Source organism: Silene latifolia, chromosome 9 (assembly GCF_048544455.1).
Source record: "Silene latifolia isolate original U9 population chromosome 9, ASM4854445v1, whole genome shotgun sequence".
NCBI lineage: Eukaryota > Viridiplantae > Streptophyta > Magnoliopsida > Caryophyllales > Caryophyllaceae > Silene > Silene latifolia.
In genome coordinates, this window is record NC_133534.1 from 217,058,735 (window position 1) to 217,202,913 (window position 144,179).

General features: G+C 39.0%; 3 protein-coding genes and 3 long non-coding RNA genes across 6 annotated transcripts; 4 read left to right on the forward strand and 2 right to left on the reverse strand.

Moving 5' to 3' along the window:
- Window positions 1–26,004: 26,004 nt before the first annotated feature.
- LOC141598499 (uncharacterized) lies at window positions 26,005–27,428 on the reverse strand. The gene is made up of 2 exons (XR_012523561.1): window positions 26,723–27,428; window positions 26,005–26,384 (listed from the first exon to the last, which is right to left on the reverse strand). It is a non-coding gene; the product is annotated as an uncharacterized LOC141598499 (long non-coding RNA).
- Window positions 27,429–35,125: 7,697 nt separating this feature from the next.
- LOC141598500 (uncharacterized) lies at window positions 35,126–39,057 on the forward strand. The gene is made up of 3 exons (XM_074418189.1): window positions 35,126–35,666; window positions 37,737–38,660; window positions 38,762–39,057. Exons 2-3 carry the CDS (start codon window positions 37,751–37,753, stop codon window positions 38,794–38,796), a joined length of 945 nt encoding a protein of 314 aa, XP_074274290.1. The 5' UTR covers window positions 35,126–35,666; window positions 37,737–37,750; the 3' UTR covers window positions 38,797–39,057.
- A 10,964-nt stretch (window positions 39,058–50,021) lies between these two features.
- Window positions 50,022–51,455, reverse strand: LOC141598501 (uncharacterized). Its single transcript, XR_012523562.1, has 2 exons — window positions 50,747–51,455; window positions 50,022–50,408 (listed from the first exon to the last, which is right to left on the reverse strand). It is a non-coding gene; the product is annotated as an uncharacterized LOC141598501 (long non-coding RNA).
- A 9,676-nt stretch (window positions 51,456–61,131) lies between these two features.
- Window positions 61,132–66,411, forward strand: LOC141598502 (uncharacterized). The gene is made up of 4 exons (XM_074418190.1): window positions 61,132–61,331; window positions 65,384–65,650; window positions 65,748–65,969; window positions 66,052–66,411. The coding sequence occupies exons 2-4, from the start codon at window positions 65,390–65,392 to the stop codon at window positions 66,349–66,351; spliced, it is 783 nt and encodes a 260-aa protein (XP_074274291.1). The 5' UTR covers window positions 61,132–61,331; window positions 65,384–65,389; the 3' UTR covers window positions 66,352–66,411.
- LOC141602226 (uncharacterized) lies at window positions 63,284–65,081 on the forward strand. The gene is made up of 2 exons (XM_074422530.1): window positions 63,284–63,549; window positions 63,899–65,081. The coding sequence occupies exons 1-2, from the start codon at window positions 63,284–63,286 to the stop codon at window positions 65,079–65,081; spliced, it is 1,449 nt and encodes a 482-aa protein (XP_074278631.1).
- Window positions 66,412–67,914: 1,503 nt separating the features above from the next.
- Window positions 67,915–68,417, forward strand: LOC141598504 (uncharacterized). The gene is made up of 3 exons (XR_012523563.1): window positions 67,915–68,077; window positions 68,176–68,248; window positions 68,340–68,417. It is a non-coding gene; the product is annotated as an uncharacterized LOC141598504 (long non-coding RNA).
- The last annotated feature ends 75,762 nt before the right edge of the window (window positions 68,418–144,179 follow it).

Consider the following 144,179-nt stretch of genomic DNA (forward strand, 5'->3'; position numbering starts at 1 on the left):
CGAGTCACAAAGAAAAGGATAAATGGTTTACACAACGAGTCACATGGACTAATAAACAAGGAAAATTTGTTAACACAACGAGTCACAAGGACAAATTAACAAGGAGAAATGGTTCACACAACGAGTCAAATGGACTAATGAACAAGGAGAAAGGGTTCACACAATGAGTCACATTGACTAATGAACAAGGACAACTGGTTCACATAATGAGTCACAAGGACTAAAGAACAAGGATAAATGGTTTACACAACGAGTCAGAAAGACAAGGATAAATGGTGTACACAACGAGTCACAAGGACTAATGAACAAGGACAAATAGTTCACACAACGAAAACAAGGAAAAATTATTCACACAACGAGTCACAAGGACTAATGAACAAGGACAAATTGTTCACACAACGAGTCACAAGGACTAATAAACAAGGAGAAAGGGTTCACACAACGAGTCACATGGACTAATGAACAAGGACAACTGGTTCACACAACGAGTCACAAGGACTAATGAACAAGGACAAGCGGTTCACAAAACGAGTCACAAGAACTAATGAACAAGGACAAGCGGTTCACACAACGAGTGACAAGGACTAAAGAACAAGGATAAATGGTTTACACAACGAGTCACAAAGACAAGGATAAATGGTTTACACAACGAGTCACAAGGACTAATAAACAAGGAAAATTTGCTCACACAACGAGTCACAAGGACTAATGAACAAGGAGAAATGGTTCACACAACAAGTCACATGGACTAATGAACAAGGAGAAAGGGTTCACACAACGAGTCACATGGACTAATGAACAAGGACAACTGGTTCACACAATGAGTCACAAGGACTAAAGAACAAGGATAAATGGTTTACACAACGAGTCACAAAGACAAGGATAAATGGTTTACACAACGAGTCACATGGACTAATAAACAAGGAAAATTTGTTAACACAAAGAGTCACAAGGACTAATTAACAAGGAGAAATGGTTCACACAACGAGTCAAATGGACTAATGAACAAGGAGAAAGGGTTCACACAATGAGTCACATTGACTAATGAACAAGGACAATTGGTTCACACAACGAGTCACAAGGACTAATGAACAAGGACAAGCGGTCACACAACGAGTCAGAAGGACTAAAGAACAAGGATAAATGGTTTACACAATGAGTCACAAAGACAAGGATAAATGGTCTACACAAAGAGTCACAAGGACTAACAAACAAGAAATTTTTTTTCACACAACGAGTCACAAGAACTAATGAACAAGGAGAAATGGTTCACACAACGAGTTATTTGGACTAATGAACAAGGAGAAAGGGTTGACACAACGAGTAACATGGACTAATGAACAAGGACAACTGGTTCACACAACGAGTCACAAGGACTAATGAACAACGACAAATGGTTCACACAACGAGTCACAAGGACTAAAGAACACGGACAAATGCTTTACACAACGAGTCACAAAGACAAGGATAAATGGTTTACACAACGAGTCACAAGGACTAATGAACAAGGAGAAATGGTTCGCACAACGAAAACAAGGAAAAATGGTTCACACAACGTGTCACAAGGACTAATGAACAAGGACAAATTGTTCACACAACGAGTCACAAGGACTAATGAACAAGGAGAAAGGGTTCACACAACGAGTCACATGGAATAATGAACAAGGACAACTGGTTCACTTAAAGAGTCACAAGGACTAATGAACAAGGACAAGCGATTCACACAACGAGTCACAAGGACTAATGAACAAGGACAAGCGGTCCACACAACGAGTCACAAGGACTAAAGAACAAGGATAAATGGTTTACACAACGAGTCATAAAGACAAGGATAAATGGTTTACAAAACGAGTCACAAGGACTAATAAACAAGGAAAATTTGTTCACACAACGAGTCACAAGGACTAATGAACAAGGACAAGCGGTCCACACAACGAGTCACAAGGACTAAAGAACAAGGATAAATGGTTTACACAACGAGTCACAAGGACTAATAAACAAGGAAAATTTGTTCACACAACGAGTCACAAAGACTAATGAACAAGGAGAAATGGTTCACACAACGAGTCACATGGACTAATGAACAAGGTGAAAGGGTTCACACAACGAGTCACATGGACTAATGAACAAGGACAACTGGTTCACACAACGAGTCACAAGGACTAATGAACAAGGACAAGCGGTTCACACAACAAGTCACAAGGACTAAAGAACAAGGATATATGGTTTACACAACGAGTCACAAAGACAAGGATAAATGGTTTACACAACGAGTCACATGGACTAATGAACAAGGAAAATTTGTTAACACAACGAGTCACAAGGGCTAATGAACAAGGTGAAAGGGTTCACACAACGAGTCACATAGACTAATGAACATGGACAACTGGTTCACACAACGAGTCACAAGGACTAATGAACAAGGACAAGCGGTTCACACAACGAGTCACAAGGACTAATGAACAAGGACAAGCGGTCCACACAACGAATCACAAGGACTAAAGAACAAGGATAAATGGTTTACATAACGTGTCACAAAGACAAGGATAAATGGTTTACACAACGAGTCACAAGGACTAATAAACAAGGAAAATTTGTTCACACAACGAGTCACAAGGACTAATGAACAGGGAGAAATGGTTCACACAACGAGTCATATGGACTAATGAACAAAGAGAAAGGGTTCACACAACGAGTCACATGGACTAATGAACAAAGAGAAAGGGTTCACACAACAAGTCACATGGACTAATGAACAAGGACAACTGGTTCACAAAATGAGTCACAAGGACTAAAGAACAAGGATAAATGGTTTACACAACGAGTCACAAAGAAAAGGATAAATGGTTTACACAACGAGTCACATGGACTAATAAACAAGGAAAATTTGTTAACACAACGAGTCACAAGGACAAATTAACAAGGAGAAATGGTTCACACAACGAGTCAAATGGACTAATGAACAAGGAGAAAGGGTTCACACAATGAGTCACATTGACTAATGAACAAGGACAATTGGTTCACACAACGAGTCACAAGGACTAATGAACAAGGACAAGTGGTTCACACAACGAGTCACAAGGACTAAACAACAAGGATAAATGGTTTACACAATGAGTCACAAAGACAAGGATAAATGGTTTACACAAAGAGTCACAAGGACTATCAAACAAGAAAAATTTGTTCACACAACGAGTCACAAGAACTAATGAACAAGGAGAAATGGTTCACACAACGAGTCATATGGACTAATGAACAAGGAGAAAGGGTTGACACAACGAGTAACATGGACTAAAGAACAAGGACAAATGTTTTACACAATGAGTCACAAAGACAAGGATAAATGGTTTACACAACGAGTCACAAGGACTAATGAACAAGGACAAATGGTTCGCACAACGAAAACAAGGAAAAATTATTCACACAAGGAGTCACAAGGACTAATGAACAAGGACAAATTGTTCACACAACGAGTCACAAGGACTAATGAACAAGGAGAAAGGGTTCACACAAAGAGTCACATAGACTAATGAACAAGGACAACTGGTTCACACAACGAGTCACAAGGACTAATGAAGAAGGACAAGCGGTTCACACAACGAGTCACAAGGACTAATGAACAAGGACAAGCTGTTCACACAACGAGTCACAAGTACTAATGAACAAAGACAAATGGTTCACACAACGAAAACAAGGAAAAATTGTTCACACAACGAGTCACAAGGACTAGTGAACAAGAAGAAAGGGTTCACACAACGAGTCACATGGACTAATGAACAAGGAAAACTGGTTCACACAACGAGTCACAAGGACTAATGAACAAGGACAAGCGGTTCACACAACGAGTCACAAGGACTAATGAACAAGGGCAAGCGGTCCACACAACGAGTCACAAGGACTAAAGAAAAAGGATAAATGGTTTACACAACGAGTCACAAAGACAAGGATACATGGTTTACACAACGAGTCACAAGGACTAATAAACAAGGAAAATTTGTTCACACAACGAGTCACAAGAACTAATGAACAAGGAGAAATGGTTCACACAATGAGTCACAAGGACTAATGAACAAGGAGAAAGGGTTCACACAACGAGTCACATGGACTAATGAACAAGGACAACTGGTTCACACAACGAGTCACAACTCACAATGACTAATGAACAAGGACAAGCGGTTCACACAACGAGTCACAAGGACTAAAGAACAAGGATAAATGGTTTACACAATGAGTCACAAAGACAAGGATAAATGGTTTACACAACGAGTCACATGGACTAATGAACAAGGAAAATTTGTTAACACAACGAGTCACAAGGGCTAATGAACAAGGAGAAAGGGTTCACACAACGAGTCACATGGACTAATGAACAAGGACAACTGGTTCACACAACGAGTCACAAGGACTAATGAACAAGGACAAGCGGTTCACACAACGAGTCACAAGGACTAATGAACAAGGACAAGCGGTCCACATAACGAGTCACAAGGACTAAAGAACAGGGATAAATGGTTTACACAACGAGACACAAAGACAAGGATAAATGGTTTACACGACGAGTTACAAGGACTAATAAACAAGGAAAATTTGTTCACACAACGAGTCACAAGGACTAATGAACAAGGAGAAATGGTTCACACAACGAGTCACATGGACTAATGAACAAGGAGAAAGGGTTCACACAATGAGTCACATGGACAAATGAACAAGGACAACTGGTTCACATAAAGAGTCACAAGGACTAAAGAACAAGGATAAATGGTTTACACAACGAGTCACCAAGACAAGGATAAATGGTTTACACAACGAGTCACAAGGACTAATGAACAAGGACAAATAGTTCACACAACGAAAACAAGGAAAAATTATTCACACAACGAGTCACAAGGACTAATGAACAAGGACAAATTGTTCACACAACGAGTCACAAAGACTAATAAACAAGGAGAAACGGTTCACACAACGAGTCACATGGACTAATGAACAAGGACAACTGGTTCACACAACGAGTCACAAAGACAAGGATAAATGGTTTACACAACGAGTCACAAAGACAAGGATAAATGGTTTACACAACGAGTCACAAGGACTAATAAACAAGGAAAATTTGTTCACACAACGAGTCACAAGGACTAATGAACAAGGAGAAATGGTTCACACAACAAGTCACATGGACTAATGAACAAGGAGAAAGGGTTCACACAACGAGTCACATGGACTAATGAACAAGGACAACTGGTTCACACAATGAGTCACAAGGACTAAAGAACAAGGATAAATGGTTTACACAACGAGTCACAAAGACAAGGATAAATGGTTTACACAACGAGTCACATGGACTAATAAACAAGGAAAATTTGTTAACACAAAGAGTCACAAGGACTAATTGACAAGGAGAAATGGTTCACACAACGAGTCAAATGGACTAATGAACAAGGAGAAAGGGTTCACACATTGAGTCACATTGACTAATGAACAAGGACAATTGGTTCACACAACGAGTCACAAGGACTAATGAACAAGGACAAGCGGTTCACACAACGAGTCAGAAGGACTAAAGAACAAGGATAAATGGTTTACACAATGAGTCACAAAGACAAGGATAAATGGTCTACACAAAGAGTCACAAGGACTAACAAACAAGAAATTTTTTTTCACACAACGAGTCACAAGAACTAATGAACAAGGAGAAATGGTTCACACAACGAGTTATTTGGACTAATGAACAAGGAGAAAGGGTTGACACAACGAGTAACATGGACTAATGAACAAGGACAACTGGTTCACACAACGAGTCACAAGGACTAATGAACAAGGACAAATGGTTCACACAACGAGTCACAAGGACTAAAGAACACGGACAAATGCTTTACACAATGAGTCACAAAGACAAGGATAAATGGTTTACACAACGAGTCACAAGGACTAATGAACAAGGAGAAATGGTTCGCACAACGAAAACAAGGAAAAATGGTTCACACAACGTGTCACAAGGACTAATGAACAAGGACAAATTGTTCACACAACGAGTCACAAGTGGAATAAAACTCTAAGAACACGAAAATGGACAGAAAACAAGCTAAAAACCGTGACTCAAATGCTAAGGATCGAGTGAATTGGATATGAAATAAACCAAGCACAAAGCCAAGGTTTAAGACTAAGAGCTTGTTCAAGCACCTAGCAAAGAACTCACTCAACCCCTAGCACTAAGCATAGGAGGATCTTCTAGCACAAAGCAAAGAATTTAAGAGGAAAAACTAGGTTTTCACTTGTATTAATGTTCATTCAAATCTGAAGTTCTCAAGTGTTTAGCTTGGTTTATATAGACCAAGGCTTACAATCTTGACCCTTGATTACTAGTTACATCTAAGGGCCACAAAAATAGCAGCTAAAGACCAAGAAAAACGGCAGCCAAGGACTATGACAAATCTGAAATGAAAAGGACATAAAGCAAAGAAAGTAAACTAATAGTCCAAACTTCCTTGTTTGTAGCTCAACTTCTTATTTATGATTATATGGACTGAAATGGGGCTTGAGGAACCGTGTAAGAGTCCTTGTTGCAGCCATAAAGTCCCTTGAGCTTTGTTGGTTCAAAAGAGGAAGGTTGATAGCGACATAATGCACAAAAAACTAAGCTTGTTCCAGCCATGGTCCTGATTGCGCGCGGTTCAAAAAGCTTGGCAAACTCTATGATAGGCACGGCTTTGGGGTATAAGTTCCTACACAAAAACGTCCCAAACTCACCAAAGATTAATCCCATGCTGGAAAATGGCACGACTTCTTAGACGGAATTCATGTTAGACCTCAATCTAGTGCAAGGTCCAAAACCGGGTGAAATGTGGCCTTTCTCGGTTTGATTTGTTTCAATCTCCCCTTCTTGAAAAGGATTTGCCCTCAAATCCTCGAGCTTATCCTCCTCAATTTCTTCATAATAAGGACTTAAATCCCCAACATTGAAAGTTCCATGGACTCCATATTCTCCGGGAAGGTTTATCTTGTATGCATTGGACCCGAACTTCTCAAGTACTTCGAATGGACCATCAGCTCTAGGCATGAGCTTATTCTTCCTCTTTTCTGGAAATCTTTCCTTCCTGATGCAGGAGCCATGTGTAAAACGAAGTATTGGAAATGATTCTGCCGAAATGAAGATTATTGAACACTCGACAGGACTGTTCAGAATGCTCAAGTATTATTCAGGCAAGTTAACGTGTTTACTTGGCATCCAAGGTAGTGATGTCGAGACTTCTTACCAAAAGGAGTCATATCCTAGTTTAATTATATTAGGTAATAAGTATTTTGTATTCAAATAGGATTATCTTAGTTTCCTAAATCGTGTGGAATTAGGTTAGCTTATATCATAATTCTAGTCAAGTTAGGAAAACTTGTTATTTCCTAATCCTAGTTTAGTTAGAATACCCTAAAATCTGATTGTATTCTAGTTATTAGTATTTTAATTATTTTCCTAGTTAGTTTAGGAAAGGGGAATAATTTTCCTAGTTAGTTTAGGGAAGGAGTAGATAGCTTGAGGAGCAAGCTAAGGAATTAGATCTCGAGTCGGATTTCTGACATCGAGTAGAATTAGGGAAGATAGCTTATTAGTCAAGCTAGGTAGGAGTATAAATAGGACTTCGTTGTAACCCTATTTTTCAGATTATGAGATTAATAAAAAACCGTTCCCTGTGTGAGAACAATCGAGTTTTAAAGCTTGCGAGCTTTGGCTTTTAGATCTTCTTTGCGAGGTTGATCATTTGAGTGTTTCGAGTTCGTACCTTGCGAGGCGGAGAGCGAGATTCACCATACTATCCCGGTTACTTGTTACTTTTCACGTTTTTACAACAGTTTCAGTTAAATTCCGCTGCGTTAATCCTAAAATACTTAGACGAACAGACCAACAAACTGTCAGATTTACACGATTTTATCCTAATCTGCATACGAACAGTCCGTCGATCTGTTCAACCTAATTCGTCTGAGTTATTTTACATCAAATTGGTATCAGAGCTTCGGCTCTTGATTTCCTTAAACCAAGACGGTCCTTGGGGTGGTCTTTTATCTACATCAACATGTGTCGGAAAAAACTCAGGCAAGCATTGAAGATGTGGGAGGAATATGAGGAAGAATTGTTATGGGAGGACATAACAAGGAGAATTGATCAGCTTTCATCCAAATATGAGAAGTGGGAGCGCGAACTTAACCAATCTTGTGGATCGAAGGAAGAAGAGATAAAGATTAAACCTTTTAATTATATTCATGAAGAAGAAGCGGAAAAGGATGGAGAGACGTCAGAGAACAGTCCAGACGACTGTCAAACTATAGAGACGCCTGACCTTGTCCAAGCGAACATTCCAGAAGACTGTCTGATTCCGAGTGATGAAGAAAAGAAGGCAGACGAGATTGTTACTTACATTGTCAAGTCATTAGATGAAGGTGATTCGTTCTTCAATCTTGATTTACCACCTATCTTTGATGATTATGAAGATAAGGAAGACGAGGTTGTCACATATGTTTTCAAGCCATTGGATCCAATTAAAGAACAAAAGTTTGAATCTTTTAAAGGAATTCATGAAGAAGAGGAGTCAATTTGTGACGATTTGAAGGACGACATTGATTATTCCTTAGAAGTAATTATAGGAGACAAAGAGAAGTATGTTGAGTATAACTTTTCACTGGTTTCTTATTTGGCACGAATCAGGGATATGGATGCGATGATCCAAAAGTCGTCTTATCAATACAAGTTTGTATGCACGGTTGATTATACAATAGAAGAGAATGCTGCTATGGTGAGGGAATTGTCAGGTCCGATTTGTTGGGTCGCTAAAATAGTTCACTATAAGAGGTCGAGACATGTGCAAGGAGGGAGGTGGGGTGGAAGGCACAAGCAAAGATTGTTTAAAATCTACAAAAGAAGAAGACACAAAAACCGATGGTTCAAGGGGACTAGGTTTAAGAACAAAAGAAAGAGTCATATAAGCTGCATAAGAATCACTACTATCATGATTAAGATGGGATGGTTCATATTTGATCCGGGAGGCCGATGGTCCAAGAATCGGGACGATTCTTTTTGAAGAAAGGAGAATGATGCAGGAGCCATGTGTAAAACGAAGTATTGGAAATGATTCTGCCGAAATGAAGATTATTGAACACTCGACAGGACTGTTCAGAATGCTCAAGTATTATTCAGGCAAGTTAACGTGTTTACTTGGCATCCAAGGTAGTGATGTCGAGACTTCTTACCAAAAGGAGTCATATCCTAGTTTAATTATATTAGGTAATAAGTATTTTGTATTCAAATAGGATTATCTTAGTTTCCTAAATCGTGTGGAATTAGGTTAGCTTATATCATAATTCTAGTCAAGTTAGGAAAACTTGTTATTTCCTAATCCTAGTTTAGTTAGAATACCCTAAAATCTGATTGTATTCTAGTTATTAGTATTTTAATTATTTTCCTAGTTAGTTTAGGAAAGGGGAATAATTTTCCTAGTTAGTTTAGGGAAGGAGTAGATAGCTTGAGGAGCAAGCTAAGGAATTAGATCTCGAGTCGGATTTCTGACATCGAGTAGAATTAGGGAAGATAGCTTATTAGTCAAGCTAGGTAGGAGTATAAATAGGACTTCGTTGTAACCCTATTTTTCAGATTATGAGTTTTAATAAAAATCGTTCCCTGTGTGAGAACAATTGAGTTCAAGGCTTGCGAGTTTTGGCTTTCAGATCTTCTTTGCGAGGTTGATCTTTTGAGTGTTTCGAGTTCGTACCTTGCGAGGCGGAGAGCGAGATTCACCATACTATCCCGGTTACTTGTTACTTTTCACGTTTTTACAACAGTTTCAGTTAAATTCCGCTGCGTTAATCCTAAAATACTTAGACGAACAGACCAACAAACTGTCAGATTTACACGATTTTATCCTAATCTGCATACGAACAGTCCGTCGATCTGTTCAACCTAATTCGTCTGAGTTATTTTACATCAAATTGGTATCAGAGCTTCGGCTCTTGATTTCCTTAAACCAAGACGGTCCTTGGGGTGGTCTTTTATCTACATCAACATGTGTCGGAAAAAACTCAGGCAAGCATTGAAGATGTGGGAGGAATATGAGGAAGAATTGTTATGGGAGGACATAACAAGGAGAATTGATCAGCTTTCATCCAAATATGAGAAGTGGGAGCGCGAACTTAACCAATCTTGTGGATCGAAGGAAGAAGAGATAAAGATTAAACCTTTTAATTATATTCATGAAGAAGAAGCGGAAAAGGATGGAGAGACGTCAGAGAACAGTCCAGACGACTGTCAAACTATAGAGACGCCTGACCTTGTCCAAGCGAACATTCCGTAAGACTGTCTGATTCGAGTGATGAAGAAAAGAAGGCAGACGAGATTGTTACTTACATTGTCAAGTCATTAGATGAAGGTGATTCGTTCTTCAATCTTGATTTACCACCTATCTTTGATGATTATGAAGATAAGGAAGACGAGGTTGTCACATATGTTTTCAAGCCATTGGATCCAATTAAAGAACAAAAGTTTGAATCTTTTAAAGGAATTCATGAAGAAGAGGAGTCAATTTGTGACGATTTGAAGGACGACATTGATTATTCCTTAGAAGTAATTATAGGAGACAAAGAGAAGTATGTTGAGTATAACTTTTCACTGGTTTCTTATTTGGCACGAATCAGGGATATGGATGCGATGATCCAAAAGTCGTCTTATCAATACAAGTTTGTATGCACGGTTGATTATACAATAGAAGAGAATGCTGCTATGGTGAGGGAATTGTCAGGTCCGATTTGTTGGGTCGCTAAAATAGTTCACTATAAGAGGTCGAGACATGTGCAAGGAGGGAGGTGGGGTGGAAGGCACAAGCAAAGATTGTTTAAAATCTACAAAAGAAGAAGACACAAAAACCGATGGTTCAAGGGGACTAGGTTTAAGAACAAAAGAAAGAGTCATATAAGCTGCATAAGAATCACTACTATCATGATTAAGATGGGATGGTTCATATTTGATCCGGGAGGCCGATGGTCCAAGAATCGGGACGATTCTTTTTTGAAGAAAGGGAGAATGATGCAGGAGCCATGTGTAAAACGAAGTATTGGAAATGATTCTGCCGAAATGAAGATTATTGAACACTCGACAGGACTGTTCAGAATGCTCAAGTATTATTCAGGCAAGTTAACGTGTTTACTTGGCATCCAAGGTAGTGATGTCGAGACTTCTTACCAAAAGGAGTCATATCCTAGTTTAATTATATTAGGTAATAAGTATTTTGTATTCAAATAGGATTATCTTAGTTTCCTAAATCGTGTGGAATTAGGTTAGCTTATATCATAATTCTAGTCAAGTTAGGAAAACTTGTTATTTCCTAATCCTAGTTTAGTTAGAATACCCTAAAATCTGATTGTATTCTAGTTATTAGTATTTTAATTATTTTCCTAGTTAGTTTAGGAAAGGGGAATAATTTTCCTAGTTAGTTTAGGGAAGGAGTAGATAGCTTGAGGAGCAAGCTAAGGAATTAGATCTCGAGTCGGATTTCTGACATCGAGTAGAATTAGGGAAGATAGCTTATTAGTCAAGCTAGGTAGGAGTATAAATAGGACTTCGTTGTAACCCTATTTTTCAGATTATGAGATTAATAAAAAACCGTTCCCTGTGTGAGAACAATCGAGTTTTAAAGCTTGCGAGCTTTGGCTTTTAGATCTTCTTTGCGAGGTTGATCATTTGAGTGTTTCGAGTTCGTACCTTGCGAGGCGGAGAGCGAGATTCACCATACTATCCCGGTTACTTTGTTACTTTTTACGTTTTACAACAATTTCATTTAAATTCCGCTGCGTTAATCCTAAAATACTTAGACGAACAGTCAAACAAACTGTTAGATTTACACGTTTTTCTTCCTGAACAGACTGTCGAACTGTTCAATCTAATTCGTCCAAGTTATTTTACATCACTTCCTCAAGTGTATCCAAACAAGATCTCCGGGTTCAAAGCTTTTGGTTCCCTTAACACCCTTGGATTTGGCCTTGTGAGCCTCATTAGCCTTCTCAATTTGCTTCTTGACTTGTTCATGGACATGGAGCATTTGTTCAACCCTTTTCTTAGCATCATAATCAATGGTATTTCTTTTGATGGGTGCCAAATCAGTAGGCATCATAGGATTCACGCCATAGACCACCTCAAATGGAGACTTGCCCGTGGTTGTGGAAGGGGCTCGGTTGAAGGCAAACTCGGCTTGAGCTAGTTTGAGGTCCCAATCTTTCAATGATCTTGCAACCGTGCACCTAAGGATCCTCCCCAAGGTCTTGTTGGTAACTTCCGTTTGCCCATCAGTTTGGGGGTGATGGGAGGTGCTAAACAAGAGCCTTGTTTTGAGTAGCTTCCATAAGGTTCTCCAAAAATGACTCATGAACTTGGAATCCCTATCCGAGACAATGGACTTAGGAATACCATGTAGCTTGACCACTTCTTTGAAATAGAGCTCGGCCACACTAGTTGCATCTTCGGTTTTCTTGCAAGCAATGAAATGAGCCATTTTGCTGAATCTATCCACAACCACCATGATTGAATCCTTCCCTCTTTGAGTTCTTGGTAAAGCAACAATGAAATCCATGCTTATGTCTTCCCATGGCTGATTTGGAACCGGCAAAGGAGTGTAGGGGCCTGTTTGGAAATAGGACTTTGATTGTTGACAAGGAGCACACCTCTTGATCACATCTTGGACATCCCCAAGCATCTTAGGCCAATAGAATTGCTCTTGGAGTATGTCATAGGTCTTTTGAATGCCAAAGTGCCCGGCAAGACCATTGGAGTGAACTTCCCTTATCAATAAGTTTCTATAAGGTCCCCTAGGCACACACAACTTGTTCCCAAAGAATAAGAACCCATTTTGAACCAAGTACTTGCTCTTGAGCTTGATTTGGCCAGATTGAAGAAGCTCCCATTCTCCTTTAAAATCCGGATCTTCCACATATAATTCCTTCATGTACTCAAACCCAAGGACCCTTTGCTCCATAAAACTCAACATAATGAACCTCCTTGACAATGCATCAGCCACTATGTTATCTTTCCCCTCTATGTACTTGCTTGAGAAGTTGAAGGATTGTAAGAACTCCACCCATTTAGCATGCCTATGATTGAGCTTGTGTTGACCATTAATGTATTTGAGAGCCTCATGATCAGAATGTAGGACGAATGGTCGTGGTTTCAAGTAGTGACTCCAATGGTTTAAGGCTCGAACAATAGCATAGAACTCCTTATCATAAGTTGAGTAATTGAGCTTGGCACCACTCAATTTCTCACTAAAGTAAGCAATTGGCTTGTGCTCTTGAACAAGGACAGCCCCAATGCCAATGCCACTAGCATCACACTCAACTTCAAACAACTTATTGAAATTTGGCAAAGTAAGAATAGGAGACTCACAAAGCTTTTCTTTGATGATATTGAAGGATGATTCAGCCTTGTCTCCCCATTTGAACTCCCCTTTCTTCATACATTCGGTTATAGGAGCCATAAGTGTGCTAAAATCTTTGATGAACCTCCTATAGAATGACGCCAACCCATGGAAACTCCTTACATCCGTGATATTCTTAGGTATAGGCCATGATTTGATTGCCTTAACCTTCTCTTGATCAACCAATATGCCACGGTCAGAAATGATAAAGCCCAAGAATTGGACTTCACTTTGCATAAAAGAACACTTCTCTAGCTTGCCATACAACTTGTGTTCCCTAAGAGTTTCAAACAACACTTGCAAATGCTTGAGGTGCTCTTCCTTGGAAGGACTATAAACCAAGATATCATCAAAGTAAACAACCACAAATCTGCCCAAATAAGGTCTAAGTACCTCGGTCATGAGCCTCATGAAGGTACTTGGTGCATTAGAAAGACCAAATGGCATGACAAGCCATTCATACAACCCATGCTTTGTTTTGAATGCGGTTTTCCACTCATCCCCTTCTTTGATTCTTACTTGGTGATAGCCTTGCCTTAAATCAATCTTTGAAAACAATTGAGCTCCACTAAGCTCATCCAAGATGTCATCAAGCCTAGGTATGGGAAACCTATACTTGATGGTAATGTTGTTGATAGCTCTACTATCCGTACACATCCTCCAAGACCCATCTTTCTTTGGCACTAATAGGGCCGGGACAGCACACGGACTAAGGGACTCTCTCACAAAGCCTTTGCTTACAAGTTCTCCAATTTGTTGTTGTAATTCTTGAGTAGCTTTAGGATCACTTCTATAGGCAGCCTTGTTTGGTAATGTAGCTCCTGGAATGAAATCAATTTGATGCTCAATGCCCCTAAGAGGAGGCAAGCCACTTGGGAGCTCATTTGGGAACACATCTTCATAGGATTGGAGGAGCTCTTGGACCTCCTTAGGAAGTGAAACATTCTGCCCAAAAACCACATCCTTTGCAATAAGAGCATAGACATCTTCATCACCCTTTAACTCTTGGAGCATCTCGGCCTCATTGATCAATAATACCTCTTTTGAAGGTTCAAGCATGGATGGTGGTGTAGTATGCTTGAGGACGGGTGGAAGTGGTGTTAGAATGACCTTTCTTGAGCCAAACTTGAAGGTGTAAGTGTTGTCTCTCCCATGGTGTACCGAATCCCTATCAAACTCCCAAGGTCTCCCAAGAAGAAGATGACAAGCATCCATAGGTAGAACATCACAAAGGGCCTCATCCGAATAGTTCTTGCCAATGGAGAAGGTTACAAGGCATTGCTTATCCACTCTAACTTCTGCCCCCTTGTTAAGCCACCTTAATTTATAAGGACTAGGGTGGTCTTGTGTGGGTAAAGATAGCTTTTCAATGAGAGTACTAGAGGCTACATTGGTACAACTCCCTCCATCAATGATAAGATTGCAAACTCTTCCCTTAATGGTGCACCTAGACCTAAAGATTTGTTGTCTTTGGTCCATTTCCAAGGGTTGGGGTTGGGTATGCATCACTCTCCAAGTAACCAAGCTAAGACCCGCATCCGGCATAACCACATCATCCTCTTCATGGTCCGTTCCCTCCATTTCCTCATCACACACAAGAATCTCATCATCTCCCCAATGAACCACTTCAAAGCTACTAAGGGCTCTCTTGGTTGGGCATTCTTTGGTAAAGTGACCATAACCTTGGCATTGGTAACATTTTTTGAGAGGCATGGTCTTTTTTTGTGAGGTTTCGGCTGATTTTCCTTTGTCAAGTATGGTGGTTTTGTTTTGAGAGGGTGGTTCATTAATTTTGAAACTGGTTGGGGGTCTAAAGGTGGCGGTTTTGGTTGTTGGTTTGGTGATTGTAGCCTTCCCTTTACCCATTTTCTCAACCCTTAAAGCCAAATTAACGGCTTCATCAAAGGACCATACTTGTTGCATTCTAACCCTATGAGCAATCTTAGTATCTAACCCTTCAACAAATCTAGCAATTTTCTGTTCGGGCTTCTCATTAAGTTCACATTGCAAGGTAAGTTGTTCAAAGTCTCTAAGATATGACTCAAGTTGATATAGAATTAGTCTGTTTTAAACGAATTCTGTAGGTTAGAAAATATGCAGCGGAATTGTTGTAATCTGACCGTAGATTTGATGTAAAAACAGCGAATTAAATAGGTAAACAGAAGGTAAAACGTTAGAATTGATTAAGGAACAAGATAGATAGGTGAATCTTGATCAGCACCTCGCAAGGCAATCACTCGAATCACTCAAAGGCAACCTCGCAAGGTAGGGTTCGTGTATCTCGCAAGAATGACGAAATAAGCATAAAACTGGAAGTTTTATTGGTAATCTGTAATCTGAATGTTCTTAGGTTACAAAGCTTTAATTTATAGTAACCTAAAACCTAATCATACTTGGACAACAAGCAAACTAATTTCCTTAACTAATTAGGAAATAAATAATCTGAAAAAAAGAAACTAAGACTTCACCTAGGATTAGGAAATTATAGACTTTCCTAATTTTATTTGTAATAGATTAATTAGCTAAATAATACTAATAATTTCGGACCAGCTAGTAATCCACACGGTTTGGATTAACCGTGTACTTCTGGGCCTTTATCCACCCAAGTGAGCATCGTCAAATAACTTGACCCAATCTTGAAGCCTTCGACTAAATGAGTTGCATTTCGGCTAAGTAGCACTTCATTTTCATTGTCCATCAATGCTCCTGCATCATTCTCTCCTTCTTTTTGAGAATTTGACCTCAAATTGTCGTCGTCGAGATATGGGGACAGGTCACCAACATTAAACGTTGCACTCACACCACCGTACTCACTTGGTAATTCCAACTTGTAAGCATTCGAACCGTAGCAATCTATGACCTTGAATGGGCCATCTGCTCGCGGCATCAACTTGTTCTTTCGCTTAGCTGGAAAACGCTCCTTCCTTAAATGAAGCCACACGAGATCCCCTACTTTGAACACGGGCTGTTTTCGATGCTTATTGGCTTTCTCTTTGTATTTAGCATTCGATTTCTCAATTTGGGCTCTCACTTGTTCACAAGTCCTCAGAAAGGTAGCCTGCCTCTCCTTTGCTTCAAAGCTCATAAGGTCTTTCTTCGGAATTGGAACTAGATCAATAGGCAAAAATGGATTAATGCCATACACAATTTCGAATGGAGCACGCCCTGTAGTCACTGATGGAGTCCGGTTATACGCAAATTCAGCATGTGCAAGTTTAGTATCCCAATCCTTCGTAGTCTTGCTCACTAGGCCACGCAATAAACTTCCCAAGGTACGATTAGTGACCTCCGTTTGCCCATCTGTTTGAGGATGGTGCGAAATCTTGAAACAGCAACTTTGTACCCATCAAACGCCATAAAGTCTTCCAAAAATAACTAAGGAACTTCACATCACGGTCTGAGACAATAGTAAGGGGAATACCATGTAAACGAACTACCTCCTTATAGTACAAATCAGCAACATTCGTAGCATCATCCGTCTTGTGACAAGGAATAAAATGAGCCATCTTTGAAAACCGATCAACAACAACCATGATCGAGTCTTTACCCCTTTGTGTTCTCGGCAAACCAAGTATGAAATCCATGCTCACCTCGCTCCAAGGCTGTTTTGGCGCATGTAAAGGCGTGTACAGCCCTTTGACAAACGAACTCTTTGCTTTCTGACACACAACGCACTTGCCCACAATTTCTTGGACATCTTTACTCATCTTGGGCCAATAGAAATGTTCACTTACAATGTCATAAGTCTTGTTTGAACCGAAATGACCAGCCAAAGCTCCTCCGTGAGCTTCTCTAATAATCAACTCCTGAATTGACCCTTGTGGAATGCAAAGGCGATTTCCCTTAAACAAAAATCCGTCTTGCATTGTATAAAGTCCAGTAGGTTCAATCACCTCTTTAGCAAATGCCGGGTCAGCCTTGTATAACTCTTTAATATGCTCAAAACCCAACAATCTTGCATCTAATTCAACCAACAAACAATGTCTTCTAGATAACGCATCAGCTACAATATTAGAATTACCTGTTTTGTACTTGGATGAAAACGTGAATGACTGTAAAAACTCGACCCACTTCGCATGCCTTATGTTCAATTTTTGCTGTCCATGAATATGTTTAAGAGCTTCGTGATCAGAATGTAGCACGAATGGTTTCGGACGCAAATAATGACTCCAATGCTCCAATGCTCGTACAATGGCATAAAACTCTTTGTCATAGGTTGAATAGTTCAGCCTTGCACCTCCAAGTTTCTCACTGAAATAAGCAATGGGTCGTTTCTCTTGGATCAACACGGCACCAATCCCAACGCCACTTGCGTCACACTCGACTTCAAATAATTTCTCAAAGTTGGGCAGCGCCAAAACAGGTCCAGAACACAACTTTTTCTTCACTTCTTCAAATGCCTTTTGAGCACTCGGAGTCCAAACAAACTCCCCTTTCTTGGTTAGCTCGGTAATTGGAGCCATGATTGAGCTAAACCCCTGGATAAAACGCCTATAAAACGATGCCAAACCATGAAAACTACGGACTTCAGTCGTGGATTTAGGCACTGGCCAGGCTTGAATAGCTTCGACCTTGGATGGGTCCATGCTTACTCCTTCTTTTCCTACAATGTAACCAAGAAAAACAACACTTGGCACCATAAAAGTGCACTTTTCGAGCTTACCATACAGCTTCTGCGTTCTCATGACTTCAAATACAGCTCTAAGATGGAGCTTGTGCTCTTCTTCACTCTTGCTATAGATGAGAATGTCATCAAGATAGACAACAACAAACTTGTTAAGGAACGGCCTTAACACTTCATTCATGAGTCTCATAAACGAACTAGGTGCATTACACAATCCAAACGGCATGACAAGCCACTCATACAACCCCTGTTTCGTTTTGAACGCTGTCTTCCACTCATCCCCTTCACGAATCCGCATTTGGTGGTATCCACTCCTCAAATCCAGTTTAGAAAACACACATGAACCAGAAAGTTCATCTAGCATATCATCAAGTCTTGGCATAGGAAAACGGTATTTAATAGTGATGTTATTCACGGCTCTGCTATCTATACACATTCGCCAAGTTCCCTCCTTCTTCGGTACCAAAAGAGCTGGTACAGCACATGGGCTCAAGCTTTCTTTCACATAACCTCTATCTATCAGTTCTTGCACTTGTCTCTGTAACTCCTTAGCCTCTTCGGGATTACATCGATAGGCTGGTTTATTAGGTAATGCAGCCCCTGGAAGTAAGTCAATTTGGTGCTCAATCCCTCTCTTCGGTGGTAACCCATCGGGTAACTCGTCGGGAAACACATCACTGAACTCAACTAATAACTCCCGAATCCTCGCATCATTACTCTCCATTTTTTTCACCTCTCGAACAACCAGTAGGTATGCTGGTTCCCCTCTCGCTACAACCTCCTCGGCCTCATTAGCATCCAAAAACAAACTGTCTTTTGCAATAGGTTTGTTATATTTGGTTGGCGACAATGGTTTCAAATGATACTTAGCTTTCCCTTTAGAGACAACATAGACATTACTTCGTCCGTCATGTTCCACCTTCCTATCATATTGCCACGGTCTACCCAGCAAAATATGGCAGGCATTCATCGGGATTACGTCACATAATATCTCATCTTTATACGGTCCCAATTGCAAAGAAATTAACGCCTGTTTCTTTACCATGACCCCATTATTCCCATCAAGCCAATGTAGTTTATATGGTTTAGGATGGTTCTTAGTAGGCAATTTCAGTTTAGCAACGACATCCTTAGCTATAACATTGGTACAAGAGCCACTATCAATAATAAGAGTGCAAATCTGGCTGTTTACCTTACAACGGGAATGAAACAATTGCTCCCTTTGCTCGTGCTCGATTTGAGCAGCCTCGGTGTGGAGGCTTCTAAGCACCAACACTTCTTTCTCCTCGTCTTTGTAAGGCTCCACCTCATGTACTTCTTCCCACCACTCTCATCTTTGACATCAATAGGCCCCGATTCAGAATCTGGGACAACGAAATTTGGAATTAAGTTAATCAATTCTTGAATTGTCAGAGCTTTCTTTTGCGGACATTCATTGGCAATGTGCCCATATCCCTGGCACTTGAAGCAACGCCTCAACCGTGTCTCCTTAGCTTCCACCACCGTGCCTTTTCCTTAATCTTTGGGATCCTCATGTCGTGGTTCCTTGCTATTAGATGTGGTAGCTGCTGATTTCGAGTATGTGCTCGAATTCTTTGCATAGTCACGAGTATAGGACTTCTTGCTCTTATCCTGCTTCTCAAATTTAAGAGCCAATCTGCAAGCATCATCAAAGTTATCATAATGTTGAATTTCCACTCTTTGCGCCAAATTAGTGTTGAGACCACGAATGAATCGTGCAGTCCTCAACTCTTGCTTTTCCTCTAGATCACATACGATACTCATCTTTTCAAACTCATTTATGTAATCAGAGACACTCGAACTCTCTTGTGACAGAGATGTTAGTTTCAGATAATTGTCCTGCTCATAGTCTCTAGGAAGGAATCTCTTTGTGAGGTGCTTCTTGAGTTTATCCCATGTTTCAATTTTTGGCTTCTTATCCTTCTTACGCTGCCTCTTCATGTTTTCGTACCACAAAGATGCGTACTTGGTCAATTTTAAGGTAGCCACCTTGAATTGCTTGTTTCCATCATAATTTTTGTACTCAAAGATCCTCTCTGCTGACTGTGAATCCAATCCAAGAATTTTTCAGCATCTCCATCTCCGTTAAACTCGGGAATGTCGAGTTTCAGGCCTCTATCATCATCATTCGTTTTTTTGGTTGATTTTGGCTGTCCGTCCTCTTCAGATTCAGATTGGGTGTCTGACTCTGACCCGTTCAATTTCTTCTTCTTTTTTCTGGCTAAATCCGTAGCTATGCTCTTTACTACGTAAGAAATCTGGCCAATCTCTGCCCTAATTGCATCCATATCCTCCTTCCATGGTTTATCTCCTTCTCCATTCACCATCTTCTCCCAAGACTGATTTATTAAGCAATAAATCGAAAACCTAAGCTCTGATACCACTTTGATATAGAATTAGTCTGTTTTAAACGAATTCTGTAGGTTAGAAAATATGCAGCGGAATTGTTGTAATCTGACCGTAGATTTGATGTAAAAACAGCGAATTAAATAGGTAAACAGAAGGTAAAACGTTAGAATTGATTAAGGAACAAGATAGATAGGTGAATCTTGATCAGCACCTCGCAAGGCAATCACTCGAATCACTCAAAGGCAACCTCGCAAGGTAGGGTTCGTGTATCTCGCAAGAATGACGAAATAAGCATAAAACTGGAAGTTTTATTGGTAATCTGTAATCTGAATGTTCTTAGGTTACAAAGCTTTAATTTATAGTAACCTAAAACCTAATCATACTTGGACAACAAGCAAACTAATTTCCTTAACTAATTAGGAAATAAATAATCTGAAAAAAAGAAACTAAGACTTCACCTAGGATTAGGAAATTATAGACTTTCCTAATTTTATTTGTAATAGATTAATTAGCTAAATAATACTAATAATTTCGGACCAGCTAGTAATCCACACGGTTTGGATTAACCGTGTACTTCTGGGCCTTTATCCACCCAAGTGAGCATCGTCAAATAACTTGACCCAATCTTGAAGCCTTCGACTAAATGAGTTGCATTTCGGCTAAGTAGCACTTCATTTTCATTGTCCATCAATGCTCCTGCATCACAAGTGGTTGTTGGTCTTGTTTAAGTTGTGTAAGCTTAATGAAAATGTCTTGAGTGTACTCTTTAGGTATAAACTTCTCATTAAGCTTCTTTTTCAGTTTTAACCAAGACTTAATAGGTTCCTTACCATCCCTTCTTCTCTGATTTTTTAAGTTCTCATACCAAAGGGAGGCATAGCCTTTGAGTTTCAAGATTGCAACTTTAAAAGCTTTGCCATCAGAATAACCTTTAAACTCAAAGACTCTTTCAATGGTCCTAAACCAATCTAACAAATCCTCGGGGTTTAAACTACCATGAAAATCAGGAATTTCTACCTTTAAGTCTTTGTTGGGCTCTCCATGAAAGGTCTCGGCCATTGACTCCTCCGAATCAGAATGCTCCTCTTCCTCATGGCCACCATGAGCTCGCCCTCTCCCCATGAGGCCACGGCCTCTACCCCTGCCTCTAGGTGGTCGTCCTCCTCTTGGTGGTGGTGTTGGAATATTAGCCATGATAACATTGAGAGATTCTAGCAACAAATCACATTTTTCAGAAAGTTGAGTAACTTGTGTTTCAATTCCAGCAATCCTTTCTTCACTCATGGTTGTTTTTTGTGTTTTTAATGTGGTTAGGGTATAATGAACTCACAAAGAAAGGATTTTTGTTGTTAACCAAAGCTCTGATAACCAATTTGGAATAAAACTCTAAGAACACGAAAATGGACAGAAAACAAGCTAAAAACCGTGACTCAAATGCTAAGGATCGAGTGAATTGGATATGAAATAAACCAAGCACAAAGCCAAGGTTTAAGACTAAGAGCTTGTTCAAGCACCTAGCAAAGAACTCACTCAACCCCTAGCACTAAGCATAGGAGGATCTTCTAGCACAAAGCAAAGAATTTAAGAGGAAAAACTAGGTTTTCACTTGTATTAATGTTCATTCAAATCTGAAGTTCTCAAGTGTTTAGCTTGGTTTATATAGACCAAGGCTTACAATCTTGACCCTTGATTACTAGTTACATCTAAGGGCCACAAAAATAGCAGCTAAAGACCAAGAAAAACGGCAGCCAAGGACTATGACAAATCTGAAATGAAAAGGACATAAAGCAAAGAAAGTAAACTAATAGTCCAAACTTCCTTGTTTGTAGCTCAACTTCTTATTTATGATTATATGGACTGAAATGGGGCTTGAGGAACCGTGTAAGAGTCCTTGTTGCAGCCATAAAGTCCCTTGAGCTTTGTTGGTTCAAAAGAGGAAGGTTGATAGCGACATAATGCACAAAAAACTAAGCTTGTTCCAGCCATGGTCCTGATTGCGCGCGGTTCAAAAAGCTTGGCAAACTCTATGATAGGCACGGCTTTGGGGTATAAGTTCCTACACAAAAACGTCCCAAACTCACCAAAGATTAATCCCATGCTGGAAAATGGCACGACTTCTTAGACGGAATTCATGTTAGACCTCAATCTAGTGCAAGGTCCAAAACCGGGTGAAATGTGGCCTTTCTCGGTTTGATTTGTTTCAACAAGGACTAATGAACAAGGAGAAAGGGTTCACACAACGAGTCACATAGACTAATGAACATGGACAACTGGTTCACACAACGAGTCACAAGGACTAATGAACAAGGACAAGCGGTTCACACAACGAGTCACAAGGACTAATGAACAAGGACAAGCGGTCCACACAACGAATCACAAGGACTAAAGAACAAGGATAAATGGTTTACATAACGAGTCACAAAGACAAGGATAAATGGTTTACACAACGAGTCACAAGGACTAATAAACAAGGAAAATTTGTTCACACAACGAGTCACAAGGACTAATGAACAAGGAGAAATGGTTCACACAACGAGTCATATGGACTAATGAACAAAGAGAAAGGGTTCACACAACGAGTCACATGGACTAATGAACAAAGAGAAAGGGTTCACACAACGAGTCACATGGACTAATGAACAAGGACAACTGGTTCACAAAATGAGTCACAAGGACTAAAGAACAAGGATAAATGGTTTACACAACGAGTCACAAAGAAAAGGATAAATGGTTTACACAACGAGTCACATGGACTAATGAACAAGGAGAAAGGGTTCACACAACGAGTCACATGGACTAATGAACAAGGACAACTGGTTCACACAACGAGTCACAAGGACTAATGAACAAGGACAAGCGGTTCACACAACGAGTCAGAAGGACTAAAGAACAAGGATAAATGGTTTACACAATGAGTCACAAAGACAAGGATAAATGGTCTACACAAAGAGTCACAAGGACTAACAAACAAGAAATTTTTTTTCACACAACGAGTCACAAGAACTAATGAACAAGGAGAAATGGTTCACACAACGAGTTATTTGGACTATTGAACAAGGAGAAAGGGTTGACACAACGAGTAACATGGACTAATGAACAAGGACAACTGGTTCACACAACGAGTCACAAGGACTAATGAACAAGGATAAATGGTTCACACAACGAGTCACAAGGACTAAAGAACACGGACAAATGCTTTACACAACGAGTCACAAAGACAAGGATAAATGGTTTACACAACGAGTCACAAGGACTAATGAACAAGGAGAAATGGTTCGCACAACGAAAACAAGGAAAAATGGTTCACACAACGTGTCACAAGGACTAATGAACAAGGACAAATTGTTCACACAACGAGTCACAAGGACTAATGAACAAGGAGAAAGGGTTCACACAACGAGTCACATGGAATAATGAACAAGGACAACTGGTTCACAGAAAGAGTCACAAGGACTAATGAACAAGGACAAGCGATTCAAACAACGAGTCACAAGGACTAATGAACAAGGACAAGCGGTCCACACAACGAGTCACAAGGACTAAAGAACAAGGATAAATGGTTTACACAACGAGTCACAAGGACTAATAAACAAGGAAAATTTGTTCACACAACGAGTCACAAAGACTAATGAACAAGGAGAAATGGTTCACACAACGAGTCACATGGACTAATGAACAAGGTGAAAGGGTTCACACAACGAGTCACATGGACTAATGAACAAGGACAACTGGTTCACACAACGAGTCACAAGGACTAATGAACAAGGACAAGCGGTTCACACAACAAGTCACAAGGACTAAAGAACAAGGATAAATGGTTTACACAACGAGTCACAAAGACAAGGATAAATGGTTTACACAACGAGTCACATGGACTAATGTACAAGGAAAATTTGTTAACACAACGAGTCACAAGGGCTAATGAACAAGGTGAAAGGGTTCACACAACGAGTCACATAGACTAATGAACATGGACAACTGGTTCACACAACGAGTCACAAGGACTAATGAACAAGGACAAGCGGTTCACACAACGAGTCACAAGGACTAATGAACAAGGACAAGCGGTCCACACAACGAATCACAAGGACTAAAGAACAAGGATAAATGGTTTACATAACGAGTCACAAAGACAAGGATAAATGGTTTACACAACGAGTCACAAGGACTAATAAACAAGGAAAATTTGTTCACACAACGAGTCACAAGGACTAATGAACAAGGAGAAATGGTTCACACAACGAGTCATATGGACTAATGAACAAAGAGAAAGGGTTCACACAACGAGTCACATGGACTAATGAACAAAGAGAAAGGGTTCACACAACGAGTCACATGGACTAATGAACAAGGACAACTGGTTCACAAAATGAGTCACAAGGACTAAAGAACAAGGATAAATGGTTTACACAACGAGTCACAAAGAAAAGGATAAATGGTTTACACAACGAGTCACATGGACTAATAAACAAGGAAAATTTGTTAACACAACGAGTCACAAGGACTAATTAACAAGGAGAAATGGTTCACACAACGAGTCAAATGGACTAATGAACAAGGAGAAAGGGTTCACACAATGAGTCACATTGACTAATGAACAAGGACAATTGGTTCACAACGAGTCACAAGGACTAATGAACAAGGACAAGCGGTTCACACAACGAGTCACAAGGACTAAAGAACAAGGATAAATGGTTTACACAATGAGTCACAAAGACAAGGATAAATGGTCTACACAAAGAGTCACAAGGACTAACAAACAAGAAAAATTTGTTCACACAACGAGTCACAAGAACTAATGAACAAGAAGAAATGATTCACACAACGAGTTATATGGACTAATGAACAAGGAGAAAGGGTTTACACAACGAGTAACATGGACTAATGAACAAGGACAACTGGTTCACACAACGAGTCACAAGGACTAATGAACAAGGACAAATGGTTCACACAACGAGTCACAAGGACTAAAGAACACGGACAAATGCTTTACACAATGAGTCACAAAGACAAGGATAAATGGTTTACACAACGAGTCACAAGGACTAATGAACAAGGACAAATGGTTCGCACAACGAAAACAAGGAAAAATTGTTCACACAACGTGTCACAAGGACTAATGAACAAGGACAAATTGTTCACACAACGAGTCACAAGGACTAATGAACAAGGAGAAAGGGTTCACACAACGAGTCACATGGACTAATGAACAAGGACAACTGGTTCACACAAAGAGTCACTGCACTAAAACGATGAGGTGGTCCGTAATCAGCCCAAACCCTACTAAAAACGGTGCAACCATAATACAAAAATTAACTCGAAAATGGGCTATTTTGGAGTAGTAATGTCTCGATTTAGGGGGGGCTGTTTTGGGAGGTTTTATTTGAAACATAAAAAGAAAGATATGACTTAAACAAGATCACAAAGCATGTTTAAGCCTAGGATAATACTCTTCCAAAGCACTAAGCAAATGGATAGAGTCATCTCCAAGCACTAAGCAAAGGAGGTTGTTCAAGCACTAAGCAAAGAACTAAAGAAAGGGTTTTTTCAAAAACCTCACATTTTCATTTCTCATAAACTTCAAATCTGAAATTATTACAAGGGATAGGTGCTCTTTAAATAGAGACTCAAATTACATCCAAACCATCCATCTAAAAGTAAATCTAAAGGCTACAATTGAAAGCATAAATGGACAAAAGTACAAGTAGATATTTTACACAAAAAAGCACAACAAATGGGTCCAAATAAACAAGCTTGGCAGCCTGTTTAGGTGTGACAAAATGCTGTCCATTTTGTTGTTTTTGCTTCTTCAATTACTTTGGCCTTTTGCTTGTACAAAAAGGGGACCATATGATGTCATTTTGTCCATGGAATCTTGCAATTGTGCTCTTCATTTCTCTTGAGAAAGCTGGCTGTTTTAACACAAAATGTCGGCCTACCATATTTGCTTCAAACTCCCTTTGTTGAGAAAAGTTTGTCCTCAAACTTTCGCGGTTAAGAACGTGGTATAACAAAAGACGATTTCAAAAACAAATACAATTTCAGAAAAATGTAGTATAGATGTTAAAGAGGGAAACAACAAGAGCCCATTCTAGTCAAGCACTTAGCAAAGACCGAACCCTCTTGTTAGCCAACTCGACCCGAGCAACACACAAGTGCTCGAACCAAAGCCAACACCCACAAATCAAGCCACGCACAGATTTGCGGTGTCACACCCTAGAACACCACGGACCACCATTTCCCAAGATCGTCTTGGTTTAAGAAAACGCAAGAGCCGAAGCTCTGATACCACTTTGCACTAAAACGATGAGGTGGTCCGTAATCAGCCCAAACCCTACTAAAAACGGTGCAACCATAATACAAAAATTAACTCGAAAATGGGCTGTTTTGGAGTAGTAATGTCTCGATTTAGGGGGGGCTGTTTTGGGAGGTTTTATTTGAAACATAAAAAGAAAGATATGACTTAAACAAGATCACAAAGCATGTTTAAGCCTAGGATAATACTCTTCCAAAGCACTAAGCAAATGGATAGAGTCATCTCCAAGCACTAAGCAAAGGAGGTTGTTCAAGCACTAAGCAAAGAACTAAAGAAAGGGTTTTTTCAAAAACCTCACATTTTCATTTCTCATAAACTTCAAATCTGAAATTATTACAAGGGATAGGTGCTCTTTAAATAGAGACTCAAATTACATCCAAACCATCCATCTAAAAGTAAATCTAAAGGCTACAATTGAAAGCATAAATGGACAAAAGTACAAGTAGATATTTTACACAAAAAAAGCACAACAAATGGGTCCAAATAAACAAGCTTGGCAGCCTGTTTAGGTGTGACAAAATGCTGTCCATTTTGTTGTTTTTGCTTCTTCAATTACTTTGGCCTTTTGCTTGTACAAAAAGGGGACCATATGATGTCATTTTGTCCATGGAATCTTGCAATTGTGCTCTTCATTTCTCTTGAGAAAGCTGGCTGTTTTAACACAAAATGTCGGCCTACCATATTTGCTTCAGTCACAAGGACTAATGAACAAGAACAAGCGGTTCACACAACGAGTCACAAGGACTAATGAACAAGGACAAGCGGTCCACACAACGAGTCACAAGGACTAAAGAACAAGGATAAATGGTTTACACAACGAGTCACAAAGACAAGGATAAATGGTTTACACAACGAGTCACAAGGACTAATAAACAAGGAAAATTTGTTCACACAACGAGTCACATAGACTAATGAACAAGGAGAAATGGTTCACACAACGAGTCACATGGACTAATGAACAAGGTGAAAGGGTTCACACAACGAGTCACATGGACTAATGAACAAGGACAACTGGTTCACACAACGAGTCACAAGGACTTATGAACAAGGACAAGCGGTTCACACAACAAGTCACAAGGACTAAAGAACAAGGATAAATGGTTTACACAACGAGTCACAAAGACAAGGATAAATGGTTTACACAACGAGTCACATGGACTAATGAACAAGGAAAATTTGTTAACACAACGAGTCACAAGGGCTAATGAACAAGGTGAAAGGGTTCACACAACGAGTCACATAGACTAATGAACATGGACAACTGGTTCACACAACGAGTCACAAGGACTAATGAACAAGGACAAGCGGTTCACACAACGAGTCACAAGGACTAATGAACAAGGACAAGCGGTCCACACAACGAATCACAAGGACTAAAGAACAAGGATAAATGGTTTACACAACGAGTCACAAAGACAAGGATAAATGGTTTACACAACGAGTCACAAGGACTAATAAACAAGGAAAATTTGTTCACACAACGAGTCACAAGGACTAATGAACAAGGAGAAATGGTTCACACAACGAGTCATATGGACTAATGAACAAAGAGAAAGGGTTCACACAACGAGTCACATGGACTAATGAACAAGGACAACTGGTTCACACAATGAGTCACAAGGACTAAAGAACAAGGATAAATGGTTTACACAACGAGCCACAAAGAAAAGGATAAATGGTTTACACAACGAGTCACATGGACTAATAAACAAGGAAAATTTGTTCACACAACGAGTCACAAGGACTAATGAACAAGGAGAAATGGTTCACACAACGAGTCATATGGACTAATGAACAAAGAGAAAGGGTTCACACAACGAGTCACATGGACTAATGAACAAAGAGAAAGGGTTCACACAACGAGTCACATGGACTAATGAACAAGGACAACTGGTTCACAAAATGAGTCACAAGGACTAAAGAACAAGGATAAATGGTTTACACAACGAGTCACAAAGAAAAGGATAAATGGTTTACACAACGAGTCACATGGACTAATGAACAAGGAGAAAGGGTTCACACAACGAGTCACATGGACTAATGAACAAGGACAACTGGTTCACACAACGAGTCACAAGGACTAATGAACAAGGACAAGCGGTTCACACAACGAGTCAGAAGGACTAAAGAACAAGGATAAATGGTTTACACAATGAGTCACAAAGACAAGGATAAATGGTCTACACAAAGAGTCACAAGGACTAACAAACAAGAAATTTTTTTTCACACAACGAGTCACAAGAACTAATGAACAAGGAGAAATGGTTCACACAACGAGTTATTTGGACTATTGAACAAGGAGAAAGGGTTGACACAACGAGTAACATGGACTAATGAACAAGGACAACTGGTTCACACAACGAGTCACAAGGACTAATGAACAAGGATAAATGGTTCACACAACGAGTCACAAGGACTAAAGAACACGGACAAATGCTTTACACAACGAGTCACAAAGACAAGGATAAATGGTTTACACAACGAGTCACAAGGACTAATGAACAAGGAGAAATGGTTCGCACAACGAAAACAAGGAAAAATGGTTCACACAACGTGTCACAAGGACTAATGAACATGGACAAATTGTTCACACAACGAGTCACAAGGACTAATGAACAAGGAGAAAGGGTTCACACAACGAGTCACATGGAATAATGAACAAGGACAACTGGTTCACAGAAAGAGTCACAAGGACTAATGAACAAGGACAAGCGATTCACACAACGAGTCACAAGGACTAATGAACAAGGACAAGCGGTCCACACAACGAGTCACAATGATGCAGGAGCATACTCGGAGGATAAATCAAATGGTAAAAGGATTCGGGTTTGTTCCAACGGGCAAGATTATGCTAAAATGTGGTTTGCATAAAGACATCAAGAAGCTCAAAACCGGCCACATAGCTGCTGGACACGGTTCCCTAGGATGATTAGGATACACGGTTTCCTAAATCGTGTAGAATAATAAGTTAGTTAATTACTATTTCTAATAAAGTTAGGAAAGCTAAATTTTCCTAATCCTAGTCAAATTAGAATACCCTAAATCTGATTGTATTCTAGTTATTAGTATTTTAATAACTTTCCTAGTTAGTTTAGGAAAGGGGAATAACTTTCCTAGTTAGTTTAGGAAAGGGGAAGATAGCTTGGCTTACAAGCTGAGGAATTAGGACTCGAGTCAAATTGTGTCCTCGATTAGAATTAGGAAAGATAGCTTATTAGTCAAGCTAAGTAGAGGTATAAATAAGGACCGTGTATGACATTGTTCAACACGTGAGATTCAGAATTTTAATAGAAGTTTCCATTGTGAACTTTGTTTTGATTAGGCTTGCGAGTTTAGTCTTTAGATCTTCCTTGCGAGGTTGATTGTGAGTGTTTCGAGTTCGTACCTTGCGAGGCGGAGAGCGAGATTCACCATATTATCCAGGTTACCTTTAAAATCACGAAATATACAGTCAAATTAACACAATTCCGCTGCAAATTTACCCATTACATCTACAAACATACACGATTTTATCATATCCTGAAAACGAACAGTCTGTCGCACTGTTCAATCTCGTTTTTCCATACAGTTTTACATCAAATTGGTTACCAGAGCTAAGTTCAGATTTATTCCTTAATAGATCTGTCTTGGGACGTTGCTAATCATGGTTAAAGACGGTGATGAGGGTCCGAAAACATGGGAAGATGGTCATAACGAGCTGAAGATAGAGATGGCTCAGATGGCTTTTGTGCTAAAAAACATAGCAAGCATGTTGAAGGCTCAAGAGAAGAAAAAGGAATCGGACACTCCATCCGAATCTGAAGAAGAAGACGAGCAGCCAAAGAGAAAGTCGAGAAATAAGAACGATGATGATCGGGGTTTAAAACTCGATATTCCAGACTTTGATGGCGAGATGGATCCGGAAAAATTTCTAGATTGGGTAAGACAAGCTGAGAGGGTTTTCGAGTATAAAGAGTATGATGACAAGAAGCAATTTAAAGTTGCAATCTTGAAGCTTACAAAGTATGCATCTTTATGGTACGAGAACTTAAAGAAGCAAAGAAAGAAAGAAGGTAAAGCAAAGATCGAATCTTGGCTGAAATTGAAGAAGCATCTCCTGAAACGGTTCGTGCCAAAGGACTATGAACAAGATAACTACTTAAAGCTCCAATCTTTAGAGCAAGAAAGCATGTCCGTGACTGATTATATCAAAGAATTTGAAAAGATGTCAATCGTGTGCGATCTTGAGGAGAAAGAAGAGCTAAGAGTGGCGAGATTTGTCAAGGGCCTAACACCCGCGCTTGCTAAAAGAGTCGAGATCCAGAATTATGAAGGTTTTAATGATGTGTGCCGATTAGCATTGAAGTTCGAAAAACATGATAAGGCACAAAAACCTCATGCTTATTCGAAAGGGACGAGCTCTTATTCAATGCCAGCAACTAGCGAGTCCAAGGATATCCAAGCAGAAGACGTGAAGGACAAGGGAAAGAGCGTGATCGTGGAATCTAAAAGTGCTAGTTCAAGACGGGAGTCACATGGACTAATAAACAAGGAAAATTTGTTAACACAAAGAGTCACAAGATCTAATTAACAAGGAGAAATGGTTCACACAACGAGTCAAATGGACTAATGAACAAGGAGAAAGGGTTCACACAATGAGTCACATTGACTAATGAACAAGGACAATTGGTTCACACAACGAGTCACAAGGACTAATGAACAAGGACAAGCGGTCACACAACGAGTCAGAAGGACTAAAGAACAAGGATAAATGGTTTACACAATGAGTCACAAAGACAAGGATAAATGGTCTACACAAAGAGTCACAAGGACTAACAAACAAGAAATTTTTTTTCACACAACGAGTCACAAGAACTAATGAACAAGGAGAAATGGTTCACACAACGAGTTATTTGGACTAATGAACAAGGAGAAAGGGTTGACACAACGAGTAACATGGACTAATGAACAAGGACAACTGGTTCACACAACGAGTCACAAGGACTAATGAACAAGGACAAATGGTTCACACAACGAGTCACAAGGACTAAAGAACACGGACAAATGCTTTACACAACGAGTCACAAAGACAAGGATAAATGGTTTACACAACGAGTCACAAGGACTAATGAACAAGGAGAAATGGTTCGCACAACGAAAACAAGGAAAAATGGTTCACACAACGTGTCACAAGGACTAATGAACAAGGACAAATTGTTCACACAACGAGTCACAAGGACTAATGAACAAGGAGAAAGGGTTCACACAACGAGTCACATGGAATAATGAACAAGGACAACTGGTTCACTTAAAGAGTCACAAGGACTAATGAACAAGGACAAGCGATTCACACAACGAGTCACAAGGACTAATGAACAAGGACAAGCGGTCCACACAACGAGTCACAAGGACTAAAGAACAAGGATAAATGGTTTACACAACGAGTCATAAAGACAAGGATAAATGGTTTACAAAACGAGTCACAAGGATTAATAAACAAGGAAAATTTGTTCACACAACGAGTCACAAGGACTAATGAACAAGGACAAGCGGTCCACACAACGAGTCACAAGGACTAAAGAACAAGGATAAATGGTTTACACAACGAGTCACAAGGACTAATAAACAAGGAAAGTTTGTTCACACAACGAGTCACAAAGACTAATGAACAAGGAGAAATGGTTCACACAACGAGTCACATGGACTAATGAACAAGGTGAAAGGGTTCACACAACGAGTCACATGGACTAATGAACAAGGACAACTGGTTCACACAACGAGTCACAAGGACTAATGAACAAGGACAAGCGGTTCACACAACAAGTCACAAGGACTAAAGAACAAGGATAAATGGTTTACACAACGAGTCACAAAGACAAGGATAAATGGTTTACACAACGAGTCACATGGACTAATGAACAAGGAAAATTTGTTAACACAACGAGTCACAAGGGCTAATGAACAAGGTGAAAGGGTTCACACAACGAGTCACATAGACTAATGAACATGGACAACTGGTTCACACAACGAGTCACAAGGACTAATGAACAAGGACAAGCGGTTCACACAACGAGTCACAAGGACTAATGAACAAGGACAAGCGGTCCACACAACGAATCACAAGGACTAAAGAACAAGGATAAATGGTTTACATAACGAGTCACAAAGACAAGGATAAATGGTTTATACAACGAGTCACAAGGACTAATAAACAAGGAAAATTTGTTCACACAACGAGTCACAAGGACTAATGAACAAGGAGAAATGGTTCACACAACGAGTCATATGGACTAATGAACAAAGAGAAAGGGTTCACACAACGAGTCACATGGACTAATGAACAAAGAGAAAGGGTTCACACAACAAGTCACATGGACTAATGAACAAGGACAACTGGTTCACAAAATGAGTCACAAGGACTAAAGAACAAGGATAAATGGTTTACACAACGAGTCACAAAGAAAAGGATAAATGGTTTACACAACGAGTCACATGGACTAATAAACAAGGAAAATTTGTTAACACAACGAGTCACAAGGACAAATTAACAAGGAGAAATGGTTCACACAACGAGTCAAATGGACTAATGAACAAGGAGAAAGGGTTCACACAATGAGTCACATTGACTAATGAACAAGGACAATTGGTTCACACAACGAGTCACAAGGACTAATGAACAAGGACAAGTGGTTCACACAACGAGTCAGAAGGACTAAACAACAAGGATAAATGGTTTACACAATGAGTCACAAAGACAAGGATAAATGGTTTACACAAATAATCACAAGGACTAACAAACAAGAAAAATTTGTTCACACAACGAGTCACAAGAACTAATGAACAAGGAGAAATGGTTCACACAACGAGTCATATGGACTAATGAACAAGGAGAAAGGGTTGACACAACGAGTAACATGGACTAAAGAACAAGGACAAATGTTTTACACAATGAGTCACAAAGACAAGGATAAATGGTTTACACAACGAGTCACAAGGACTAATGAACAAGGACAAGCGGTTCACACAACAAGTCACAAGGACTAAAGTACAAGGATAAATGGTTTACACAACGAGTCACAAAGACAAGGATAAATGGTTTACACAACGAGTCACATGGACTAATGAACAAGGAAAATTTGTTAACACAACGAGTCACAAGGGCTAATGAACAAGGTGAAAGGGTTCACACAACGAGTCACATAGACTAATGAACATGGACAACTGGTTCACACAACGAGTCACAAGGACTAATGAACAAGGACAAGCGGTTCACACAACGAGTCACAAGGACTAATGAACAAGGGCAAGCGGTCCACACAACGAATCACAAGGACTAAAGAACAAGGATAAATGGTTTACATAACGAGTCACAAAGACAAGGATAAATGGTTTACACAACGAGTCACAAGGACTAATAAACAAGGAAAATTTGTTCACACAACGAGTCACAAGGACTAATGAACAAGGAGAAATGGTTCACACAACGAGTCATATGGACTAATGAACAAAGAGAAAGGGTTCACACAACGAGTCACATGGACTAATGAACAAAGAGAAAGGGTTCACACAACAAGTCACATGGACTAATGAACAAGGACAACTGGTTCACAAAATGAGTCACAAGGACTAAAGAACAAGGATAAATGGTTTACACAACGAGTCACAAAGAAAAGGATAAATGGTTTACACAACGAGTCACATGGACTAATAAACAAGGAAAATTTGTTAACACAACGAGTCACAAGGACAAATTAACAAGGAGAAATGGTTCACACAACGAGTCAAATGTACTAATGAACAAGGAGAAAGGGTTCACACAATGAGTCACATTGACTAATGAACTGTTGGAGTTAGTGTCCTCCACAATAGTGCGTTAACATAATAAATCTCATTAATAGAATATCATCAGATATTTAATTATTTGATCCTCGTCAGTTGATTAACGTAAATCGATAACGGTTGGCTGACTAGAGTTTGACGTTATTGTCGTGAGACGGCGGTGATCAACTGACCCCTTTCGGTCACACCTAAAGGAACGAACCCAAATTGATAACTAATTAATTGTATGAGATACAATTCATTTAGTCCCTTGATTTATAGATTAAGAGGTTAGTCGATTATTGTTAGAGAGATTTCGAGTTGCGAACTCGAGGAGCGGCAGTTATTATTTAATTATGCGATAATTAAATAATAAGTTTTGGGAAACGGGTTTTAGTTAATTAACTGTTAATTTACTAAAATTGTACTAATTGATTAATGTGATTAATATTAGTACGTAAATAATATGTGTAGTGGTACACGTATATTTACAGAGTGAATTGGACGGATTTATTATGGAAGCAATTAAACATGATACGATATTTAAAATGAAAATTACACGGATTTGTGCGACAAATATAAAAACCAACATGGACCCGTATATGGTCATGTGGACCGTGTAAAATAAGTGTAATGGATGATTACTTACATAATCATTTTACCTTATTTTGTATACTACCATAATATATGTTTTATACTACATTTTGCATGTGATGTAAGATAAAAATATAAAACAAAAATTGTCCACTAAAGACTCCTTCCACCCGCCACTTCCTTTCCCATTTCTACACTCTATATATTATTCACTTGTTCACTCCATCCTTCTTACACAATTCATCATACTTTGCATGTGAACAAAGCTCTTCCTTCTCTCTACAATAATTCCTCTCTAGTATACTATTATTACTAAGAATAGTTAGTAATATTACTAGTATTATTATCAAGGGCACATATTAATAAGTTACTAGTTCTTACTTATTAATATTATTTGGGTTGTTCTTGGGTGCTACTTGGAGGAGACTTTCTAGTTGAAGGTTATTCAAGGAGGATCATCCACTTATTTTAGCTCAAGAACAAATTAGTAAGGAGAACTAATTTGTGCCCATTTTACCTTATATTCAATGTAAGGAAATTGTTTTTCCTTATACTTTGTTTTTATGCTTTTATATTAGCATGCATGTTACATAGATCACATTTACATCAATTTATGAGATAAATTTATTTCATTAGAGAGTCTAATATGGATCTATGATCTTTCAAGTGGTATCAGAGCATAGGCTTGTAATTTGCATGTTGATTTTAAGCATTTTTATGAATTATGAGATAATTAGTAAAAACTCAAAAATTGTGTTAGAAGAGGTTTTGGCACGAAATTTTTGGGACATGCATACCTACTGATCTCAAAAGGTTTGTGGAATTTTTGGTGATTTTTCAAGTAATTTTGCTAATTTTAATGTTTTTTGGTAGAAAACCGAGTCAAAATGTCGCATTTTAGTGAAAAATTGACTAAAATTAGTTAAATGTTGATTCGGTGCATGGCCTTTTTATGGCATTTCATGCATGTTTTCTACTGATTGTATGCAAAAGGTTGAAGGTTGGTTCGAAATTTTTGCATGTTTATTGATTTTTTGAGTAAAAAGTCGATAAAAGTCCAATTAATTAATCATAATTTCGAAATTTTTGATTCTGCCCATGATAAATTTATGTACATTTAGAAATATTATTTAAATGTCAAAAGTGATTTTGCATGTGTGTTTTCACTTTGTTTTGATGATTTATTGGTTTTAGTGGTTAAAAACCGATAAATATCGATCTTTTTCTTCACAAAATTTATCCGAAATTTTTGGGCAATTTTTATGACTTTTTGGTGTTCTTGGGAGTGTTCCAGAATACTAAAAATTTTTGTTTCAATTGTTTGGGTAATTTTTCAATTATTTTGGATTTTTACTTAAATATTATGATTTTTCCGATTTAATTAGCAAATTATCACCAAACCAAACTAATAATTTGTCATAAAATTAGTGAAGACTAATTTTGAGGTTCAAAACAGTTTGGACTATTAGTTTGGACTTAAATGAGATTTAAGAGTTAATTATTGATTTTTACATGTTAAAAATCGATTAAATCCACAAAACCGAGATGGATACCAATGAATGATAGGTAGGGCGATTTTGGCATCATATTTACAGCATTTTAAGCATATTTATTTAAGTTGAATGAATGATTGTCATTTATTTAAAGTATTTATCTTTTGTACCTAGTATGGCCTAGTTAATTTTTAATCGTTATTACCCGAAATGAATGGGAATATCGATTTGTTTGTAATTAAATACGATCTCGTATCGTCGGTTTGTAATTAATTAATAGTTTTATTCATTTTATTAATTAATGTATAATAGGAATAGCTATGTAATTCATTTGTAATAGTTATTTTTAACGGCGTTTCCAAAAGACGGATTACAACGAAACGGAGTCTATTTTTGGAAGGTGTTCCAAATCCCACAAGGAAGAGCCACTTAAGGAATGAAGAGGCAAGGGACCAAGGAGTTGGTTTCCGAAATGTAATAGACTAGTTGTTTATTAACTAGGAGGCCATACTAGGATTTATTCATATGCTTACATGTTTGCTTGTTTTATTTTCGCGCATGCCAAAATCGCCATTCACATGCATTTTATTTTTCGCGGTTGTCAATTCACGTCGTTTACATTCGCTGAATTAATTCACTTATAAGGAATTTATGACTAAATTGACAAGATCTCTCACATAACTAAAATTGAGATTAGCCTTACCAATTAGTAACACCTATGAATCTCTTGTTCATTAGAGCCACGCTCGCCCTAGCGGGGTGTTCTCTTTTTACCTTGGGTAAGTAGGGTGGTAAGCGGTTATCACACGCCAAAATTGGTTGGACTCAACGGGATATAAGACGGTCTTGTGTTCGGGGCTAGTAGATAAATTTGAGGAAATTTGTCGACCAAGAGTTCTAGAGGTAGAATTAGTCAACGTGACTTACCGAATTTACGCAATTATGGGATGTTTCGCCCAAGCGATGCTCATTTTTGTTTAATATTTGGGTCTTGGAATCATTTATATAATTAAGTGGGAGGTCATTATATAAATGCTAAAACTTGCTAAACATGTTTTTACAAGTAATTTTAAAACAATGAATGTTAATTTCCCTTTTTGTTGTAGCATTTTAATTCGCAATGGCAGCTTCATCAACTCCATCGACTACTTCACTAGGCAAAGATTCATGGCTAAGGTCCGTAATGGACAAATGTATTTTAAAAGATGACGGTAGTAACTTTCTTGAATGGGAATCCAACATCAAAAGTGCCGCGTTGTCCGACAATGTGCTCACTTACTTAACCGATGCTCCTCCTATCGAGCCCGGTGCAAGAGCTTCATCGGCGGTGCGGACCGCCTATGATGACTATGTGAGGATGTTGAATGATATCAAGAATGTGTTGATATGGTCAATATCGCCAAAGCTCAAGCCATCATGCATTTCTTTAAATGCTTACGAGATATTCACTCGTATGATCACTATGTTTTCACAAACACCTAAAGTCCGTCAATACGATGCGGCGGCACGCTTCTTTGAAGCTAAGCTTGAGAGGGGCCAAAAGGTTGGTCCCCATGTCCTTCAAATGGTCGAATATGTTGACATCCTAGAGCGTCTAGGGTGTAAGATTCCTAAAACTCTTGTGGTGGATCGTATCCTTCACTCACTTCCCACCAAGTTTGCCCACTTTAGGGTACACTACAACATGAATGGTATGGATAAGAGTTACCATGAAATTCATGCACTCCTCACCCAAGCGGAGAGGGATATGGAGGCTAGTGGGAGTGAAAAGGGAGATGTTTTAACCATGAAGTTAAAGAACATGTCTCTTGGAGTCAAGAAAGGAAAAGGGAAACAAAAGTCCCAATTCAAGAAATCGTCAAAGAAAATTGACAAGGGAAAGGGGAAGGCCGTTGTGAATGGCAATCCCAAGGCAAAAAGTGTCAAGCTCTCCGAGGCCGAATGTTTCCATTGTAATGGGAAGGGGCATTATAGGAGGAGTTGTCCCAAATACTTGGAGGATCTCAAGGAAGGGCGTGTGACGCCTATTGGTATGATTTCCTCTCTCTATGTGATAGACGTTAATTATGCTTGTACTTCCACTTGGGTACTTGATACCGGATGTGGCTCTCACCTTTGTAACCATTTGCAGGGTATAAGGGACGTGCAAGCACTAGCAAAAGGTGATGTGGATCTCCGCATGGGCAATGGAGCTAGAGTAGCCGCCGTTGCCGTAGGGACCTATGTGCTCACTTTAGCTAGTGGTTTAGAGTTGTATTTAAATAAGTGTTATTTTGTACCAACTTTAACTAAGAACATCATCTCCATTTCCGCGTTAGACGCGGAAGGCTTTTGTTTTATGATCAAGGACAAGTGTTGTACTTTTTCTTTAAATGATGTGGTTTATGGCAAGGCCATTTCAATTGGAGGCATTTATGTTTTAAATGATGTTAATGACGTTTATCATATGGAAACTAAAAAGCTCAAAAAGGGTGATCCAAACGAATCCTACCTTTGGCATTGTCGTTTAGGCCACATAAACGAAAGACGCATTAAGAGACTTGCTTCATCAAAAGTGCTCAAACCATTTGGTTTTGAATCTTATGGTACATGCGAGTCTTGCCTTTTAGGCAAGATGACTCGTGCACCTTTTTGCGGGAAAAGGGACACGAGCTAGTGAGGTTTTGGCTCTCATACACACGGATGTGTGTGGACCATTAACCATCACCGCTAGAGGAGGTTTTCACTACTTCATTACTTTTACTGATGACTTAAGTAGATATGGGTATGTCTACTTAATGAAGAACAAAAGTGAAGCCTTTGACAAGTTCAAAGAGTTTCAAAAGGAAGTAGAGAACCAATTGGATAAAAAGATAAAGACTCTACGGTCCGACCGTGGTGGTGAGTATCTAAATATTGAATTTGATTCACACCTAAAAGATTGTGGTATAGTATCACAATGGACTCCTCCTGGCACACCGCAATTAAATGGTGTGGCCGAAAGGAGAAACCGAACTTTACTTGATATGGTTCGGTCAATGATGAGTCTAACTGAGCTTCCTAGTTCATTTTGGGGTTTTGCCCTCTTGTCTGCAGTATTTTCACTAAATCGAAGCCCGACTAAAGCGGCCGATAAGACTCCATATGAGATATGGACAGGGAGAGTCCCTCATTTGTCATTCATGCGTATTTGGGGTTGCGAAGCGTACGTTAAGATCAAGTCTGACAATAAGCTTGCACCTAGGTCTGACAAATGTCTTTTTGTAGGATATCCAAGGGAAACACGTGGCTATTACTTCTACAATAAACACGAGAACAAAGTGTTTGTGGCTCGTGATCTTTGTCTTCCTAGAAAAGGAATTTATTTCTAGGAGACAGAGTGGGAGAAAATTTGAGCTTGAAGAAGTTCGAGAGCCACAAACCGAGAATGAGGTAGAGGAGAACGTGGAGGAAAACATTCCCTCTTCCTCTGAAACGGTAATTATTCCTAGAAAGTCAAGTAGGATTTCTAATCCACCGATCGATACCTTGGTAACATCGAAGAGGATGGTGTTTTGTTACTTCTTGAAAGTAATGAACCCACTACCTACAAATCGGCCATGTCTAGTCCCGACTCTTCGCTTTGGCTAGAAGCCATGCGGTCCGAAATGGATTCCATGTACGAGAACCAAGTATGGGACTTGGTGGATTTACCGAGGGAGTGCGACCTCTTCAAAGTGTAAATGGATATACAAAATTAAACTCGGCGTGGATAAACATGTGGATGTTTACAAAGCTAGATTGGTGGCAAAAGGTTTCACCCAAGTTCATGGTTTACACTATGACGAAACCTTCGCTCCAGTCGCTATGCTAAGGTCCATTAGGATAATCTTAGCGGTTGCCGCATTTCATGATTATGAGATTTGGCAAATGGATGTCAAAACCGCCTTTTTGAATGGGATTCTAGAAGAAGAGGTGTACATGATACAACCCGAAGGTTTTGTGGATACATCTAACCCTAAGAAGGTGTGTAAGCTCAAGAAGTCCATCTATGGTCTTAGCGGGCATCTAGGAGTTGGAACCATCGCTTTGATCATGTCATTAAACAATACGGATTCACTAGAAGTGTGGAAGAACCGTGTTTATACATGAAGTTTAGTGGGAGTAAGGTTGTATTCCTTGTCCTATATGTGGATGACATATTGCTCATTGGGAATGACATTCCATCGCTCACTTCCGTTAAGGAGTGGCTAGGGAAACACTTCCAAATGAAGGACTTGGGAGAGGCACAACGAATCTTAGGTATCCGGATCTATAGGGATAGGTCCAAGAGGATACTAGCATTGAGTCAAGAAGCTTATATTGACAAAGTTCTTGACCGGTTCAATATGAAAGACTCCAAGAGAGGATTTCTACCTATGGGCCAAGGGATTACTTTGAGCAAGTCACAGTCTCCCTCTACCCCTAAGGAAATTGAACACATGAAGACCGTCCCTTATGCTTCCACTGTTGGGTCTATCATGTATGCTATGATTTGCACTCGTCCCGACGTTGCGTATGCCTTGAGCATGACAAGTCGGTATCAAGCCAAGCCTGGTGAGAGTCACTGGATAGCCGTAAAGAACATCCTTAAGTACTTGAGAAGAACTAAGGATTCGTTCTTAGTGTTTGGAGGAGAAACTGAGTTGTGTGTAAGAGGTTACACGGACGCAAGTTTCCAAACTGATCGGGATGACATGAAATCCCAATCCGGCTACGTGTTTATGCTAAATGGAGGAGCTGTTTGCTGGAAGAGCTTCAAGCAAAGTGTTACTGCGGATTCTACAACAGAGGCTGAGTACCTTGCAGGCGTCGAGGTGCGAAGGAAGCTGTTTGGATTAGGCAATTCATGGAGGGGCTAGGAGTAGTCCATTCTGCCAAAGATCCTATCACTCTATATTGTGATAACAGTGGAGCTATTTTTCAAGCCAAAGAGCCTAAGTCTAGTAACAAATCTAGACACATTGAAAGGAAATACCATGTAATTAGAGATTATGTGGAAAGGAAGGAAATTGACATTTGTAAGGTTGGGATGAGATGACAACATTCTGATCCTTTAACCAAGCCTTTATCAAAGGCCAAGCATGATGGTCATGTCGTCTCTATGGGATTGAGACGAGTACCAGATTTTCTTTAGATTATGGATATGTAATAATTGGATAGTGTATCTTTTATTATATATATGATAATCACATTCATTGTTTTCGTATTCATTCTTTTATGAATTTTTATTTAGTGTGACTAAATTTTAATACCTTGTTTATCTGAATAAGTTGTGGAGACAATGTTGAACACTATTCAAGTGAATAAGATGAACATTGTATTTTGTCCCTAGTCACTTAATGAGGTGACGTCTCGGAGTGACTAGATTGTGAGTCGATTGATGGTTGTTCAACACCATAAGGTCATATATGATGACTGGTCGATTACATAGGCGGAGTGTGTGACACTTTGCCGGACAGTGACCATTTAGAGAGTCCCTAAGTTCTATTATAGACGCCTGGTCGTGGCGGGGATCTCTAAGATGTTCTAATGAGTCGATTCTTTTATTTGGAGACTATTATATGAGCAGGTGCAGTTTCCGAGTGACTTTGGTTTTTGTCCTAGGTCGTGCCGTGAAAGGAGGCCAAAAGGGCATTTACTAGGTCATGGTGAGCTGTATTGTGCAATAGGATAGATAGGGCATACAGGAATTGTCCACCCACGTTGGGTAACTATATCTCAAGGCCACTCGAGGAGTTAATGACTACAAATGCGTGGCCACGCTCGGAAGTAATCTGTGAGAGATTTTTCCGGTCAGGTAGTCACACTCCCGATCGAGAAAACCACTCGCGATGTGTTCATGTGCAAGTGCGACCTGTAAGACACCTTGCATTGAGTGGGAGATTAAAACGGACAAGAGAATTGGTAGCGCACACCTTGTGTCGGACAAGTGGGAGATTGTTGGAGTTAGTGTCCTCCACAATAGTGCGTTAACATAATAAATCTCATTAATAGAATATCATCAGATATTTAATTATTTGATCCTCGTCAGTTGATTAACGTAAATCGATAACGGTTGGCTGACTAGAGTTTGACGTTATTGTCGTGAGACGGCGGTGATCAACTGACCCCTTTCGGTCACACCTAAAGGAACGAACCCAAATTGATAACTAATTAATTGTATGAGATACAATTCATTTAGTCCCTTGATTTATAGATTAAGAGGTTAGTCGATTATTGTTAGAGAGATTTCGAGTTGCGAACTCGAGGAGCGGCAGTTATTATTTAATTATGCGATAATTAAATAATAAGTTTTGGGAAACGGGTTTTAGTTAATTAACTGTTAATTTACTAAAATTGTACTAATTGATTAATGTGATTAATATTAGTACGTAAATAATATGTGTAGTGGTACACGTATATTTCAGAGTGAATTGACGGATTTATTATGGAAGCAATTAAACATGATACGATATTTAAAATGAAAATTACACGGATTTGTGCGACAAATATAAAAACCAACATGGACCCGTATATGGTCATGTGGACCGTGTAAAATAAGTGTAATGGATGATTACTTACATAATCATTTTACCTTATTTTGTATACTACCATAATATATGTTTTATACTACATTTTGCATGTGATGTAAGATAAAAATATAAAACAAAAATTGTCCACTAAAGACTCCTTCCACCCGCCACTTCCTTTCCCATTTCTACACTCTATATATTATTCACTTGTTCACTCCATCCTTCTTACACAATTCATCATACTTTGCATGTGAACAAAGCTCTTCCTTCTCTCTACAATAATTCCTCTCTAGTATACTATTATTACTAAGAATAGTTAGTAATATTACTAGTATTATTATCAAGGGCACATATTAATAAGTTACTAGTTCTTACTTATTAATATTATTTGGGTTGTTCTTGGGTGCTACTTGGAGGAGACTTTCTAGTTGAAGGTTATTCAAGGAGGATCATCCACTTATTTTAGCTCAAGAACAAATTAGTAAGGAGAACTAATTTGTGCCCATTTTACCTTATATTCAATGTAAGGAAATTGTTTTTCCTTATACTTTGTTTTTATGCTTTTATATTAGCATGCATGTTACATAGATCACATTTACATCAATTTATGAGATAAATTTATTTCATTAGAGAGTCTAATATGGATCTATGATCTTTCAAGAACAAGGACAATTGGTTCACACAACGAGTCACAAGGACTAATGAACAAGGACAAGTGGTTCACACAACGAGTCACAAGGACTAAACAACAAGGATAAATGGTTTACACAATGAGTCACAAAGACAAGGATAAATGGTTTACACAAAGAGTCACAAGGACTAACAAACAAGAAAAATTTGTTCACACAACGAGTCACAAGAACTAATGAACAAGGAGAAATGGTTCACACAACGAGTCATATGGACTAATGAACAAGGAGAAAGGGTTGACACAACGAGTAACATGGACTAAAGAACAAGGACAAATGTTTTACACAATGAGTCACAAAGACAAGGATAAATGGTTTACACAACGAGTCACAAGGACTAATGAACAAGGACAAGCGGTTCACACAACAAGTCACAAGGACTAAAGTACAAGGATAAATGGTTTACACAACGAGTCACAAAGACAAGGATAAATGGTTTACACAACGAGTCACATGGACTAATGAACAAGGAAAATTTGTTAACACAACGAGTCACAAGGGCTAATGAACAAGGTGAAAGGGTTCACACAACGAGTCACATAGACTAATGAACATGGACAACTGGTTCACACAACGAGTCACAAGGACTAATGAACAAGGACAAGCGGTTCACACAACGAGTCACAAGGACTAATGAACAAGGACAAGTGGTCCACACAACGAATCACAAGGACTAAAGAACAAGGATAAATGGTTTACATAACGAGTCACAAAGACAAGGATAAATGGTTTACACAACGAGTCACAAGGACTAATAAACAAGGAAAATTTTTTCACACAACGAGTCACAAGGACTAATGAACAAGGACAAATGGTTCACACAACGAGTCATATGGACTAATGAACAAAGAGAAAGGGTTCACACAACGAGTCGCATGGACTAATGAACAAAGAGAAAGGGTTCACACAACGAGTCACATGGACTAATGAACAAGGACAACTGGTTCACAAAATGAGTCACAAGGACTAAAGAACAAGGATAAATGGTTTACACAACGAGTCACAAAGAAAAGGATAAATGGTTTACACAACGAGTCACATGGACTAATGAACAAGGAGAAAGGGTTCACACAACGAGTCACATGGACTAATGAACAAGGACAACTGGTTCACACAACGAGTCACAAGGACTAATGAACAAGGACAAGCGGTTCACACAACGAGTCAGAAGGACTAAAGAACAAGGATAAATGGTTTACACAATGAGTCACAAAGACAAGGATAAATGGTCTACACAAAGAGTCACAAGGACTAACAAACAAGAAATTTTTTTTCACACAACGAGTCACAAGAACTAATGAACAAGGAGAAATGGTTCACACAACGAGTTATTTGGACTATTGAACAAGGAGAAAGGGTTGACACAACGAGTAACATGGACTAATGAACAAGGACAACTGGTTCACACAACGAGTCACAAGGACTAATGAACAAGGATAAATGGTTCACACAACGAGTCACAAGGACTAAAGAACACGGACAAATGCTTTACACAACGAGTCACAAAGACAAGGATAAATGGTTTACACAACGAGTCACAAGGACTAATGAACAAGGAGAAATGGTTCGCACAACGAAAACAAGGAAAAATGGTTCACACAACGTGTCACAAGGACTAATGAACAAGGACAAATTGTTCACACAACGAGTCACAAGGACTAATGAACAAGGAGAAAGGGTTCACACAACGAGTCACATGGAATAATGAACAAGGACAACTGGTTCACAGAAAGAGTCACAAGGACTAATGAACAAGGACAAGCGATTCACACAACGAGTCACAAGGACTAATGAACAAGGACAAGCGGTCCACACAACGAGTCACAAGGACTAAAGAACAAGGATAAATGGTTTACACAACGAGTCACAAGGACTAATAAACAAGGAAAATTTGTTCACACAACGAGTCACAAAGACTAATGAACAAGGAGAAATGGTTCACACAACGAGTCACATGGACTAATGAACAAGGTGAAAGGGTTCACACAACGAGTCACATGGACTAATGAACAAGGACAACTGGTTCACACAACGAGTCACAAGGACTAATGAACAAGGACAAGCGGTTCACACAACAAGTCACAAGGACTAAAGAACAAGGATAAATGGTTTACACAACGAGTCACAAAGACAAGGATAAATGGTTTACACAACGAGTCACATGGACTAATGAACAAGGAAAATTTGTTAACACAACGAGTCACAAGGGCTAATGAACAAGGTGAAAGGGTTCACACAACGAGTCACATAGACTAATGAACATGGACAACTGGTTCACACAACGAGTCACAAGGACTAATGAACAAGGACAAGCGGTTCACACAACGAGTCACAAGGACTAATGAACAAGGACAAGCGGTCCACACAACGAATCACAAGGACTAAAGAACAAGGATAAATGGTTTACATAACGAGTCACAAAGACAAGGATAAATGGTTTACACAACGAGTCACAAGGACTAATAAACAAGGAAAATTTGTTCACACAACGAGTCACAAGGACTAATGAACAAGGAGAAATGGTTCACACAACGAGTCATATGGACTAATGAACAAAGAGAAAGGGTTCACACAACGAGTCACATGGACTAATGAACAAAGAGAAAGGGTTCACACAACGAGTCACATGGACTAATGAACAAGGACAACTGGTTCACAAAATGAGTCACAAGGACTAAAGAACAAGGATAAATGGTTTACACAACGAGTCACAAAGAAAAGGATAAATGGTTTACACAACGAGTCACATGGACTAATAAACAAGGAAAATTTGTTAACACAACGAGTCACAAGGACTAATTAACAAGGAGAAATGGTTCACACAACGAGTCAAATGGACTAATGAACAAGGAGAAAGGGTTCACACAATGAGTCACATTGACTAATGAACAAGGACAATTGGTTCACAACGAGTCACAAGGACTAATGAACAAGGACAAGCGGTTCACACAACGAGTCACAAGGACTAATGAACAAGGACAAGTGGTCCACACAACGAATCACAAGGACTAAAGAACAAGGATAAATGGTTTACATAACGAGTCACAAAGACAAGGATAAATGGTTTACACAACGAGTCACAAGGACTAATAAACAAGGAAAATTTTTTCACACAACGAGTCACAAGGACTAATGAACAAGGACAAATGGTTCACACAACGAGTCATATGGACTAATGAACAAAGAGAAAGGGTTCACACAACGAGTCGCATGGACTAATGAACAAAGAGAAAGGGTTCACACAACGAGTCACATGGACTAATGAACAAGGACAACTGGTTCACAAAATGAGTCACAAGGACTAAAGAACAAGGATAAATGGTTTACACAACGAGTCACAAAGAAAAGGATAAATGGTTTACACAACGAGTCACATGGACTAATGAACAAGGAGAAAGGGTTCACACAACGAGTCACATGGACTAATGAACAAGGACAACTGGTTCACACAACGAGTCACAAGGACTAATGAACAAGGACAAGCGGTTCACACAACGAGTCGCAAGGACTAAAGAACAAGGATAAATGGTTTACACAATGAGTCACAAAGACAAGGATAAATGGTCTACACAAAGAGTCACAAGGACTAACAAACAAGAAATTTTTTTTCACACAACGAGTCACAAGAACTAATGAACAAGGAGAAATGGTTCACACAACGAGTTATTTGGACTATTGAACAAGGAGAAAGGGTTGACACAACGAGTAACATGGACTAATGAACAAGGACAACTGGTTCACACAACGAGTCACAAGGACTAATGAACAAGGATAAATGGTTCACACAACGAGTCACAAGGACTAAAGAACACGGACAAATGCTTTACACAACGAGTCACAAAGACAAGGATAAATGGTTTACACAACGAGTCACAAGGACTAATGAACAAGGAGAAATGGTTCGCACAACGAAAACAAGGAAAAATGGTTCACACAACGTGTCACAAGGACTAATGAACAAGGACAAATTGTTCACACAACGAGTCACAAGGACTAATGAACAAGGAGAAAGGGTTCACACAACGAGTCACATGGAATAATGAACAAGGACAACTGGTTCACTTAAAGAGTCACAAGGACTAATGAACAAGGACAAGCGATTCACACAACGAGTCACAAGGACTAATGAACAAGGACAAGCGGTCCACACAACGAGTCACAAGGACTAAAGAACAAGGATAAATGGTTTACACAACGAGTCACAAGGACTAATAAACAAGGAAAATTTGTTCACACAACGAGTCACAAAGACTAATGAACAAGGAGAAATGGTTCACACAACGAGTCACATGGACTAATGAACAAGGTGAAAGGGTTCACACAACGAGTCACATGGACTAATGAACAAGGACAACTGGTTCACACGAGTCACAAGGACTAATGAACAAGGACAAGCGGTTCACACAACAAGTCACAAGGACTAAAGAACAAGGATAAATGGTTTACACAACGAGTCACAAAGACAAGGATAAATGGTTTACACAACGAGTCACATGGACTAATGAACAAGGAAAATTTGTTAACACAACGAGTCACAAGGGCTAATGAACAAGGTGAAAGGGTTCACACAACGAGTCACATAGACTAATGAACATGGACAACTGGTTCACACAACGAGTCACAAGGACTAATGAACAAGGACAAGCGGTTCACACAACGAGTCACAAGGACTAATGAACAAGGACAAGCGGTCCACACAACGAATCACAAGGACTAAAGAACAAGGATAAATGGTTTACATAACGAGTCACAAAGACAAGGATAAATGGTTTACACAACGAGTCACAAGGACTAATAAACAAGGAAAATTTGTTCACACAACGAGTCACAAGGACTAATGAACAAGGAGAAATGGTTCACACAACGAGTCATATGGACTAATGAACAAAGAGAAAGGGTTCACACAACGAGTCACATGGACTAATGAACAAAGAGAAAGGGTTCACACAACGAGTCACATGGACTAATGAACAAGGACAACTGGTTCACAAAATGAGTCACAAGGACTAAAGAACAAGGATAAATGGTTTACACAACGAGTCACAAAGAAAAGGATAAATGGTTTACACAACGAGTCACATGGACTAATAAACAAGGAAAATTTGTTAACACAACGAGTCACAAGGACTAATTAACAAGGAGAAATGGTTCACACAACGAGTCAAATGGACTAATGAACAAGGAGAAAGGGTTCACACAATGAGTCACATTGACTAATGAACAAGGACAATTGGTTCACAACGAGTCACAAGGACTAATGAACAAGGACAAGCGGTTCACACAACGAGTCACAAGGACTAAAGAACAAGGATAAATGGTTTACACAATGAGTCACAAAGACAAGGATAAATGGTCTACACAAAGAGTCACAAGGACTAACAAACAAGAAAAATTTGTTCACACAACGAGTCACAAGAACTAATGAACAAGAAGAAATGATTCACACAACGAGTTATATGGACTAATGAACAAGGAGAAAGGGTTTACACAACGAGTAACATGGACTAATGAACAAGGACAACTGGTTCACACAACGAGTCACAAGGACTAATGAACAAGGACAAATGGTTCACACAACGAGTCACAAGGACTAAAGAACACGGACAAATGCTTTACACAATGAGTCACAAAGACAAGGATAAATGGTTTACACAACGAGTCACAAGGACTAATGAACAAGGACAAATGGTTCGCACAACGAAAACAAGGAAAAATTGTTCACACAACTTGTCACAAGGACTAATGAACAAGGACAAATTGTTCACACAACGAGTCACAAGGACTAATGAACAAGGAGAAAGGGTTCACACAACGAGTCACATGGACTAATGAACAAGGACAACTGGTTCACACAAAGAGTCACTGCACTAAAACGATGAGGTGGTCCGTAATCAGCCCAAACCCTACTAAAAACGGTGCAACCATAATACAAAAATTAACTCGAAAATGGGCTGTTTTGGAGTAGTAATGTCTCGATTTAGGGGGGGCTGTTTTGGGAGGTTTTATTTGAAACATAAAAAGAAAGATATGACTTAAACAAGATCACAAAGCATGTTTAAGCCTAGGATAATACTCTTCCAAAGCACTAAGCAAATGGATAGAGTCATCTCCAAGCACTAAGCAAAGGAGGTTGTTCAAGCACTAAGCAAAGAACTAAAGAAAGGGTTTTTTCAAAAACCTCACATTTTCATTTCTCATAAACTTCAAATCTGAAATTATTACAAGGGATAGGTGCTCTTTAAATAGAGACTCAAATTACATCCAAACCATCCATCTAAAAGTAAATCTAAAGGCTACAATTGAAAGCATAAATGGACAAAAGTACAAGTAGATATTTTACACAAAAAAGCACAACAAATGGGTCCAAATAAACAAGCTTGGCAGCCTGTTTAGGTGTGACAAAATGCTGTCCATTTTGTTGTTTTTGCTTCTTCAATTACTTTGGCCTTTTGCTTGTACAAAAAGGGGACCATATGATGTCATTTTGTCCATGGAATCTTGCAATTGTGCTCTTCATTTCTCTTGAGAAAGCTGGCTGTTTTAACACAAAATGTCGGCCTACCATATTTGCTTCAAACTCCCTTTGTTGAGAAAAGTTTGTCCTCAAACTTTCGCGGTTAAGAACGTGGTATAACAAAAGACGATTTCAAAAACAAATACAATTTCAGAAAAATGTAGTATAGATGTTAAAGAGGGAAACAACAAGAGCCCATTCTAGTCAAGCACTTAGCAAAGACCGAACCCTCTTGTTAGCCAACTCGACCCGAGCAACACACAAGTGCTCGAACCAAAGCCAACACCCACAAATCAAGCCACGCACAGATTTGCGGTGTCACACCCTAGAACACCACGGACCACCATTTCCCAAGATCGTCTTGGTTTAAGAAAACGCAAGAGCCGAAGCTCTGATACCACTTTGCACTAAAACGATGAGGTGGTCCGTAATCAGCCCAAACCCTACTAAAAACGGTGCAACCATAATACAAAAATTAACTCGAAAATGGGCTGTTTTGGAGTAGTAATGTCTCGATTTAGGGGGGGCTGTTTTGGGAGGTTTTATTTGAAACATAAAAAGAAAGATATGACTTAAACAAGATCACAAAGCATGTTTAAGCCTAGGATAATACTCTTCCAAAGCACTAAGCAAATGGATAGAGTCATCTCCAAGCACTAAGCAAAGGAGGTTGTTCAAGCACTAAGCAAAGAACTAAAGAAAGGGTTTTTTCAAAAACCTCACATTTTCATTTCTCATAAACTTCAAATCTGAAATTATTACAAGGGATAGGTGCTCTTTAAATAGAGACTCAAATTACATCCAAACCATCCATCTAAAAGTAAATCTAAAGGCTACAATTGAAAGCATAAATGGACAAAAGTACAAGTAGATATTTTACACAAAAAAAGCACAACAAATGGGTCCAAATAAACAAGCTTGGCAGCCTGTTTAGGTGTGACAAAATGCTGTCCATTTTGTTGTTTTTGCTTCTTCAATTACTTTGGCCTTTTGCTTGTACAAAAAGGGGACCATATGATGTCATTTTGTCCATGGAATCTTGCAATTGTGCTCTTCATTTCTCTTGAGAAAGCTGGCTGTTTTAACACAAAATGTCGGCCTACCATATTTGCTTCAGTCACAAGGACTAATGAACAAGAACAAGCGGTTCACACAACGAGTCACAAGGACTAATGAACAAGGACAAGCGGTCCACACAACGAGTCACAAGGACTAAAGAACAAGGATAAATGGTTTACACAACGAGTCACAAAGACAAGGATAAATGGTTTACACAACGAGTCACAAGGACTAATAAACAAGGAAAATTTGTTCACACAACGAGTCACATAGACTAATGAACAAGGAGAAATGGTTCACACAACGAGTCACATGGACTAATGAACAAGGTGAAAGGGTTCACACAACGAGTCACATGGACTAATGAACAAGGACAACTGGTTCACACAACGAGTCACAAGGACTTATGAACAAGGACAAGCGGTTCACACAACAAGTCACAAGGACTAAAGAACAAGGATAAATGGTTTACACAACGAGTCACAAAGACAAGGATAAATGGTTTACACAACGAGTCACATGGACTAATGAACAAGGAAAATTTGTTAACACAACGAGTCACAAGGGCTAATGAACAAGGTGAAAGGGTTCACACAACGAGTCACATAGACTAATGAACATGGACAACTGGTTCACACAACGAGTCACAAGGACTAATGAACAAGGACAAGCGGTTCACACAACGAGTCACAAGGACTAATGAACAAGGACAAGCGGTCCACACAACGAATCACAAGGACTAAAGAACAAGGATAAATGGTTTACACAACGAGTCACAAAGACAAGGATAAATGGTTTACACAACGAGTCACAAGGACTAATAAACAAGGAAAATTTGTTCACACAACGAGTCACAAGGACTAATGAACAAGGAGAAATGGTTCACACAACGAGTCATATGGACTAATGAACAAAGAGAAAGGGTTCACACAACGAGTCACATGGACTAATGAACAAGGACAACTGGTTCACACAATGAGTCACAAGGACTAAAGAACAAGGATAAATGGTTTACACAACGAGTCACAAAGAAAAGGATAAATGGTTTACACAACGAGTCACATGGACTAATAAACAAGGAAAATTTGTTCACACAACGAGTCACAAGGACTAATGAACAAGGAGAAATGGTTCACACAACGAGTCATATGGACTAATGAACAAAGAGAAAGGGTTCACAGAATGAGTCACATTGACTAATGAACAAGGACAATTGGTTCACACAACGAGTCACAAGGACTAATGAACAAGGACAAGCGGTTCACACAACAAGTCACAAGGACTAAAGAACAAGGATAAATGGTTTACACAACGAGTCACAAAGACAAGGATAAATGGTTTACACAACGAGTCACATGGACTAATGAACAAGGAAAATTTGTTAACACAACGAGTCACAAGGGCTAATGAACAAGGTGAAAGGGTTCACACAACGAGTCACATAGACTAATGAACATGGACAACTGGTTCACACAACGAGTCACAAGGACTAATGAACAAGGACAAGCGGTTCACACAACGAGTCACAAGGACTAATGAACAAGGACAAGCGGTCCACACAACGAATCACAAGGACTAAAGAACAAGGATAAATGGTTTACACAACGAGTCACAAAGACAAGGATAAATGGTTTACACAACGAGTCACAAGGACTAATAAACAAGGAAAATTTGTTCACACAACGAGTCACAAGGACTAATGAACAAGGAGAAATGGTTCACACAACGAGTCATATGGACTAATGAACAAAGAGAAAGGGTTCACACAACGAGTCACATGGACTAATGAACAAGGACAACTGGTTCACACAATGAGTCACAAGGACTAAAGAACAAGGATAAATGGTTTACACAACGAGTCACAAAGAAAAGGATAAATGGTTTACACAACGAGTCACATGGACTAATAAACAAGGAAAATTTGTTCACACAACGAGTCACAAGGACTAATGAACAAGGAGAAATGGTTCACACAACGAGTCATATGGACTAATGAACAAAGAGAAAGGGTTCACAGAATGAGTCACATTGACTAATGAACAAGGACAATTGGTTCACACAACGAGTCACAAGGACTAATGAACAAGGACAAGCGGTTCACACAACGAGTCACAAGGACTAAAGAACAAGGATAAATGGTTTACACAATGAGTCACAAAGACAAGGATAAATGGTTTACACAAAGAGTCACAAGGACTAACAAACAAGAAAAATTTGTTCACACAACGAGTCACAAGAACTAATGAACAAGGAGAAATGGTTCACACAATGAGTCATATGGACTAATGAACAAGGAGAAAGGGTTGACACAACGAGTAACATGGACTAAACAACAAGGACAAATGTTTTACACAATGAGTCACAAAGACAAGGATAAATGGTTTACACAACGAGTCACAAGGAGTAATGAACAAGGACAAATGGTTCGCACAACGAAAACAAGGAAAAATAATTCACACAAGGAGTCACAAGGACTAATGAACAAGGAGAAAGGGTTCACACAACGAGTCACATAGACTAATGAACAAGGACAACTGGTTCACACAACGAGTCACAAGGACTAATGAAGAAGGACAAGCGGTTCACACAACGAGTCACAAGGACTAATGAACAAGGACAAGTTGTTCACACAACGAGTCACAAGGACTAATGAACAAGGACAAATGGTTCACACAACGAAAACAAGGAAAAATTGTTCACACAACGAGTCACAAGGACTAGTGAACAAGGACAAATTGTTCACACAACGAGTCACAAGGACTAATGAACAAGGAGAAAGGGTTCACACAACGAGTCACATGGACTAATGAACAAGTAAAACTGGTTCACATAATGAGTCACAAGGACTAATGAACAAGGACAAGCGGTTCACACAACGAGTCACAAGGACTAATGAACAAGGGCAAGCGGTCCACACAACGAGTCACAAGGACTAAAGAAAAAGGATAAATGGTTTACACAACGAGTCACAAAGACAAGGATATATGGTTTACACAACGAGTCACAAGGACTAATAAACAAGGAAAATTTGTTCACACAACGAGTCACAAGTAGGGATGGTAATGGACCGGATCTGGATAGGGTCCGATAGGATCCAGATCCATATCCGCCACACCAACGTTGGATCCATATCCGATCCATATCCGGCGGATCCAAATTTTCCAGATCCATATCCAGATCCATTTTTAAATAAGTGGATCCATATCCAATCCATATCCAAGGGGTCTGAAAAATTAGGATCCATATCCTACCCATCAGGGTCCGGATCCGCGGATCTGAATAGGGTCCAGGATCCGTTGCCATATCTAACTTACAACTTGTGTACTGTGTTTGTGTAATGTTAATAGGGATGACAATGGACCGGATTTGGATAGGGTCCGATAGGATCCAGATCCATATCCACTACACCAACGTTGGATCCATATCCGACCCATATCCGAAGGATCCAAATTTTCCAGATCCATATCCAGATCCATTTTCAAATAAGTGGATCCATATCCAACCCATATCCACGGGGTCCGGAAAATTAGGATCCATATCCTACGCATCAGGGTCCGGATCCGCGGATCTGGATAGGGTCCAGGATCTGTTGCCATCTCTAGTCACAAGGACTAATGAACAAGGAGAAATGGTTCACACAACGAGTCACATGGACTAAGGAACAAGGAGAAAGGGTTCACACAACGAGTCACATGGACTAATGAACAAGGACAACTGGTTCACACAACGAGTCACAACTCACAAGGACTAATGAACAAGGACAAGCGGTTCACACAACGAGTCACAAGGACTAAAGAACAAGGATAAATGGTTTACACAATGAGTCACAAAGACAAGGATAAATGGTTTACACAACGAGTCACATGGACTAATGAACAAGGAAAATTTGTTAACACAACGAGTCACAAGGGCTAATGAACAAGGAGAAAGGGTTCACACAACGAGTCACATGGACTAATGAACAAGGACAACTAGTTCACACAACGAGTCACAAGGACTAATGAACAAGGACAAGCGGTTCACACAACGAGTCACAAGGACTAATGAACAAGGACAAGCGGTCCACACAACGAGTCACAAGGACTAAAGAACAGGGATAAATGGTTTACACAACGAGTCACAAAGACAAGGATAAATGGTTTACACAACGAGTTACAAGGACTAATAAACAAGGAAAATTTGTTCACACAACGAGTCACAAGGACTAATGAACAAGAAGAAATGGTTCACACAACGAGTCACATGGACTAATGAACAAGGAGAAAGGGTTCACACAATGAGTCACATGGACTAATGAACAAGGACAACTGGTTCACATAATGAGTCACAAGGACTAAAGAACAAGGATAAATGGTTTACACAACGAGTCACAACGACAAGGATAAATGGTGTACACAACGAGTCGCAAGGACTAATGAACAAGGACAAATAGTTCACACAACAAAAACAAGGAAAAATTATTCACACAACGAGTCACAAGGACTAATGAACAAGGACAAATTGTTCACACAACGAGTCACAAGGACTAATAAACAAGGAGAAAGGGTTCACACAACGAGTCACATGGACTAATGAACAAGGACAACTGGTTCACACAACGAGTCACAAGGACTAATGAACAAGGACAAGCGGTTCACAAAACGAGTCACAAGAACTAATGAACAAGGACAAGCGGTTCACACAACGAGTGACAAGGACTAAAGAACAAGTATAAATGGTTTACACAACGAGTCACAAAGACAAGGATAAATGGTTTACACAACGAGTCACAAGGACTAATAAACAAGGAAAATTTGTTCACACAACGAGTCACAAGGACTAATGAACAAGGAGAAATGGTTCACACAACAAGTCACATGGACTAATGAACAAGGAGAAAGGGTTCACACAACGAGTCACATGGACTAATGAACAAGGACAACTGGTTCACACAATGAGTCACAAGGACTAAAGAACAAGGATAAATGGTTTACACAACGAGTCACAAAGACAAGGATAAATGGTTTACACAACGAGTCACATGGACTAATAAACAAGGAAAATTTGTTAACACAAAGAGTCACAAGATCTAATTAACAAGGAGAAATGGTTCACACAACGAGTCAAATGGACTAATGAACAAGGAGAAAGGGTTCACACAATGAGTCACATTGACTAATGAACAAGGACAATTGGTTCACACAACGAGTCACAAGGACTAATGAACAAGGACAAGCGGTCACACAACGAGTCAGAAGGACTAAAGAACAAGGATAAATGGTTTACACAATGAGTCACAAAGACAAGGATAAATGGTCTACACAAAGAGTCACAAGGACTAACAAACAAGAAATTTTTTTTCACACAACGAGTCACAAGAACTAATGAACAAGGAGAAATGGTTCACACAACGAGTTATTTGGACTAATGAACAAGGAGAAAGGGTTGACACAACGAGTAACATGGACTAATGAACAAGGACAACTGGTTCACACAACGAGTCACAAGGACTAATGAACAAGGACAAATGGTTCACACAACGAGTCACAAGGACTAAAGAACACGGACAAATGCTTTACACAACGAGTCACAAAGACAAGGATAAATGGTTTACACAACGAGTCACAAGGACTAATGAACAAGGAGAAATGGTTCGCACAACGAAAACAAGGAAAAATGGTTCACACAACGTGTCACAAGGACTAATGAACAAGGACAAATTGTTCACACAACGAGTCACAAGGACTAATGAACAAGGAGAAAGGGTTCACACAACGAGTCACATGGAATAATGAACAAGGACAACTGGTTCACAGAAAGAGTCACAAGGACTAATGAACAAGGACAAGCGATTCACACAACGAGTCACAAGGACTAATGAACAAGGACAAGCGGTCCACACAACGAGTCACAAGGACTAAAGAACAAGGATAAATGGTTTACACAACGAGTCATAAAGACAAGGATAAATGGTTTACAAAACGAGTCACAAGGACTAAAAAACAAGGAAAATTTGTTCACACAACGAGTCACAAGGACTAATGAACAAGGACAAGCGGTCCACACAACGAGTCACAAGGACTAAAGAACAAGGATAAATGGTTTACACAACGAGTCACAAGGACTAATAAACAAGGAAAGTTTGTTCACACAACGAGTCACAAAGACTAATGAACAAGGAGAAATGGTTCACACAACGAGTCACATGGACTAATGAACAAGGTGAAAGGGTTCACACAACGAGTCACATGGACTAATGAACAAGGACAACTGGTTCACACAACGAGTCACAAGGACTAATGAACAAGGACAAGCGGTTCACACAACAAGTCACAAGGACTAAAGAACAAGGATAAATGGTTTACACAACGAGTCACAAAGACAAGGATAAATGGTTTACACAACGAGTCACATGGACTAATGAACAAGGAAAATTTGTTAACACAACGAGTCACAAGGGCTAATGAACAAGGTGAAAGGGTTCACACAACGAGTCACATAGACTAATGAACATGGACAACTGGTTCACACAACGAGTCACAAGGACTATTGAACAAGGACAAGCGGTTCACACAACGAGTCACAAGGACTAATGAACAAGGACAAGCGGTCCACACAACGAATCACAAGGACTAAAGAACAAGGATAAATGGTTTACATAACGAGTCACAAAGACAAGGATAAATGGTTTACACAACGAGTCACAAGGACTAATAAACAAGGAAAATTTGTTCACACAACGAGTCACAAGGACTAATGAACAAGGAGAAATGGTTCACACAACGAGTCATATGGACTAATGAACAAAGAGAAAGGGTTCACACAACGAGTCACATGGACTAATGAACAAAGAGAAAGGGTTCACACAACAAGTCACATGGACTAATGAACAAGGACAACTGGTTCACAAAATGAGTCACAAGGACTAAAGAACAAGGATAAATGGTTTACACAACGAGTCACAAAGAAAAGGATAAATGGTTTACACAACGAGTCACATGGACTAATAAACAAGGAAAATTTGTTAACACAAAGAGTCACAAGGACTAATTAACAAGGAGAAATGGTTCACACAACGAGTCAAATGGACTAATGAACAAGGAGAAAGGGTTCACACAATGAGTCACATTGACTAATGAACAAGGACAATTGGTTCACACAACGAGTCACAAGGACTAATGAACAAGGACAAGTGGTTCACACAACGAGTCAGAAGGACTAAACAACAAGGATAAATGGTTTACACAATGAGTCACAAAGACAAGGATAAATGGTTTACACAAATAATCACAAGGACTAACAAACAAGAAAAATTTGTTCACACAACGAGTCACAAGAACTAATGAACAAGGAGAAATGGTTCACACAACGAGTCATATGGACTAATGAACAAGGAGAAAGGGTTGACACAACGAGTAACATGGACTAAAGAACAAGGACAAATGTTTTACACAATGAGTCACAAAGACAAGGATAAATGGTTTACACAACGAGTCACAAGGACTAATGAACAAGGACAAGCGGTTCACACAACAAGTCACAAGGACTAAAGTACAAGGATAAATGGTTTACACAACGAGTCACAAAGACAAGGATAAATGGTTTACACAACGAGTCACATGGACTAATGAACAAGGAAAATTTGTTAACACAACGAGTCACAAGGGCTAATGAACAAGGTGAAAGGGTTCACACAACGAGTCACATAGACTAATGAACATGGACAACTGGTTCACACAACGAGTCACAAGGACTAATGAACAAGGACAAGCGGTTCACACAACGAGTCATAAGGACTAATGAACAAGGGCAAGCGGTCCACACAACGAATCACAAGGACTAAAGAACAAGGATAAATGGTTTACATAACGAGTCACAAAGACAAGGATAAATGGTTTACACAACGAGTCACAAGGACTAATAAACAAGGAAAATTTGTTCACACAACGAGTCACAAGGACTAATGAACAAGGAGAAATGGTTCACACAACGAGTCATATGGACTAATGAACAAAGAGAAAGGGTTCACACAACGAGTCACATGGACTAATGAACAAAGAGAAAGGGTTCACACAACAAGTCACATGGACTAATGAACAAGGACAACTGGTTCACAAAATGAGTCACAAGGACTAAAGAACAAGGATAAATGGTTTACACAACGAGTCACAAAGAAAAGGATAAATGGTTTACACAACGAGTCACATGGACTAATAAACAAGGAAAATTTGTTAACACAACGAGTCACAAGGACAAATTAACAAGGAGAAATGGTTCACACAACGAGTCAAATGTACTAATGAACAAGGAGAAAGGGTTCACACAATGAGTCACATTGACTAATGAACAAGGACAATTGGTTCACACAACGAGTCACAAGGACTAATGAACAAGGACAAGTGGTTCACACAACGAGTCACAAGGACTAAACAACAAGGATAAATGGTTTACACAATGAGTCACAAAGACAAGGATAAATGGTTTACACAAAGAGTCACAAGGACTAACAAACAAGAAAAATTTGTTCACACAACGAGTCACAAGAACTAATGAACAAGGAGAAATGGTTCACACAACGAGTCATATGGACTAATGAACAAGGAGAAAGGGTTGACACAACGAGTAACATGGACTAAAGAACAAGGACAAATGTTTTACACAATGAGTCACAAAGACAAGGATAAATGGTTTACACAACGAGTCACAAGGACTAATGAACAAGGACAAGCGGTTCACACAACAAGTCACAAGGACTAAAGTACAAGGATAAGTGGTTTACACAACGAGTCACAAAGACAAGGATAAATGGTTTACACAACGAGTCACATGGACTAATGAACAAGGAAAATTTGGTAACACAACGAGTCACAAGGGCTAATGAACAAGGTGAAAGGGTTCACACAACGAGTCACATAGACTAATGAACATGGACAACTGGTTCACACAACGAGTCACAAGGACTAATGAACAAGGACAAGCGGTTCACACAACGAGTCACAAGGACTAATGAACAAGGACAAGTGGTCCACACAACGAATCACAAGGACTAAAGAACAAGGATAAATGGTTTACATAACGAGTCACAAAGACAAGGATAAATGGTTTACACAACGAGTCACAAGGACTAATAAACAAGGAAAATTTGTTCACACAACGAGTCACAAGGACTAATGAACAAGGAGAAAGGGTTCACACAACAAGTCACATGGACTAATGAACAAGGACAACTGGTTCACAAAATGAGTCACAAGGACTAAAGAACAAGGATAAATGGTTTACACAACGAGTCACAAAGAAAAGGATAAATGGTTTACACAACGAGTCACATGGACTAATAAACAAGGAAAATTTGTTAACACAACGAGTCACAAGGACAAATTAACAAGGAGAAATGGTTCACACAACGAGTCAAATGGACTAACACTACTACAAAACCTGTCAAGGACATCAGTGGGTGGACATCTGATTTTTTAAAAATCTGATGTAATAATTATGCACATCATATTTTTTCAAAAAACCGATGTTCATATAAAGCTATGTACATCGGGTGTGTTTTTAAACCCATGCCCATTATTTCTGACCTTAATGGACATGTCGTTTCTAATAGAACCCATGTCTATTTAGTGGACAATTACATCGGCCTTACATAAGTCTGATGTTAACCCAATCTCCATTTTGCGCGCAAAAAAACTGCCTCCACAAATTCCCCTAATCTAATATAATTAATCCCCCCATCGCATGCACCTCCTACTTAGCTTATTCTGTCATTTTGTTTCCTTAATAATAAAAACCTAACCTAATTAATCACTCCACCTTCGTTCTCCATTCATTCATATATTCATTCATTCATTGATCACTCCGTCATTATTCTTCATCGTCTTCATCAGCAACCATCATCAGGCGTATTGTCGGCGGCAAGATCATCGTCTTACCATCATCTCAGATTAGGTATTTTTCTTCTTAATGTTTTTAATTTAGGGTTAATTTGATTGTTTTACTGTATTGTGTTATTTTATTTGTTCTATTTCCAGTTTTGTTTGAATAATGAATTATGGGCTCATAATAAATTGTTGTTTTGATAATCAAATTGGGGGTTTTTCCTAATACCTATTTACTGCATGCATTCCTGGTTAATATTGTAAGATTTTGATTTGCTTGCTTAATAACGAATAACAAATGTAACAGTGTGAATTAGGTTGTTTTTTTTATTCTATACTATGTCTACAACTGTTGTGTTTAGTTAGTAATCTACAGACTCTGTTGGGTGTAGAGGCAGGACGGAGGTTGAGTGAGTGAAAGGTAGAATAAGAAACAAATTTGGGATCCTGATTATACTTGCAGTATGTATTTGGGTCTTTAGTGGATTGTTAGTTATGGGGTAGACGATGTTAAGTATGTAGCTGTTTAGGTACTGATTTTTTAATTACTCGTCCCGAACTGTACAATAATATCGTATACTTTTGCAGTGAATCCTCAAAATAACCAAGGTGGATTGTTAATTATGCAGATTAGGAATATGGATCGCGAATGGATGTTGGTTGATCGGTTGGATCCTATATATAGGAAAGGGGTAGAGGATTTTGTTAGTCATGCTATCAATAATGCAGAGAATGTGGAACAGATTTTTTGTCCATGTGTTAAATGTGGAAATAATGAGTATGTAGATGCTGTAGAATTGAAAAGTCACCTCTTATGTAATGGTATTGACAAAAGTTATACAAGGTGGATTTGGCATGGGGAGGATGTGTTGCCTACTATGTGTAGTAATTTAGAGGATGATAGCAACTTTGAGGGAGATGATTTTGATGAAAATTACGATCGAGTAGACGATCTTATTAATGATTTAAAGCAATCCACTGAAGACCCAACTGAAATTGAGAGGTTTGATAGGCTGTTTGGTGATGCAATGAAACCCGTATATCCTGGTTCAAGTTTCACACGCCTATCTGCAACTTTAAAATTATATAGTTTAAAGGCGAAAAATGGATGGAGTGATAAAAGTTTCACAAGTTTGCTTGAATTGTTGGGGAAGATTTTACCCGATGGCAATGAACTCCCTAGACGTACCTATGATGCTAAGAAAATTTTGTGTCCAATGGGAGTTGATTATGTTAAGATACATGCATGTCGTAACGATCGCATTTTGTTTCGAAAAAGATTATAAAGATTTAGACAAATGTCCAAAGTGTGGTGCTTCACGTTACAAGTTGCCAAAAAAATTCCCAAAAAAATATAGGGGTCCCTGTTAAAGTTTTGTGGTATCTTCCCATTATCCCTAGATTTAAAAGAATGTTTTCAAATTTAAAAGATGCGAAGAACTTAACATGGCACGCTGATGGTAGAATTTCAGATGACAAAATTCGCCATCCTGGCGATTCAACACAAAGTGGAAAACCATTGATCATTTGTTTCGAATTTGGATCCGAGGATAGAAATTTAAGGCTTGGGCTATGTCTTGATGGTATGAATCCGTTTGGTAATCTAAGTAGTCAGTGGAGTACATGGCCTGTTTTGCTAACAATTTATAATCTGCCTCCTTGGTTATGCATGAAGCGTAAATATCTAATGATGTCACTACTGATTTCGGGGCCTAGGCAACCTGGAAATGATATAGATGTTTACCTAGAACCTTTGATTGATGACTTGAAGTTATTATGGGATGAAGGGGTAGAGGTATATGATGCTTATCGTCGTGAGACGTTTAATCTACGTGCCATGATATTTTGCACCATTAATGATTTCCCGGCTTATGGCAACCTATCGGGTTATCTTGTGAAAGGTGCTAAAGCGTGCCCGATTTGTGAGGAGGATACGATTTCGATCGTTTAGTTCATGGTGGAAAGAATGTTTACCTGTGTAACCGAAGATTGCTCCGCCGCTCACACCCTTATAGGAAAAAAATGAAGCCATTTAATGGGAAACAAGAACTTAGAAACCCTCCAAAAATTTTAAGCGGGAAAGAGGTTTATGAAAAAGTCAAAAACATTGAAAATAATTTTGGTAAACCATATAAGAGGACAAATAATGGGACCTTATACAAAAAGAAGTCTATATTTTGGGATTTACCATATTGGAAACATTTGTCCGTGAGACATTGTATTGATGTCATGCACGTGGAGAAAAATGTGTGTGATAGCATTATTGGCACACTCCTCAACATCATTTGGTAAAACCAAAGATGGTCTCAAAGCTAGACAAGATATGGTTGCTCAAAAGATACGACCAGAATTAGCACCACAACTTAGAGGTTCAAGAACCTATTTACCCCTGACTTGTTTTACTTTGTCACGAACTGAAAAAGAAGTGTCGTGAATGTTTATGGGGTGAAGGTACATGCAAGGCTATTCATCCAACATAAAAATCTTGTGTCTTTGTGAGTTAAAACTTGTAGGCTTGAAATCACATGATTGTCACACTTTAATGCAACAATTGCTTCCAGTAGCGCTTCGTGGAGTTCGCCTACTCTGTTCGGGAGCTATTATTAGACTTTGCTATTTTTTCAATGCAATATTTAGCAAAGTCGTTGACTCAGATACATTGAATTCTTTACAACGAGATGTTATTACTACTATGTGTCAACTTGAGATGTTTTTTCCTCCTTCCTTCTTCGATATAATGCAGCACCTAATTGTACATTTAGTGAGGGAAATTAAGATTTGTGGACCAGTTTTTTTAAGAAATATGTATCCATTTGAGCGATATATGAAACCCTTAGCCGGCTATGTAAGAAACCAAAACAGGCCAGAAGGATGTATGATTCAAGGGTATGTGGCGGAAGAGGCGCTGGACTTTGCCAATGACTACATGTCCGATGTTGAGTCTATTGGGCTTCCAACGTCTCGACATGAAGGAAGAATAGAGGGACAAGGTACCCTGGGAAGAAATGTAGTCACTGTCAATCCAGAAACCCTTGCTCAGGCACACTTTTATATTCTCCAACACATGGTCGATGTGCATCCATATTTAGAGAAGCATCAAACCCTTCTAAGTGCAGAAAATCCAGATAAAGGAGAAAGGTGGTTAACCATGGAGCATAATCGGTCATTCGTAAAATGGTTCACAAATGAAGTAGATATTGAGCTGATAAACGACCGTGAGAAAGTAAGCGATGAGGTAAGGTGGTTAGCCCATGGACCTGGGATGCATGTGTTAACTTATCAAGGTTATGACATCAATGGGTATTCGTTTTACACTAAGGATCAAGATGATAGAAGTACTATGCAAAATAGTGGGGTAGCTTTGATGGCTATGTCAATGAGTGTTGCTAGTGCTAAAGATAGTAGACCTGCTTATGATGCTCAGCCATATTTTGGTGTCATTAAAGAAATTTGGGAGCTAGACTATGTTCAGTTTAGGATACCTGTTTTTCGTTGTATGTGGGTTGAACATAGTAAGGGTGTTCGAGTTGATGAAATGGGCTTCACGCTGGTTGATTTTTCACGTGAAGGCTACAAATCAGAGCCATTCATTATGGCTAATCAGGCAAGACAAATCTTTTATGTTACAGATCCAGCGAATGGAAAGTGGTCGGTTGTTCTTCATGGTAAGAAGAAATTTCTGGGTAAGGAAATCATGGATGAAGTTGATGACGAATTGCCCCCTTTTTCTTCTGGATTGCCTACTTCTACAAGTACTGAAGACGTAGATGACTTTTATCTACGAGATGATCATCAAGAAGGGTTATGGGTTGACGATTAGCTAGTTATTGTTACAATCTGTAATTTACCTACTTATGTTTTTTTAAAGACTATCTCATAACTGCAATCTTGATTATTCTTTGGATTAAAACAGTAGGTTGTTTCTTTTACTATCAATATTAATAGTCTTGCTTATGTTCTATTCTTAAGACAATTTCATCAGCATTTTAATCTCTAAATTCTTAACTGTTGTTTATTGTTTCCCCAATAATTACTGTATGTATTCTGTACTCTATTATATTAGCTTGTTTTTATTAATTATTTTATGCCCCTCTGTTCCCTTTACCATAAATGTTGATGCAGGTCATCATGTCTTCTTTACCATCTACTAGTTCAGTTTCTAAGAGAAAAAGCAAGAGCGTAGTCCTTATGAAGGAGTTGACATTATTACGTGATCAAGGTATAAAGCTGACAGTAGATTTTGATGACGATGGTGAGCCTATTGGAAAGAATGGTGCTAAGTATACTAGTTATGTTGGTCTACTTGGACGCGCGAAAGTGCCAATCACTATTAAAACATGGAAGGATGTTGAAGAGGACCTTAAGGTGAAGATTTGGGAAGATGTTTTGGTAAGATCAGAAGTCCTTGCTAATGACTGTATCTTAACAAATATGTAGCTATAAAAACTTTGACTGTACAAGTTATTTACCAATTTTCTATTTGTAGACGATCTTTGACATTCCAGAGACAAAGTTGAAGCAAGTTATCAGCATTGCAAATACTACATGGACCAACTTTAAGGCAAAGTTGACTGCGCTTTACGTGTTCAGAAAACCCCCTAAAGGTCGAAAGTTGCCTGTTGAGACTGATCCGGTAAAGAAATATCCTTACTTAAAAACTGAGGTATGGCAGAGGTTTAAGGAGTCGCGCTTGACTGAAGAATTTCTAGTGAGTAGTCACCATTCAGTATATATTTTAATTTCTGTTCTGAAAATAACTATCATGCTTTTAAGTAACATATTTTTTGCAGGCTATCAGGACGGCAGCTTCTGATAGGCAGAAGAAGAACAAGTACCCCCACAGAATGTCTCGTGGGGGTTATCGGAAAACAAGGCAGAAATTGGAAGCAAAATTGAAAGAGAAAGAAAAGGAAAAAGAAGAAGCGGGCAACGATGAGTCGGGAGAATTATCTGATGAAACCCCAACTGTGATAAAACGGGGTGACTTGTGGATAGAGGGAAGAATAGGGAAAGATGGTGAATGTCTAAATCCGGAGACTAAAAAAAAAGTTGAAGAATATGTGAGTGTCACACTTTCTGACTATAGTTGATTTATTAATGTTATATATATTGCCTGAAATTAAATTTGTTGTGGCTCATAACTTCCAATCAGAAACTGGTGAAGGAAATGGTCAAGAAAAAGGAATTTGTACCGAGTGGGAAGGTTGATGAATTAACTAAGGTACTTGGAACTGCTGAGCATTATGGTCATGTAAGAGGTGTTGGGGGTCGAGTGGGGCATAAGCAATACTTTGGCACATGCCCCAGAAAGCCTGCAGCAGCAAAAAGTGAGGGAGGATTATCGCCGGAGTTTCTAGAGAAGCTGACCAAGCAGATCACTGAAAAAGTACAGGCCGATATTTATAAGAAAATGGAAATGATGGGAGAAAGAGTAACGAGAATATCGATTACTCCGTCCATAATGAAAAAGATGATGAGGTCGAGTACATTGATAACAAAGTATGCCCGATAAATTTCTTGATAATCCTGCCCCATCATTTGATGATATACCTGAGAAGGTAAATAAATAAGAAACAAGTCACCCGCACTTTTTGCTTAGAGTAGTTAATATTGTAGTAATGCTCATTTGTTTATCATTATTGTTCCTCGGGGATTTGAGTGCGAGCTATCTGTGCAAGATAATCGACTTGAAGAAGGTGGCAAATGGACGAGTATTCAAGACCACCGAGAAGGCATCGTATGTCACGGTAAACCAATTGGAGTAGAAAATTTAAGGGTATGCGTTTACGTTATCATGGAAGATATGGACGACATACCATTACCGTACTAACCGATGATTTTGCTCTTGTTGGTGATGCAATTGGTTCATTTCTTCTTTGGCCGAAGAATTTAATCACTTTGCGCTGCCAGGTATGAAAGTCATACTTAATTGAAAATTGCATAAGTATTTCAAAGATATGAAAGTGGTAATTATAGCTTCTCCATTTTTCTTAGGGGAATCTCGGAAGAAACGTGAGGCGAGACAGAGGCAAAGTCGGACAAAAACTCAAAATGCAAAAAGCGAAAGACAATTGAGAGTCCTAAGTCAAAAAAGGTAGAAAGTGGTAAGAGTAGAACAATTGATCAGTCAGTGGCAAGATCAAACAACAACTTGAAAACTCTTTTGGACCAAAAATTTGAGTCCAGACGATTAATGTCCAAGGTAGTCAGTATGATGGGCGATACTCAAGTAACTGATGTCTACTTGACCGAGGATGTCTTAGGATCTAAGCGAACGCTGCGCCTAGCCAAGGCGACATTCTTGCACTATTGAACATGGAGAAGCTTTCCCTTCCAGTCATTCAGACTTTTCTTGGGTATGTAATGACTCCGGATTTAAAATTGCATCTCATATATTTAGTTTGACATTGGTCATTGATTTTATCTTACAATTTTGGTTATACTTGTATGTTTATTGTTATAGGTACTTGTTTAGCGTCTGTGACATCAAAACGTATGGGTTCTTATGTCCAGAAGTGACTTCATTATTAGGCCATGCTCAAGATGATGCAATAACACTTATCTCTACAAGGATGCAAGCCTTGAAAAAAAAATTTACTTCGCTCCATATGGTGCTAAGTAAGTACTCAGCCTTACCGCCTCGTATTAAAAAATGTATCAACAGTTTGATTATTGATTATTATGTAATAAATTACAAATTATTCACAGGGATCATTGGATGCTCCTTGTATTTGACGTTGTTGATCGTAATCAAGTACTTTGGTTTGATTCAACGGGAAATTCAGTGCCTTCAAAGTTAAGAACCTACATTAATACGTAAGTTGAACTTGATAGTTATTATGCATGCACAATGTTATTTGAATGTCCATTTCGAACTATATTCGCGACAATTATTTATTGGAAACCTTATATAGAGCTATACGAGTGTACGGCTACAACGGTGGGGCAAGAAAGAGTTCTCAAACACCGCAATGGCTGAAAATTAATGTAAGTTCATTACTATATCAGATGTCTACTTGTTTTATTACGTTTAAATAGCAAAAAATGGTTGCTTTAATTTGCCGACATGCTGTTTTAGTGTGCTCGTCAAGAAGGTGATACAGAATGCGCGTACTACATAATGAGGTACATGCTGGAAATTGTGACTCGTTCAGACCGACGAAAGCTATCGATGAGGTCGATTACCCGAAATTTTAAAACTCTTGTATAATGTTTTCAAGTAATGTTTACCCCCTTGCCTGATCAACAGTAACTATGATAGCCTATGATGGCCTGCTTGTTGTCGCCTTGCCAAGTTTTACTACCATAAAATCCCATTATTGAGCTTCAGCTGTTTTAGTATTTGTGGTATTATATAAGACGTCGTCATGTGCATGATTTTCAGGTTTTTCAAGACAAAATGGCATATTCACAAGATGAAATCGATGAAGTTCGGGACTTGTGGGCGAACTATTTTACGAATGCCTAGTTGTAGTAGTAATCTATTAGTTTGATTCTGAAAACTCTGTTTGTCTCGGGATCTTGAAGGCCATGTTTTGTTGTCGTAAGAAACGTATTACGAAACCTTTGTTGGATTGTTTAAATTAGCTGCTTGAATTCAAACAATGTATGACGAACAACGTTTGTCAAAATTTGGTATGAATTTGATATGTTTGGTTGAATGGCCTCCAATTTGGGTAAGCCATCTATGAATGGAATATGGTTTGCCATTTATGAATGGCCTCTGTTTTGGATTAACAGTTCATTTGCATTAGAAGTACCATTTCCAATTTTTTTTTTTAAAAAATTGACAAAATAATGGACATCGGTTCAGCAGAAAATTGGATGTAAACCGTTTCTAAAACACATGAAGTTTTGGAAAAACTCTGATGTGTATGGGTACTAAAGGACATCAGATTTGGAAACTAACTGATGTACAAGATTGTAAAGGACATGGGATTATGAGTAAAATCTGATGTGTATCAATAATAATGGACATGGGATATATAAGAAATTCGATGTCCATCCAAGTAAAGGACATGGGATTATGAGTAAAATCTGATGTGTATCAACAATAATTGACATGGGATATATAAGAAATCCGATGTCCATCCAAAAATGGACATCGGTTGTAAATCCGATGTGCATTACTACCATAAGGACATGACCGAACTCTACATCGGAGCACTATCCCATGTCCATGACCCTAAAACTCCGATGTAGTAAAGGGTTCTTGTAGTAGTGTAATGAACAAGGAGAAAGGGTTCACACAATGAGTCACATTGACTAATGAACAAGGACAATTGGTTCACACAACGAGTCACAAGGACTAATGAACAAGGACAAGTGGTTCACACAACGAGTCACAAGGACTAAACAACAAGGATAAATGGTTTACACAATGAGTCACAAAGACAAGGATAAATGGTTTACACAAAGAGTCACAAGGACTAACAAACAAGAAAAATTTGTTCACACAACGAGTCACAAGAACTAATGAACAAGGAGAAATGGTTCACACAACGAGTCATATGGACTAATGAACAAGGAGAAAGGGTTGACACAACGAGTAACATGGACTAAAGAACAAGGACAAATGTTTTACACAATGAGTCACAAAGACAAGGATAAATGGTTTACACAACGAGTCACAAGGACTAATGAACAAGGACAAATGGTTCGCACACCGAAAATGATGCGAATAGCGGAAGCGGATTAATAGAAAAATAAAACAAAGGGATATTTGCCTTGAATTCATGGATAGAATTCAAGTCAATGGGATATTTACTCGGTGCTAGACCTATAACACGAGTAATGGGTGAGAATACTCAAGACCTATTGAATATTACTCGGGTTAAAGCTTGATCGCGTCAAACTCTAACGATTTTTGGCATGTAAACTACATACTCAAAAACAACAAAACACAAGTGTTTTCTTTTCTTATTCTTTCATATATTTCTTGGATGTCGAATGCAAAGATACAACCAGGCCTTATATAGCCTAATCACATGCTCAACATAACCGAAATAAGCATCTAAAAGGTCTAAATAAGTGCCACACTTATTAGACATTAAACCCTCTACTAATTAGACTTTAAGCCTCTTAATTGCTGAAATTAGTAGGCTATTAACTACTCTTAAATGCTGAAATACTAAACTAATTATTTGGAAATAATATTACTTCTAAATAATAAAACTAATTTACTAAGATATGACTTCTTTTAGAAAAGAAGTCTCGACACCACTTCCTTGGGCGCCAAAGAACTGCGTGATCTACTGCTTCGTCTGGGCATTAAACTGAACAGAGACGGGGACTGTTCATTACGACAACTTCCGGCATCATTTTCGTATCATCCGCCCTTTCTTCAAAAAGAATCGTCCCGATTCTTGAACCTATGATATGGGTTATCAAAAGTCGATCAACCCTCGAACTACCTCGTTCGAGTTTAACCTTTGAATTCCAATCGCAACCGGAAATTCAACCAACATCTTGACTTCGACACACCTTAAGACCGTTTGGGACCAAATTTTTTTTGTTTTCTCACGGATGAACAGTAACACGGCTGTGAACAGTAACTTTTTTTTTTTTTGTAATTTTTTTTTTGTCTCCGTCACGCCTTGAATAACAAATTACTAGAAACTTGTTCCCGAAATGCAAAACCGATTAACCCTCAAACTACCTGTTCAAGTTTAACCTTTGAACTCCAATCGCAATCGGAAATTCAACTAAAAATTGGCTTTGACATGTCTAGGACCGTCTCGATTATGGAAAATCAAGAGCCGAAGCTCTGATACCACTTATGATACGAAAATGATGCCGGAAGTTGTCGTAATGAACAGTCCCCGTCTCTGTTCAGTTTAATGCCCAGACGAAGCAGTAGATCACGCAGTTCTTTGGCGCCCAAGGAAGTGGTGTCGAGACTTCTTTTCTAAAAGAAGTCATATCTTAGTAAATTAGTTTTATTATTTAGAAGTAATATTATTTCCAAATAATTAGTTTAGTATTTCAGCATTTAAGAGTAGTTAATAGCCTACTAATTTCAGCAATTAAGAGGCTTAAAGTCTAATTAGTAGAGGGTTTAATGTCTAATAAGTGTGGCACTTATTTAGACCTTTTAGATGCTTATTTCGGTTATGTTGAGCATGTGATTAGGCTATATAAGGCCTGGTTGTATCTTTGCATTCGACATCCAAGAAATATATGAAAGAATAAGAAAAGAAAACACTTGTGTTTTGTTGTTTTTGAGTATGTAGTTTACATGCCAAAAATCGTTAGAGTTTGACGCGATCAAGCTTTAACCCGAGTAATATTCAATAGGTCTTGAGTATTCTCACCCATTACTCGTGTTATAGGTCTAGCACCGAGTAAATATCCCATTGACTTGAATTCTATCCATGAATTCAAGGCAAATATCCCTTTGTTTTATTTTTCTATTAATCCGCTTCCGCTATTCGCATCAGAAAACAAGGAAAAATTATTCACACAAGGAGTCACAAGGACTAATGAACAAGGAGAAAGGGTTCACACAACGAGTCACATAGACTAATGAACAAGGACAACTAGTTCACACAACGAGTCACAAGGACTAATGAAGAAGGACAAGCGGTTCACACAACGAGTCACAAGGACTAATGAACAAGGACAAGTTGTTCACACAACGAGTCACAAGGACTAATGAACATGGACAAATGGTTCACACAACGAAAACAAGGAAAAATTGTTCACACAACGAGTCACAAGGACTAGTGAACAAGGACAAATTGTTCACACAACGAGTCACAAGGACTAATGAACAAGTAAAACTGGTTCACACAATGAGTCACAAGGACTAATGAACAAGGACAAGCGGTTCACACAACGAGTCACAAGGACTAATGAACAAGGGCAAGCGGTCCACACAACGAGTCACAAGGACTAAAGAAAAAGGATAAATGGTTTACACAACGAGTCACAAAGACAAGGATATATGGTTTACACAACGAGTCACAAGGACTAATAAACAAGGAAAATTTGTTCACACAACGAGTCACAAGGACTAATGAACAAGGAGAAATGGTTCACACAACGAGTCACATGGACTAAGGAACAAGGAGAAAGGGTTCACACAACGAGTCACATGGACTAATGAACAAGGACAACTGGTTCACACAACGAGTCACAACTCACAAGGACTAATGAACAAGGACAAGCGGTTCACACAACGAGTCACAAGGACTAAAGAACAAGGATAAATGGTTTACACAATGAGTCACAAAGACAAGGATAAATGGTTTACACAACGAGTCACATGGACTAAAGAACAAGGAAAATTTGTTAACACAACGAGTCACAAGGGCTAATGAACAAGGAGAAAGGGTTCACACAACGAGTCACATGGACTAATGAACAAGGACAACTGGTTCACACAACGAGTCACAAGGACTAATGAACAAGGACAAGCGGTTCACACAACGAGTCACAAGGACTAATGAACAAAAACAAGCGGTCCACACAACGAGTCACAAGGACTAAAGAACAGGGATAAATGGTTTACACAACGAGTCACAAAGACAAGGATAAATGGTTTACACAACGAGTTACAAGGACTAATAAACAAGGAAAATTTGTTCACACAACGAGTCACAAGGACTAATGAACAAGGAGAAATGGTTCACACAACGAGTCACATGGACTAATGAACAAGGAGAAAGGGTTCACACAATGAGTCACATGGACTAATGAACAAGGACAACTGGTTCACATAATGAGTCACAAGGACTAAAGAACAAGGATAAATGGTTTACACAACGAGTCACAAAGACAAGGATAAATGGTGTACACAACGAGTCACAAGGACGAATGAACAAGGACAAATAGTTCACACAACGAAAACAAGGAAAAATTATTCACACAACGAGTCACAAGGACTAATGAACAAGGACAAATTGTTCACACAACGAGTCACAAGGACTAATAAACAAGGAGAAAGGGTTCACACAACGAGTCACATGGACTAATGAACAAGGACAACTGGTTCACACAACGAGTCACAAGGACTAATAAACAAGGACAAGCGGTTCACAAAACGAGTCACAAGAACTAATGAACAAGGACAAGCGGTTCACACAACGAGTGACAAGGACTAAAGAACAAGGATAAATGGTTTACACAACGAGTCACAAAGACAAGGATAAATGGTTTACACAACGAGTCACAAGGACTAATAAACAAGGAAAATTTGATCACACAACGAGTCACAAGGACTAATGAACAAGGAGAAATGGTTCACACAACAAGTCACATGGACTAATGAACAAGGAGAAAGGGTTCACACAACGAGTCACATGGACTAATGAACAAGGACAACTGGTTCACACAATGAGTCACAAGGACTAAAGAACAAGGATAAATGGTTTACACAACGAGTCACAAAGACAAGGATAAATGGTTTACACAACGAGTCACATGGACTAATAAACAAGGAAAATTTGTTAACACAAAGAGTCACAAGGACTAATTAACAAGGAGAAATGGTTCACACAACGAGTCAAATGGACTAATGAACAAGGAGAAAGGGTTCACACAATGAGTCACATTGACTAATGAACAAGGACAATTGGTTCACACAACGAGTCACAAGGACTAATGAACAAGGACAAGCGGTCACACAACGAGTCAGAAGGACTAAAGAACAAGGATAAATGGTTTACACAATGAGTCACAAAGACAAGGATAAATGGTCTACACAAAGAGTCACAAGGACTAACAAACAAGAAATTTTTTTTCACACAACGAGTCACAAGAACTAATGAACAAGGAGAAATAGTTCACACAACGAGTTATTTGGACTAATGAACAAGGAGAAAGGATTGACACAACGAGTAACATGGACTAATGAACAAGGACAACTGGTTCACACAACGAGTCACAAGGACTAATGAACAAGGACAAATGGTTCACACAACGAGTCACAAGGACTAAAGAACACGGACAAATGCTTTACACAACGAGTCACAAAGACAAGGATAAATGGTTTACACAACGAGTCACAAGGACTAATGAAAAGGAGAAATGGTTCGCACAACGAAAACAAGGAAAATTGGTTCACACAACGTGTCACAAGGACTAATGAACAAGGAGAAATTATTCACACAACGAGTCACAAGGACTAATGAACAAGGAGAAAGGGTTCACACAACGAGTCACATGGAATAATGAACAAGGACAACTGGTTCACAGAAAGAGTCACAAGGACTAATGAACAAGGACAAGCGATTCACACAACGAGTCACAAGGACTAATGAACAAGGACAAGCGGTCCACACAACGAGTCACAAGGACTAAAGAACAAGGATAAATGGTTTACACAACGAGTCATAAAGACAAGGATAAATGGTTTACAAAACGAGTCACAAGGACTAATAAACAAGGAAAATTTGTTCACACAACGAGTCACAAGGACTAATGAACAAGGACAAGCGGTCCACACAACGAGTCACAAGGACTAAAGAACAAGGATAAATGGTTTACACAACGAGTCACAAGGACTAATAAACAAGGAAAATTTGTTCACACAACGAGTCACAAAGACTAATGAACAAGGAGAAATGGTTCACACAACGAGTCACATGGACTAATGAACAAGGTGAAAGGGTTCACACAACGAGTCACATGGACTAATGAACAAGGACAACTGGTTCACACAACGAGTCACAAGGACTAATGAACAAGGACAAGCGGTTCACACAACAAGTCACAAGGACTAAAGAACAAGGATAAATGGTTTACACAACGAGTCACAAAGACAAGGATAAATGGTTTACACAACGAGTCACATGGACTAATGAACAAGGAAAATTTGTTAACACAACGAGTCACAAGGGCTAATGAACAAGGTGAAAGGGTTCACACAACGAGTCACATAGACTAATGAACATGGACAACTGGTTCACACAACGAGTCACAAGGACTAATGAACAAGGACAAGCGGTTCACACAACGAGTCACAAGGACTAATGAACAAGGACAAGCGGTCCACACAACGAATCACAAGGACTAAAGAACAAGGATAAATGGTTTACATAACGAGTCACAAAGACAAGGATAAATGGTTTACACAACGAGTCACAAGGACTAATAAACAAGGAAAATTTGTTCACACAACGAGTTACAAGGACTAATGAACAAGGAGAAATGGTTCACACAACGAGTCATATGGACTAATGAACAAAGAGAAAGGGTTCACACAACGAGTCACATGGACTAATGAACAAAGAGAAAGGGTTCACACAACAAGTCACATGGACTAATGAACAAGGACAACTGGTTCACAAAATGAGTCACAAGGACTAAAGAACAAGGATAAATGGTTTACACAACGAGTCACAAAGAAAAGGATAAATGGTTTACACAACGAGTCACATGGACTAATAAACAAGGAAAATTTGTTAACACAACGAGTCACAAGGACAAATTAAAAAGGAGAAATGGTTCACACAACGAGTCAAATGGACTAATGAACAAGGAGAAAGGGTTCACACAATGAGTCACATTGACTAATGAACAAGGACAATTGGTTCACACAACGAGTCACAAGGACTAATGAACAAGGACAAGTGGTTCACACAACGAGTCACAAGGACTAAACAACAAGGATAAATGGTTTACACAATGAGTCACAAAGACAAGGATAAATGGTTTACACAAAGAGTCACAAGGACTAACAAACAAGAAAAATTTGTTCACACAACGAGTCACAAGAACTAATGAACAAGGAGAAATGGTTCACACAACGAGTCATATGGACTAATGAACAAGGAGAAAGGGTTGACACAACGAGTAACATGGACTAAAGAACAAGGACAAATGTTTTACACAATGAGTCACAAAGACAAGGATAAATGGTTTACACAACGAGTCACAAGGACTAATGAACAAGGACAAATGGTTCGCACAACGAAAACAAGGAAAAATTATTCACACAAGGAGTCACAAGGACTAATGAACAAGGACAAATTGTTCACACAACGAGTCACAAGGACTAATGAACAAGGAGAAAGGGTTCACACAACGAGTCACATAGACTAATGAACAAGGACAACTGGTTCACACAACGAGTCACAAGGACTAATGAAGAAGGACAAGCGGTTCACACAACGAGTCACAAGGACTAATGAACAAGGACAAGCTGTTCACACAACGAGTCACAAGTAACGAGTCACAAGGACTAAAGAACAAGGATAAATGGTTTACACAATGAGTCACAAAGACAAGGATAACTGGTTTACACAACGAGTCACATGGACTAATGAACAAGGAAAATTTGTTAACACAACGAGTCACAAGGGCTAATGAACAAGGAGAAAGGGTTCACACAACGAGTCACATGGACTAATGAACAAGGACAACTGGTTCACACAACGAGTCACAAGGACTAATGAACAAGGACAAGCGGTTCACACAACGAGTCACAAGGACTAATGAACAAGGACAAGCGGTCCACACAACGAGTCACAAGGACTAAAGAACAGGGATAAATGGTTTACACAACGAGACACAAAGACAAGGATAAATGGTTTACACAACGAGTTACAAGGACTAATAAACAAGGAAAATTTGTTCACACAACGAGTCACAAGGACTAATGAACAAGGAGAAATGGTTCACACAACGAGTCACATGGACTAATGAACAAGGAGAAAGGGTTCACACAATGAGTCACATGGACAAATGAACAAGGACAACTGGTTCACATAAAGAGTCACAAGGACTAAAGAACAAGGATAAATGGTTTACACAACGAGTCACCAAGACAAGGATAAATGGTTTACACAACGAGTCACAAGGACTAATGAACAAGGACAAATAGTTCACACAACGAAAACATGGAAAAATTATTCACACAACGAGTCACAAGGACTAATGAACAAGGACAAATTGTTCACACAACGAGTCACAAGGACTAATAAACAAGGAGAAAGGGTTCACACAACGAGTCACATGGACTAATGAACAAGGACAACTGGTTCACACAACAAGTCACATGGACTAATGAACAAGGAGAAAGGGTTCACAGAACGAGTCACATGGACTAATGAACAAGGACAACTGGTTCACACAATGAGTAACAAGGACTAAAGAACAAGGATAAATGGTTTACACAACGAGTCACAAAGACAAGGATAAATGGTTTACACAACGAGTCACATGGACTAAAAAACAAGGAAAATTTGTTAACACAAAGAGTCACAAGGACTAATTAACAAGGAGAAATGGTTCACACAACGAGTCAAATGGACTAATGAACAAGGAGAAAGGGTTCACACAATGAGTCACATTGACTAATGAACAAGGACAATTGGTTCACACAACGAGTCACAAGGACTAATGAACAAGGACAAGCGGTTCACACAACGAGTCAGAAGGACTAACAAACAAGGATAAATGGTTTACACAATGAGTCACAAAGACAAGGATAAATGGTCTACACAAAGAGTTATAAGGACTAACAAACAAGAAAATTTTTTTCACACAACGAGTCACAAGAACTAATGAACAAGGAGAAATGGTTCACACAACGAGTTATATGGACTAATGAACAAGGAGAAAGGGTTGACACAACGAGTAACAAGGACTAGTGAACAAGGACAAATTGTTCACACAACGAGTCACAAGGACTACTGAACAAGGAGAAAGGGTTCACACAACTAGTCACATGGACTAATGAACAAGGAAAACTGGTTCACAGAACGAGTCATAAGGACTAATGAACAAGGACAAGCGGTTCACACAACTAGTCACAATGACTAATGAACAAGGGCAAGCGGTCCACACAACGAGTCACAAGGACTAAAGAAAAAGGATAAATGGTTTACACAACGATTCACAAAGACAAGGATAAATGGTTTACACAATGAGTCACAAAGACAAGGATAAATGGTCTACACAAAGAGTCACAAGGACTAACAAACAAGAAATTTTTTTTCACACAACGAGTCACAAGAACTAATGAACAAGGAGAAATAGTTCACACAACGAGTTATTTGGACTAATGAACAAGGAGAAAGGATTGACACAACGAGTAACATGGACTAATGAACAAGGACAACTGGTTCACACAACGAGTCACAAGGACTAATGAACAAGGACAAATGGTTCACACAACGAGTCACAAGGACTAAAGAACACGGACAAATGCTTTACACAACGAGTCACAAAGACAAGGATAAATGGTTTACACAACGAGTCACAAGGACTAATGAAAAGGAGAAATGGTTCGCACAACGAAAACAAGGAAAATTGGTTCACACAACGTGTCACAAGGACTAATGAACAAGGAGAAATTATTCACACAACGAGTCACAAGGACTAATGAACAAGGAGAAAGGGTTCACACAACGAGTCACATGGAATAATGAACAAGGACAACTCGGTTCACGTAAAGAGTCACAAGGACTAATGAACAAGGACAAGCGATTCACACAACGAGTCACAAGGACTAATGAACAAGGACAAGCGGTCCACACAACGAGTCACAAGGACTAAAGAACAAGGATAAATGGTTTACACAACGAGTCATAAAGACAAGGATAAATGGTTTACAAAACGAGTCACAAGGACTAATAAACAAGGAAAATTTGTTCACACAACGAGTCACAAGGACTAATGAACAAGGACAAGCGGTCCACACAACGAGTCACAAGGACTAAAGAACAAGGATAAATGGTTTACACAACGAGTCACAAGGACTAATAAACAAGGAAAATTTGTTCACACAACGAGTCACAAAGACTAATGAACAAGGAGAAATGGTTCACACAACGAGTCACATGGACTAATGAACAAGGTGAAAGGGTTCACACAACGAGTCACATGGACTAATGAACAAGGACAACTGGTTCACACAACGAGTCACAAGGACTAATGAACAAGGACAAGCGGTTCACACAACAAGTCACAAGGACTAAAGAACAAGGATAAATGGTTTACACAACGAGTCACAAAGACAAGGATAAATGGTTTACACAACGAGTCACATGGACTAATGAACAAGGAAAATTTGTTAACACAACGAGTCACAAGGGCTAATGAACAAGGTGAAAGGGTTCACACAACGAGTCACATAGACTAATGAACATGGACAACTGGTTCACACAACGAGTCACAAGGACTAATGAACAAGGACAAGCGGTTCACACAACGAGTCACAAGGACTAATGAACAAGGACAAGCGGTCCACACAACGAATCACAAGGACTAAAGAACAAGGATAAATGGTTTACATAACGAGTCACAAAGACAAGGATAAATGGTTTACACAACGAGTCACAAGGACTAATAAACAAGGAAAATTTGTTCACACAACGAGTTACAAGGACTAATGAACAAGGAGAAATGGTTCACACAACGAGTCATATGGACTAATGAACAAAGAGAAAGGGTTCACACAACGAGTCACATGGACTAATGAACAAAGAGAAAGGGTTCACACAACAAGTCACATGGACTAATGAACAAGGACAACTGGTTCACAAAATGAGTCACAAGGACTAAAGAACAAGGATAAATGGTTTACACAACGAGTCACAAAGAAAAGGATAAATGGTTTACACAACGAGTCACATGGACTAATAAACAAGGAAAATTTGTTAACACAACGAGTCACAAGGACAAATTAAAAAGGAGAAATGGTTCACACAACGAGTCAAATGGACTAATGAACAAGGAGAAAGGGTTCACACAATGAGTCACATTGACTAATGAACAAGGACAATTGGTTCACACAACGAGTCACAAGGACTAATGAACAAGGACAAGTGGTTCACACAACGAGTCACAAGGACTAAACAACAAGGATAAATGGTTTACACAATGAGTCACAAAGACAAGGATAAATGGTTTACACAAAGAGTCACAAGGACTAACAAACAAGAAAAATTTGTTCACACAACGAGTCACAAGAACTAATGAACAAGGAGAAATGGTTCACACAACGAGTCATATGGACTAATGAACAAGGAGAAAGGGTTGACACAACGAGTAACATGGACTAAAGAACAAGGACAAATGTTTTACACAATGAGTCACAAAGACAAGGATAAATGGTTTACACAACGAGTCACAAGGACTAATGAACAAGGACAAATGGTTCGCACAACGAAAACAAGGAAAAATTATTCACACAAGGAGTCACAAGGACTAATGAACAAGGACAAATTGTTCACACAACGAGTCACAAGGACTAATGAACAAGGAGAAAGGGTTCACACAACGAGTCACATAGACTAATGAACAAGGACAACTGGTTCACACAACGAGTCACAAGGACTAATGAAGAAGGACAAGCGGTTCACACAACGAGTCACAAGGACTAATGAACAAGGACAAGCTGTTCACACAACGAGTCACAAGTAACGAGTCACAAGGACTAAAGAACAAGGATAAATGGTTTACACAATGAGTCACAAAGACAAGGATAAATGGTTTACACAACGAGTCATATGGACTAATGAACAAGGAAAATTTGTTAACACAACGAGTCACAAGGGCTAATGAACAAGGAGAAAGGGTTCACACAACGAGTCACATGGACTAATGAACAAGGACAACTGGTTCACACAACGAGTCACAAGGACTAATGAACAAGGACAAGCGGTTCACACAACGAGTCACAAGGACTAATGAACAAGGACAAGCGGTCCACACAACGAGTCACAAGGACTAAAGAACAGGGATAAATGGTTTACACAACGAGACACAAAGACAAGGATAAATGGTTTACACAACGAGTTACAAGGACTAATAAACAAGGAAAATTTGTTCACACAACGAGTCACAAGGACTAATGAACAAGGAGAAATGGTTCACACAACGAGTCACATGGACTAATGAACAAGGAGAAAGGGTTCACACAATGAGTCACATGGACAAATGAACAAGGACAACTGGTTCACATAAAGAGTCACAAGGACTAAAGAACAAGGATAAATGGTTTACACAACGAGTCACCAAGACAAGGATAAATGGTTTACACAACGAGTCACAAGGACTAATGAACAAGGACAAATAGTTCACACAACGAAAACAAGGAAAAATTATTCACACAACGAGTCACAAGGACTAATGAACAAGGACAAATTGTTCACACAACGAGTCACAAGGACTAATAAACAAGGAGAAAGGGTTCACACAACGAGTCACATGGACTAATGAACAAGGACAACTGGTTCACACAACAAGTCACATGGACTAATGAACAAGGAGAAAGGGCTCACACAACGAGTCACATGGACTAATGAACAAGGACAACTGGTTCACACAATGAGTCACAAGGACTAAAGAACAAGGATAAATGGTTTACACAACGAGTCACAAAGACAAGGATAAATGGTTTACACAACGAGTCACATGGACTAAAAAACAAGGAAAATTTGTTAACACAAAGAGTCACAAGGACTAATTAACAAGGAGAAATGGTTCACACAACGAGTCAAATGGACTAATGAACAAGGAGAAAGGGTTCACACAATGAGTCACATTGACTAATGAACAAGGACAATTGGTTCACACAACGAGTCACAAGGACTAATGAACAAGGACAAGCGGTTCACACAACGAGTCAGAAGGACTAACAAACAAGGATAAATGGTTTACACAATGAGTCACAAAGACAAGGATAAATGGTCTACACAAAGAGTTATAAGGACTAACAAACAAGAAAATTTTTTTCACACAACGAGTCACAAGAACTAATGAACAAGGAGAAATGGTTCACACAACGAGTTATATGGACTAATGAACAAGGAGAAAGGGTTGACACAACGAGTAACAAGGACTAGTGAACAAGGACAAATTGTTCACACAACGAGTCACAAGGACTACTGAACAAGGAGAAAGGGTTCACACAACTAGTCACATGGACTAATGAACAAGGAAAACGGTTCGTAACGAGTCATAAGGACTAATGAACAAGGACAAGCGGTTCACACAACTAGTCACAATGACTAATGAACAAGGGCAAGCGGTCCACACAACGAGTCACAAGGACTAAAGAAAAAGGATAAATGGTTTACACAACGATTCACAAAGACAAGGATATATGGTTTACACAACGAGTCACAAGGACTAATAAACAAGGAAAATTTGTTCACACAACGAGTCACAAGGACTAATGAACAAGGAGAAATGGTTCACACAACAAGTCACATGGACTAATGAACAAGGAGAAAGGGTTCACACAACGAGTCACATGGACTAATGAACAAGGACAACTGGTTCACACAATGAGTCACAAGGACTAAAGAACAAGGATAAATGGTTTACACAACGAGTCACAAAGACAAGGATAAATGGTTTACACAACGAGTCACATGGACTAAAAAACAAGGAAAATTTGTTAACACAAAGAGTCACAAGGACTAATTAACAAGGAGAAATGGTTCACACAACGAGTCAAATGGACTAATGAACAAGGAGAAAGGGTTCACACAATGAGTCACATTGACTAATGAACAAGGACAATTGGTTCACACAACGAGTCACAAGGACTAATGAACAAGGACAAGCGGTTCACACAACGAGTCAGAAGGACTAACAAACAAGGATAAATGGTTTACACAATGAGTCACAAAGACAAGGATAAATGGTCTACACAAAGAGTCATAAGGACTAACAAACAAGAAAATTTTTTTCACACAACGAGTCACAAGAACTAATGAACAAGGAGAAATGGTTCACACAACGAGTTATATGGACTAATGAACAAGGAGAAAGGGTTGACACAACGAGTAACAAGGACTAGTGAACAAGGACAAATTGTTCACACAACGAGTCACAAGGACTAATGAACAAGGAGAAAGGGTTCACACAACGAGTCACATGGACTAATGAACAAGGAAAACTGGTTCACACAACGAGTCATAAGGACTAATGAACAAGGACAAGCGGTTCACACAACTAGTCACAAGGACTAATGAACAAGGGCAAGCGGTCCACACAACGAGTCACAAGGACTAAAGAAAAAGGATAAATGGTTTACACAACGATTCACAAAGACAAGGATATATGGTTTACACAACGAGTCACAAGGACTAATAAACAAGGAAAATTTGTTCACACAACGAGTCACAAGGACTAATGAACAAGGAGAAATGGTTCACACAATGAGTCACATGGACTAATGAACAAGGAGAAAGGGTTCACACAACGAGTCACATGGACTAATGAACAAGGACAACTGGTTCACACAACGAGTCACAACTCACAAGGACTAATGAACAAGGACAAGCGGTTCACACAACGAGTCACAAGGACTAAAGAACAAGGATAAAGGGTTTACACAATGAGTCACAAAGACAAGGATAAATGGTTTACACAACGAGTCACATGGACTAATGAAAAAGGAAAATTTGTTAACACAACGAGTCACAAGGGCTAATGAACAAGGAGAAAGGGTTCACACAACGAGTCACATGGACTAATGAACAAGGACAACTGGTTCACACAACGAGTCACATCGACTAATGAACAAGGACAAGCGGTTCACACAACGAGTCACAAGGACTAATGAACAAGGACAAGCGATCCACACAACGAGTCACAAGGACTAAAGAACAGGGATAAATGGTTTACACAACGAGTCACAAAGACAAGGATAAATGGTTTACACAACGAGTTACAAGGACTAATAAACAAGGAAAATTTGTTCACACAACGAGTCACAAGGACTAATGAACAAGGAGAAATGGTTCACACAATGAGTCACATGGACTAATGAACAAGGAGAAAGGGTTCACACAACGAGTCACATGGACTAATGAACAAGGACAACTGGTTCACACAACGAGTCACAACTCACAAGGACTAATGAACAAGGACAAGCGGTTCACACAACGAGTCACAAGGACTAAAGAACAAGGATAAAGGGTTTACACAATGAGTCACAAAGACAAGGATAAATGGTTTACACAACGAGTCACATGGACTAATGAAAAAGGAAAATTTGTTAACACAACGAGTCACAAGGGCTAATGAACAAGGAGAAAGGGTTCACACAACGAGTCACATGGACTAATGAACAAGGACAACTGGTTCACACAACGAGTCACATCGACTAATGAACAAGGACAAGCGGTTCACACAACGAGTCACAAGGACTAATGAACAAGGACAAGCGATCCACACAACGAGTCACAAGGACTAAAGAACAGGGATAAATGGTTTACACAACGAGTCACAAAGACAAGGATAAATGGTTTACACAACGAGTTACAAGGACTAATAAACAAGGAAAATTTGGTCACACAACGAGTCACAAGGACTAATGAACAAGGAGAAATGGTTCACACAACGAGTCACATGGACTAATGAACAAGGAGAAAGGGTTCACACAATGAGTCACATGGACTAATGAACAAGGACAACTGGTTCACATAATGAGTCACAAGGACTAAAGAACAAGGATAAATGGTTTACACAACGAGTCACAACGACAAGGATAAATGGTTTACACAACGAGTCACAAGGACTAATGAACAAGGACAAATAGTTCACACAACGAAAACAAGGAAAAATTATTCACACAACGAGTCACAAGGACTAATGAACAAGGACAAATTGTTCACACAACGAGTCACAAGGACTAATAAACAAGGAGAAAGGGTTCACACATCGAGTCACATGGACTAATGAACAAGGACAACTGGTTCACACAACGAGTCACAAGGACTAATGAACAAGGACAAGCGGTTCACAAAACGAGTCACAAGAACTAATGAACAAGGACAAGCGGTTCACACAACGAGTGACAAGGACTAAAGAACAAGGATAAATGGTTTACACAACGAGTCACAAAGACAAGGATAAATGGTTTACACAACGAGTCACAAGGACTAATAAACAAGGAAAATTTGTTCACACAACGAGTCACAAGGACTAATGAACAAGGAGAAATGGTTCACACAACAAGTCACATGGACTAATGAACAAGGAGAAAGGGTTCACACAACGAGTCACATGGACTAATGAACAAGGACAACTGGTTCACACAATGAGTCACAAGGACTAAAGAACAAGGATAAATGGTTTACACAACGGTTAGTCACAAAGACAAGGATAAATGGTTTACACAACGAGTCACATGGACTAAAAAACAAGGAAAATTTGTTAACACAAAGAGTCACAAGGACTAATTAACAAGGAGAAATGGTTCACACAACGAGTCAAATGGACTAATGAACAAGGAGAAAGGGTTCACACAATGAGTCACATTGACTAATGAACAAGGACAATTGGTTCACACAACGAGTCACAAGGACTAATGAACAAGGACAAGCGGTTCACACAACGAGTCAGAAGGACTAACGAACAAGGATAAATGGTTTACACAATGAGTCACAAAGACAAGGATAAATGGTCTACACAAAGAGTCACAAGGACTAACAAACAAGAAAATTTTTTTCACACAACGAGTCACAAGAACTAATGAACAAGGGGAAATGGTTCACACAACGAGTTATATGGACTAATGAACAAGGAGAAAGGGTTGACACAACGAGTAACAAGGACTAGTGAACAAGGACAAATTGTTCACACAACGAGTCACAATGACTAATGAACAAGGAGAAAGGGTTCACACAACGAGTCACATGGACTAATGAACAAGGAAAACTGGTTCACACAACGAGTCACAAGGACTAATGAACAAGGACAAGCGGTTCACACAACCAGTCACAAGGACTAATGAACAAGGGCAAGCGGTCCACACAACGAGTCACAAGGACTAAAGAAAAAGGATAAATGGTTTACACAACGAGTCACAAAGACAAGGATATATGGTTTACACAACGAGTAACAAGGACTAATAAACAAGGAAAATTTGTTCACACAACGAGTCACAAGGACTAATGAACAAGGAGAAATGGTTCACACAATGAGTCACATGGACTAATGAACAAGGAGAAAGGGTTCACACAACGAGTCACATGGACTAATGAACAAGGACAACTGGTTCACACAACGAGTCACAACTCACAAGGACTAATGAACAAGGACAAGCGGTTCACACAACGAGTCACAAGGACTAAATGAAGCAAAAATAGCAACAACACCAAGCTCCATTTTCCACGGTTTTGGGCCATCTCTTAAAATGAGGTCCAATTCCAATTCCGTCTAAGAAGTCGTGCCTTTTTCCAGCATGGGATTAATCTTTGGTGAGTTTGGGACGTTTTTGTGTAGGAACTTGTATCCCAAAGCCGTTCCTATCATAGAGTTTGCCAAGCTTTAAAAACCGTGCGCAATCAGGACCATGGCTGGAGCATGCTTAGTTTTTTGTGCATTATGTCGCTATCAACCTTCCTCTTTTGTTCCAACAAAGCTCAAGGGACTTTTTGGCTGCAGCAAGGACTCTTACACGGTTTCCTCAAGCCCCATTTCAGTCCATATAATCATAAATAAGAAGTTGAGCTACAAACAAGGAAGATTGGACTATTAGTTTACTTTCTTTGCTTTATGTCCTTTTCATTTCAGCTTTGTCATAGCCTTGGCTGCCGTTTTTCTTGGTTGTTAGCTGCTATTTTTGTGACCTTTAGATGTACTTAGTAATCAAGGGTCAAGATTGTAAGCCTTGGTCTATATAAACCAAGCTAAGCACTTGAGAACATCAGATTTGAGTGAATTAAAAATATGAGTTTGAAACTGAAGTTTTCAATCAATTTTCTTCTTGCTTAGTGCAGAAAACCCCTCATTACTTAGTGTTTGAGGCGGAATTAACTCTTGCTTCGTGATCTTGAGCTTAATTCCAAGGCTTAAACCTGCTTTGTGATCTAGTTTAAGTCATATCCCGGTTACTTGTTCTTGTTTTCGTGTCAAAACAGTCCCAAACTTTCTGTTTTCTTTGCTTTGAGTCCTTGTGGAAATTGTTATTTGAATGTTTAGTTCATAAACATTTAAATTACAATCCTAGTTTCACTATTTTCAGTCACATTACTCGGTTCATTTGAGATGTTTGTCACGTCCCAAGTATTCTGTTTTGTGTCTTAATTTATGCAAGTTTAAGTCTTTTATCTTCTTAATCCTTAAATCAATTAGTTTAGCATTTGTTTGTGTTCAAATCAGTCCATTTGTTGAGTCTAATTCCGTCCAATTTAAATTCTGTTTTCAAGTCATATTCAGTCCAAAATCAAGTCCTAAGAGTTTTACTCCAAATTGGTTATCAGAGCTTTGGTTAACAACAAAAATCCTTTATTTGTGAGTTCATTATACCCTAACCACATTAAAAACACAAAAAACAACCATGAGTGAAGAAAGGATTGCTGGAATTGAAACACAAGTTACTCAACTTTCTGAAAAATGTGATTTGTTGCTAGAATCTGCAGCAGGAGCTACTGACCAGGATACTCCACAAATGCAAGCAGGCCAAAACAGCACCACAACCACTTCAGGAAGCAACCAGAGTGGGCTAGGTTTAGTGGCTAATAGGTACGAGTACAAGCCCAACCACCAGCTGCCACCATGGCCAGCTGGTTGGCCATTAAACTAAGCTCAGAAAAGTCCTAGGGGTCCAAGGAAGAATCACAATGCAAGTCATAGAAAACTAAGCTGGAACAGAACTGCAGTATTTGACAAACAACAAAAGCAATCTTTCCATTTCTGGCTAAACCGTGAGGAAAAAGCATGCAAGGAACTTTTGGCTTGTCTTCCCATATACCAGATACAACCTAGAGCCAATTTTAATGCCAAGGACTCAATCATTTCGTCCTCAAGTGCCTACATTCAACAGAAAAGCCAGCAATGCAGCAAAGGACCACAACATGTCACTGTCACCTGCATTTCTCTTTTGTTTTCATTCCAGTTTACAATTAAGAGCTTTTAAACCGTTGTAATATTGTACTTGGACTCTTACCAGCATGTGAGGAGAGATCCTGACCCTTGGATGTTGTTTTTCTTTCAAGTTTGTAACCTAAAAAGGCCTATATAAGGACCTTAGCTCAATCATCGTTGTAACACAACCGATTTATGAATGAAACCCGAGATTTCTCTCAAATTTAAACCTCTTAATCTTGTGCTTAGTCTGTAGATTAGAGTCGGCTTGATAATAACTCGTGCTTAGACTGTGGTTATTGATTAAGTACACTGTTAGTAGAGCATAAACCTTCCCGTGCTTAGACTGTGGATAGTTTAGCTTTTCTTTGTTTGTTTGATTGAGTCTTTCCTGTGTTAATCTGTGGAATTTCTTAACTCTAACACCCCAAATTATTAGCTTGATTCCCTGTGATTATTCTGTGGGTTTTTTCAGTTGATAATTATATCCAAGTTCCCTCCTTTCAAGCATTATCTCAGAACTGTCTCAATTACAGTCCTTTGTGTCATCGTCAGTTGATTGAGTCTTAAAAATACTTTGAGTCCTCTAAAAATCTTGGTCTTCTGCTCAGAAGTAGTTCTTATATCAAAGTAATTTACTGCCAAGTTTCATGATTTTAGGAGGTCAATTCATAATTTTATTAATTAGCACAAGTTTATTGCATTCCTGAGAATTTCTTTTATTTCTGCTGGTTTGATTGTTGTTTTTGTCTAAACCCTTGGACATTACACTGCAAATTGGTATATCAGAGCAAGGTTTTAACACGATTCCATCTTGTGTTAGTCTTGGGAAGGAAAGTGAGTTCATTTTTACCCTAACTACAACAAAACTACAAAAAATAACCCATGAGTGAAGAGAGATTTACTGGTATTGAGACCGGGGTGGATCGAGAAAGCGGGAAGAATCAATGAACTGGTGAATATTGTCAACACTCTTGCAGAAGGAGTTCCTAACAGGCCACCCTACAGAGGCAGAGGCAGGGGTAGAGGCTTTGTTGGAGCAGGGAGAGGACAACCATACCACCAGGAACAGGGAGAAGACTTGTCAGATACTGATGAATCTATGGCAGAGGGCATCTACATGGAAAGAGACAAAGATATAAAGGTAGAAATTCCTGATTTCCATGGTAGTTTAAATCCTGAAGATTTGTTAGACTGGATTAGAACTGTTGAGAGAGTCTTTGAATTTAAGGGATATACTGACAGGAAAGCTTTCAAAGTTTCTATCCTTAAATTCAAAGGTTATGCCTCACTTTGGTATGAAACCCTGAAAGGCCAGAGAATGAGAGAGGGCAAGGAACCCATTAAATCTTGGCTAAAGCTTAAAAAGAAATTGAAGGATAAGTTTATAGCTAAAGATTACACACAGGATATGTTTATCAAGTTAACTTGACTAAAACAAGACCAACAATCTGTTGAGTCTTATCTTAGGAGCTTTGAACAACTTACCCTGCAATGTGAGATCACCGAGAAGCCCTGAGTGAGAAAATTGCTAGGTTTGTTGAGGGATTAGATCCTAAGATTGCTATAAGGGTTAGAATGCAACAAGTCTGGTCCTTTGATGAGGCAGTCAACCTGGCATTGAGGATTGAAAAGATGGGAAAAGCCAAAGTCACTGCTTCCAAACCCCTTACCAGACCCACTTTCAAACCTTTTTTCGGGGTTAGGATTGGAGAAACTCCAAAAATTGCAACCCAACCAACACCAGACAAGGGGAAGAGTCATGTGAATCCTAGAACCAACACATCCGTGACTCGATGGGAAAATTAAATGCTTCCAGTGCCAAGGGTATGGCCATTTTAGGAAGGACTGTCCTTCTAAGAGAACCTTGACAGCAATGGAAGTAGAGCAGTGGGAGAGAGAAGGTTTGGTTCAGTATGAGGAAGATGAGACCCTGATAATGGAGGAAGTGGAGACTGAAGGAGAACCAGAACAAGATGCGATTGTGGCCCCCGATACAGTCACAACTTAGTCTTGTGGAGGGTTATGCATTCCCAACACTCACCTCTGGAAGCTGATCAAAGATCCCGATATTGAACGGATGCACAGTCCAGGGGGAGGGTTTGTAACCGATCATAGATGGGGAAGTTGTACAAATGTGGCATCAAATGCCATGGTTAGTAAACTCAACCTGACAACTCAAGAGCACCCAAACCCTTACAAGTTGAGATGGTTGAACAAGGGAGCAGAAGTAAGGGTGGACAAGCAATGCTTGGTTCCATTTTCTATTGGGAAGGTGTATAAAGATGAAGTCTTGTGTGATATTGTTCCAATGGATGCCTGCCACCTACTCTTAGGAAGACCATGGGAGTATGACAGGAATACCACTCACCATGGGAAGGATAACATCTATAGTTTCAAGCATGAAGGCAAGAAAGTTACTCTGACCCCATTACCACCCAACCAGAGAAACTATGGAGGTCCAAGTATGCCAGAGGAGAACAATGGTGTGCTATTTCTTTCTGAAGCAGCCATGATCAAAGAAATAAAGCAAGAACAACCTGTCTGGATGTTACTATCCAAAGAAGTAAGCAAGGAAGGGAACCCTGAGATACCTACTGAAGTTAGACCATTAATTCAGAGGTATAAAGAGGTATTTCCAAGAGAACTGCCTAGTGGATTGCCACCATTGAGGGGCATTGAGCACCACATTGACCTTGTTCCAGGCTCAGTGCTTCCCAACAGGCCAGCTTATAGAAGTGATCCAACTGCTACCAGAGAGTTGCAAAACCAGATTGAGGAACTTATGAGTAAAGGATTTGTCAGGGAATCTCTCAGTCCTTGTGCAGTCCCTGCCCTACTTGTTCCCAAGAAAGATGGAACATGGAGGATGTGTCTTGACAAATGGGGCCATTAACAACATCTTCATCAAGTACGGGTTCCCAATACCAAGGTTGGATGACATGTTAGATGAGCTCAGTGGTGCCATGGTATTTTCTAAAATTGATCTCAGGCAAGGGTACCATCAAGTCAGGATAAGGGATGGAGATGAGTGGAAGACTGCCTTCAAAACTAAACATGGACTGTATGAGTGGCTTGTGATGCCATTTGGCCCTTCTAATGCACCAAGCACCTTTATGAGACTGATGACTGAGGTGCTAAGGCCATGTTTAGGCAAATTTGCAGTGGTCTACTTTGATGACATCTTGGTTTATAGCAGCAGTGAAAGAGAACACTTGAAACATCTTGAAGCTGTGTTCAGGATCCTCAAGGAACAAAAGCTATTTGGCAAGATAGAGAAATGCACTTTTATGGTTGAAGAAGTGGCATTCCTAGGGTACATTGTCTCTGGAAGAGGGATTACAGTTGATCAGGATAAAATTGTGGCCATTCAATCATGGCCTACTCCTAAAACAATCACTGAGGTGAGGGGGTTCCATGGATTGGCCTCCTTTTATAGGAGATTTATCAAGAACTTCAGTTCAGTTGTTGCTCCAATTCGAGTGTATGAAGAAAGGGGAGTTCCACTGGGACCGAGAGTGCTCAGCAGATCCTTTGAGAGGATTAAGAAATTGATGTGGGAGACCCCTATTTTGAAGTTGCGGACTTTGATCAACTCTTTGAAGTAGAGTGTGATGCCAGTGGGGTAGGCATTGGTGCGAGTCTGATCCAAGCTCGAAAACGTAGCTTACTTGGTGAGAAGTTGAATGGAGCTAAGTTAAAGTATTCTACCTATGACAAAGAATTTTATGCAATTATCGGGCGCAGTCATGCATTGGAGTCACTATTTGAAACCAAAGCCATTTGTGTTGCACTCTGATCATGAAGCATTGAAATATATCAATGGCCAGCACAAGTTGAGTCACAGGCATGCTAAATGGGTGGAGTACTTGCAATCATTCACCTTTTCCAGCAAGTATAAAGAAGGGAAACAAAATGTAGTGGCAGATGCACTATCAAGGAGGCACTCCTTACTGTCAACTATGGGAACCAGGGTCCTTGGTTTTGAGTTCATGAAAGAGATGTACAAGGAAGACCCGACTTCTCGAAGAGTGGATCACACAGTTTGAAGGGCATAGGGTTCCAGGGAACAAGTACTTGCTGCAAGATGGGTTTCTATTCCAAGGGAACAAGCTCTGTGTTCCAAGAGGTTCCTACAGGGACCTCCTAATCAGGGAAGTCCATTCAGGAGGCTTAGGAGGGCATTTTGGTGTTCAAAAGACACTGGACATACTACAAGAACAGTTCTATTGGCCAAAGATGATGGGGATGTCCAAAATGTTCTCGGGAGATGTTCAAGTATGTCAAATGGCTAAGAGTTCTTTCCAGACTGGTCCATATGTTCCATTACCAGTACCAAGCAGGCCATGGGAAGATGTGAGCATGGATTTTATTGTTACCTGCCAAGAACACAGAGAGGAAAGGATTCATCATGGTTGTTGTTGATAGGTTGATAAAATGGCCCATTTCATAGCTTGCAAGAAGACAGAGGATGATCTTGCTAGTGTTCTTGAGCTATACTTGAAGGAAATTGTAAGGCTTCATGGGATTCCAAAGACAATTGTATCAGATAGGGATACAAAGTTCATGAGTTACTTTTGGAAAACTCTATGGAAGCTACTCAAGACCAAAACTGTTGTTCAAGACATCTCACCACCCCCAAACAGATGGCCAAACCGAGGTCACCAACAAAACCTTGGGTAGGATTCTCGAGATGTATTGTGAGCAAGAGTCTAAAAGATTGGGACATCAAATTAGCAAAGCAGAGAATTTGCCTTCAACAGATCACCATCAACTGCTCTGGTCATAGTCCTTTTGAGGTTGTCTATGGGATTAACCCCCTAATGCCTATAGACTTATCATCTGTACCAAGAAATGAGATGAATCATGATGCTAAGGCCAGGGCAGAAACATTTGTTGAAACTCCATGAAACGTGAAAAGAGAGATTGAGAAGACCAATGAGAAGTACAGGAAACAGTCCAAGGTACCTCAGAAAAAGAAAGAATTTGTTCCAGGGGATTTAGTCTGGGTTCATTTAAGGAAAGAGAGGTTTCCATCAAGAAGAAAGAACAAGTTAATGCCAAGAGCTGATGGCCCCTTTGAAATTATTGAGAGGATTGGTCCAAATGCCTACAAGGTGGATCTACCAGGAGAGTATGAGGTGCATGGCACTTTCAATGTAGGTGACCTAAGTCCATATTATGAGGATGCTGAGGGGGAGGAGCCACCAGGCTTGAGGACAAGCCCTGTTCAACCAGGGGAGGTTGCAGCAGGAGCTACTGACCAGGATACTCCACAAATGCAAGCAGGCCAAAACAACACCACAACCACTTCAGGAAGCAACCAGAATGGGCTAGGTTTAGTGGCTAATAGGTACGAGTACAAGCCCAACCACCAGCTGCCACCATGGCCAGCTGGTTGGCCATTAAACTAAGCTCAGAAAAGTCCTAGGGGTCCAAGGAAGAATCACAATGCAAGTCATAGAAAACTAAGTCGAACAGAATCGCAAAGATTTGACAAACAACAAAAGCAATCTTTCCATTTTCGGCTAAACCGTGAGGAAAAAGCATGCAAGGAACTTTTGGCTTGTCTTCCCATATACCAGATACAACCTAGAGCCAATTTTAATGCCAAGGACTCAATCATTTCGTCCTCAAGTGCCTACATTCAACAGAAAAGCCACAATGCAAAGAAAGGACCACAACATGTCATCACACTGCATTTCTCTTTGTTTTCATTCCATTTACAATTAAGAGCTTTTAAACCGTTGTAATATTGTACTTGGACTCTTACCAGCATGTGAGGAGAGATCCTGACCCTTGGATGTTGTTTTTCTTTCAAGTTTGTAACCTAAAAAGGCCTATATAAGGACCTTAGCTGATTGTTGTAACACGGCTGATTTATGAATGAAACCACGAGATTTCTCTCAAATTTAAACCTCTTAATCTTGTGCTTAGTCTGTAGATTAGAGTCAGGCTTGATAATAACCTGTGCTTAGACTGTGGTTATTGATTAAGTACCTGTTAGTAGAGCATAAACCTTCCTGTGCTTAGACTGTGGATAGTTTAGCTTTTTGTTTGTTTGATTGAGTCTTTCTGTGTTAATCTGTGGAATTTCTTAACTCTAACACCCCAAATTATTAGCTTGATTCCCTGTGATTATTCTGTGGGTTTTTTCAGTTGATAATTATATCCAAGTTCCCTCCTTTCAAGCATTATCTCGTAACTGTCTCAATTACGAGTCCTTTGTGTCTGTCGTCGATTCGATTGAGTCTTAAAAATACTTTGAGTCCTCTAAAAATCTTGGTCTTCTGCTCAGAAGTAGTTCTTATATCAAAGTAATTTACTGCCAAGTTTCATGATTTTAGGAGGTCAATTCATAATTTTATTAATTAGCACAAGTTTATTGCATTCCTGAGAATTTCTTTTATTTCTGCTGGTTTGATTGTTGTTTTTGTCTAAACCCTTGGACATTACACTGCAGAATCTCTCAATGTTATCATGGCTAATATTCCAACACCACCACCAAGAGGAGGACGACCACCTAGAGGCAGGGGTAGAGGCCGTGGCTTCATGGGGAGAGGACGAGCTCATGGTGGCCATGAGGAAGAGGAGCTTTCTGATTCGGAGGAGTCCATGGCCGAGGCCTTTCATGGAGAGCCCAACAAAGACTTAAAGGTAGAAATTCCTGATTTTCATGGTAGTTTAAACCCCGAGGATTTGTTAGATTGGTTTAGGACCATTGAAAGAGTCTTTGAGTTTAAAGGTTATTCTGATGGCAAAGCTTTTAAAGTTGCAATCTTGAAACTCAAAGGCTATGCCTCCCTTTGGTATGAGAACTTAAAAAATCAGAGAAGAAGGGATGGCAAGGAACCTATTAAGTCTTGGTTAAAACTGAAAAAGAAGCTTAATGAGAAGTTTATACCTAAAGAGTACACTCAAGACATTTTCATTAAGCTCACACAACTTAAACAAGACCAACAACCACTTGAGTCATATCTTAGAGACTTTGAACAACTTACCTTGCAATGTGAACTCAATGAAAAGCCTGAACAAAAGGTTGCTAGATTTGTTGAAGGTTTAGATACTAAGATTGCTCATAGGATTAGAATGCAACAAGTATGGTCCTTTGATGAAGCCGTTAATTTGGCTTTAAGGGTTGAGAAATTGGGAAAGGGGAGAGCTGCCACCACAAAAACAGCCGCCAAAACAGCCCCCTACTCCACCCAAACCGAGACCAAGGTTGATGAACCAACCCCTCAAAACAAAACACCTACTCTTGACAAAGGCAAGGCACCCATGATTCCAACCAAAAGCACCACATCTCTGAAAAAATGTTACCAATGTCAAGGGTTCGGTCACTATGCTAAAGAGTGTCCAACCAAGAGAGCCCTTAGCACATTTGAGGTAGTTCATTGGGGTGAGGATGAGATCCTTGTTTGTGATGATAGTAAGGAAGAAACGGTGCAAGAGGAGGCTGCCATGGTTGTAGAACCGGATGAGGGAGTGAGTTTGGTCATTTGGAGAGCATTGAGTACCCAACCTATGGAAGTAAACCAAAGACAACAACTCTTTAGGTCTAGGTGCACCATTCAAGGGAAAGTTTGCAACCTTATCATTGATGGAGGAAGTTGTACTAATGTGGCTTCTAATACTCTCATTGAGAAGCTCTCTTTGCCTACACAAGATCATCCTAATCCTTACAAGTTGAGGTGGCTCAACAAAGGGGCTGAAATTAAGGTGGATAAGCAATGCCTAGTGTCTTTCTCCATTGGCAAGAACTATGTTGATGAGGTTCTTTGTGATGTTCTACCTATGGATGCTTGCCATCTTCTACTTGGAAGGCCATGGGAGTTTGATAAAGATTCAATGCACAATGGTCAAGACAACACTTACACTTTCAAGCTTGGTTCAAATAAAGTTGTGCTAGCACCCCTACCACCCGATTCCATGTTTGAACCACCCAAGAAAGTATTATTGATCAATGAAGACAAGGTGAGTCAAGGGGAGGATGGCGTGGGGACTGTCCATGTTGTCCATGCCAAAGATGAGTTCAAGGAGCCAAGGGTTCAAGCATTACTCAAATGGAAAGATCAAACCGAGAGTTTCTTTGAAGGCTTGCAATGTGAGCCTACTTCATTTTCTAATCCAAGTTTAACTAACTCATTTGAATTCAAGTGCAAGGCTAGTGATGGCAATGGCCACGGCAATGAGGCTGCCCAAGTGCAAAATTTCGAACCAATTGTTGAGGAATGGAAAGGAGTCAAGAAACGAGTTGAAAGAGATCCTCCCATCCATGCTAAGGCCATGAAATGCAAGGAAATGTCTATGGCTCCTAAGCAAGCTCGCATATTCAGGCCCGGGGACCTTGTGTGGGTTTAAACCAGCAAGAAAAGAGTCTTTAAGAAAGGAAAAAACAAGTCCATAGCAAGTGAAGAAGGTCCTTTCAAAGTCATCAAGCAAATTGGGTTCAACAAGTACAAGGTTGATCTCTTGGGAATTCATGTAATATTTGATGTTGGGGACTTGAGTCCAAGCTATGTGGAGAATGAGGATGATGATTTCCAGGACTTGAGGGCAAGTCCTTTTGAAGAGGGAGAGATTGAAGCAAAAATAGCAACAACACCAAGCTCCATTTTCCACGGTTTTGGGCCATCTCTTAAAATGAGGTCCAATTCCAATTCCGTCTAAGAAGTCGTGCCTTTTTCCAGCATGGGATTAATCTTTGGTGAGTTTGGGACGTTTTTGTGTAGGAACTTGTATCCCAAAGCTGTTCCTATCATAGAGTTTGCCAAGCTTTAAAAACCGTGCGCAATCAGGACCATGGCTGGAGCATGCTTAGTTTTTTGTGCATTATGTCGCTATCAACCTTCCTCTTTTGTTCCAACAAAGCTCAAGGGACTTTTTGGCTGCAGCAAGGACTCTTACACGGTTTCCTCAAGCCCCATTTCAGTCCATATAATCATAAATAAGAAGTTGAGCTACAAACAAGGAAGATTGGACTATTAGTTTACTTTCTTTGCTTTATGTCCTTTTCATTTCAGCTTTGTCATAGCCTTGGCTGCCGTTTTTCTTGGTTGTTAGCTGCTATTTTTGTGACCTTTAGATGTACTTAGTAATCAAGGGTCAAGATTGTAAGCCTTGGTCTATATAAACCAAGCTAAGCACTTGAGAACATCAGATTTGAGTGAATTAAAAATATGAGTTTGAAACTGAAGTTTTCAATCAATTTTCTTCTTGCTTAGTGCAGAAAACCCCTCATTACTTAGTGTTTGAGGCGGAATTAACTCTTGCTTCGTGATCTTGAGCTTAATTCCAAGGCTTAAACCTGCTTTGTGATCTAGTTTAAGTCATATCCCGGTTACTTGTTCTTGTTTTCGTGTCAAAACAGTCCCAAACTTTCTGTTTTCTTTGCTTTGAGTCCTTGTGGAAATTGTTATTTGAATGTTTAGTTCATAAACATTTAAATTACAATCCTAGTTTCACTATTTTCAGTCACATTACTCGGTTCATTTGAGATGTTTGTCACGTCCCAAGTATTCTGTTTTGTGTCTTAATTTATGCAAGTTTAAGTCTTTTATCTTCTTAATCCTTAAATCAATTAGTTTAGCATTTGTTTGTGTTCAAATCAGTCCATTTGTTGAGTCTAATTCCGTCCAATTTAAATTCTGTTTTCAAGTCATATTCAGTCCAAAATCAAGTCCTAAGAGTTTTACTAAAGAACTAAAGAAGAAGGATAAATGGTTTACACAATGAGTCACAAAGACAAGGATAAATGGTTTACACAACGAGTCACATGGACTAATGAACAAGGAAAATTTGTTAACACAACGAGTCACAAGGGCTAATGAACAAGGAGAAAGGGTTCACACAACGAGTCACATGGACTAATGAACAAGGACAACTGGTTCACACAACGAGTCACAAGGACTAATGAACAAGGACAAGCGGTTCACACAACGAGTCACAATGACTAATGAACAAGGACAAGCGGTCCACACAACGAGTCACAAGGACTAAAGAACAGGGATAAATGGTTTACACAACGAGTCACCAAGACAAGGATAAATGGTTTACACAACGAGTTACAAGGACTAATAAACAAGGAAAATTTGTTCACACAACGAGTCACAAGGACTAATGAACAAGGAGAAATGGTTCACACAACGAGTCACATGGACTAATGAACAAGGAGAAAGGGTTCACACAATGAGTCACATGGACTAATGAACAAGGACAACTGGTTCACATAATGAGTCACAAGGACTAAAGAACAAGGATAAATGGTTTACACAACGAGTCACAAAAACAAGGATAAATGGTTTACACAACGAGTCACAAGGACTAATGAACAAGGACAAATAGTTCACACAACGAAAACAAGGAAAAATTATTCACACAACGAGTCACAAGGACTAATGAACAAGGACAAATTGTTCACAAAACGAGTCACAAGGACTAATAAACAAGGAGAAAGGGTTCACACAACGAGTCAAATGGACTAATGAACAAGGAGAAAGGGTTCACACAATGAGTCACATTGACTAATGAACAAGGACAATTGGTTCACACAACGAGTCACAAGGACTAATGAACAAGGACAAGCGGTTCACACAACGAGTCAGAAGGACTAACAAACAAGGATAAATGGTTTACACAATGAGTCACAAAGACAAGGATAAATGGTCTACACAAAGAGTTATAAGGACTAACAAACAAGAAATTTTTTTTCACACAACGAGTCACAAGAACTAATGAACAAGGAGAAATGGTTCACACAACGAGTTATATGGACTAATGAACAAGGAGAAAGGGTTGACACAACGAGTAACAAGGACTAGTGAACAAGGACAAATTGTTCACACAACGAGTCACAAGGACTACTGAACAAGGAGAAAGGGTTCACACAACGAGTCACATGGACTAATGAACAAGGAAAACTGGTTCACACAACGAGTCATAAGGACTAATGAACAAGGACAAGCGGTTCACACAACTAGTCACAATGACTAATGAACAAGGGCAAGCGGTCCACACAACGAGTCACAAAGACTAAAGAAAAAGGATAAATGGTTTACACAACGATTCACAAAGACAAGGATATATGGTTTACACAACGAGTCACAAGGACTAATAAACAAGGAAAATTTGTTCACACAACGAGTCACAAGAACTAATGAACAAGGAGAAATGGTTCACACAACAAGTCACATGGACTAATGAACAAGGAGAAAGGGTTCACACAACGAGTCACATGGACTAATGAACAAGGACAACTGGTTCACACAATGAGTCACAAGGACTAAAGAACAAGGATAAATGGTTTACACAACGAGTCACAAAGACAAGGATAAATGGTTTACACAACGAGTCACATGGACTAAAAAACAAGGAAAATTTGTTAACACAAAGAGTCACAAGGACTAATTAACAAGGAGAAATGGTTCACACAACGAGTCAAATGGACTAATGAACAAGGAGAAAGGGTTCACACAATGAGTCACATTGACTAATGAACAAGGACAATTGGTTCACACAACGAGTCACAAGGACTAATGAACAAGGACAAGCGGTTCACACAACGAGTCAGAAGGACTAACAAACAAGGATAAATGGTTTACACAATGAGTCACAAAGACAAGGATAAATGGTCTACACAAAGAGTTATAAGGACTAACAAACAAGAAATTTTTTTTCACACAACGAGTCACAAGAACTAATGAACAAGGAGAAATGGTTCACACAACGAGTTATATGGACTAATGAACAAGGAGAAAGGGTTGACACAATGAGTAACAAGGACTAGTGAACAAGGACAAATTGTTCACACAACAAGTCACAAGGACTACTGAACAAGGAGAAAGGGTTCACACAACGAGTCACATGGACTAATGAACAAGGAAAACTGGTTCACACAACGAGTCATAAGGACTAATGAACAAGGACAAGCGGTTCACACAACTAGTCACAATGACTAATGAACAAGGGCAAGCGGTCCACACAACGAGTCACAAGGACTAAAGAAAAAGGATAAATGGTTTACACAACGATTCACAAAGACAAGGATATATGGTTTACACAACGAGTCACAAGGACTAATAAACAAGGAAAATTTGTTCACACAACGAGTCACAAGGACTAATGAACAAGGAGAAATGGTTCACACAACAAGTCACATGGACTAATGAACAAGGAGAAAGGGTTCACACAACGAGTCACATGGACTAATGAACAAGGACAACTGGTTCACACAACGAGTCATAACTCACAAGGACTAATGAACAAGGACAAGCGGTTCACACAACGAGTCACAAGGACTAAAGAACAAGGATAAATGGTTTACACAATGAGTCACAAAGACAAGGATAAATGGTTTACACAACGAGTCACATGGACTAATGAAAAAGGAAAATTTGTTAACACAACGAGTCACAAGGGCTAATGAACAAGGAGAAAGGGTTCACACAACGAGTCACATGGACTAATGAACAAGGACAACTGGTTCACACAACGAGTCACATGGACTAATGAACAAGGACAAGCGGTTCACACAACGAGTCACAAGGACTAATGAACAAGGACAAGCGATCCACACAACGAGTCACAAGGACTAAAGAACAGAGATAAATGGTTTACACAACGAGTCACAAAGACAAGGATAAATGGTTTACACAACGAGTTACAAGGACTAATAAACAAGGAAAATTTGTTCACACAACGAGTCACAAGGACTAATGAACAAGGAGAAATGGTTCACACAACGAGTCACATGGACTAATGAACAAGGAGAAAGGGTTCACACAATGAGTCACATGGACTAATGAACAAGGACAACTGGTTCACATAATGAGTCACAAGGACTAAAGAACAAGGATAAATGGTTTACACAACGAGTCAGAAAGACAAGGATAAATGGTTTACACAACGAGTCACAAGGACTAATGAACAAGGACAAATAGTTCACACAACGAAAACAAGGAAAAATTATTCACACAACGAGTCACAAGGACTAATGAACAACGACAAATTGTTCACACAACGAGTCACAAGGACTAATAAACAAGGAGAAAGGGTTCACACAACGAGTCACAAGGACTAATGAACAAGGACAAGCGGTTCACAAAACGAGTCACAAGAACTAATGAACAAGGACAAGCGGTTCACACAACGAGTGACAAGGACTAAAGAACAAGGATAAATGGTTTACACAACGAGTCACAAAGACAAGGATAAATGGTTTACACAACGAGTCACAAGGACTAATAAACAAGGAAAATTTGTTCACACAACGAGTCACAAGGACTAATGAACAAGGAGAAATGGTTCACACAACAAGTCACATGGACTAATGAACAAGGAGAAAGGGTTCACACAACGAGTCACATGGACTAATGAACAAGGACAACTGGTTCACACAATGAGTCACAAGGACTAAAGAACAAGGATAAATGGTTTACACAACGGTTAGTCACAAAGACAAGGATAAATGGTTTACACAACGAGTCACATGGACTAAAAAACAAGGAAAATTTGTTAACACAAAGAGTCACAAGGACTAATTAACAAGGAGAAATGGTTCACACAACGAGTCAAATGGACTAATGAACAAGGAGAAAGGGTTCACACAATGAGTCACATTGACTAATGAACAAGGACAATTGGTTCACACAACGAGTCACAAGGACTAATGAACAAGGACAAGCGGTTCACACAACGAGTCAGAAGGACTAACGAACAAGGATAAATGGTTTACACAATGAGTCACAAAGACAAGGATAAATGGTCTACACAAAGAGTCACAAGGACTAACAAACAAGAAAATTTTTTTCACACAACGAGTCACAAGAACTAATGAACAAGGGGAAATGGTTCACACAACGAGTTATATGGACTAGTGAACAAGGAGAAAGGGTTGACACAACGAGTAACAAGGACTAGTGAACAAGGACAAATTGTTCACACAACGAGTCACAAGGACTACTGAACAAGGAGAAAGGGTTCACACAACGAGTCACATGGACTAATGAACAAGGAAAACTGGTTCACACAACGAGTCATAAGGACTAATGAACAAGGACAAGCGGTTCACACAACTAGTCACAATGACTAATGAACAAGGGCAAGCGGTCCACACAACGAGTCACAAAGACTAAAGAAAAAGGATAAATGGTTTACACAACGATTCACAAAGACAAGGATATATGGTTTACACAACGAGTCACAAGGACTAATAAACAAGGAAAATTTGTTCACACAACGAGTCACAAGAACTAATGAACAAGGATAAATGGTTTACACAACGAGTCACAAAGACAAGGATAAATGGTTTACACAACGAGTCACATGGACTAAAAAACAAGGAAAATTTGTTAACACAAAGAGTCACAAGGACTAATTAACAAGGAGAAATGGTTCACACAACGAGTCAAATGGACTAATGAACAAGGAGAAAGGGTTCACACAATGAGTCACATTGACTAATGAACAAGGACAATTGGTTCACACAACGAGTCACAAGGACTAATGAACAAGGACAAGCGGTTCACACAACGAGTCAGAAGGACTAACAAACAAGGATAAATGGTTTACACAATGAGTCACAAAGACAAGGATAAATGGTCTACACAAAGAGTTATAAGGACTAACAAACAAGAAATTTTTTTTCACACAACGAGTCACAAGAACTAATGAACAAGGAGAAATGGTTCACACAACGAGTTATATGGACTAATGAACAAGGAGAAAGGGTTGACACAATGAGTAACAAGGACTAGTGAACAAGGACAAATTGTTCACACAACAAGTCACAAGGACTCTTGAACAAGGAGAAAGGGTTCACACAACGAGTCACATGGACTAATGAACAAGGAAAACTGGTTCACACAACGAGTCATAAGGACTAATGAACAAGGACAAGCGGTTCACACAACTAGTCACAATGACTAATGAACAAGGGCAAGCGGTCCACACAACGAGTCACAAGGACTAAAGAAAAAGGATAAATGGTTTACACAACGATTCACAAAGACAAGGATATATGGTTTACACAACGAGTCACAAGGACTAATAAACAAGGAAAATTTGTTCACACAACGAGTCACAAGGACTAATGAACAAGGAGAAATGGTTCACACAACAAGTCACATGGACTAATGAACAAGGAGAAAGGGTTCACACAACGAGTCACATGGACTAATGAACAAGGACAACTGGTTCACACAACGAGTCATAACTCACAAGGACTAATGAACAAGGACAAGCGGTTCACACAACGAGTCACAAGGACTAAAGAACAAGGATAAATGGTTTACACAATGAGTCACAAAGACAAGGATAAATGGTTTACACAACGAGTCACATGGACTAATGAAAAAGGAAAATTTGTTAACACAACGAGTCACAAGGGCTAATGAACAAGGAGAAAGGGTTCACACAACGAGTCACATGGACTAATGAACAAGGACAACTGGTTCACACAACGAGTCACATGGACTAATGAATAAGGACAAGCGGTTCACACAACGAGTCACAAGGACTAATGAACAAGGACAAGCGATCCACACAACGAGTCACAAGGACTAAAGAACAGAGATAAATGGTTTACACAACGAGTCACAAAGACAAGGATAAATGGTTTACACAACGAGTTACAAGGACTAATAAACAAGGAAAATTTGTTCACACAACGAGTCACAAGGACTAATGAACAAGGAGAAATGGTTCACACAACGAGTCACATGGACTAATGAACAAGGAGAAAGGGTTCACACAATGAGTCACATGGACTAATGAACAAGGACAACTGGTTCACATAATGAGTCACAAGGACTAAAGAACAAGGATAAATGGTTTACAACGAGTCGAAAGACAAGGATAAATGGTTTACACAACGAGTCACAAGGACTAATGAACAAGGACAAATAGTTCACACAACGAAAACAAGGAAAAATTATTCACACAACGAGTCACAAGGACTAATGAACAACGACAAATTGTTCACACAACGAGTCACAAGGACTAATAAACAAGGAGAAAGGGTTCACACAACGAGTCACAAGGACTAATGAACAAGGACAAGCGGTTCACAAAACGAGTCACAAGAACTAATGAACAAGGACAAGCGGTTCACACAACGAGTGACAAGGACTAAAGAACAAGGATAAATGGTTTACACAACGAGTCACAAAGACAAGGATAAATGGTTTACACAACGAGTCACAAGGACTAATAAACAAGGAAAATTTGTTCACACAACGAGTCACAAGGACTAATGAACAAGGAGAAATGGTTCACACAACAAGTCACATGGACTAATGAACAAGGAGAAAGGGTTCACACAACGAGTCACATGGACTAATGAACAAGGACAACTGGTTCACACAATGAGTCACAAGGACTAAAGAACAAGGATAAATGGTTTACACAACGGTTAGTCACAAAGACAAGGATAAATGGTTTACACAACGAGTCACATGGACTAAAAAACAAGGAAAATTTGTTAACACAAAGAGTCACAAGGACTAATTAACAAGGAGAAATGGTTCACACAACGAGTCAAATGGACTAATGAACAAGGAGAAAGGGTTCACACAATGAGTCACATTGACTAATGAACAAGGACAATTGGTTCACACAACGAGTCACAAGGACTAATGAACAAGGACAAGCGGTTCACACAACGAGTCAGAAGGACTAACGAACAAGGATAAATGGTTTACACAATGAGTCACAAAGACAAGGATAAATGGTCTACACAAAGAGTCACAAGGACTAACAAACAAGAAATTTTTTTTCACACAACGAGTCACAAGAACTAATGAACAAGGGGAAATGGTTCACACAACGAGTTATATGGACTAGTGAACAAGGAGAAAGGGTTGACACAACGAGTAACAAGGACTAGTGAACAAGGACAAATTGTTCACACAACGAGTCACAATGACTAATGAACAAGGAGAAAGGGTTCACACAACGAGTCACATGGACTAATGAACAAGGAAAACTGGTTCACACAACGAGTCACAAGGACTAATGAACAAGGACAAGCGGTTCACACAACCGATCCACAAGGACTAATGAACAAGGGCAAGCGGTCCACACAACGAGTCACAAGGACTAAAGAAAAAGGATAAATGGTTTACACAACGAGTCACAAAGACAAGGATATATGGTTTACACAACGAGTAACAAGGACTAATAAACAAGGAAAATTTGTTCACACAACGAGTCACAAGGACTAATGAACAAGGAGAAATGGTTCACACAATGAGTCACATGGACTAATGAACAAGGAGAAAGGGTTCACACAACGAGTCACATGGACTAATGAACAAGGACAACTGGTTCACACAACGAGTCACAACTCACAAGGACTAATGAACAAGGACAAGCGGTTCACACAACGAGTCACAAGGACTAAAGAACAAGGATAAATGGTTTACACAATGAGTCACAAAGACAAGGATAAATGGTTTACACAACGAGTCACATGGACTAATGAACAAGGAAAATTTGTTAACACAACGAGTCACAAGGGCTAATGAACAAGGAGAAAGGGTTCACACAACGAGTCACATGGACTAATGAACAAGGACAACTGGTTCACACAACGAGTCACAAGGACTAATGAACAAGGACAAGCGGTTCACACAACGAGTCACAATGACTAATGAACAAGGACAAGCGGTCCACACAACGAGTCACAAGGACTAAAGAACAGGGATAAATGGTTTACACAACGAGTCACCAAGACAAGGATAAATGGTTTACACAACGAGTTACAAGGACTAATAAACAAGGAAAATTTGTTCACACAACGAGTCACAAGGACTAATGAACAAGGAGAAATGGTTCACACAACGAGTCACATGGACTAATGAACAAAAAGAAAGGGTTCACACAATGAGTCACATGGACTAATGAACAAGGACAACTGGTTCACATAATGAGTCACAAGGACTAAAGAACAAGGATAAATGGTTTACACAACGAGTCACAAAAACAAGGATAAATGGTTTACACAACGAGTCACAAGGACTAATGAACAAGGACAAATAGTTCACACAACGAAAACAAGGAAAAATTATTCACACAACGAGTCACAAGGACTAATGAACAAGGACAAATTGTTCACAAAACGAGTCACAAGGACTAATAAACAAGGAGAAAGGGTTCACACAACGAGTCACATGGACTAATGAACAAGGACAACTGGTTCACACAACGAGTCACAAGGACTAATGAACAAGGACAAGCGGTTCACAAAACGAGTCACAAGAACTAATGAACAAGGACAAGCGGTTCACACAACGAGTGACAAGGACTAAAGAACAAGGATAAATGTTTTACACAACGAGTCACAAAGACAAGGATAAATGGTTTACACAACGAGTCACAAGGACTAATAAACAAGGAAAATTTGTTCACACAACGAGTCACAAGGACTAATGAACAAGGAGAAATGGTTCACACAACAAGTCACATGGACTAATGAACAAGGAGAAAGGGTTCACACAACGAGTCACATGGACTAATGAACAAGGACAACTGGTTCACACAATGAGTCACAAGGACTAAAGAACAAGGATAAATGGTTTACACAACGAGTCACAAAGACAAGGATAAATGGTTTACACAACGAGTCACATGGACTAAAAAACAAGGAAAATTTGTTAACACAAAGAGTCACAAGGACTAATTAACAAGGAGAAATGGTTCACACAACGAGTCAAATGGACTAATGAACAAGGAGAAATGGTTCACACAATGAGTCACATTGACTAATGAACAAGGACAATTGGTTCACACAACGAGTCACAAGGACTAATGAACAAGGACAAGCGGTTCACACAACGAGTCAGAAGGACTAACAAACAAGGATAAATGGTTTACACAATGAGTCACAAAGACAAGGATAAATGGTCTACACAAAGAGTCATAAGGACTAACAAACAAGAAAAATTTTTTCACACAACGAGTCACAAGAACTAATGAACAAGGAGAAATGGTTCACACAACGAGTTATATGGACTAATGAACAAGGAGAAAGGGTTGACACAACGAGTAACAAGACTAGTGAACAAGGACAAATTGTTCACACAACGAGTCACAAGGACTAATGAACAAGGAGAAAGGGTTCACACAACGAGTCACATGGACTAATGAACAAGGAAAACTGGTTCACACAACGAGTCATAAGGACTAATGAACAAGGACAAGCGGTTCACACAACGAGTCACAAGGACTAAAGAACAAGGATAAATGGTTTACACAATGAGTCACAAAGACAAGGATAAATGGTTTACACAACGAGTCACATGGACTAATGAAAAAGGAAAATTTGTTAACACAACGAGTCACAAGGGCTAATGAACAAGGAGAAAGGGTTCACACAACGAGTCACATGGACTAATGAACAAGGACAACTGGTTCACACAACGAGTCACATGGACTAATGAACAAGGACAAGCGGTTCACACAACGAGTCACAAGGACTAATGAACAAGGACAAGCGATCCACACAACGAGTCACAAGGACTAAAGAACAGGGATAAATGGTTTACACAACGAGTCACAAAGACAAGGATAAATGGTTTACACAACGAGTTACAAGGACTAATAAACAAGGAAAATTTGTTCACACAACGAGTCACAAGGACTAATGAACAAGGAGAAATGGTTCACACAACGAGTCACATGGACTAATGAACAAGGAGAAAGGGTTCACACAATGAGTCACATGGACTAATGAACAAGGACAACTGGTTCACATAATGAGTCACAAGGACTAAAGAACAAGGATAAATGGTTTACACAACGAGTCACAAAGACAAGGATAAATGGTTTACACAACGAGTCACAAGGACTAATGAACAAGGACAAATAGTTCACACAACGAAAACAAGGAAAAATTATTCACACAACGAGTCACAAGGACTAATGAACAAGGACAAATTGTTCACACAACGAGTCACAAGGACTAATAAACAAGGAGAAAGGGTTCACACAACGAGTCACATGGACTAATGAACAAGGACAACTGGTTCACAAAACGAGTCACAAGGACTAATGAACAAGGACAAGCGGTTCACAAAACGAGTCACAAGAACTAATGAACAAGGACAAGCGGTTCACACAACGAGTGACAAGGACTAAAGAACAAGGATAAATGGTTTACACAACGAGTCACAAAGACAAGGATAAATGGTTTACACAACGAGTCACAAGGACTAATAAACAAGGAAAATTTGTTCACACAACGAGTCACAAGGACTAATGAACAAGGAGAAATGGTTCACACAACAAGTCACATGGACTAATGAACAAGGAGAAAGGGTTCACACAACGAGTCACATGGACTAATGAACAAGGACAACTGGTTTACACAATGAGTCACAAGGACTAAAGAACAAGGATAAATGGTTTACACAACGGTTAGTCACAAAGACAAGGATAAATGGTTTACACAACGAGTCACATGGACTAAAAAACAAGGAAAATTTGTTAACACAAAGAGTCACAAGGACTAATTAACAAGGAGAAATGGTTCACACAACGAGTCAAATGGACTAATGAACAAGGAGAAAGGGTTCACACAATGAGTCACATTGACTAATGAACAAGGACAATTGGTTCACACAACGAGTCACAAGGACTAATGAACAAGGACAAGCGGTTCACACAACGAGTCAGAAGGACTAACGAACAAGGATAAATGGTTTACACAATGAGTCACAAAGACAAGGATAAATGGTCTACACAAAGAGTCACAAGGACTAACAAACAAGAAAATTTTTTTCACACAACGAGTCACAAGAACTAATGAACAAGGGGAAATGGTTCACACAACGAGTTATATGGACTAATGAACAAGGAGAAAGGGTTGACACAACGAGTAACAAGGACTAGTGAACAAGGACAAATTGTTGACACAACGAGTCACAAGGACTAATGAACAAGGAGAAAGGGTTCACACAACGAGTCACATGGACTAATGAACAAGGAAAACTGGTTCACACAACGAGTCACAAGGACTAATGAACAAGGACAAGCAGTTCACACAACCAGTCACAAGGACTAATGAACAAGGGCAAGCGGTCCACACAACGAGTCACAAGGACTAAAGAAAAAGGATAAATGGTTTACACAACGAGTCACAAAGACAAGGATATATGGTTTACACAACGAGTCACAAGGACTAATAAACAAGGAAAATTTGTTCACACAACGAGTCACAAGGACTAATGAACAAGGAGAAATGGTTCACACAATGAGTCACATGGACTAATGAACAAGGAGAAAGGGTTCACACAACGAGTCACATGGACTAATGAACAAGGACAACTGGTTCACACAACGAGTCACAACTCACAAGGACTAATGAACAAGGACAAGCGGTTCACACAACGAGTCACAAGGACTAAAGAACAAGGATAAATGGTTTACACAATGAGTCACAAAGACAAGGATAAATGGTTTACACAACGAGTCACATGGACTAATGAACAAGGAAAATTTGTTAACACAACGAGTCACAAGGGCTAATGAACAAGGAGAAAGGGTTCACACAACGAGTCACATGGACTAATGAACAAGGACAACTGGTTCACACAACGAGTCACAAGGACTAATGAACAAGGACAAGCGGTTCACACAACGAGTCACAATGACTAATGAACAAGGACAAGCGGTTCACACAACGAGTCACAAGGACTAAAGAACAAGGATAAATGGTTTACACAATGAGTCACAAAGACAAGGATAAATGGTTTACACAACGAGTCACATGGACTAATGAACAAGGAAAATTTGTTAACACAACGAGTCACAAGGGCTAATGAACAAGGAGAAAGGGTTCACACAACGAGTCACATGGACTAATGAACAAGGACAACTGGTTCACACAACGAGTCACAAGGACTAATGAACAAGGACAAGCGGTTCACACAACGAGTCACAATGACTAATGAACAAGGACAAGCGGTCCACACAACGAGTCACAAGGACTAAAGAACGAGGATAAATGGTTTACACAACGAGTCACCAAGACAAGGATAAATGATTTACACAACGAGTTACAAGGACTAATAAACAAGGAAAATTTGTTCACACAACGAGTCACAAGGACTAATGAACAAGGAGAAATGGTTCACACAACGAGTCACATGGACTAATGAACAAGGAGAAAGGGTTCACACAATGAGTCACATGGACTAATGAACAAGGACAACTGGTTCACATAATGAGACACAAGGACTAAAGAACAAGGATAAATGGTTTACACAACGAGTCACAAAAACAAGGATAAATGGTTTACACAACGAGTCACAAGGACTAATGAACAAGGACAAATAGTTCACACAACGAAAACAAGGAAAAATTATTCACACAACGAGTCACAAGGACTAATGAACAAGGACAAATTGTTCACACAACGAGTCACAAGGACTAATAAACAAGGAGAAAGGGTTCACACAACGAGTCACATGGACTAATGAACAAGGACAACTGGTTCACACTACGAGTCACAAGGACTAATGAACAAGGACAAGCGATTCACAAAACGAGTCACAAGAACTAATGAACAAGGACAAGCGGTTCACACAACGAGTGACAAGGACTAAAGAACAAGGATAAATGTTTTACACAACGAGTCACAAAGACAAGGATAAATGGTTTACACAACGAGTCACAAGGACTAATAAACAAGGAAAATTTGTTCACACAACGAGTCACAAGGACTAATGAACAAGGAGAAATGGTTCACACAACAAGTCACATGGACTAATGAACAAGGAGAAAGGGTTCACACAATGAGTCACATTGACTAATGAACAAGGACAATTGGTTCACACAACGAGTCACAAGGACTAATGAACAAGGACAAGCGGTTCACACAATGAGTCAGAAGGACTAAAGAACAAGGATAAATGGTTTACACAATGAGTCACAAAGACAAGGATAAATAGTCTACACAAAGAGTCACAAGGACTAACAAACAAGAAATTTTTTTTCACACAACGAGTCACAAGAACTAATGAACAAGGAGAAATGGTTCACACAACGAGTTATATGGACTAATGAACAAGGAGAAAGGGTTGACACAACGAGTAACATGGACTAATGAACAAGGACAACTGGTTCACACAACGAGTCACAAGGACTAATGAACAAGGACAAATGGTTCACACAACGAGTCACAAGGACTAAAAAACACGGACAAATGCTTTACTCAACGAGTCACAAAGACAAGGATAAATGGTTTACACAACGAGTCACAAGGACTAATGAACAAGGATAAATGGTTCGCACAACAAGTCACATGGACTAATGAACAAGGAGAAAGGGTTCACACAACGAGTCACATGGACTAATGAACAAGGACAACTGGTTCACACAATGAGTCACAAGGACTAAAGAACAAGGATAAATGGTTTACACAACGGTTAGTCACAAAGACAAGGATAAATGGTTTACACAACGAGTCACATGGACTAAAAAACAAGGAAAATTTGTTAACACAAAGAGTCACAAGGACTAATTAACAAGGAGAAATGGTTCACACAACGAGTCAAATGGACTAATGAACAAGGAGAAAGGGTTCACACAATGAGTCACATTGACTAATGAACAAGGACAATTGGTTCACACAACGAGTCACAAGGACTAATGAACAAGGACAAGCGGTTCACACAACGAGTCAGAAGGACTAACGAACAAGGATAAATGGTTTACACAATGAGTCACAAAGACAAGGATAAATGGTCTACACAAAGAGTCACAAGGACTAACAAACAAGAAAATTTTTTTCACACAACGAGTCACAAGAACTAATGAACAAGGGGAAATGGTTCACACAACGAGTTATATGGACTAATGAACAAGGAGAAAGGGTTGACACAACGAGTAACAAGGACTAGTGAACAAGGACAAATTGTTGACACAACGAGTCACAAGGACTAATGAACAAGGAGAAAGGGTTCACACAACGAGTCACATGGACTAATGAACAAGGAAAACTGGTTCACACAACGAGTCACAAGGACTAATGAACAAGGACAAGCGGTTCACACAACCAGTCACAAGGACTAATGAACAAGGGCAAGCGGTCCACACAACGAGTCACAAGGACTAAAGAAAAAGGATAAATGGTTTACACAACGAGTCACAAAGACAAGGATATATGGTTTACACAACGAGTCACAAGGACTAATAAACAAGGAAAATTTGTTCACACAACGAGTCACAAGGACTAATGAACAAGGAGAAATGGTTCACACAATGAGTCACATGGACTAATGAACAAGGAGAAAGGGTTCACACAACGAGTCACATGGACTAATGAACAAGGACAACTGGTTCACACAACGAGTCACAACTCACAAGGACTAATGAACAAGGACAAGCGGTTCACACAACGAGTCACAAGGACTAAAGAACAAGGATAAATGGTTTACACAATGAGTCACAAAGACAAGGATAAATGGTTTACACAACGAGTCACATGGACTAATGAACAAGGAAAATTTGTTAACACAACGAGTCACAAGGGCTAATGAACAAGGAGAAAGGGTTCACACAACGAGTCACATGGACTAATGAACAAGGACAACTGGTTCACACAACGAGTCACAAGGACTAATGAACAAGGACAAGCGGTTCACACAACGAGTCACAATGACTAATGAACAAGGACAAGCGGTTCACACAACGAGTCACAAGGACTAAAGAACAAGGATAAATGGTTTACACAATGAGTCCCAAAGACAAGGATAAATGGTTTACACAACGAGTCACATGGACTAATGAACAAGGAAAATTTGTTAACACAACGAGTCACAAGGGCTAATGAACAAGGAGAAAGGGTTCACACAACGAGTCACATGGACTAATGAACAAGGACAACTGGTTCACACAACGAGTCACAAGGACTAATGAACAAGGACAAGCGGTTCACACAACGAGTCACAATGACTAATGAACAAGGACAAGCGGTCCACACAACGAGTCACAAGGACTAAAGAACAGGGATAAATGGTTTACACAACGAGTCACCAAGACAAGGATAAATGATTTACACAACGAGTTACAAGGACTAATAAACAAGGAAAATTTGTTCACACAACGAGTCACAAGGACTAATGAACAAGGAGAAATGGTTCACACAACGAGTCACATGGACTAATGAACAAGGAGAAAGGGTTCACACAATGAGTCACATGGACTAATGAACAAGGACAACTGGTTCACATAATGAGACACAAGGTCTAAAGAACAAGGATAAATGGTTTACACAACGAGTCACAAAAACAAGGATAAATGGTTTACACAACGAGTCACAAGGACTAATGAACAAGGACAAATAGTTCACACAACGAAAACAAGGAAAAATTATTCACACAACGAGTCACAAGGACTAATGAACAAGGACAAATTGTTCACACAACGAGTCACAAGGACTAATAAACAAGGAGAAAGGGTTCACACAACGAGTCACATGGACTAATGAACAAGGACAACTGGTTCACACTACGAGTCACAAGGACTAATGAACAAGGACAAGCGATTCACAAAACGAGTCACAAGAACTAATGAACAAGGACAAGCGGTTCACACAACGAGTGACAAGGACTAAAGAACAAGGATAAATGTTTTACACAACGAGTCACAAAGACAAGGATAAATGGTTTACACAACGAGTCACAAGGACTAATAAACAAGGAAAATTTGTTCACACAACGAGTCACAAGGACTAATGAACAAGGAGAAATGGTTCACACAACAAGTCACATGGACTAATGAACAAGGAGAAAGGGTTCACACAATGAGTCACATTGACTAATGAACAAGGACAATTGGTTCACACAACGAGTCACAAGGACTAATGAACAAGGACAAGCGGTTCACACAATGAGTCAGAAGGACTAAAGAACAAGGATAAATGGTTTACACAATGAGTCACAAAGACAAGGATAAATAGTCTACACAAAGAGTCACAAGGACTAACAAACAAGAAATTTTTTTTCACACAACGAGTCACAAGAACTAATGAACAAGGAGAAATGGTTCACACAACGAGTTATATGGACTAATGAACAAGGAGAAAGGGTTGACACAACGAGTAACATGGACTAATGAACAAGGACAACTGGTTCACACAACGAGTCACAAGGACTAATGAACAAGGACAAATGGTTCACACAACGAGTCACAAGGACTAAAAAACACGGACAAATGCTTTACTCAACGAGTCACAAAGACAAGGATAAATGGTTTACACAACGAGTCACAAGGACTAATGAACAAGGATAAATGGTTCGCACAACGAAAACAAGGAAAAATGGTTCACACAACGTGTCACAAGGACTAATGAACAAGGACAAATTGTTCACACAACGAGTCACAAGGACTAATGAACAAGGAGAAAGGGTTCACACAACGAGTCACATGGAATAATGAACAAGGACAACTGGTTCACTTAAAGAGTCACAAGGACTAATGAACAAGGACAAGCGATTCACACAACGAGTCACAAGGACTAATGAACAAGGACAAGCGGTCCACACAACGAGTCACAAGGACTAAAGAACAAGGATAAATGGTTTACACAACGAGTCACAAAGACAAGGATAAATGGTTTACAAAACGAGTCACAAGGACTAATAAACAAGGAAAATTTGTTCACACAACGAGTCACAAGTACTAATGAACAAGGACAAGCGGTCCAAACAACTAGTCACAAGGACTAAAGAACAAGGATAAATGGTTTACACAACGAGTCACAAGGACTAATAAACAAGGAAAATTTGTTCACACAACGAGTCACAAAGGCTAATGAACAAGGAGAAATGGTTCACACAACGAGTCACATGGACTAATGAACAAGGTGAAAGGGTTCACACAACGAGTCACATGGACTAATGAACAAGGACAGCTGGTTCACACAACGAGTCACAAGGACTAATGAACAAGGACAAGCGGTTCACACAACAAGTCATAAGGACTAAAGAAAAAGGATAAATGGTTTACACAACGAGTCACAAAGACAAGGATAAATGGTTTACACAACGAGTCACATGGACTAATGAACAAGGAAAATTTGTTAACACAACGAGTCACAAGGGCTAATGAACAAGGTGAAAGGGTTCACACAACGAGTCACATAGACTAATGAACATGGACAACTGGTTCACACAACGAGTCACAAGGACTAATGAACAAGGACAAGCGGTTCACACAACGAGTCACAAGGACTAATGAACAAGGACAAGCGGTCCACATAACGAATCACAAGGACTAAAGAACAAGGATAAATGGTTTACACAACGAGTCACAAAGACAAGGATAAATGGTTTACACAACGAGTTACAAGGACTAATAAACAAGGAAAATTTGTTCACACAACGAGTCACAAGGACTAATGAACAAGGAGAAATGGTTCACACAACGAGTCACATGGACTAATGAACAAGGAGAAAGGGTTCACACAATGAGTCACATGGACTAATGAACAAGGACAACTGGTTCACATAATGAGTCACAAGGACTAAAGAACAACGATAAATGGTTTACACAACGAGTCACAAAAACAAGGATAAATGGTTTACACAACGAGTCACAAGGACTAATGAACAAGGACAAATAGTTCACACAACGAAAACAAGGAAAAATTATTCACACAACGAGTCACAAGGACTAATGAACAAGGATAAATTGTTCACACAACGAGTCACAAGGACTAATAAACAAGGAGAGAGGGTTCACACAACGAGTCACATGGACTAATGAACAAGGACAACTGGTTCACACAACGAGTCACAAGGACTAATGAACAAGGACAAGCGGTTTACAAAACGAGTCACAAGAACTAATGAACAAGGACAAGCGGTTCACACAACGAGTGACAAGGACTAAAGAACAAGGATAAATGTTTTACACAACGAGTCACAAAGACAAGGATAAATGGTTTACACAACGAGTCACAAGGGCTAATGAACAAGGTGAATGGGTTCACACAACGAGTCACATAGACTAATGAACATGGACAACTGGTTCACACAACGAGTCACAAGGACTAATGAACAAGGACAAGCGGTTCACACGAGTCACAAGGACTAATGAACAAGGAGAAATGGTTCACACAACAAGTCACAAGGACTAATGAACAAGGAGAAATGGTTCACACAACAAGTCACATGGACTAATGAACAAGGAGAAAGGGTTCACACAACGAGTCACATGGACTAATGAACAAGGACAACTGGTTCACACAATGAGTCACAAGGACTAAAGAACAAAGATAAATGGTTTACACAACGGTTAGTCACAAAGACAAGGATAAATGGTTTACACAACGAGTCACATGGACTAAAAAACAAGGAAAATTTGTTAACACAAAGAGTCACAAGGACTAATTAACAAGGAGAAATGGTTCACACAACGAGTCAAATGGACTAATGAACAAGGAGAAAGGGTTCACACAATGAGTCACATTGACTAATGAACAAGGACAATTGGTTCACACAACGAGTCACAAGGACTAATGAACAAGGACAAGCGGTTCACACAACGAGTCAGAAGGACTAACGAACAAGGATAAATGGTTTACACAATGAGTCACAAAGACAAGGATAAATGGTCTACACAAAGAGTCACAAGGACTAACAAACAAGAAAATTTTTTTCACACAACGAGTCACAAGAACTAATGAACAAGGGGAAATGGTTCACACAACGAGTTATATGGACTAATGAACAAGGAGAAAGGGTTGACACAACGAGTAACAAGGACTAGTGAACAAGGACAAATTGTTCACACAACGAGTCACAAGGACTAATGAACAAGGAGAAAGGGTTCACACAACGAGTCACATGGACTAATGAACAAGGAAAACTGGTTCACACAACGAGTCACAAGGACTAATGAACAAGGACAAGCGGTTCACACAACCAGTCACAAGGACTAATGAACAAGGGCAAGCGGTCCACACAACGAGTCACAAGGACTAAAGAAAAAGGATAAATGGTTTACACAACGAGTCACAAAGACAAGGATATATGGTTTACACAACGAGTCACAAGGACTAATAAACAAGGAAAATTTGTTCACACAACGAGTCACAAGGACTAATGAACAAGGAGAAATGGTTCACACAATGAGTCACATGGACTAATGAACAAGGAGAAAGGGTTCACACAACGAGTCACATGGACTAATGAACAAGGACAACTGGTTCACACAACGAGTCACAACTCACAAGGACTAATGAACAAGGACAAGCGGTTCACACAACGAGTCACAAGGACTAAAGAACAAGGATAAATGGTTTACACAATGAGTCACAAAGACAAGGATAAATGGTTTACACAACGAGTCACATGGACTAATGAACAAGGAAAATTTGTTAACACAACGAGTCACAAGGGCTAATGAACAAGGAGAAAGGGTTCACACAACGAGTCACATGGACTAATGAACAAGGACAACTGGTTCACACAACGAGTCACAAGGACTAATGAACAAGGACAAGCGGTTCACACAACGAGTCACAATGACTAATGAACAAGGACAAGCGGTCCACACAACGAGTCACAAGGACTAAAGAACAGGGATAAATGGTTTACACAACGAGTCACCAAGACAAGGATAAATGGTTTACACAACGAGTTACAAGGACTAATAAACAAGGAAAATTTGTTCACACAACGAGTCACAAGGACTAATGAACAAGGAGAAATGGTTCACACAACGAGTCACATGGACTAATGAACAAGGAGAAAGGGTTCACACAATGAGTCACATGGACTATGGAACAAGGACAACTGGTTCACATAATGAGTCACAAGGACTAAAGAACAAGGATAAATGGTTTACACAACGAGTCACAAAAACAAGGATAAATGGTTTACACAACGAGTCACAAGGACTAATGAACAAGGACAAATAGTTCACACAACGAAAACAAGGAAAAATTATTCACACAACGAGTCACAAGGACTAATGAACAAGGACAAATTGTTCACACAACGAGTCACAAGGACTAATAAACAAGGAGAGAGGGTTCACACAACGAGTCACATGGACTAATGAACAAGGACAACTGGTTCACACAACGAGTCACAAGGACTAATGAACAAGGACAAGCGGTTTACAAAACGAGTCACAAGAACTAATGAACAAGGACAAGCGGTTCACACAACGAGTGACAAGGACTAAAGAACAAGGATAAATGTTTTACACAACGAGTCACAAAGACAAGGATAAATGGTTTACACAACGAGTCACAAGGACTAATAAACAAGGAAAATTTGTTCACACAACGAGTCACAAGGACTAATGAACAAGGAGAAATGGTTCACACAACAAGTCACATGGACTAATGAACAAGGAGAAAGGGTTCACACAACGAGTCACATGGACTAATGAACAAGGACAACTGGTTCACACAATGAGTCACAAGGACTAAAGAATAAGGATAAATGGTTTACACAACGAGTCACAAAGACAAGGATAAATGGTTTACACAACGAGTCACATGGACTAATAAACAAGGAAAATTTGTTAAAACAAAGAGTCACAAGGACTAATTAACAAGGAGAAATGGTTCACACAACGAGTCAAATGGACTAATGAACAAGGAGAAAGGGTTCACACAATGAGTCACCTTGACTAATGAACAAGGACAATTGGTTCACACAACGAGTCACAAGGACTAATGAACAAGGACAAGCGGTTCACACAATGAGTCAGAAGGACTAAAGAACAAGGATAAATGGTTTACACAATGAGTCACAAAGACAAGGATAAATGGTCTACACAAAGAGTCACAAGGACTAACCAACAAGAAATTTTTTTTCACACAACGAGTCACAAGAACTAATGAACAAGGAGAAATGGTTCACACAACGAGTTATATGGACTAATGAACAAGGAGAAAGGGTTGACACAACGAGTAACATGGACTAATGAACAAGGACAACTGGTTCACACAACGAGTCACAAGGACTAATGAACAAAGACAAATGGTTCACACAACGAGTCACAAGGACTAAAGAACACGGACAAATGCTTTACTCAACGAGTCACAAAGACAAGGATAAATGGTTTACACAACGAGTCACAAGGACTAATGAACAAGGAGAAATGGTTCGCACAACGAAAACAAGGAAAAATGGTTCACACAACGTGTCACAAGGACTAATGAACAAGGACAAATTGTTCACACAACGAGTCACAAGGACTAATGAACAAGGAGAAAGGGTTCACACAACGAGTCACATGGAATAATGAACAAGGACAACTGGTTCACTTAAAGAGTCACAAGGACTAATGAACAAGGACAAGCGATTCACACAACGAGTCACAAGGACTAATGAACAAGGACAAGCGGTCCACACAACGAGTCACAAGGACTAAAGAGCAAGGATAAATGGTTTACACAACGAGTCACAAAGACAAGGATAAATGGTTTACAAAACGAGTCACAAGGACTAATAAACAAGGAAAATTTGTTCACACAACGAGTCACAAGTACTAATGAACAAGGACAAGCGGTCCACACAACTAGTCACAAGGACTAAAGAACAAGGATAAATGGTTTACACAACGAGTCACAAGGACTAATAAACAAGGAAAATTTGTTCACACAACGAGTCACAAAGGCTAATGAACAAGGAGAAATGGTTCACACAACGAGTCACATGGACTAATGAACAAGGTGAAAGGGTTCACACAACGAGTCACATGGACTAATGAACAAGGACAACTGGTTCACACAACGAGTCACAAGGACTAATGAACAAGGACAAGCGGTTCACACAACAAGTCACAAGGACTAAAGAACAAGGATAAATGGTTTACACAACGAGTCACAAAGACAAGGATAAATGGTTTACACAACGAGTCACATGGACTAATGAACAAGGAAAATTTGTTAACACAACGAGTCACAAGGGCTAATGAACAAGGTGAAAGGGTTCACACAACGAGTCACATAGACTAATGAACATGGACAACTGGTTCACACAACGAGTCACAAGGACTAATGAACAAGGACAAGCGGTTCACACAACGAGTCACAAGGACTAATGAACAAGGACAAGCGGTCCACATAACGAATCACAAGGACTAAAGAACAAGGATAAATGGTTTACACAACGAGTCACAATGACAAGGATAAATGGTTTACACAACGAGTCACAAGGACTAATAAACAAGGAAAATTTGTTCACACAACGAGTCACAAGGACTAATGAACAAGGAGAAATTGATATAGAATTAGTCTGTTTTAAACGAATTCTGTAGGTTAGAAAATATGCAGCGGAATTGTTGTAATCTGACCGTAGATTTGATGTAAAATCAGCGAATTAAATAGGTAAACGGAAGGTAAAACGTTAGAATTGATTAAGGAACAAGATAGATAGGTGAATCTTGATCAGCACCTCGCAAGGCAATCACTCGAATCACTCAAAGGCAACCTCGCAAGGTAGGGTTCGTGTATCTCGCAAGAATGATTTAAATAAGCATAAACTGGAAGTTTTATTGGTAATCTGTAATCTGAATGTTATTAGGTTACAAAGCTTTAATTTATAGTAACCTAAAACCTAATCATACTTGGACAACAAGCAAACTAATTTCCTTAACTAATTAGGAAATAAATAATCTGAAAAAAAGAAACTAAGACTTCACCTAGGATTAGGAAATTATAGGCTTTCCTAATTTTATTTGTAATAGATTAATTAGCTAAATAATACTAATAATTTCGGACCAGCTAGTAATCCACACGGTTTGGATTAACCGTGTACTTCTGGGCCTTTATCCACCCAAGTGAGCATCGTCAAATAACTTGACCCAATCTTGAAGCCTTCGACTAAATGAGTTGCATTTCGGCTAAGTAGCACTTCATTTTCATTGTCCATCAACGCTCCTGCATCATTCTCTCCTTCTTTTTGAGAATTTGACCTCAAATTGTCGTCGTCGAGATATGGGGACAGGTCACCAACATTAAACGTTGCACTCACACCACCGTACTCACTTGGTAATTCCAACTTGTAAGCATTCGAACCGTAGCAATCTATGACCTTGAATGGGCCATCTGCTCGCGGCATCAACTTGTTCTTTCGCTTAGCTGGAAAACGCTCCTTCCTTAAATGAAGCCACACGAGATCCCCTACTTTGAACACGGGCTGTTTTCGATGCTTATTGGCTTTCTCTTTGTATTTAGCATTCGATTTCTCAATTTGGGCTCTCACTTGTTCACAAGTCCTCAGAAAGGTAGCCTGCCTCTCCTTTGCTTCAAAGCTCATAAGGTCTTTCTTCGGAATTGGAACTAGATCAATAGGCAAAAATGGATTAATGCCATACACAACTTCGAATGGAGCACGCCCTGTAGTCACTGATGGAGTCCGGTTATACGCAAATTCAGCATGTGCAAGTTTAGTATCCCAATCCTTCGTAGTCTTGCTCACTAGGCCACGCAATAAACTTCCCAAGGTACGATTAGTGACCTCCGTTTGCCCATCTGTTTGAGGATGGTGCGAAATCTTGAACAGCAACTTTGTACCCATCAAACGCCATAAAGTCTTCCAAAAATAACTAAGGAACTTCACATCACGGATCCGAGACAATAGTAAGGGGAATACCATGTAAACGAACTACCTCCTTATAGTACAAATCAGCAACATTCGTAGCATCATCCGTCTTGTGACAAGGAATAAAATGAGCCATCTTTGAAAACCGATCAACAACAACCATGATCGAGTCTTTACCCCTTTGTGTTCTCGGCAAACCAAGTATGAAATCCATGCTCACCTCGCTCCAAGGCTGTTTTGGCACAGGTAAAGGCGTGTACAGCCCTTTGACAAACGAACTCTTTGCTTTCTGACACACAACGCACTTGCCCACAATTTCTTGGACATCTTTACTCATCTTGGGCCAATAGAAATGTTCACTTACAATGTCATAAGTCTTGTTTGAACCGAAATGACCAGCCAAAGCTCCTCCGTGAGCTTCTCTAATAATCAACTCCTGAATTGACCCTTGTGGAATGCAAAGGCGATTTCCCTTAAACAAAAATCCGTCTTGCATTGTATAAAGTCCAGTAGGTTCAATCACCTCTTTAGCAAATGCCGGGTCAGCCTTGTATAACTCTTTAATATGCTCAAAACCCAACAATCTTGCATCTAATTCAACCAACAAACAGTGTCTTCTAGATAACGCATCAGCTACAATATTAGAATTACCTGTTTTGTACTTGGATGAAAACGTGAATGACTGTAAAAACTCGACCCACTTCGCATGCCTTATGTTCAATTTTTGCTGTCCATGAATATGTTTAAGAGCTTCGTGATCAGAATGTAGCACGAATGGTTTTGGACGCAAATAATGACTCCAATGCTCCAATGCTCGTACAATAGCATAAAACTCTTTGTCATAGGTTGAATAGTTCAGCCTTGCACCTCCAAGTTTCTCTTTGAAATAAGCAATGGGTCGTTTCTCTTGGATCAACACGGCACCAATCCCAACGCCACTTGCATCACACTCGACTTCAAATAATTTCTCAAAGTTGGGCAGCGCCAAAACAGGTCCAGAACACAACTTTTTCTTCACTTCTTCAAATGCCTTTTGAGCACTCGGAGTCCAAACAAACTCCCCTTTCTTGGTTAGCTCGGTAATTGGAGCCATGATTGAGCTAAACCCCTGGATAAAACGCCTATAAAACGATGCCAAACCATGAAAACTACGGACTTGATCGTGGATTTAGGCATGGCCAGGCTTGAATAGCTTCGACCTTGGATGGGTCCATGCTTACTCCTTCTTTTCCTACAATGTAACCAAGAAAAACAACACTTGGCACCATAAAAGTGCACTTTTCGAGCTTACCATACAGCTTCTGCGTTCTCATGACTTCAAATACAGCTCTAAGATGGAGCTTGTGCTCTTCTTCACTCTTGCTATAGATGAGAATGTCATCAAGATAGACAACAACAAACTTGTTAAGGAACGGCCTTAACACTTCATTCATGAGTCTCATAAACGAACTAGGTGCATTACACAATCCAAACGGCATGACAAGCCACTCATACAACCCTTGTTTCGTTTTGAACGCTGTCTTCCACTCATCCCCTTCACGAATCCGCATTTGGTGGTATCCACTCCTCAAATCCAGTTTAGAAAACACACATGAACCAGAAAGTTCATCTAGCATATCATCAAGTCTTGGCATAGGAAAACGGTATTTAATAGTGATGTTATTCACGGCTCTGCTATCTATACACATTCGCCAAGTTCCCTCCTTTTTCGGTACCAAAAGAGTGGTACAAAGACATGGGCTCAAGCTTTCTTTCACATAACCTCTATCTATCAGTTCTTGCACTTGTCTCTGTAATTCCTTAGCCTCTTCGGGATTACATCGATAGGCTGGTTTATTAGGTAATGCAGCCCCTGGAAGTAAGTCAATTTGGTGCTCAATCCCTCTCTTCGGTGGTAACCCATCGGGTAACTCGTCGGGAAACACATCACTGAACTCAACTAATAACTCCCGAATCCTCGCATCATTACTCTCCATTTTTTTCACCTCTCGAACAACCAGTAGGTATGCTGGTTCCCCTCTCGCTACAACCTCCTCGGCCTCATTAGCATCCAAAAACAAACTGTCTTTTGCAATAGGTTTGTTATATTTGGTTGGCGACAATGGTTTCAAATGATACTTAGCTTTCCCTTTAGAGACAACATAGACATTACTTCGTCCGTCATGTTCCACCTTCCTATCATATTGCCATGGTCTACCCAGCAAAATATGGCAGGCATTCATCGGGATTACGTCACATAATATCTCATCTTTATACGGTCCCAATTGCAAAGAAATTAACGCCTGTTTCTTTACCATGACCCCATTATTCCCATCAAGCCAATGTAGTTTATATGGTTTAGGATGGTTCTTAGTAGGCAATTTCAGTTTAGCAACGACATCCTTAGCTATAACATTGGTACAAGAGCCACTATCAATAATAAGAGTGCAAATCTGGCTGTTTACCTTACAACGGGAATGAAACAATTGCTCCCTTTGCTCGTGCTCGATTTGAGCAGCCTCGGTGTGGAGGCTTCTAAGCACCAACACTTCTTTCTCCTCGTCACTGTAAGGCTCCACCTCATGTACTTCTTCCCCACCACTCTCATCTTCGACATCAATAGGCCCCGATTCAGAATCTGGGACAACGAAATTTGGAATTAAGTTAATCAATTCTTGAATTGTCAGAGCTTTCTTTTGCGGACATTCATTGGCAATGTGCCCATATCCCTGGCACTTGAAGCAACGCCTCAACCGTGTCTCCTTAGCTTCCACCACCGTGCCTTTTCCTTTATCTTTGGGATCCTCATGTCGTGGTTCCTTGCTATTAGATGTGGTAGCTGCTGATTTCGAGTATGTGCTCGAATTCTTTGCATAGTCACGAGTATAGGACTTCTTGCTCTTATCCTACTTCTCAAATTTAAGAGCCAATCTGCAAGCATCATCAAAGTTATCATAATGTTGAATTTCCACTCTTTGCGCCAAATTAGTGTTGAGACCACGAATGAATCGTGCAGTCCTCAACTCTTGCTTTTCCTCTAGATCACATACGATACTCATCTTTTCAAACTCATTTATGTAATCAGAGACACTCGAACTCTCTTGTGACAGAGATGTTAGTTTCAGATAATTGTCCTGCTCATAGTCTCTAGGAAGGAATCTCTTTGTGAGGTGCTTCTTGAGTTTATCCCATGTTTCAATTTTTGGCTTCTTATCCTTCTTACGCTGCCTCTTCATGTTTTCGTACCACAAAGATGCGTACTTGGTCAATTTTAAGGTAGCCACCTTGAATTGCTTGTTTCCATCATAATTTTTGTACTCAAAGATCCTCTCTGCCTGACGAATCCAATCCAAGAATTTTTCAGCATCTCCATCTCCGTTAAACTCGGGAATGTCGAGTTTCAGGCCTCTATCATCATCATTCGTTTTTTTGGTTGATTTTGGCTGTCCGTCCTCTTCAGATTCAGATTGGGTGTCTGACTCTGACCCGTTCAATTTCTTCTTCTTTTTTCTGGCTAAATCCGTAGCTATGCTCTTTACTACGTAAGAAATCTGGCCAATCTCTGCCCTGATTGCATCCATATCCTCCTTCCATGGTTTATCTCCTTCTCCATTCACCATCTTCTCCCAAGACTGATTTATTAAGCAATAAATCGAAAACCTAAGCTCTGGTAACCACTTTGATATAGAATTAGTCTGTTTTAAACGAATTCTGTAGGTTAGAAAATATGCAGCGGAATTGTTGTAATCTGACCGTAGATTTGATGTAAAAACAGCGAATTAAATAGGTAAACGGAAGGTAAAACGTTAGAATTGATTAAGGAACAAGATAGATAGGTGAATCTTGATCAGCACCTCGCAAGGCAATCACTCGAATCACTCAAAGGCAACCTCGCAAGGTAGGGTTCGTGTATCTCGCAAGAATGACGAAATAAGCATAAAACTGGAAGTTTTATTGGTAATCTGTAATCTGAATGTTATTAGGTTACAAAGCTTTAATTTATAGTAACCTAAAACCTAATCATACTTGGACAACAAGCAAACTAATTTCCTTAACTAATTAGGAAATAAATAATCTGAAAAAAAGAAACTAAGACTTCACCTAGGATTAGGAAATTATAGGCTTTCCTAATTTTATTTGTAATAGATTAATTAGCTAAATAATACTAATAATTTCGGACCAGCTAGTAATCCACACGGTTTGGATTAACCGTGTACTTCTGGGCCTTTATCCACCCAAGTGAGCATCGTCAAATAACTTGACCCAATCTTGAAGCCTTCGACTAAATGAGTTGCATTTCGGCTAAGTAGCACTTCATTTTCATTGTCCATCAACGCTCCTGCATCAGAAATGGTTCACACAACGAGTCATATGGACTAATGAACAAAGAGAAAGGGTTCACACAACGAGTCACATGGACTAATGAACAAAGAGAAAGGGTTCACACAACGAGTCACATGGACTAATGAACAAGGACAACTGGTTCACACAATGAGTCACAAGGACTAAAGAACACGGACAATGAAGGAAATGTAGATTCATATACATATTAACATACTCATATATGTCAAATTAATTTGTCATAAAATTAAAACGGATTTTATGCATGCAAACAAAATATAAATAGAAGAGAAATCACATCCTTACATTGTAGATTTCGGTTCAAATGGGCACAAAAGAAATCTCCTTTTCTTTTGTTCTTGAGCTTTCCTTTAATGGAAGAACAAGATCCAAGTATAGGATCTCTCCTTAGGAATAATACCCAAAGCTAACTCTCAATCTAATTAATATTATTTGAGCTAGTATAATATTAATCTCATGAAAAATGAACCAAAAATTGTTTGGTTTAAGCTCTTAAAACCGGGTAGGAGATGTGGAGAGGAAGAGTGTTATTTTTATCTCTCTAAAAATAATCTTACATGGTTGAATGAGTAATAATAATCACCCACACATCCTTATGGTGAATGATAATTATTTTAAGTAAAAGAACTCTTGTTCTTTTCTATGTAGAACCGATTGGGAGGGAAGAAGAGCCCAATGCATGGGCTAATTTTTCTACCCAAGAAATGTAGGCTTGCATGGCTACATATAGGTAGATCATCATTGTGTTTTCTCTTATTAAAATAATTAACACAATTTTTCCACTAAAACCCTCTTAATATTTCGGTACTTATAAAATGGAAAGTCCATTTTATATTTTGTCATTTGTCAATTTTGTCACATGTTACATGTTACATGACATGTTACAATGCAATGTATTTTTATCATATTAAAAATCAACGTATTAATAAAAATACGTCATATACAAAAATCGACTTAGTAATTCATAATTACTTATACCAAAATATTTTACCAATTTATAAATCATATTTATAATAATTCATTCAATTCTGATTGTTTCTTTAAACAATAATTTCATCCGAGTAATGAAACAATTCGATTACTCAGACCGTATCTCATTTAATCACATTTCAATTTGATACGTAAATTTTACTTCCAAAATCGTCCGTCAATTTTTTTCAAGTAATTTAATTAACTCGTAACATTATACGATTAATTAAATGATCAATTAAGAGTATTGCCCTATAGGTATGACCTAGGGGTCAACTGATCACCACCGTCACACGACAAAGAATGTCAAACTCTAGTCACCAATCATTACCGATATATGTTGACCAGTTGATGATAACAAAATTACTTCCCAATTGTATTCTTTAAAATGAGATTTAATAATGATATTTAAATCATGTGATCGCACTATTGTTGAGGACACATTTCCCAACAATCTCCCACTTGTCCTCGACAAGTGTGCGTCACCAATTCTCTTGTCCTATTACTATCTCCCACTCAATGCAAGGTGTCTTTCGGGTCGTACTTGCAAGTGATCATATCGAGAGTGGTTTCCTCGATCTGGAGAATAACTGATTGACCGGATTTATCCACTCTGGATACCTTCCGAGCGTGGCCACGCATTTCCAGTTCATTACTCCTCGAGTGGCCCTGAGATATTGTTTTAACCCTGACAAGGGGATGGACAATTCCTATCGCACTCATTCCTTTCGACTAGCCACAGCCATCATAACCCAAAATATGCCCATTTGACCCCATTTACGAAGGTCGTAGTAACACAAATCAAAGTTAATCAAACTGTGCCATCTTAGGTGAATAGTCTTTAGTCAAAAAAATCGACTCATTAGAATACTATAGCAGCTCTCGCCACGACCAGGCTATATAAATTTGCAGAACTCTATAAGCGGTCATAAGGCCCGACAAGGTGTTCCTAACATCTGCCTATGTGATCGACTAGTCATCTCACATGACTGTATGGCACTTGAACTTGCCATCAATCGCATCACACTCTAGTCACTTCGAGACGTCACCTCATACAAGTGACTATGGGCGAATACAATGCTAATCCGTGTTCACTTTAACGGGTTCAATGTTGTCTCTACAACCCGTTTGGATGTAACAAAGTATAATAAAAGAGTTTTAAAATAAAACTCGAACGACAAATGCGATTATCACACATGAATAGTCAATGCCTGATTACTATTTCATGTTCTATAATCTAATTTGATCTTGTACGTAGTTGTTCATTTCAATTCAATTGAAATGACATGAGTCATCATGTTTAGCCTTTGAGAAGGCTTTGGTTAGTAGGTTTTATCAACTTCTTGTACCTTACTCAACCTCACTACATACTCGTTTTCCTTTGTAATGTATACATTTGCATTACAAAACTTTCTGAGTACGTGTCGAGATCCAATCAAGACATAGGCCCTCTAGCCTAAGAATAGCTCCCACTGTTTTCACAGTGTGCGGGACTCATCCTTCTTGCACATCTCATGATCGCAAGTGTACTCAATTTCCGTTATAAATATCTCTCATTGTTCTTTATTGCCTAGAACGATTCTAGAAAATCTATTTCTTAATTATCATAGCCACAATGGTATCTTAACCATCCTAATGTGTTTTGATTATGGTTTTGTCGGAAACCATGCGCAACCTCAATTGTCAATTGTCACTTGTGTAACACCCTTACACAAAATTGCATCATAAACACTCTGCTTTACTTTCTTAATGCTTCTGCATGCACTTAAGGGTAATCTTTATGGCGTACTTGGCAAAGATTACTAAAATTCGATTTTGAAAACAATTCATCATACTCGAAGTATATGAAGTGTTATACATCATTACCTATTTAATTGATCCGGCAGCGGAAGCAAATGGAATCAATCAAATATGTTCAATTTAATTGAACTAGTCATGAATCTTATCAACATAAGACTTATCGACGCTAATATCATGTGGATTTATCTTCATAAATCCGGATAATAAAGATGTATTATAATACTCCAAAAGTCTTATATCATTCGCAATGATCAATATGTCATCTACATATAAGACTAATTAAAACTTCCGTAACTCCCACTAAACTCCATGTATAAACACAACTTCTCGACTTATCGAGAAATGTTTTATCACATGATCAAAATGTTGATTCTAACTCATTGATGTCCTACTTAAGACCCTCTCTTAAGTTTCACATTATCTTAGGATTGCAAGAATCTACTAAACTCAAGACATGTATTGAATACATTCCTTCTATTGAAGAAGTGGGTTTTAGATTCACTTGCTATGTATTTCATAACCTCATAATGAAACACAATCTTTAAGAAGATCCAAATAGACTTAAGCATTTCAATTAGTGCAAAACCCTTTGCAACCAATCTTGCTTTGAAATATCTCTTTATTAGTGCAAAAACTCTTTGTCACTAATCAAGCCTTTTTGTTTCGGATTTTCATGGCTCTAAGCCTTGTATTGAGTTGTGACTTTAAACACTCTTATGTAAGTCATATGTTCATTACTTTCTAAAAGTAATCAACTTGAATCAAACAATTTCTTTTGTAAGTTATAAGCTCTTTACTTTCTTAAAAGTAGCATGAATTCATCATTTTTAACAAGTGACGAATTTAACCTCCTAGGTTTTAAAGAAACAATGTCTTACACAAAACGTCTCATGTAGCCAAGAAAGACCAGTTTCTTGCGACATAACATTCTCTGTGGCATTCTTTGTGGCTCTTGAATAATTTCTCCCACTCTGTCTTCTAAAAATAAACTTGTATTTTAGAAAGACAGATTCACGAGCCGCAAAACCCGTTGTACTCGTGATAATTTAAGAGGGAAAAATGAGCATTTGTTTCTTGTGAAAAACTTACAAACATGGTACCCTTATCATTTCATATCACATATGATTCGATTTAGTGGAAAAATAATCTAGACAAAATGATAAAATCCCCAAAAGGATCAAGTAACTCAAAGTAACTTGATCAAGTCCAAACTTTATCAAATAGCGATTGAATTCTTATCCAATCATTCATTATCCCATAATGCGTGTTAAGAGAGATTAATTTGTGATACTATATCACAATTCATTTGGCTTATATCAAAGTCTTCACTTTGATAATCCCATCACGACTAAATCGTGATTACTTGAACTCTTTGAAATTCTTCAAAGATTTCTCTATTTACCTTATTAAGTGAACATATTAGTGTCAACTTAAATCGTTGGTAAAAGATAATGATCAACCTATTTTGGATCGTTGATTTACAACCTCGATCTCCTTCTCAACCAAAAGGCACGAGACATCTTGCTTTGAATACAAGATACGCATAAACCATTAACAATCTAATGGTTTCAAGAGTACTCGATAACTCTTTGCGTTCATCATTCCAAAATTTAAGGTTTGATCTTGGGTTACCAATTTGAGTCTTGCATCATCTTCATGATATATATTATTCTAGTTTGGTTTAGAATATATTCACCTTGATAATGGGCTAGCCATACATCAAATCGTGGTGTATAGGGTCACAAAAGTGAAACCTCTTTTGTATCGTAACAAGTTTGTATTCTGATTTAGAGTTTATGTACTTAATAGTCACAATTAAGCACAACTCCAAACCCAAAAACTAGATTTAGTACACAATGACTCTTTCTCTCGACTTCATTGTTGCTAGTCGTTATATTCTAATCATCCTATGTATCAAACATAATGATGAAAACCTCCACTGGTTTCTAATATTGACGAAGTGGTACTAGCAAAATTTATGTTTAATCAAATAAACATTTAAAGAAGAAGGTCCCATTAGATGTCCCACAACTAACTTGTTAATTCTTCAATAATTTGGGGTAGTTTCCTTTCTCGTGTCCAACATTTATGACAATGGAAACTTTATCGGTCGGGATTGATAGGTTCAGTATCGTCATTCTCAACAACTTTACCTTTAACATTACCTTGTATCAATTCCTTTTACTTCTTGAACCTCGTCCTCATCTTAACAGTTTAAGAGAATGCTCCCACTTATTTCAATGAGTCTTTGCTTTGAGAAGCAAAATTGAATTCACGAAGATCACTCTTCATTTGTTCGTTTTAGTCTTAAAACTTTCATTGAAGTGGTTGCGTTATTTTGGTCAATTACGAATTCTGAAAATCTAATTACCAAAACAATTTATCGCTTCAAGGTACTTAATTCATTTAAGTATATGAATAAACAATCCATTGTAAGTAGATGTGTTAGTCAAGTATCAAAAACCTGTTTGATAATGAATAACTTATATCTATACTCTTTACAAGAGATCCTTAGCAATGGTTCATTTGAGGTTTTAGAAGCAAATTCATATTTGTCTTTAGTTACGATGTTTTAATGGAGATTTGAATCAAAAACGAAATGATATCGTATATGAATTGTGGTAAAGAAATAGAACAATAACAACAATGGAATAGTGGAAAACTTAACATTTATCGTTTTATTAATACTTGTAAACAAGTATAGCATTTACATAGTGACCTCTACCCAACTATGATAAATGATTCCAAGACCCAAATTCATATCGACTTAGGCACGGTATGGCCGATGAAACCCTTATCAATATAACTCGGTGGATTAACGCTTTAATCGATTCTACTTTTAGAACTCTTGGTCGATAAAATTACTTTAATAAATATCTATAGCCCGGAACACATGCAACTACGGTCGCGAATACTTCCGTTGAGCTCAATCCAAATTTCGAATAAATGTGTCCATGATCCAAATCCACATCAACTTGGGCACGGTATGGCCGATGAAACCCTCATCAACATAAATTCGGTGGATTAACATTCATCACCCACTTCCCCTACGTAACAAGGTTTGTACCCCGGTAGGGCCGAGTGCACTCCCTCACGAAATAGGTTTTCATGGTTTCTACTATTTGGTAAGACTATGTCTCAATTGTTTGTTTTTGCGAGAGGTCATGTCAATTTATTATCTATCACGTTTTAAGTGAACTAAAGCGGTGAACTACGATAATTCTAATTGACACGGTCGATAAACTCGATAAAATGACAATGCATGTTTAGTTATGGCAATTTAGCAATGCATGTGACATAAAATAAAATGCAAGCATAAAGATAAATAAATCCTAGTATGGCCTTCCTAAAATAGAAAAACTATTTAACTATTACATATTCGGAAACCAACTCCATTGGTCCCTTGAACTTCGGTTGTGGCACGCATCTCAAGGTAACACCGTCTTTATGTATCGCCATTCTTGAAGAAATCCGTCTTTAGGAACTCCGGAATGAATAAAATTACATAATAAATTACATAATTTCCTATTATACATTTGTAACTAAAATAAAATAAATCTATTAAATTACAAAACGGTGATACGAGATCACAATAAAATTACAACCGAATCGATATTCCCATACATTTCGGGAAATACCAATTAAAAACTAAGGCCATACTAAGTAAAATTACATAATTCAAAATTACATAAATTAAAATTATGACAATCATAAAGAAAAATGCAGCATTATAATATGTATGAACATGCTCAATTTTTATGCTAAATCGCCTTTAATTAGCCAATATCGTATATTACTCGGTTTTTACGGATTTGCGTGATTTCAACATTTTATAATCACAAAAATGCATAAACTCATATTTATGCATAAGTTAATTACCCTAACCTCTTAGGACTCAAAATATAGTCTTCACTAATAATTTGACCATAATTAACCTATATATACAAAATTGTTCATAAATGGACCAAAAATACAAAAATAAGCCATTAAACTTCAAATAAATCACAAAATTTCAAATAAATTCAAAATTTGAAATTTAAATTCATGAACATTCTGGAAAAATTCCATGACACTCATAATGTTCAAAATCTTAGGTTAAAAATTTCGAAAATTTTCCGGAAAAACAATGTTGCGGTTTATCGATTTTTAATAAAATAATCATAAAAACATGGAAAAATTATTTTCATTAACTTTTCAATTTTAGATCTGAAAAAGATAATAAAATGCAACATTAGACGTTTTTCCTAAGTCATAGATTATGTTTTATTAATTTTCACTAATAATGTCACTATTTATGCTATTTTTCTTCAAAAATTCATAAATCATGCAAAAAGACTTCTTTATAGCCAATTATTTTACACACATCTTGTAAAATTGCATGTGACAACATATTAATTTTCTATGACCAGATTCAAAATTTAACTCATATTAACCTATTTTTCACTTAAATCCGAATTTAATAATGAGAAATTCATTTTTCGAGCATAACAAGTCCAAAAATTATGAAAATTTACAGGTTATCTCAAAATAATATATGTAACAACATATCCAAAAACCAAGTGAAAATTCGAAGTATAGCTAATTTTAGACCAAAAATGACATTTTTACTCATAAAATCACATTTAAATGCCATTATTGTAAATTATGAACAATAAAAATCCGAAAAATTAACCAAAATATCCTAAAACATTTTAGGACCAGAAATATTAACATGCATGTAATAATTTCGTGATATATCATAATAACACAAATTTTACAAGTTTTATTTGTTATTCTTATAACTCGGAAAAACTTTTAACCAATTTGCATGCAAACAACCGTGGCTCTTGATACCGATTGAAGGAAATGTAGATTCATATACATATTAACATACTCATATATGTCAAATTAATTTGTCATAAAATTAAAACGGATTTTATGCATGCAAACAAAATATAAATAGAAGAGAAATCACATCCTTACATTGTAGATTTCGGTTCAAATGGGCACAAAAGAAATCTCCTTTTCTTTTGTTCTTGAGCTTTCCTTTAATGGAAGAACAAGATCCAAGTATAGGATCTCTCCTTAGGAATAATACCCAAAGCTAACTCTCAATCTAATTAATATTATTTGAGCTAGTATAATATTAATCTCATGAAAAATGAACCAAAAATTGTTTGGTTTAAGCTCTTAAAACCGGGTAGGAGATGTGGAGAGGAAGAGTGTTATTTTTATCTCTCTAAAAATAATCTTACATGGTTGAATGAATAATAATAATCACCCACACATCCTTATGGTGAATGATAATTATTTTAAGTAAAAGAACTCTTGTTCTTTTCTATGTAGAACCGATTGGGAGGGAAGAAGAGCCCAATGCATGGGCTAATTTTTCTACCCAAGAAATGTAGGCTTGCATGGCTACATATAGGTAGATCATCATTGTGTTTTCTCTTATTAAAATAATTAACACAATTTTTCCACTAAAACCCTCTTAATATTTCGGTACTTATAAAATGGAAAGTCCATTTTATATTTTGTCATTTGTCAATTTTGTCACATGTTACATGTTACATGACATGTTACAATGCAATGTATTTTTATCATATTAAAAATCAACGTATTAATAAAAATACGTCATATACAAAAATCGACTTAGTAATTCATAATTACTTATACCAAAATATTTTACCAATTTATAAATCATATTTATAATAATTCATTCAATTCCGATTGTTTCTTTAAACAATAATTTCATCCGAGTAATGAAACAATTCGATTACTCAGACCGTATCTCATTTAATCACATTTCAATTTGATACGTAAATTTTACTTCCAAAATCGCCCGTCAATTTTTCAAGTAATTTAATTAACTCGTAACATTATACGATTAATTAAATGATCAATTAAGAGTATTGCCCTATAGGTATGACCTAGGGGGTCAACTGATCACCACCGTCACACGACAGTAATGTCAAACTCTAGTCAGCCAATCATTACCGATATATGTTGACCAGTTGACAGTAACAAAATTACTTCCCAATTGTATTCTTTAAAATGAGATTTAATAATGATATTTAAATCATGTGATCGCACTATTGTTGAGGACACATTTCCCAACAGACAAATGCTTTACTCAACGAGTCACAAAGACAAGGATAAATGGTTTACACAACGAGTCACAAGGACTAATGAACAAGGAGAAATGGTTCGCACAACGAAAACAAGGAAAAATGGTTCACACAACGTGTCACAAGGACTAATGAACAAGGACAAATTGTTCACACAACGAGTCACAAGGACTAATGAACAAGGAGAAAGGGTTCACACAACGAGTCACATGGAATAATGAACAAGGACAACTGGTTCACTTAAAGAGTCACAAGGACTAATGAACAAGGACAAGCGATTCACACAACGAGTCACAAGGACTAATGAACAAGGACAAGCGGTCCACACAACGAGTCACAAGGACTAAAGAACAAGGATAAATGGTTTACACAACGAGTCACAAAGACAAGGATAAATGGTTTACAAAACGAGTCACAAGGACTAATAAACAAGGAAAATTTGTTCACACAACGAGTCACAAGTACTAATGAACAAGGACAAGCGGTCCACACAACTAGTCACAAGGACTAAAGAACAAGGATAAATGGTTTACACAACGAGTCACAAGGACTAATAAACAAGGAAAATTTGTTCACACAACGAGTCACAAAGGCTAATGAACAAGGAGAAATGGTTCACACAACGAGTCACATGGACTAATGAACAAGGTGAAAGGGTTCACACAACGAGTCACATGGACTAATGAACAAGGACAACTGGTTCACACAACGAGTCACAAGGACTAATGAACAAGGACAAGCGGTTCACACAACAAGTCACAAGGACTAAAGAACAAGGATAAATGGTTTACACAACGAGTCACAAAGACAAGGATAAATGGTTTACACAACGAGTCACATGGACTAATGAACAAGGAAAATTTGTTAACACAACGAGTCACAAGGGCTAATGAACAAGGTGAAAGGGTTCACACAACGAGTCACATAGACTAATGAACATGGACAACTGGTTCACACAACGAGTCACAAGGATTAATGAACAAGGACAAGCGGTTCACACAACGAGTCACAAGGACTAATGAACAAGGACAAGCGGTCCACATAACGAATCACAAGGACTAAAGAACAACGATAAATGGTTTACACAACGAGTCACAATGACAAGGATAAATGGTTTACACAACGAGTCACAAGGACTAATAAACAAGGAAAATTTGTTCACACAACGAGTCACAAGGACTAATGAACAAGGAGAAATGGTTCACACAACGAGTCATATGGACTAATGAACAAAGAGAAAGGGTTCACACAACGAGTCACATGGACTAATGAACAAAGAGAAAGGGTTCACACAACGAGTCACATGGACTAATGAACAAGGACAACTGGTTCACACAATGAGTCACAAGGACTAAAGAACAAGGATAAATGGTTTACACAACGAGTCACAAAGAAAATGATAAATGGTTTACACAACGAGTCACATGGACTAATAAACAAGGAAAATTTGTTAACACAACGAGTAACATGGACTAATTAACAAGGAGAAATGGTTCACACAACGACTCAAATGGACTAATGAACAAGGAGAAAGGGTTCACACAATGAGTCACATTGACTAATGAACAAGGACAATTGGTTCACACAACGAGTCACAAGGACTAATGAACAAGGACAAGCGGTTCACACAACGAGTAACAAGGACTAAAGAACAAGGATAAATGGTTTACACAATGAGTCACAAAGACAAGGATAAATGGTTTACACAAAGAGTCACAAGGACTAACAAACAAGAAAAATTTGTTCACACAACGAGTCACAAGAACTAATGAACAAGGAGAAATGGTTCACACAACGAGTCATATGGACTAATGAACAAGGAGAAAGGGTTGACACAACGAGTAACATGGACTAAAGAACAAGGATAAATGGTTTACACAACGAGTCACAAGGACTAATGAACAAGGACAAATGGTTCGCACAACGAAAACAAGGAAAAATTATTCACACAAGGAGTCACAAGGACTAATGAACAAGGACAAATTGTTCACACAACGAGTCACAAGGACTAATGAACAAGGAGAAAGGGTTCACACAACGAGTCACATAGACTAATGAACAAGGACAACTGGTTCACACAACGAGTCACAAGGACTAATGAAGAAGGACAAGCGGTTCACACAACGAGTCACAAGGACTAATGAACAAGGACAAGCTGTTCACACAACGAGTCACAAGGACTAATGAACAAGGACAAATGGTTCACACAACGAAAACAAGGAAAAATTGTTCACACAACGAGTCACAAGGACTAGTGAACAAGGACAAATTGTTGACACAACGAGTCACAAGGACTAATGAACAAGGAGAAAGGGTTCACACAACGAGTCACATGGACTAATGAACAAGGAAAACTGGTTCACACAACGAGTCACAAGGACTAATGAAAAAGGACAAGCGGTTCACACAACGAGTCACAAGGACTAATGAACAAGGGCAAGCGGTCCACACAACGAGTCACAAGGACTAAAGAAAAAGGATAAATGGTTTACACAACGAGTCACAAAGACAAGGATATATGATTTACACAACGAGTCACAAGGACTAATAAACAAGGAAAATTTGTTCACACAACGAGTCACAAGGACTAATGAACAAGGAGAAATGGTTCACACAACGAGTCACATGGACTAATGAACAAGGAGAAAGGGTTCACACAACGAGTCACATGGACTAATGAACAAGGACAACTGGTTCACACAACGAGTCACAACTCACAAGGACTAATGAACAAGGACACGCGGTTCACACAACGAGTCACAAGGACTAAAGAACAAGGATAAATGGTTTACACAATGAGTCACAAAGACAAGGATAAATGGTTTACACAACGAGTCACATGGACTAATGAACAATGAAAATTTGTTAACACAACGAGTCACAAGGGCTAATGAACAAGGAGAAAGGGTTCACACAACGAGTCACATGGACTAATGAACAAGGACAACTGGTTCACACAACGAGTCACAAGGACTAATGAACAAGGACAAGCGGTTCACACAACGAGTCACAAGGACTAATGAACAAGGACAAGCGGTCCACACAACGAGTCACAAGGACTAAAGAACAGGGATAAATGGTTTACACAACGAGTCACAAAGACAAGGATAAATGGTTTACACAACGAGTTACAAGGACTAATGAACAAGGACAAATAGTTCACACAACGAAAACAAGGATAAATTATTCACACAACGAGTCACAAGGACTAATGAACAAGGACAAATTGTTCACACAACGAGTCACAAGGACTAATAAACAAGGAGAATGGCTTCACACAACGAGTCACATGGACTAATGAACAAGGACAACTGGTTCACACAACGAGTCACAAGGACTAATGAACAAGGACAAGCGGTTCACAAAACGAGTCACAAGAACTAATGAACAAGGACAAGCGGTTCACACAACGAGTGTCAAGGACTAAAGAACAAGGATAAATGGTTTACACAACGAGTCACAAAGACAAGGATAAATGGTTTACACAACGAGTCACAAGGACTAATAAACAAGGAAAATTTGTTCACACAACGAGTCACAAGGACTAATGAACAAGGAGAAATGGTTCACACAACAAGTCACATGGACTAATGAACAAGGAGAAAGAGTTCACACAACGAGTCACATGGACTAATGAACAAGGACAACTGGTTCACACAATGAGTCACAAGGACTAAAGAACAAGGATAAATGGTTTACACAACGAGTCACAAAGACAAGGATAAATGGTTTACACAACGAGTCACATGGACTAATACACAAGGAAAATTTGTTAACACAAAGAGTCACAAGGACTAATTAACAAGGAGAAATGGTTCACACAACGAGACAAATGGACTAATGAACAAGGAGAAAGGGTTCACACAATGAGTCACATTGACTAATGAACAAGGACAATTGGTTCACACAACGAGTCACAAGGACTAATGAACAAGGACAAGCGGTTCACACAACGAGTCAGAAGGACTAAAGAACAAGGATAAATGGTTTACACAATGAGTCACAAAGACAAGGATAAATGGTCTACACAAAGAGTCACAAGGACTAACAAACAAGAAATTTTTTTTCACACAACGAGTCACAAGAACTAATGAACAAGGAGAAATGGTTCACACAACGAGTTATATGGACTAATGAACAAGGAGAAAGGGTTGACACAACGAGTAACATGGACTAATGAACAAGGACAACTGGTTCACACAACGAGTCACAAGGACTAATGAACAAGGACAAATGGTTCACACAACGAGTCACAAGGACTAAAGAACACGGACAAATGCTTTACACAACGAGTCACAAAGACAAGGATAAATGGTTTACACAACGAGTCACAAGGACTAATGAACAAGGAGAAATGGTTCGCACAACGAAAACAAGGAAAAATGGTTCACACAACGTGTCACAAGGACTAATGAACAAGGACAAATTGTTCACACAACGAGTCACAAAGACTAATGAACAAGGAGAAAGGGTTCACACAACGAGTCACATGGAATAGTGAACAAGGACAACGGTTCACGTAAAGAGTCACAAGGACTAATGAACAAGGACAAGCGATTCACACAACGAGTCACAAGGACTAATGAACAAGGACAAGCGGTCCACACAACGAGTCACAAGGACTAAAGAACAAGGATAAATGGTTTACACAACGAGTCACAAAGACAAGGATAAATGGTTTACAAAACGAGTCACAAGGACTAATAAACAAGGAAAATTTGTTCACACAACGAGTCACAAGGACTAATGAACAAGGACAAGCGGTCCACACAACGAGTCACAAGGACTAAAGAACAAGGATAAATGGTTAACACAACGAGTCACAAAGACAAGGATAAATGGTTTACACAACGAGTCACAAGGACTAATAAACAAGGAAAATTTGTTCACACAACGAGTCACAAGGATTAATGAACAAGGAGAAATGGTTCACACAACGAGTCACATGGACTAATGAACAAGGAGAAAGGGTTCACACAACGAGTCACATGGACTAATGAACAAGGACAACTGGTTCACACAATGAGTCACAAGGACTAAAGAACAAGGATAAATGGTTTACACAACGAGTCACAAAGACAAGGATAAATGGTTTACACAACGAGTCACATGGACTAATAAACAAGGAAAATTTGTTAACACAAAGAGTCACAAGGACTTATTAACAAGGAGAAATGGTTCACACAACGAGTCAAATGGACTAATGAACAAGGAGAAAGGGTTCACACAATGAGTCACATTGACTAATGAACAAGGACAATTGGTTCACACAATGAGTCACAAGGACTAATGAACAAGGACAAGCGGTTCACACAACGAGTCAGAAGGACTAAAGAACAAGGATAAATGGTTTACACAATGAGTCACAAAGACAAGGATAAATGGTCTACACAAAGAGTCACAAGGACTAACAAACAAGAAAATTTTTTTCACACAACGAGTCACAAGAACTAATGAACAAGGAGAAATGGTTCACACAACGAGTTATATGGATTAATGAACAAGGAGAAAGGGTTGACACAACGAGTAACATGGACTAATGAACAAGGACAACTGGTTCACACAACGAGTCACAAGGACTAATGAACAAGGACAAATGGTTCACACAACGAGTCACAAGGACTAAAGAACACGGACAAATGCTTTACTCAACGAGTCACAAAGACAAGGATAAATGGTTTACACAACGAGTCACAAGGACTAATGAACAAGGAGAAATGGTTCGCACAACGAAAACAAGGAAAAATGGTTCACACAACGTGTCACAAGGACTAATGAACAAGGACAAATTGTTCACACAACGAGTCACAAGGACTAATGAACAAGGAGAAAGGGTTCACACAACGAGTCACATGGAATAATGAACAAGGACAACTGGTTCACTTAAAGAGTCACAAGGACTAATGAACAAGGACAAGCGATTCACACAACGAGTCACAAGGACTAATGAACAAGGACAAGCGGTCCACACAACGAGTCACATGGACTAAAGAACAAGGATAAATGGTTTACACAACGAGTCACAAAGACAAGGATGATGAATGAAGTGTTAAGGCCGTTCCTTAACAAATTTGTGGTGGTCTATCTTGACGACATCCTGATTTATAGCAAAGATGAAGAGTCGCACAAACGACATTTGCGAGCTGTGTTTGAAGTGTTGCGAGATCAGAAGCTTTATGGTAAGTTGGAAAAATGTACTTTTATGGTCTCAAGTGTTGTCTTTCTTGGTTATATTGTGGGAAAAGACGGAGTAAGTATGGACCCATCCAAGGTCGATGCTATTCAAGCCTGGCCAGTTCCGAAATCAACTACAGAGGTGCGAAGCTTTCATGGTTTAGCATCATTTTATAGACGGTTCATCCAGGGTTTTAGCTCGATTGTGGCTCCAATTACAGAGCTAACCAAGAAGGGAGAGTTCGTGTGGACTAACAGCGCCCAAAAGGCGTTTGAAGAGGTAAAACGCAAGCTATGCTCCGGACCTGTTTTAGCACTACCTGATTTTAATAAATTGTTTGAAGTCGAGTGTGATGCAAGTGGTGTTGGGATTGGTGCCGTGTTATTACAAGAAAAGAGACCTATTGCATATTTCAGCGAGAAATTAAACGGTGCAAGGTTGAACTATTCAACTTATGACAAGGAGTTTTATGCAATCGTGAGAGCATTGGACCATTGGAGTCATTATCTGCGTCCAAAGCCGTTTATTTTACATTCTGATCACGAGGCTCTTAAACACATCCATGGACAGCAAAAGTTAAATCAAAGACATGCCAAATGGGTAGAATTCTTGCAATCATTCACGTTTTCTTCAAAGTACAAGACGGGAAGTTCTAATGTCGTGGCTGATGCATTATCACGAAGGCATTCATTGTTGATTGAGTTGGATGCAAGGATTCTTGGTTTCGAACATATCAAGGAACTGTACAAGTCTGATCCAGAATTTTCAAAAGAAATCATTGATCCAACAGGTTTGTATACTGTTCAGGATGGCTATCTTTTCAAAGGTAATCGGCTATGCATTCCGAATGGGTCGATTAGGGAGTTGTTGGTACGAGAAGCTCATGGCGGGGCTATTCTTTGGACACTTTGGAGTTAACAAGACGAGTGACATCCTAAGTGAACATTTCTACTGGCCGAGAATGAATAAGGACGTGCAAGAGATCGTGGCGAAATGTGTGGTATGTCAAAAGGCTAAGAGCACGTTCACCAAGGGCTTGTATACACCTCGCCCTGCACTGCACAGCCATGGAATGAGGTAAGCATGGATTTTATCCTTGGTTTGCCGAGAACTCAAAGGGGTAAGGACTCGATTATGGTGGTAGTTGATCGATTCTCGAAGATGGCGCATTTTATTCCGTGTCACAAGACTGATGATGCAACTAAAGTGGCTGATTTGTACTATAGAGAGATCGTTCGATTACATGGAATACCTCTTACTATTGTTTCAGATCGAGATGTGAAGTTTCTTAGTTACTTCGGGAAAACGTTATGGCGTTTGATGGGAACTAAGCTTCTTTTCAGTACATCACACCATCCACAAAACAGGTCGGGACCGAGGTAACCAACCGTACTCTAGGGAGTCTATTGCGAGGATTGGTTAGTAAAAGCACAAAGGATTGGGATATCAAATTGGCGCATGCTGAATTCGCTTATAATCGTACACCATCAATGACGACAGGACGAGCTCCATTCGAGATTGTCTATGGCGTGAATCCATACCTGCCAATCGATTTAGTGCCCATTCCAAAGAAAGATGTGTTAAGTTTTGAAGCCAAAGAAAGACAAGCTGCATTTCTCCGAGTATGTGAACAAGTTCGAGCTCAAATTGAGAAGGCAAATGCTAAATACAAAGAGAAGGCTAATAAACATCGAAAGCAGCCTGTTTTCAAGGAGGGTGATCTTGTGTGGTTACATTTGAGGAAGGAACGATTTCCATCCAAAAGGAAGAATAAGTTGATGCCACGAGCAGATGGTCCATTCAAGATCCTCGAATGTTATGGTTCTAATGCATACAAGCTGGAGTTGCCGAGTGAATATGGTGGGGTGAGCGCGACATTTAATGTAGGCGACCTATCACCGTATCTAGAAGACGAGGATTTGAGGGCAAATTCTCAAAAAGAAGGAGAGAATGATGCAGGAGCATGTTCGGAACAAGCAAATGAACTTCTTATTAGTCGAAATGTAACTCAACTAGTAAAAGGATTTGAGCTTGGATCGAGTAATGTGTTGATGCTAAAATGGGAAGGCATGGGAGCCGCATAACACGGCTCTGGGCTGCATATCACGGCTCCTAGGATAATTAGGATACACGGTTTCCTAAATCGTGTAGGAATAATAAGTTAGTTAATTACTATTTCTAATAAAGTTAGGAAAGCTAGATTTTCCTAATCCTAGTCAAATTAGAATACCCTAAATCTGATTGTATTCTAGTTTTTAGTATTTTAATTACTTTCCTAGTTAGTTTAGGAAAGGAGAATAATTTTCCTAGTTAGTTTAGGAAAGGGAAAGATAGCTTAATTTCCAAGTTAGGGTTTGGGTCGAATTGTGACCTCGTTTAGGAGTATATTAGGCCGTGTATGATCAGAGAAGCATCATCGAATTTTCCAGCAATAAAATTGTTTACATTTGTGAGCATTACTCTGATTAGGTTTGCGAGCTTAATCTTTAGATCTTCCTTGCGAGGTTGATTGCGTGAATCTGCGTTTGACACCTTGCGAGGTTAGGACTAGGAATTCACCATACTATCCAGTTACATTCATAATCACGAAATAATCAGTCCAAACAACACAATTTCCGCTGCAAATTTACCAATTACCACGACATACACAATCTCAGAAATAACAAACTCAACCGAACAGTTCAACGATCTGTTCAATCTCGTTTTTCCATACTGTTTTACATCATTTACACAACGAGTCACAAGGACTAATAAACAAGGAAAATTTGTTCACACAACGAGTCACAAAGGCTAATGAACAAGGAGAAATGGTTCACACAACGAGTCACATGGACTAATGAACAAGGTGAAAGGGTTCACACAACGAGTCACATGGACTAATGAACAAGGACAACTGGTTCACACAACGAGTCACAAGGACTAATGAACAAGGACAAGCGGTTCACACAACAAGTCACAAGGACTAAAGAACAAGGATAAATGGTTTACACAACGAGTCACAAAGACAAGGATAAATGGTTTACACAACGAGTCACATGGACTAATGAACAAGGAAAATTTGTTAACACAACGAGTCACAAGGGCTAATGAACAAGGTGAAAGGGTTCACACAACGAGTCACATAGACTAATGAACATGGACAACTGGTTCACACAACGAGTCACAAGGACTAATGAACAAGGACA

What these genes read in the sequence shown, in the direction of transcription:
- LOC141598500 (XM_074418189.1), top strand. Translation starts at nt 37,751, where the DNA reads ATGGCAGCTTCATCAACTCCATCGACTACTTCACTAGGCAAAGATTCA. An exon ending in AGGGCGTGTGACGCCTATTG is followed by an intron (nt 38,661 to 38,761) that starts GTATGATTTCCT and finishes AACCATTTGCAG; the next exon opens with GGTATAAGGGACGTGCAAGC.
- LOC141602226 (XM_074422530.1), top strand. Translation starts at nt 63,284, where the DNA reads ATGAAGCCATTTAATGGGAAACAAGAACTTAGAAACCCTCCAAAAATT. An exon ending in ACACTCCTCAACATCATTTG is followed by an intron (nt 63,550 to 63,898) that starts GTAAAACCAAAG and finishes TGCAATATTTAG; the next exon opens with CAAAGTCGTTGACTCAGATA.
- LOC141598502 (XM_074418190.1), top strand. Translation starts at nt 65,390, where the DNA reads ATGTCTTCTTTACCATCTACTAGTTCAGTTTCTAAGAGAAAAAGCAAG. An exon ending in AGATTTGGGAAGATGTTTTG is followed by an intron (nt 65,651 to 65,747) that starts GTAAGATCAGAA and finishes TTCTATTTGTAG; the next exon opens with ACGATCTTTGACATTCCAGA. An exon ending in GCTTGACTGAAGAATTTCTA is followed by an intron (nt 65,970 to 66,051) that starts GTGAGTAGTCAC and finishes TATTTTTTGCAG; the next exon opens with GCTATCAGGACGGCAGCTTC.